Source organism: Protomyctophum parallelum, assembly GCF_964188405.1.
Source record: "Protomyctophum parallelum genome assembly, chromosome: 9".
Taxonomy (NCBI): domain Eukaryota; kingdom Metazoa; phylum Chordata; class Actinopteri; order Myctophiformes; family Myctophidae; genus Protomyctophum; species Protomyctophum parallelum.
This window is the reverse complement of record NC_139706.1, coordinates 17,105,286-17,238,106: the sequence shown is the minus strand read 5'-3', so window position 1 is coordinate 17,238,106 and position 132,821 is coordinate 17,105,286. Positions and strand designations below refer to the sequence as shown.

Below are 132,821 nucleotides of genomic sequence, written 5' to 3'. Positions count from 1 at the left end.
ATTGTCTATATACATACATTCATGAATCCACTTGCTGACCGGCTGTTGGTAATGGGCAATTTGTTTTATAGAGGTTTCTTGTGACCCTACCATTAACATCCTATGGCTGGCAAAAATGTCAAAAATGTCAAACTTACCTTTTGCTTTAAGTAGCATGTGACATGTCAAACTAAGGGGTTTTCATGATTCTGAATACATTTCAAGCATTAGTTTTGCACAAAAAACACTCCTTGCGCTAAAAATGTCCATAGACGTCATGACAAATGGGCAAGTGGCTATGGCTGTTTTTAGCCCATGAAGGAGTGTATTTTGTGCAAAACTAATGCTTGGAATGTATTCAGAATCATGACACCCCCCTAGTTTGACATGTCACAACAGTCACATGCTACTTAAAGCACATTTTTGAAATTTTTGCCTGCCATAGGATGTTAATGGTTAACAAGAAACCCCTATAAAGAAATTGCCCAATACCGACACCCGGTCAGCAAGTGGATTCATGAATGAATGTATACAGACAATATTTTAGGCTAATAAAAAAGACTATATACCAAATTTCTCACTTTAAACAGAAGAAGCCTGTCGGCTGCCGGACTATTTTGTCCTTTAAAATGGTATTGTCATTGTGTCTTTATTTTACCATAATGTACACACAAAACATGCACAGAAACGAATTTCAGCCACCTTTTTACTTTTCACGTACATCAACTGTGATGTGACAATAAAGATGGTTCTGATTCTAGCACACACACACACACACACACACACACACACACACACACACACACACACACACACACACACACACACACACACACACACACACTCTCTCACACACACACACACACACACACACACACACACACACACACACACACACACACACACACACACACACACACACACACACACACACACACACACACACACACACACACACACACACACACACACACACACAGTAGTAGGAGTAGGATGTGGTGAAACCTGTTTTTCCATCCATACTTTATTATATAGACACTAAAGTGTAAACAGAGTGAGTTGGGACATGTGTTCTTCTGGGTGATGTCCTTTATGTGTACTCAAATGTCAGTGTGAGGTAAGGTTTTACAAAGGATAATGTGATAATGTGTGCTTCATGTGTAAATGATCTATATCCCAGTGGTGGTAGTGTTGTGAGGGAGAGAGACGGGGAGCTGAGGGTGCTGGGGGAAGCGGTGAGAGGGATTTTCGAAGCCGGTTTTAATGGCATGACCCAAACAAGAGGTTTTAAAATATAGTTCACATGAGCAGGCAAAATAGACTCTAACACAGGGGTGGGAGTCCCATGTTTACTGAACAACAAGTGATAACCCTAATTGTATCAAATCTAATCTGCTGTTGTTTCTCAAGCTTTGTTCAAAGGACAGGAAGACAGGAATAAATGCACCATCACCACCCCCTGTTCTTGGCATGTTGGTATAGGGGAGTAGAGCCAAATGTGTTTCTGTTTATAACGTTTTATTCTCTCATAATTTTAATTATTTGCCAACTACAATCAGTGGCTTGCCCCTTGCCTCATCCTACCCCCACCCCATTTCCCCTCACTGTATATGTATCTTTTCCCTTTTTGCTTCCTATATGATGAATTCCTGTTCTGTTCTTTAGCTACATAGAAGTGTCTATTTGTATGTCTCTAAATGTTTTGATGAATTGAACAATGTGGACCATGTTGTAAACAAGTGTAATGCTTAATTGGGTCGTCCACTCACAGTTAACAGTCTTTGTATTGAGTTTGTGCTTAAAATGTACTGTAAATTCTACAAACTGTTAATAAATAATTCAATCAATCAATCAATCAATCAAAAACCCCAGCACCAACCACAGTTGACGAAAACTATAAATATAGTAATGATTATAACAATTAAATACAACATCAAAAATCAGATCTCCTGTCATCTTGGCAATGTCATCATGTTTGATTGAACTTTGTAATTCACTGTCTACGTTTATGTGCAGAATAGATTAGATTTAAAACCATAGGCCTAAATACAGACTTTAAGATCTTAATGAGTTCTTCATGCAGTTTGAGACTGATACTGTCAGTATGTATGTTGTTACATGTAATCCATGTATATCCCATGGATGGGACTAGTATATATGTATACTACAAATGGCAGGGAAGATCATGGGTATGTCTACACCTCCGATCACCTCCCAGGTAAGTATAGTATACCAGGTAGTTAATATGACAATCTTGCTGTTCTCTAACCTGCAGGTTGGAGGTTGGTTGGGTGGGTATTCTGGGTAATTACTTGCGCAAGCAGAGCGTGCAAGTAATGTTTTTGTCGGGTGCTCCGATGCGTATGTCCTGTGGCAGTGTATCATGTAATGATTAATTTGTGTTAGATTACATATAGGGGCATTACCTTTAATCCACCCGACACTGAAACATATCATTATTACGTCACCATCGAGAGCTACGAATGGCACTATGCTTGTACCTATTATATTTGCACACATGGACCTCGTACCTCCTATCTGATGGCATTAGCCGATACTACATGGGTATAGTACATGGGAGGGGTCAGACACAATTTTCTTAACCTGTCCAATGGTGGCCTGCTCAAAGATTACCTGGGAGGTGATCGGAGGTGTAGACATACCCATGATCTTCCCTGCCATTTTGGCTAATCTAAGGATCTCAGATTTGTATTTTACAGTTAGGTTTCCAAAACAACTGATATATGTTGGGGCGACTGGGGCTCAAGAGGTAGAGCAGGTCGTCCAATGATCCATGGGTCGGCGGTTCGAATCCCGGCTCCTCCTGTCTACATGTCGAAGTGTCCTTGGGCAAGACACTGAACCCCAAATTGCTCCCGATGTGCTGGTTGGTACCTTGCATTAGCCTGGGTAAACCCAGGCTAACCTTGCATGGCTTCCGCCGCAATCGGTGTATGAATGTGTGTGTGAATGGGTGAATGTATTGCACAATATATGTAAAGCGCCTTGGATAAAGGCGCTATATAAATAAATGCACCATTTAACATTTACCAACTGGTGATACCATACCTTTAGCAATTACCTGTACATGTTACAGTATGATCCATCTATGCAGGCCTGTATATGTAGTATGATGGGACCCTAGTATAACTGGCCTTGGAATTATTGAAAAGGGTAGAGGTTAGAGGGATTCTATGAAACAGACACATTTGCATACATACATGCATGTGAAACCCGGTGTTGCTACAACAGCAACATGGGCATGTCTCACTTTGCCGTGAATGGAATACTATGTGCTCTCAGAGAATACACACATTCCAAAGCTACAGTACAGTACACTCCCACCTTCTGCCATCTTCGGATCAGCCATATATCATGTGGCAGGCAGTTCAGCACTTTCTACTCTTACCTATACTGCTTTTATCACCATCTTTTAGATTGATTGATTGATTGATTGATTGATTGATTGATTGATTGATTGATTGATTGATTGATTGATTGATTGATTGATTGATTGATTGATTGATTGATTGATCGGTTCATAAGTGACAGACAGGTAGATAAATGACAACAAATACAGTACTTTCATCAATGTCTCAGTTTATTTAAGGTCTTCCAGTGCTTCTTTTGGCCTATATACTAATACTATAGCCCTATAACTTCATGACGCATTAGTCTACACACCACGCTGTGGCCTCTGAAGGTTGACAACAATGTGAGCAGTTAATCAGTTCTTCCTGCACCCACGATAAACCTTTTTTTTCAAGGTTTACAAGTTGCTTTATAGGGTAAAAACTATAAACAACAGCAAGCAAAGCACCACCATTAAAATAAAGCAAGAAAACATGAAAAGCAATAGAATATAAAACACAGTAATAAACATGACAATAAAACAAATGGTGTGGTAAAGGTAAGATAGAAAGGATCACATGAAGACTATATAAAAGTGCATTTCAAAAGAGACTATATTTATAGCCATCCTAAATCTCCTCTGTGTGGTTGTTCCTAAGTATGTGGGCGCTGATTTAAAATGCTCTTGCCATCCTTTTTTAATCTGGATTTAGTAACCACCCTTTAGTAACCACCCTAATGGTGGTTCCTAAAAATCCAGATTAAAAAAGCCAGCATTTGAGGTCAGGACCTCAGGGCAGGGCCTGTGATGGTACATGAGGAGATAAAAGATCAGAAATAATGCGTACGGGTGGAGGCCGTGGCGCAGTTTATTTGTTTATTTGAAAAGGATCCCCATTAGCTGATTATTCCATGGCAGTCAGCTAGTCTTCCTGAGGTCCACACACAACATATAACAAAACACATTAAAAAAAAGAAAGAAAACTAAAACATGAATTGCATTAATTCCGTTAATCAATATCAGTATATAAAACACAATTAAATAACATACATCAATTCTCAATTAAAGTCCCTATAGTCCCTGCCCAGTGTGCCCACCACCACGGAGGTTTTGGGTTTGAATCCCACCGTGGTGCAACCGGCAACACAATTGGCACGTGTTCGGCGGAGGGAAGCCGGGTGGAAAGGGTGATAATTGTTATTCCATGTGACATGCCGGTACTCCTACGGGCTGAGGACTGGGGAGGCACCAGACCTTTCAGTGGAGAGTATTGGGCGGGAGGAGTAGGACGAAGGCCCTATATATATACGTCCTCCTGTTGGTGGGGGCTCCTCACTGGCAGGTGAGCCCCTATCCATCCATCCATCCATTTTCAACCGCTTATCCGTAGTCGGGTCGCGGGGGCAACAGCTCCACCAGTGTTCCAGACTTCCCTCTCCAGAGCAACATTAGTGACTTCCTCCTGGGGGATCCCTAGACGTTCCAAGGCCAGTGAGTCGATGTGTTTGCTCTAGCTGCGCCTTGGTCTGCCCCGGGGTCTCCTCCCTGTGGGACGTGCCTTGAGGACCTCCCTAGGGAGACGCCCCAGAGAGGCATCCTATATAACCAGATGCCCGAACCACCTAAGCTGGCTCTTTTCCAGGCGAAGAAGCAGCGACTCTACTCCGAGTCTCTCTCGTGTGACTGAACTTCTCACCCTATCTCTAAGGGAGATGCCAGCCACCCGTCGAAGAAAACTCATTTCGGCCACTTGTATTCGTGACCTTATTCTTTCGGTCATGACCCACACTTCATGACCATAGGTGAGAGTAGGAACGAAGATTGCTCGGCAGAGAGCTTTGCCTTCTGGCTAGCCCCTAGTAGGATACAACACTACAGCAGTGACAACACAGAAATGTGTGTGGATGGGGGGAGGAAACTATTGGCACAATGAAAAATAAAATAGAGAGAAAACACTGCAGCAGTGACATGTGTGTGGGCAGGAGGAAACAATTGGCACAACGAAAATGATTCAAAGAAGAGAGAAAAGATCAGAAATAGCTTTGTGCAAAAACCATTGCAAGCTTTAAAGGTGATTAAACAACTTTAAAACTATCAGGAAAAGATGAAAGGTTAGGTGTAATATTATCTGTGAGATTTTGCTGCAGAATGATTTATTTTCCGGGAATGTCTGCATGCTATAATGGAAGCCATTGTTCCCTCTGTAATAAAAAAAATGTTACATTTTACAATTGTAGAAGTCGTCCTCATGCTGCCAATGCTGGCAGCGCCAGCTTATGTTAATTACCTTCCCGAAAATGTAACAGTAGCCATATCTGAACATAGCTAGAGATTTTCACAAGTTGGGGAAAAAATAATCACACCTGTGTGAAGTGAGGGGCGCTCTTATCATGGTACTACATCATAATACATCATCTCATTCCGGCCAATCAGAATTTGCGTCCTCACGTTTGTGTTAACACTTGACTTGGCCAATCATTATCAATGACATTTAATGTTTGTGTTAGGACAAAGTTTGTGTTTACACACTCACTAAAAGCTCAAAAACATGGCTGATTTGATGTGTCTGTTCAAAGTCTGCTGTCTAAAATCATCCGCCTATATGCCTTCAGCCTTATGTTTCCAATAGCTCCATAGCCCTAACATTTTTGTATTCTTCCGAATGTATGTTTCCTCATTATAATTTTTACCATCATGAACATTCTCGAGACAGCTCGTAAGAATTTAGAAAGTCCACTGAAATGAATAGGGTTGCAGCTGAGGTAAACCTGCATGGGTATTGTCTGCATAAAAGGTTTAGTGTGAACTTATGAGATGTCCAAAGGCAGTACTATCAATATCAGACCAAGCACTGAACATGGGATTTTATGACTCAGCCCATTCAAGGGCCATGCCAATGATGCCCATATTGCCCATCCATTGCTTTAAACGGGGCAAGAGGATGGATGTATTCAGCTGTGTCAAATGCTGCACTGAGATCTAGGACAGCTACAGTAAAATGGAGGGTCATTCCTTCAGCATCAGCATGCAGCTATAAAAGCAAGTCATTCACATGGCCCTTAGTCAACAATGTCCTATTCACACCTGTATGCTCTGAGGCGGGTGCTCAATGTATTCAGAAGAATGCACATAAAGTGCACAAAGACCCGCACACCGTCTGCACTTGCAATACAAACTTTATTTATATAGGCAACAGATACCTTCTTCAAGCTGAAGAAGGTCTTTGACCGAAACGTTGCCTATAAATAAAGTTCATATTGCAAGTGCAGACGGTGCGGGTCTTTGTGCACTTTATTTGCATTCTTCTCTATTCACATGGCCTTAAAACTGTGGTGAACTCTGAAAGCTGACTTAAAGGATTAAGACATATAGGCCTACCACCTTATAGTTTTGATTGAGATAGGTCTAATATTGGTGACATATTTTTTTATTCAGTCTGGGTGTCTTTAACCCATTTTGGGCGGGAACCCCTTTTGGTGTTTTAAGGATTATGTTATACTTTAGCTATTGAAAAATAACAGATCTACAAGCTCATAGCACAGCACCGAGTGCAGCGCTACAAGCTTGTAGGTCTGCTATTTATTTATTTTTCGTGAAAATGCGGCACAAATCTTTGAATATGTGTTCTTTCAGAGCGAACGTTTTTAACTCAAATCTTTGCTTCTGAGGGGTTCCTGGAATAACATTGTCAGATGGGGGTCGGTGTCCAATTACATATAATTTTTGGGGTCCTTGACATGAAATATTGAGCACCACTGATACAGAAACATAGGTTTTTCAGAAAACTGTCCTTATAGGCACCCCTTTGCAGCTTGAAAGACTGCAGTGACTGTTAAATTATTGATAGGATTTAGTATAGTTAGTATAATTAGATACTACAACACTTGGGAGAAAGGGCCCGGTTATCTGACAGTAAACAACATTTAAGGAAGTTCAGATTGTGCCCCTCCCCCCTATTCCTGTTGTATTCCCCCTTCTGCGTATTATCATTTCCTCCTTTTGTCAAAACATCTCCATTGCTTTGTTCATGAAACGAGCACGCACATCACTCATCATGCTGCCCAAGTGGTCAGAGTTGATGAAACAAAAATACATCGCAAGGATGCACCTGGGACGTATCCTCAGTGATCCCACGGTCATCTGTGTTTCGGGTCTCCCAACATCATACCCCTCACTCAGGTGACCCAGCCGGGGTGATCAAGTCCCAACTGAACTTACGTCCCAGTAGCTACCCTCGATCAGTCCCATTAGGGAAAAACCAGGGCCACACAATCCGTTCCTCCTGAACTAGCCTACTCTGCCGGGACTGGGAGGTACCATTCTGGCGCGTGATACAATTAGTTGTTAAGTGTCTTGCTCATCTTGGACAGGGCCTCGAACCTAGGACCTTCTGTTTCCCAATCAAGCCTCTCTACTCATACATACATGCCTTTCTTTTTGTTTTTGTCATTTTGTCCTTTAAAATGGTATTGTGTCTTTATTGTGACCAAAGGTCGCAGTTAACTATGAATGAATCGCGCATTTCTTGTGTGTTAGTTACGCCTGTATGGTCATGTCTTGTGACACATCATGCCACCATGGCCATCTCCATATATGAAGATGATGACACTGACCTCATCTACTGTAACCCTGGATAACCATACATGGAGAAGACTGGATCATCACCTAGATCTGTATAGCCGGCCAGCAACTCTACATCTGACCTCAAACCCTTAGATCTCCATATATGGAGCTGACCTGTTCTACTTCTGACATTCCATTATGTTGATCCCTCCCCACCCGTGCTTCCAGTTCTGACATGCCATATGTTGATCTGACCTCATCAAACCCTGTATTCTCAATACACGCTCCATATATGGCCAGTACAGAATTCAGTCCATATATTGATCTGACCCCCCATGCCAAAGCGCCAGTGCTCACCCAGCAGTCTGCCGTCTGCCGTCACCCATGTGGCAGGTGCGTGCACGTGACCTCCTCACGCACGCACGCACGCACGCACGCACGCACGCACGCACGCACGCACGCACGCACGCACGCACGCACGCACGCACACACTCACACACACACACACACACACACACACACACACACACACACACACACACACACACACACACGCCTCCCTTTTCACCTCCTCTATGATGATTTCCTGTTTTGACTATATAGTTTGTATATTCGTATGTCTCTAAATGTTTTGATAATGAATTGAAAATGGTGGGCCCTATTGTAAAGTGTAATGCTTTATGGTGTCGTCCACTCACAGTTAACAGTTTTTGTATTGAGTTGTAGGCTACTTGAAATGTACTGTAATTCTGCAAACTGTTAATCAATCAATCAATCAATCAATCAATCAATCAAACACACACACCGGACCCGGACCCTGAGGATGTATACATATTCAAATTTAGTCCACACTCTGTGAGCATAATGTATGGATGTACCTGTTTTTCCATCCATACTTTATTATATAAACACTAAAGTTTAAACAGAGTGAGTTGCAGTGTGAGGTAAGGTGTTCCCCCCAGAGACACACTCATGACATTACAACACTCACTAAACTCAGTTGCTCCACTTACACAAGGCGGGCAGTAGGTGGCAGTGTGGTCACAAGCAACAGGAACTTAGAAAGAGTAGTTTTCTCACATGCAGTATCACCATAACATTTCGGAAAAAATACATATTTAGCCCCATACTCGAATGTCCCCGTCCCCCTGTCAAAAAGAGCTAAAATCCCTAAAACGAAAGAAAGCAGCAAATGAAAAAAAATGAACACTTATCTTTTATTTTCTCTAATAACAACCTAAGACATGAACCTTGGTTGCAAAAAAACTAAAGTTGTCCTTTAAGTTAACCTCAGAAGCATGTTGAGTTTTTTTTTTCACCTGTAGCTTCACTGTCAAAGTTCTTAAATGTTTTCTGTTTACATTGTTCTACTGTTCAGAGTAGACTATGCAGAACTTAGAGGCAATTTACCTGTTTACATTTTCTACAAAGAACCAACAGGCACTTTAACATGTGGCTGCACTGTTGTCAGTCACAACAGTTAAAAGTTTGTTTTACATAACTTGTTTACATTTTTCTACAAAGAACCAGTCACAATAAATGCAAATGTGGAATACATATGTTGTAAACTTGTTTACTTGAGTTCTGGTTTACATTTAAGGTACATGATTCAGTACATAGTTCATTAGGCCTACAGCTAAATAAATGTCTTTGCCGAAGGAGTCGGATGGTCTTGTCTTGTAACATCAATAGTGGCCGTGATGCCAGCCAAATCCTGTTCACAGAGGGGACATTCAACACATGGAAGAATCACTCCAGAGCTGGTCAGGTCCATCTCCCTGGTAGTGTCGACAGCAAGAGTTGGCTCCTCCATTCCCTGAATTTAAACAATCACATTTCAAAAGGAAAGCACAGTCAGATCAACATGTAACATACTACACTGAAAGTATCTATAGTATCCGGCCCACTTTTTCTTCAATGTGTCAGCCTGTGAATAAATTTTAATCGTTTGGGTTTCAACCAAAAAAATGTTTTATTGAGTCCCATTGTCCACAGTTGTTGTGGAGACCTGTTGTGCTCTGTCCTCAGAGGGTGATGATCCCAACCCACCCTGAAGACATCTAGATCCTTCTGCAGAAACTGGCCGCAGTACAGGTGGATGCTGTCATCAGGATCAAGCACACCTTCATCCTAAAGGCTGTGAAGAATCTCATAGTACACATTTGTAACGCCGTTCCAAACATCTCGCCACAAACGCTCTATTCTGTAAAAAAAAAAAAAAAAAAGTCATCAAATTGCCTTAATTTTATAATTTTATTTTTGCAAATTATGACACCGGTTGACTGAGGCAACATCTGAATATTATACCTTTGATTATGCACACTCTTTCCTGACATGAAACTGCCTCTGCCGCAGCCCCTGACGGTGAACATGCCAACATTTTCTACTCCTTGGTCAGCTCTTACTCTAAAAGAGAATATATCACACAAATAAGATACATGATACATATACATGATACATGATACATATATTATACGTATACTGCACAACATTACCATAGACATATAGTGATTTTATAGGATTTGTTTAATTTGGCAATTTATCAACTTACACAAATGTTAACTCAAATGATTGATTGACATATTAACAGTTTGCAGAATGGCTACATTTCACATGAAAGCAGAACTCAATACAAAGACTGTTACTGTGGATGACACACTGAAAGCATTACACTTGTTTACAACAGGGTCCACCTTTTTCAATTCATCAGAACATTAGAGACGACGTATTAAAAAAGGGGGTGGCTTCGGGATTCAGGTTTTAAGGGGGCCAGTTTTGAATTGCAGCAGTCCGTAGGTGCCCTTTCAGAGCGGTTTTGAAGGAGTCAAGGGATTTGCATGGCTGAATGGCTGTTGGTAGGGCATTCCACATTTTAGTGGCATAGGATCGAAATGAATTTAGTCCCTTGTTTGTGCTGAATCTGGGTTGAACATGGTTTGTTGAACTCCCTCTGGTGTTGTGGGTGTACTGTGAACTTTGTTGACAATTGAGCAATGCCTAGCATGGTGGGCCACACATATTGGTTGGGATTACCTTAATGGAAAGCCATACTTTTGCACTGCCTCCAAGAAGAAATCAAGTGCAGAGGATGCTTTATTGTTGGCTTCTGCACCCAGGTACATGATCTAGAGCAGACGATATCATCATTCAGTGGAAAGCAATAAAAGCATTTTAAGACCTGTGAATCTAGTCAATCCATGCTTTTATGCACCACTCATTATTGTGGTATAATATGCATACAGAGAACAGTATACAGGTATAGTAGCCTATAGGATCATTCCTTTTAGAATGTCGTACCCATAGCAAGTTTAGCAGTAGACCTATAATTTTCAACTGTCATCTCAATTAATGTATGATTAATGATAATTAAATAAATTACCTTTCGTGAGAAGCCATCAATCCCTCCAAAGACAACAAGGCCATATCTTTTAGGGAGGACGGTGGGGTGAATTAATTATCTGTGTAGATTAATTTGATGCAAAACAAGGGTGTTAAAATAGCATATGGAACAGAAACATTTAGCAAAAATACTGCACATCTAAAATAGCATGTAAGCTTACATTATGTATGGCCTACCTGATGAGTTTGTGGTTTGTGTCGATATGTGAAGTGAAGAGGACCCGGAACAGAATATGTCCTCCTTGCAACACACCCCATCGCTGTCAATCGTGAGACTACACCAACTGGGTCTACACTCTACCCGATGCTGAAGACACTCTCTTCCACTGGACACGGTGTCCCATGGACCGCAGGATTCCTTTCATCATTCTGTATCCCACGTGTGGGGTTCGTTTTGGCACAATAATGACTCCATATAGGAGGGGCCCTCAAAGCGCCCCACATAAAGAAAAGTTTAAAAACGTATAATACAAATACAATTTAAAATGTAGAAATTCAGGTTATTCAGCAGATCTGCTCTTATCCAGAGTGACTTCCAATAAACAAGGGCATTAATAACAAATAAAATGCAATGAGAGAACAGTGTATTGACTCAAGAAACTATGATAAGAAGTGAGGAGGGAGATTCAGAAGATATTGTCGATAGATATTGAGCTTGACCCAAAACTGTTTCTATTAGGTCTTTACCCACCTGGCCATAAGATTCAGAGTAGCGAACAAAGATTTCTAGATTTATGTTTACTACAAGCCAAAAGGGCTATAGCCTTATCGTGGAAAAAGATAGGCAAACCCAGTATTGCTCAGTGGTTTAGGGAGTTATCATTGTGTCTTCCTCTGGAAAGAATCATTTATACTTTGAAGAATAAACAGAAGATGTTTGATAAGATATGGGGACGGTTTATCCAATATATTACGGTTAATGATTTATCTTATTTAATGGTGGAAACTGAAAATGTCTAATTGTATTCTCTGCAGCTGTTTGGTCTTGTGGCCATAAGGACTCTGTTGTTGTTACCATTCTAAGTGACCTTATTTTATTATACTGTATTTATGTGTATGTATTGTATGTTTTGGTTTTGTTTTTTGTTTGTTTTTCATTTTAAGTAATTGTATTGTCTGTATTATGTATTGTTTGTTGTATTGTCCGTTTAAAAAAATAAATGCAATAAATATATTGTTTAAAAGAAAATAAACTATGATAACAGGTAAACAATTAACCTGCAATGCATCAAAGCAACATATGATAGCTAAACAGTCTGTACATTGAAACCAGTTAATTAACCCTGTAACACCCAGTGTTGCAATACTACAAACATATTTTAATTAATTAAAACATTTTTATGTTCTTTTTTTCACCTAAACGTCATCATTGATGTTCATTGCAATGCCATTGGTCATGATATTTGCATATAAATACCCCCCACATAGGCTGAAATTCACACAAATTAAAAATCTCTGGACTGTGCAATTTTGAACAATTTTGAACATATGACCTTTGACCTTTAACCCTAATAAAAGTAAGTAAAATAACTGTAATATATGTTTTTTGTGATCATTAGAATTCTAGAACATGTTTTATTCATTATTGTGAAATATATCCACCAAATGTAAATTATTAATGTATTATTATTAAAAAAAAAAAAATTAAAATGTGCACACAAAACAAATTATATATATTTTTACATCATTTCCCCTGATAAGTCCTAGTAGTAAAAAGTAGTAGTAAGGTTGAAATCGTTTTTTTGCAAGTAGAAATTAATCCGGGTTTTACAGGGTTAAGTGGCCTTGAGGTCCGCCCTGAGCTTGGGAGGTTGGGGTTCGATTCCTCGGCCAGTTCATACCAGCTGAGAACATGGGACCCTGGCAAGACTGCAAGTCTTACTTCATTGAAACTAGCATCTGTTGAAAGAGAAGGTGGCAAAAAGGAGCACAGGCAGAGAGTTGAGTTCTAGGGGTTGAGGTGGAGTCTGAAAAGGTCTTTTTGGAAAATTGGAACCGCCGGTACCGCCATACCTTGGGTACCGGGATAGGACATGATGTTTTCCACAGAACCGCGACCCTCCCCTTTAACCCATTCTGGGCGGGAACCCCTTTTGGTGTTTTACCCTTTCTGGACCGGGACCCCTTTTGGGGTTCTGTACGTACACGTATAGCCTACGTAGGCTACAGTATTCAAAAATTACAAAACATTTAATGCCGCTATAATAGTTTTTCAGAAACTTTGGTCAGCTATTTAGAATCGGCCTCTTAAATGAATCATAACTGTATCTCTCCACTCTTACCTGTACCTGCTTTCTGCAGGAGTTTCTCCAAGAGGTTCTGTCAGTCAGTCAGTCAGTCAGCCAGCCAGCCAGCCAGCCAGCCAGCCAGCCAGCCACCCACCCACCCATCCATCCATCCATCCGCATCCATCCATCCATCCATCCATCGTGATCAGTTTAACTGCTGGCCACCACAGACAGCAGGTGATTATTAGATCAACAGATCAGCTTAGTATCTCTTGGAATTATATTTGGCAAAGTCTCACGCGGTCATCTGTCTGCCCCTGCACACACCAGCTTTGTCACAGTGGGCGTTGATTTTCCAGCAGCAGAGAAGCTTTCCCATGGGAAGACACACACAGCAGGTCACAGCATGCCATTGCCAGCTGCACAGAAACTAAACAGACCTGTTCATTCTCTGTCCAACGTCCAAACCAAAACCTCTCTTATACGTTGGTATTTGTATCCAACCACCATGCCTTTCTGTCTCTCTATCTCTGCGTCCAACTCTTGCTCTCTCTCATTCTTACATCTTCTGTCTCTGCCTTAGTGCCTTTGTACCAGTTCTGTATGGATGTAAGATGATAAGACTTTCCGTAGAAAAAAATAGCCCATCTACAGACTCTCATGTGACGTCTTGTGACTTTGTAGATCTTAAATGTGTAAACGTAAAAAATGATTTATATTAGTAGCGTGGTAAATGAGGTAAGTGGTAAATGAGTCTTGTTTAAAACACCCGGGGCACGGTGGCACAGTTGGTAGTGCTGTCGCCTCACAGCTAGAAGGTCCTGGGTTCGATTCCCGCTGGGGACGCTGTGGGCACTGGCGGCGTGTTCCCTCCTCCGCGTCATCAGTGCCCATACCCGAGGCGGGGTTTGGCGATAGGGCCTTTCTGTGTGGAGTTTGCATGTTCTCCCCGTGTCCCCTAGGGTAGATACCCTCACAAAAACATGCCGTAATCCTGGTCTCTAAAACTACCTCCCCCTGGCCAGCCGGGGCGCCTGATGGAGGGGAAAGGAACTGGTCGGAATAACGTGTCCCTTCCACACACTACGTCCGGCCGGGGAAATTCCCCTCTGTCAGGTGAAAAGAAGCAGCTTGGACTCCTCATGCATAGAAGGAGGCATGAGGTCAGTCCGCTGCCCCCCCCAGGTTGGCAGAGGAAGTGTAGCGCCCAGGATTACATTAGATAATTGGCACTGGGTGAAAAAAAGAAAACTGGGTTACAAAATCGTGGGATAAAAAAATATTTAAAAAAACAAACAAAAAACACGGTAGACCATTCCTGTGTTTGAGAACTACTCTGCTGGGACTCGGTATGCGGGAAGATCACATCAATCTGACACGTGGAAGGACTAGGCTCTGTGGGTTGACTCCTGTCCGGGCCCCTCCTACATCTCACCACACCAGGTCCACTCCTGCTCTCACCAGGTCCAGCACATGTTGCACCAAACTCCCAGCTTCGGCACTTCATTCAGGAGTGGTGGATTCTCGAGCCGCAATGGTTCGCAGGCTCTGCTTGCAGCTTGAGTGGCCCTCCAAGGCCTTACCGTGGGTTTGTTGGGCTTCTTCCTCACGGAAGACACAGGCTGGGGTGCCAACCCATACTGCTCCCGGGTGCCGCCTACATTCTGGCTGCCACCCGTCCCATTAGGGACTGATCGGGCCACACAATCCGTTCCTCCTGAACTGTATCAGTTAGTAATTTATAGAGGCAAAAGGAGACGGAGACACTTCACATTATAAGAAAGAAGTTTAATTTCTAAGCTCATGGAAGAATATATTAAACATTCAGGGTGGTTGTACAGTAATTCTCTGGAAAAGAAGGGAGAAAGCGTCGTCATTATACAAAGATAAGAGCGGAACTTGCTTGTGTCACGGGACCAACTCAGAGCTGTGCCCAAAACAATAGATACCAGGCCTCTACCATGGTATCTTGACTATATGCACAATGACCAGATCATAAGGCAAAATATGAACAACATAAGTCAAAAGTGAAGGTGAAGTCAAATATAAAAACAATATAAGGTATTCTACCATAATTCTTCCTCACTGTCATATGACCCAGTCGTCTCCTTTCCACTGTCATTTATTGATAGGGTAAGTGCTATAGTGCTAAGTACGTTAAGTGTTATAGGTCTAGGGGCTGTAGTGTCATATCATTGAGTGTTTGTTCGGTAACAGCTAGGCGTCTTCCTCCCCAGCTCTTTGCCTGTAAACGGAAAATGCATGCACGCACGCAGCCACACACACACACACACACACACACACACACACACACACACACACACACACACACACACACACACACACACACACACACACACACACACACACACAGTAGGACTATTTCTACATAGATCCATTATCCATATGTTAAAATTCCACAAAACTTTAATGAAATTTCAAATTATCTTTTGAGAAAACTGCCAATTGAGCCATCAGCATCAAGTAAACTTATAAGTGAAGTGGGAGCTTCTGTAGGCTGTAAAAAATTGCAAAAGTTATCAACAACTGCCCCCAAAAAACCCCGAGGTAAAAATATGCATACTAGGCCTACATCTCCCACAATGCAGCGCAGCCGAACGTCAGTAGCATCCTTGATACTCAGCTGGTTGTCGCTGTCAAACTTAACAGCAACTAGTAAGTGTGTGTCCGTAAAGGCAACACAAAACACGGAACTCCTTGACGGGCTCATAACAGACTTTCAGGCGACACGCTGGAGGAGACGGAAACATGAATTTGTCACACAAACTCTGACGTTATTAACGTGAATTTAGTTAGAAACATTGTGTCCATCCTTCTTTCTGTTTTAATGTTTAAGATTCAAGCCGTGCCAATGTCGAGGAATGGATAGTGTGCCACTGCCAGCAGGTAAAGGAGGCACGATGGTCCAGCGCAGTGAAGACAGACAACCTCGAGCTGACAGTGGTGGAAATGCCTTGGAAGAGGCACTACATCAGTGTGAACTCATCCAGAACATGATCGACATTTCCATCTCCAGTTTGACAGGACTCAGGACCAAATGCGCGGCATCTAACGACCTCACCCAGCAGGAGATACGCACTTTAGAGGTAAATACAATGCCAATAAAAGATAGCATGGGGATTGGGAAAGAGATGATAATTTGTGTTATATGAACCAAAAAGCAGTTATATGCAGTAATAGGCTACAATAATATTTTATTACAACTTTTAGTCCAAGGTGCAATAGAAATCCAGACCTTTAATTGTTTCTTGACGTAAATGACAAACTTCCTGTAACGGAACAAATGGAAAAAAAAAAACAACCAAAGCATCTATAGTGGCAAAACAATAAGAAGTATTTTTTCATGGCTTCTTTATAGTAACAAAGCATTTTGTCATGGCTAAATCAAACCTATATCAGTCTAAATAGCTCTACACTTACCTCAGAAGTTGGTAACTTAATTGGGTTTTATTTTAACAAATTCAATGTTACCTGTTAATGCTAGTCTGGCTTATTAGCCAGGCTATGTTAATGCTTGAGCAACAAGTGGTACCTCAATGATACATTCCAAATGCAGGCATGCATGACGCACCTAAATATGTGATAGCCTATAAATATATACATTATTGTTGTTCTAGAAAAGGGGGGCACAGGTAACGGTGGGTTAAGGTTAAGATGAACCGTGTATTATAGTGAATGGAATTATGATTTACTAGACATATACTGGCCTACTAGTACCCGGTAAACGATGCAAATTGGAAATGTATGCCACACCTATAGTTAATGTGTCTGTTTGCCTGCATCCCATTGCTAGTGATTAGAAAACAAACTACGATATGTATTTTTTTATATTCCTGAACCGATTATATGACAAATGTCTCAATGGTTCATAAATAATGTTTGTTATGAGCTGGGCCAGCTTGCTCCATTCACTGCTTTGTATTCATGTAACTTCCGGACCGAATTTCTCCTTTCATTGTCAATGGCAAATATGAGACGTGTGGGGACAAGATTTACGTCATATTTGGTGGACATTTAACCTAATTTCTCCTTTGTCAATGGCACAATTTGAGACGTGTGGGGACAAAATGTACGTACTATTTGGCGGACATTTGACCTAATTTCTCCTTTCTCCGTCATTAAAAGTCCATAGACTGCCATATGACATCATTTCTGTAAGCCAGACGTTGGAGGGGCTAGCGCCCCTCAAAAATAATATATCCATTCGAGGTGAAGCTGACGTTGTGGAATCCAACAGCATAAAAAACAAGCCTATTTCTCCTGAATGTCCTGTTCCTAAAGCCCCAGAGGGCCTGCACGCTCCCTGAACTGAACTTTCAGTGCTCCTCTCACTGTCGTGTCACTCCCAAGCTCTCCTAAAAGAAGTCCCTCTCACATCTTTTATCAGTGTCTTCATACCTCTCTGTCCTAGGCAGGACCAGCGCATGTGGCATCGCCTTTCTTTTACATATAGCTTGATCAAAGGGTGCATTCAATCAAAGGCAGGCCTTCAGGGCAAGGTGTTCATGATCCCTTTAACGAAAGGAACTAACTCCTTCTAAAAAGTTACAGATAGAATGGAATAATGAAATAATTGCACCCATACAATCAGTATTTGACAGTCCAATATTGCCATAACAGCCCATATACAATTCTGGATAAGCAGATCTCCATATGCCTATATATTCTATTGGCATATCGGTCGAATCGGCTGCTAATCCTAATGACTTCATGCCGGGCACCACACACACACACACACACACACACACACACACACACACACACACACACACACACACACACACACACACACACACACACACACACACACACACACACACACACACACACACACACACACACACACACACACACACACACACACATCGCAGTGCACACACTATGCTATTTTTGGAGACTTGGTGGAACCTTCATTTGTCCATCTCTTTCACAAGGGGATGATGCATGCGAACAGGCATCATAACAATCTCTGTGGTCTGCTGAGGTTGTTCCCTGGATAATGGGAAGGAGTGCAGCAGAACCCTTGTTGTGTACATCTCTCTGGCAGGGGAGGCTAAATTTAGTCTTCCCTCCCACGCATTCTCAGTGTGGCCTGTTAAGCAAGAAAATCAAATGACGTACAAACAGTGGAGGAAAGGATGAGGAGGAGGTGGAGGAGGTTGAACTATAGGTTTGTGTTTTGGTGTCTCTTGTTACCCACTGGAAAAGCATGGAAGGTCAAAGGGTACAGTAGTAGTACATGCTCCAGTTGGATCGGGGTAGCTGTCAGTCAATGCCGTTTGGAACAAAAGCAGAGGCCTGGAACTGCTTGACGGACCCTCGCGTCTCTTCCTCCTGTTTTGCCTGTCTGTCTCTCACTGTCTCCACTCTTCAACCTACAATAGGGCTGTCTGTTGGCCGGTCAGAGCTGAGTGCAGTGCATGGAGTCGGGTTTCTACGGCCAGGCTTGTGTTTACACTGGGTTGTGTTTACATTGGATATAGGAGATGTGTGACAAGACCTATCTATGATTATGGTCCTCTAATATGTCATTGGGGCAGTGGAGAGCCTTGAGTTCCAGCGATGTTCTGTAAACTCTCGCTGTGGCTGTGTCCTCATCTGCCCCAGGAGATAATAAGATGTCATGCATTTTTACAGCTACGTGTCAACTAATAACAAGGCACCAATGCCTAGTCTACGTGCACGTGTGCAGTCTTGTGCCCGTGTATCTGTTGTAGATACTGGAGAAGGTCACTGACAGTTCACCAGAGTAAACAATTCTATGGATGTGTCGTGAATGTCACTATACTAGTCACTGTAGTCAGGGTTCCAGACTAAGGGGGTCCCTACTTCACGGGGACTATGAAATATCTATTTGGGACTTAATAATCTCAGCCGCGACGGTTTCAGGACTAGAGGACTTTCTGCACTGAAAATGTGCATATCGTGCGCACCTACGGACAGCATGAGGCTAGCAGGCAGCGCTGCATAAATGTTGCAGCATCACCGGCAACACTTCAGCCACAAACTATTACTGCAGAGAGAAACCCGCAAAACAGGCGCAGCAGGCTGTACCCTCTTGTAGCAGTCAGAAAAATGCTGTTATTTGAAGAGGAAGAATAAAATAAAAATAAAATGAGGGAGAAGAACAGACGGAGACAGAGCATTCATGCAGGCTCGGCACTCCCTACAGCACAAGGAGATGTCGGCCTCCCTTTTGACAACAGCCGAAATAAAAGTTAATTAAACTGTCACAAATTAATACTGTACATGGAACAATGACTCTCAACAGCCTGTGTACGGTGGATGGAACAATGTGGTGGATGCATCCTGCTGTTGGTAAATCCATAAAAAGATATCACACACCTAACACCGGGGGTGTTGTTGCCTAACAACACCCCACAATATCAACTTCGACCCGTAAGTGAGAAGCTCACAGTGGGCAAGTTGATGCTATTGTGCATTGGTCAGCCCTGTGTGTCTGAGCGGTTCTGGGACGAAATTCTCTCTTCCTCACTTCCCATGTCCTGCCTCCCGCAACGAGACTGGCTAGCTGCACGACGGCACGTCTTATACTGCCTCTGATTGGCCAACCACGTATATGCTGGCTGATTTTAATGCTGTTGTGTCGTGGGAGGCGGGACATGGGACGTGAGGAAGAGAGAATTTCAGAGAAGCCAAAACTTCAAACTTCAATACTTAACGGCAACGCCGCTTCGCACACGTTTACGCGGTCTCCTACTGCAACTTTATGCATCTTTGAAACATTTCATCAACACTCAAGCGACCACGCGGGTCTTGGTGAACAGTCAGTGGTAAAGCTGCTAGGGATGCCACAAAGTGACCATCAGCCAAATCGAATAGTCGACAGCTCTGCCGATTAATAATCGATTAATCGACCCCCCCCCCCCCCCATCAATATCAGATAAAACTTTTAAGATTTTATATTATGCACATGCCATGGTCACATAACCATTACAGTATATGTTGAGTGCATGCTTTGATGGTTACAGCTTTATAAGCAGTTTTGATGAGTAAACCTTTGTGGAGATCTTCTCAGTGCCATTCAGGATGATAAATGAAATCCATTTGGATTTGGGGAGAAGTAGTTTCATAAGGGGCTGGTATGAAGTACTTGATATAAAGAGAACATGTTCAGTTCACTAGTCTACTCTACACTCTACTCTACACCTGCCTTCATTTCATCTGATTGTCTGGCAGGCACTTAACAAGCGATCGTTAACTGTGTCTGTTAGATAGAGGGGCAGAGAAGAGTGGCTTTGCTCAACTAGATTTATACTTATATTCTCCACTCTGATGAAGGTCGATATATCATGCCTATATTTTGCCTATATTTTAACTATTAAAAAAAAAAAGATTAATCTGCGGCATCCTTAAAAGCTGCGTCCTATGGAGAGTGGAATAACTAGGAAGGGACCCTATAGGGTACCGCCGTCCAAAATTCAGAAAAGGTAACCGAGGGTTCCGAAAGGGGCTTACAGATACAGATGAACTAGCTTGGAATTATGATTTATGCATTTCCATGAGGGAAAATATAGCTTGGTACAAGTCACAACTGTTAATCATCTGGTGGCCCTCAATGAAACACTGATGGCACATTAGTTACTGATATTGATGTGGAAAGCTGTATTCGCAGCTCTGTTATCTATATTGTAACGACCAAGCTGAAGACCGGGGTTCTATCCCAGCTTGCTGTGAGAAACGTTACATTGGTGTCTGAAGTGGTCAAGGACCAGTGGAGTGTGCCCTTGCTTGAGGGACGTGAGGGACCGGCCATGTGCAGAAGCACGAGGCTGCACTTCAGAAAGGATGAGGTACTAGTGTAACGACCCCGCAAAAGAGCCGCTGTACTTGCTCCTGAGTGAGCTAGCTCTCTTGGTGTGTGTGTGTGTGTGTGTGTGTGTGTGATTTGTGTTCTCAGTCTGAAACTGTACAAACATAATTGACACAAGGCATTAACGATCATCACACTGTGCCTTTTCATACATGCACACAACGCCAAAACAATGTCATCACGCATCACATGCACCACACAGACAATGATGGAGGGAGGGAAGGCCGGGCATGCCTCTGTCAGAGATCTGTGCTTCACGGAGTTGAAATAGCTCTTTCTAGTTGTGTTAAGTGCTTCAAAACAATCCTACAGTCGTGTGATTGTTGTGATTGTGTCATTTGTATTGGTTTTGTGTGTTTGTTTGTGCTAAAGAGTAATAACTGACCAGAAATTGCAGTAACATTATGTTGCGTGCCATTTAACCCACACTGTCGTCCCCGATGTTTTCAGCTTGAGTAGAAAAGGGAATTTGTTCCAAATCGATAAGTCAGACTTCAAACATTTCTATTCATTGCGCGAAGAACTGGGACCGATCTGTATGACAGCTACATCCAGATAAGATGGTATCTGTCAATCTTTTTTCAGCAGAGAGCTTTTAGCAATCCTACTATAAATGCGCCACGTCTCTGCGTGTCTGTCTGTCTGCGTGCATGTGTGTACGGTTGTAATGCACGTAACCCGACAACCGTTTGCCCCACCCACTTCACATGCGTTCCACACCCCTGCAGGGAGTGCAGTGCCCCGTATCGAGTCGGGCGGACCCACGGTTCTCCAGAACCACCACAAAAGGCTCTGGTCAGGCTGGGCCTAATAAGGCCAACTCCTTTCACCTATGCAATTTACAGTCTCTGCCTCAGCCAATTGAGGCTCAACCAATCAGGCTCTGCCAGTGGACCGAATTGATTGCCAAGTACACTTTTTTCACAGTCATTCACATCTTCACACAAAGGCACACAGGTACATATAAACAGATCTCCATGTGGGACACCGGCTGACAGTTAAAACGGGTGCTATGACAACATATATCATTAGGTTCCCAAGTTGCATCGTTCCCAAGTAGGCCGGTGGCCGACTGCGACGGGCACATACAGGTCTAGTATCTTTAAAAAAAGAAAGAAAGAAATGCCAGTATTCATTGCTTCCAGCTGTTTTTGCGCGATGTACAACAAAGTCTAAAATATCAGTAAAAAAAACCAACAGTTTTTTGTTGTTCCGATACCAGTATCGGAAAAGCTGTATAGCTATCGGTGAGTGCTATAGCTTTCGGCGAGTAGGCTATGCCAGTCTATGCCATTCCGATACCATGTAATTGATCACGTTATGATATTTCATTTAAACATTCACTTTGTATTTTGAATGCTTCAGTTGATGTTGCACTACTGTTTCATACTCTTACTGTACCAGTTACATGATTATTTTACTAAGTCTTTTTTTGAGTGGTGCAACCACTCCAAGGAACAGCAATGTCCGTGTTCACCTATGTGACGTTGGTTAATGAGCCAATGACTATGAGTACCAGTAGGGGCGCTGTTGTGCCAGAAACAGAGAGAGAGAGATAGTATTAGTGCTGCACTGTTGCCTGCTAATGAGAGAGAGAGAGAGAGAAGGGGGGAAGAGAGGAGAGGAGAGGAGGGGGGGGGGGGGGGGGAGTTGCACCACTCAGTTCACACGGGTGTGATTTTCTTACATATAGGTATCGAATCGGTACTCAATAACGGAACATCTCTAATTCTTTAGAAATGTTCACTGATGTATCAACAAGTTAAAATACTTACACAATTTTTTTTGATTATCCTATTTAACCAAAAATTCATCGCTAAGGAGAAAATCGATAGTTTCAGCCCTAAGCCAAAGAAATATAAAGTATGGAGTGGACATTGCCATTCAGAGCAATACTGTGCTTACGTATCAGGCATGGAAAAAGAAGTATCCATGGGGCGTCTGTGATGCATGTGGATTGAATGGTATCCATAGTGAAGCGTCATTGGATCCCCTAGCAAAGTACAGTAGGTGGCTGTGAACACGGACGCCTATGGATGCAACTAATGGGTATTTCCTATGTCCAGCTTTGAGGGTATGTGTAAACATACACATTATCCTAACAAACATTGAATGCCATTGATAATGAATAGCCAGTTTCATGTCATTGTCCCAACACGAACATTAAATGCCATTGACAATGAATGGGCAGCTTTGAGTGGTTATCCCAACACAAACATGAAATGCCAAAGAAAAAGAATGGACATTTTTTAGTGTTTGTGTAAACGCAAATATTACATGAACACAAACAAAAGTGAGGATTGTGAAATGGCCGGAATGAGATGATGTATGGTGATGTACGATGATAAGAGCGCCCCTCACTTCACACGGGTGTGATTTTTGTTTTTACAATCAATTTATTAAAATGTTGATTATTTGTTTTAAGTATTCAATGAATCTATTATTATTATTCATTTAGGTCATAAAATTGTAGGTAATAAGGTAAATAAAAGTACAAAATGAACTCAAGTATACTGTAGATTTTCCTTGATCTGACTTTAGTTCAAATTCTTGATTCTATTATAGTGAAAGAGTAGCAGACATGCAATATACAATCCTGGCAAATCTTTGCATCTTCTAGTTTGTCTAGTTTGAAAAACACACACTACAACTTCACACAGCTTTGCAGTTTTTCAAGCATGTCAGACAGAACAAAGGGGCATGCAGGTCTGCAGAAGATATCGACTGCTGCCGACAGGAAAGCCCCTTGTGGTTTCACAACACGGCAAGCGGTGTTTCAACACCTTGCTGTCTTTCTCTCCCTCCCATCATCTCTGTCCTCCTCCGTTGGCCTCTCCTCCCCCTTCTGCCCTTTTTGGAGGTTATCTTAGTTTTAGTCATAGTCTCTTGAATAGTTTTCATTTAGTTTCAGTCACATTTTAGTCACCTGGAATGTTTTAGTGTTAGTCTAATTTTAGTCGACTAAATATCATAAGATTTTAGTGTTGTGAGCTTGCAGATCGGCTATAAGTCATTATAGCAGATCTACATAAGTCATCAGTAGAAGTCATTATAAAATGATTTATACTGGATCTCTTGTCCACTAGTCCCTTCCTAACATTTTAGTCTAGTTTTTATTTGTTGACAAAATTGTCAATATATTTATTTTTAGTTTTAGTCGTTTTCATTTAGTTTTTATTCAGTTTTCGTCAGTGGAAAAAGGTAGTCGACAAACATTTTTTGTCATAGTTTTAGTCGACGAAAACAACACTGCTGTTCTGAAGATCTATCATCCAGATCTACTTACCCTGTGATTACTACAGTATATAGTGTCAGCCACTGTGATGATTACTATTGTTCATTGTTTCACAGAAGGTAACCTTCCTCAAAGCCAGGTTAAATTCTCTTCAGTGAAACGGATCAAAATAGTGTCCAATGTTTTTATTCAAAATAAATGTTGATATGATAGACAAATGATCTTAAGTGGCCACTACGTTCCCAAAGGTGCCTTGCAAATGACACAAAGCCTCTGCTATACCACCCTGTGTCTACTAGTATCCATTGTACCTTTTAATTTGGAATTATGTTGACTTACACCATACCACCCTGTGTAAATGACATTGTTTGAGTCAACCACAATGCTATATTTCCACATGGGGTTTCACACATTCACATCCTTCCACATTCACATCCAGCCCTCCTGAGGCAAATTATCCTTTTGAGGTCAATTCTAGATGGCACGTGCAAGCCAATGTCTGTGTTTGGGAGTGTGACCTTACTGAGTGGTGTGCGTTTGGCCAGTGTGGGTAATCTTTTGCACGATAAGAGCGCTAAATCCTACAGAAGCCTCCACGGAGCAGGGCTGCATACCGTTCTCTGCCTCTGCATGTAAGAGTAGTAAGAAAAGACTGTTCCCTCGGGACGCTGTCATGCAAGACACAATATACACACAATACACACACGCACACACACTTAAGCAAAGCAGGTGGGCTCTGTTACAGATATCTGCTATCGGTCCCCTCCCTGTGCCCCCCCCCCCCAACACACACACACCAGCCCCAGGCCATCTCTCTGAGTCCCAGTAGTCGTGTAACAGAGCCCAGGGAGATGTGGACAGCGATAGACGCTGAATAACCAGGGGAGCACCGCAGCGTAACAGGCCTGGACCTTGTACAGTGCAAGCTAACACCCTGCTGTTTTCATCCAAGTGCCCAAATGCATCTAAAGTGCGTCAACTCACCTTTTGGCCATTTTGTGATAAGAGAGGCGAAGCTCAGGGCACGGGACGCTGTCTTCTACTGTGGCTTTCCCACAGATATGGAGGCATACTGTTGAATTTTTTATGTGCTCCACATAGGCTCCCCGGGGCCTTAATGGAGCCATAAGGAATTGAGGACGGCGCAGTAATTCCCTTTGAATGCATTTCCAGTCACTATTCAATAGTTTCCAACTTGAAGATGAACAAAATCCACTTCAAAACTAATAGCAAACCACTAAAACATTGAACAATTTGAAGGCTAGATTATTCTGAAAGCAGAGAAGTAGACAACATTTTTCTGTTTTGTTTATTTGACGTATATTTTTTGAGGATTACTGCTTTATATTCATAGGTCATTAGAAGTCAAAGAAGTTGCATTTGGTGAGAGACAATATTTTTGTCGATATAAAATGCAATTCACCGTCTGATAGTGGTACAGAGACCAACAACAAAAATGTATTGGTATTAATGGAAGAGGTGTCATCTATGAAACTAAAATCAAATAAACAGAACGTAAAAAAACTATGGGAGATTTTGGGTAAGAAGCTTTGGTTATAAAAAAACATTCAAAATTGACATTCTGTACAACCAACCATCTAATAATAATTTTGTACATTTATTTTTACATTGGAATATGGTTTGTTGTGTTTTGTTTCAGTGACAGTCAAACTCTGCCCAGTGTTCACTAACACAAGTTGTAAGGGTTTTTTCCCTTACCTTGCAATGTTGGATTGTTGATTTCTCTAAACATGTGTACCGGTATATTTTCACGACTCCCTCAAACCCTTCATGGTATTTATTAAACAGTTTCTGCTGCAGAGAGCACAGACAAAGATCAGTTTGACTGTGGTGTAAAAGGTGTCATTTGTCAAAAGGGGAACAGTCTCAAGGGTGTGCTGATGTCTCAGTCGTATCAGTACACACACCTGACCATAATAAGTCGTTGACGACAGCAAGGGCATGCGGTCGCAACAGGTTCCTAAAGCCAAATCAAAGGGGTTCAGATCTGAGCCAGGTCTCCTGAGGAGACGCGAGTCTCTGGACTTAAAAAATTATAATTGTGAAATGATGTGAATTTTTTTTATTTATTTACTTCGATGGCCTGCTGGCAGTGTGCTCAAGATATTTGTTGATCAGTCCAATGGTTTGCAAGATTAGCCCTGGACACTAGAGAGACACATGCATTGCACAGACCTTCTCTAGACCAGTGTGTACCAAACAAAGGGTCGAGCTGCAACTAACGATTATTTTCATAATCGATTCATTGGCCGATAAATCGATTCATCGGATTATGGCACTTATTTAGCTATCATCTTAAAAATATATTGTTGGTTATTTTAGACATGTTCTAACCAACAAAAAAGACAAAATACATTATTTATTTCATTTTGTCCTATGAGACTGCTATTCAAATAAAAGATAAACTAAATGAAATGAATTAAAGCCACCCATGGTACATTTACTTTTATTCTGATTGCATACATTTGATTAAAGAATAGCTACACGTTTGTCAGTCTAAAAGGAACAGTACTCTTTTAAACTCAAATTAAATAAATATTAATGCCATATGTTTTGTTATTGATACTTGCATGTATACGCAGACATAGTTGTATTGGCTTTAATGGTCATGTACAATAGAAACTCCATCTTATAAATAAGATGTTGAGGGTAAAACACTTTACACTGGAAAAGAGCTTAGATTCTATTTGAAAAATTGAATGTAACATTCATATATTTTCTTCTAAGAATGAGTGAACACAGCAATAGAGCAAGCTCATAGGGTGGCGCATCGTGGTGCCTTTAGAGCTTGTACATTTGCTTGCCTTACTAATTTTGAAACAGGATTTAAGTTGTTGATAAACCCTGCATGTGTAGGTGTCACGCCGTAAAAAAGAAAGAAAAACAAACAGTATATGTTTGCATGGCAGCATGAGCCCCATAGCATGATCCCATCATTCTGCCCAGCCGCTGATGTCATCAGAATCCACCATCGGCTTACACAAGGGTTGGGTTTCCATGGCACTGGGGGTTGCCATGGCAGGTTTGGTGAGGCCGACGCCCCCGTGAGAAAAAGCCTCCAGGCTTGGTGTTCCTCTGAATGTAAAGAAGGCTATTTATAGAGCAGACTGTCAGCTGTGAGGGGAGGGCTGATTAAACCCCACTCCAGATGAGTGCTGGCTGACCTTCTGTCTAGTGCTGACGTAGAAGATGAGATGTTGTGCTGCGTTGTGGATAGGTCAAGAGCTGAATATTTAGATGGTTTGTTGCTGAAATGGCAAGGTGTGTGTGTGTGTGTGTGACTGTGTGTGTGTGTGTGTGTGTGTGTGTGTGTGTGCGTGTGTGTGCGCACCCCAATGTAGTTATGGACGCTCAGTTTTATAAGCCTTTTCATTTGTTCGTAAACGCCCATGGCTGGGTAACATTAGACTAGTCCACAGATGGCCACACATGGAGTGGCATTGTTCGTGCTGTCTTTGCATGCAGCCTACGGTGCATGCACGCCCCCCCCCCCCCCTTCCCCCCTTGGGACCGACTGTCACAAACGATATACCTGTCCTGATGGCAAGCTTGGCACTGACTGTGACTGACCCTAGGCCAAGGAAGTGATTTACAGTCATTTCAATTGAAAGAAGTGTCATTCGACACCTTTTTACATTGAAAATGCCTTTGTCAAAAGAAAGGTCCCACTCCCAAGGGATAAGCAACTATTTGTAAACATGTCTATGTGCTCTCTGGATGTTAGAGAACCTTTTCATAAGACTTTCTTTCCTGTGTTACTTTTTAAAACGTTCTACCACTGGATGATGAGGGGGTTTCTATGGATTGCTTATAGTTCATGCACCTGTTGAATAGACCAACTGTTCTGCATCTCACTGAGAGGAACAACGTTAGAACGAACCTTATTATTGACTTCACATTTGTCTATACCTTTGTGTCTGTCTTTCCATTTCTCAGCGTGGTCAGGTCAACCTCAAGGGAATTTCCTCATATTCATAGTCTCACTTCTCAACTCTTTTATTTTATTTTTTTCAACCAAGGTTCAGATTAGTGTATTTTCTTTTCTTTCATTTTCTGCTTTCTTTCGTTTTAGCAATTTTAGCTATTTTTGACAGGGGGCGGTGGCATTCGAACATGCATGACATATTACACCCCCTTTAAATAGATTGCTTGTGTGTTAATTGTGTCCTGTACAATTCGTCTTAAGTGCAAATAGAAATTAAACATTCATTGGTACAAATCTGAAGACTATAAAATCAACAACAACAACAATAATAATGGATTTATTTGCAGTTTGAACAGAACAAATACCACATCAGTAAAATAACAATAGAATAGCTGAATTAATTCCTGATGTGTAATTTGGTTCTACGTGATATAATAGTACGTACTAGAAGTTGTATAATTTATTTACTACCTTATGACAGTCGGATCAGCTTATCGTGTGTGTGTGTGTGTGTGTGTGTGTGTGTGTGTGTGTGTGTGTGTGTGTGTGTCTGTGCGTGCATGCGTACATGCGTTATGTCTCCCCCTATAGGAGAAACTGACTACGTACATCTGTAAGCAGCTTCAGTGTAAACACAGGATCCCAGAAAGGGAAAGGACAGAAGCCCTGGATGACTACCCTCGACTGACAGACTGGCTCCGCACAAACAATTTCAAGCCACAACTCATACAGGTCGGTGTCCTGTCTGTCTGTCTGTCTGTCTGTCTGTCTGTCTGTCTGTCTGTCTGTCTGCTTTATGTGACTTCACACAATCAACAACCATATCATATGGAGGTAGCACACGCTGTAGATAAGTATTAATAATATTGGGGGGATGCCATTCCTGCCGGTGCTTGACATTAGTTGAGTGTATGTTCTCAACTATCTAGCTGCTATGGTGCAACCGTGCATCTTTCACTTTTGGACTCATATTGCCTGCTTATAAGCTTACTTTTCTGTCATTTGATGTCTCGTATTGTTGTTTTGTGTCTTGTATTTGACATAAAACAAATTGTATGTAAAATAAATCATAATATTAATTATGTACTTTGCAACGGGCAACATGCCCTACTGTCAGAAGCAAAGGGAGGTAATTGAGCGTATAATGGAATAATTGAACACAAAATGCAATCCGTTCCCTGAGCTGGATTATACCTCCCTTAATACCTCCTTCTCACCTTCTCATGCAGCGCTGCATGAGAAGGTGATCAGGAATAACTGGTTTGAAGAGTTGGTGCGATATCACTTTCATTTTCCAATCAAGAACCTTTGACATCATTAGTGATTTAATGTAGAATAGCGCCTTGTTTATTTGTTCTTAAGAGCATCTGAACTGTTTAGTTCTCCAGCATGAGGACGTGAAAATGAGGGTAGTAAAAGAATGCGTGGAACCAAGAGCGGCTTTTCAACTGTAAAATTAACCTGGAACACTAGGTCAGTATACATTTACAACCATGAACGTATTACTGGTGAGGTACACACCGTGTTTTTGTGTGTGCTCACTTGTGTGGTTGAAGATGCACCAATTGGGGTACTGTCATGTTTGTCTCAGTAGTAGTTCCTGAAGGCCTGTGTGTCAACTGATATCTGTGAAATGGTGCTGCATGTTGTAATGGTGAGGCAGACAGCGGAATGTTGCTCCATATGTCGGGTGTTTCCGCACAGAAAGCAGAGCAGACACTTTTGGATGAAGGCTAGTAGAAGTAGAATCAACTTCCTCGTCACTCAAGGAGGCTTTTGCAGGAGGTCATCTTCGGGGTGGCCGGAGGCTGTTAGTTCCTGTAACTATATTTTGTCGCAGCTCTTGAACAGATACTGAATGCAAGTTCCAGGAACTTTTTTGTGGTGGTGGTGTGACCGGTATTGCACAATGCTGAATGAATGCAATCCACACGAAAATCATCCCAGTCGTGAGCCTCCTCCATGTTTTGCACTCAACGTTGGCAGTGTGTAACAGTCACTTGTTTGAATCATCACGGTTCATCTTTGTTTTCTCAACGTCGCAGCTCTTAAATTCAAATGGAGTAGGAGCATGTTCAGGTGACTATACCGAGATTCCACATGGTTCCTCATACGGTTCCCGAACTACCATCCTTCCAGTCCAGCAGTGATGACAACTGTTGAGAACCTTTCCACCATTATACTGTGCAGCTTTTGTTTGTTGTAGTTTGTTGTGTTGCCAGCAGCGGGCGGCGCTTAGGGAATTGGCGCCCTAGGCCGCATCCCACCGATCCGCCCTTACTGACTTGCGTAATTTTCTTTGCACAGAGCGGGACACAAAACGAACCAGCAATAATGTCCATACCATGATAGATCCATATATTTAAGCTATATTAATCAGTCCAGCCTCAAACTAAATTAAAAACTAGTTCAGTCTCTACTCTCGCTACCACATTGTATTGTTGTCAATAAACACACAAAGGCCATGGAAAAGTCAGCAATGAAATGATGAGTGTAACCACACACACACACACACACACACACACACACACACACACACACACACACACACACACACACACACACACACACAGACACACACAGACACACACACACACACACACACACACACACACACACACACACACACACACACACACACAGACACACACACACACACACACACACACACACACACACACACACACACACACACACACACACACACACACACACACACACACACACACACACACACACACACACACACACACAGCAACTCGACAACACAACAACCATAGAAAATAAAACCAGAGCAAATAATAAAGCAGGCAGAGATTGTGACGGACAGGATGGTGATCAGTAACCATGCATCCTTCTCGCTGTGCAACATGTTGTTGTGGAGGAGACAAAGTCACTGTGACGGACCAGCGGTTCTTTGAGACGTCTCCTTCTCATCCTCCCGGTCTCACATACTTTAAAAATGAACCCCTCTGTTTTTCAAGTGTTTGCTCTTTCAATTTCCGCTTCTTTTTGTACTCACAGCCTGATCATTTTGGTATTTTAGACATGTTTTGCGAGTCAATACTAGTACGAGTAAAGGACGTGCTGTGATTGGCCAGTAACCACTTTGAGTGGCAGCTGGGGGCAATCGTGCTGGCCAAAACATGGTGGCGCCCGGGCGGCCCTCCCTCCCCCAAGGCGGCTTCTGCTTCAGGAGCAGCGGAGCAGTGTTGTTTTTGGCAGCACGTTTCTATTTTAGTTTTAGTCATAGTCTCTTGAATAGTTTTCACTTACTGTAGTTTTTGTCACATTTTAGTCACCTGGAATGGATTAGTGTTAGTCTAGTTTTAGTCAACTAAATGTCATAAGATTTTAGTCGACTAAATCTACAGTTGATTTAGTCGACTAAAATGTGTTAGTAGCCGATCTACAAGCTCACGACGCGTTGTGAGCTTGTAGATCTGCTATTTTCAGCATGCAACCAAGTGTAACATGACTTTTACTTATACTATATCTCTTGTCCACTAGTCCCTTCCTAACATTTTACTCTAGTTTTTATCTGTTGATAAAATTGTCAACATATTTAGTCATCATAGCTTAGTTTTCATTTAGTTTCCATGTAGTAGAAGTCCATTTTTTGTCTTGTTTTAGTCAACGAAAACAACACTGCAGCGGAGGCCGGGCCCGGGGGAAGCGCATCTAAACGGGGCGGGCGGGAACGGGCACGAGAATTCTCGTGCCCGTTCCCGTGCGCTATCCCCTGAAGAAAAATAAAATCCTTGCCACGTTTGTGCCTCCTCTACTAACTCCCCACCCTAGACCTAGATGTGGCCTATATGGACGCAACGGCCCCTGTGTGTCGCATTCGACATGAAAGGAACCTGATCACCGATTCATTGTTGCTACACACAGGGTATTGGCACAGGAAGAGACGCATGCATCAGAGATGACATTTCCGGGGCGGATCATTTGGACACAATGTCAATCAACTAAGGGCCGATTCATACTCCTATTTTAGAGCCGAATAAAAGTCGGTTCGGCGCTGTAGAGCCTACAATTTGACGTCATTTGAGGTTCAGGGGGGCGGATACCGTCCTAAAGTCGGCTCTTCGGTGCTACTGAAAACTTCTGACGAGCCGAAATCATTTCGGCACTACAGCACCGAAGCAGCGGTAAAATAGGAGTATGAATCGGCCCTAAGGCAGAACAAACGGCTGTAGGTCCATTTGTTGGATTTGTTGGATGATAGAAATATTGACAACCAAGACAAATCCATCAGAAGGACATCTGGAACGCAATCGTTCAGTCGCCCTCGGAAAGTTGACTTATTGTTAAGTATACGTAACGAGACCATTTAGCCATGGTTCACATGGCCTGGTCTGTCATGGTGGAACTTCAACCTGTTTTACGCACTTTTCCCATTTACAACGTTAACGTCTACATACATCCGTGGCTCCCCCCAGAGCCACGGATGTGGTTAGAAGTTCCCGTATCTTCCGCATTGTTCATCGGTGGCCATTTTATCAGAGTTATAATGTATCCGCATGCACCAACCGATGGGGGCGCATAGTTGAAAGCACATGGCCATAAACTGATTAAACTTTGCTTTTTATTGAACAATACGGAAGATACCGGTACTTGTACCCGCCCTAGCAGAATTGTAACATCCATGGCCCTGGGGTGAGCACTTTATAGTTGTAATCTGAACTATGTGCGTAAAACACTGGGCTCATGGTAGCCAGGGCTACCATGAGCTCACAGCACATTGCGACGCGTTGTGAGTTTGTAGATATTTGGTTTATGCTGGGGACCTGGGGTTCAAGTGGTTCATAGTCAGATTATCCTTATCTCTTTATACTTTATTGCATGCGTCAAATTGCACAAGCAACTGAAGCAAGCATCACCGAAATCGGAGATCTGTTTTCCTAGTCTCCATGTGATCTCCCTCTCCCTCCATGTTACAAAACATTGTGTTACCGAGGCGCAGTAGAGACACTCTATAGATATGATCAATTAAACTTAAACGTAACATCAAAAACCAACAGCCATTAAGTCATCAAATGTTTATAGAACACATTGTAGTTTATGTACTTTAGACACAGTTGGGACTTGGCACGGAGCCATTATCGTTTGGCAAAGTGCGATTTACACACTGCTTTAGCTCGTATTCATTGCCATTAAGCCATGCTTTAAACTGTATTTTCTGTACTTTTGAAATCGCTATGGTTTCGTTTGGCTTAGTTTGGCTTGTGTATAAACTCATGCATAATAATACCCCACTTCCAAACGAATGGTGTCGGTAGCCTACTTGGAATTCACTAAAACGTGTTCTATAAACATAAGTACATCATTGATGAATGAATGGCTTTTTAAAATATATATTATGATGAGTTTCAGTGATCATATCTGTAGAAAAGTGTCTCTTACCATGCAAATATATCAGGCCATTGTGTTGTGTTGGATCATGTCCAGCATTCAAGGAAAACATTCCAATCGGACTCAGCTTGTTTCATTTTCTAAAGTAGCGTTCCTTGTCGAGTGGCAAAACGGGTCTGTGCCTGTGATCTGGCAAGCCATGACGCCTACTTTTAAATTAGTAGTATTTTAAAGCATCTGCGTTTGAAAACCTGACAACCCACTGTTTATTCCGGTTGGGAGAACTCTGAACTTTACCCCCGCTCCACCCCCCAGCTATATTGACGCCCCTGATGACACAACGCTGTGTGTATGTATAGATACTTTGAAATAGTGAAATATCTAAAAACACATATCACCCACATAAAAACCCCCAGGAAAGTGTTTCTTGTCTCCAAAACATAATTTAAAGATGGAGTGCCGTGATTTTATTCCACCCTAAAACATGATCATCAAGTCTTATTGCTATATAAGGAGGTATATTTTTTTCAAAACAGTGTACAGTATTTGTTAAAATGTTGTTTTATGTGGGCACGCCCACCAGTTTATTAAGTATGCTTGGTTTGCCTGGTGGGTGGTGATCTTAGAGTATATATTGTGGGAGGTCGTATGGGATTCAAGAATCGGATGCAGTATCAAGGGTTTGACACACGGTGGCATCCCTCGTTTTATTTCACACAAAGGAAAATAAAAGTAACTTTACATAAGAGTTATTCATGCATTAACTTTCTTTCACGTAGTCTGACGTCTTCAGGAAGGTTCCCCACTGCAGAGGACGAGAGGAGGGCGTTAGCATGAGTTCATAGGTCGGAGACAGTAGCTAGTTGGGGCCTCAGGCTCCCGTCTGGGCTGAGATGAGATGAGAGAGATGAGATATACTTTATTAATCCCAGAGGGGAAATTGAAGTGTTACAACAGCATAAAGTGCATAGAAACTAAAAAGCTAAAAACTACTGGACAGACAGAGCAACACAGAACAGACACAAATGACATATCACACAAGACCAGACAACCAAGGACCATATGCTATTTTGGGGGGGGGGGGGGTTCTTATGAATTTGCATTAAAAAGTCTGATGGCAGTTGGCATGAAAGAGAGTCTGTAGCGTTCCGTGCGCATCAGGGGGAGTGTGAGCCTACGGCTGAAGGTGCTCGTCCTATCCCGCAGCACTTCATTTAAGGGGTGGGAGTGATTTGCCAGCATGGAGTCCAGTTTAACCCCGATCCTCCTCTCCGCGACTGACTGCAGGCTCTCCATTCGGAGGCCAACAACAGAGCTGGCCTTTTTATTGAGCCTGTTGAGCTCACCGGCCTTGATGCCCCTCCCCAGCATATCACTGCATAGAAGAGCACGCTGGCCACAACAGACTGGTAGAACATCACCAGTAGTCTGCTACACACCCCAAAGGACTTGAGCCTCCTCAGGAGGTACAGTCTGCTCTGTCCCTTCTTGTAGACAGCCTCTGTGTTGTCTCTCCAGTCCAGGTCCTTGTTCAGGTGCAGGACACCCAGAAACTTGTAGGAGTCCACAATCTCTACCTCCTCTCCCTGGATGGTGATGGGTACTGGGGTCCTCCTCTTGCTCCGCCTGGCGTCGAACACCAGCTCTTTGGTTTTCTTGATGTTCAGCAGCAGGTGGTTCTGTTCTGCCCAGCCGATGAAGTTCTCCACCACGCTCCTGTACTCCCCGTCATTGTCCTCAGTGATGCAGCCCACAATGGAGGAGTCATCAGAGAACTTCTGGAGGTGGCATGTTGGCGAGTTGAAGCTGAAGTCGGAGGGCTATCTACCAACTGTAGTACTGTCTAACTTTCTCCTTCTTTCTTTCCAGGTTCCAGGGGGCGCCAGGAGGCTCCCCGGAGGTCGGTAAGTACCGGTACTTATGTAGGTTTCTCTGTCCACAGGGATCGAAAGAGTACATTTTGAGTAAAAGTACTCGGATACAAGAAGGTAAGTAATCAGAGTAGGAATACTTTATTCGGGACCGGGTGAGTATGTAGCATAGGACCCCTTAGGTTCGGCCGACTCAGGTAAAGTATTTATATTCAGTTCTCTAACCGTGAGGGCCAGCTCCCTGCTATAGCAGCAGCAAAGGAGTTACTTAACAGAATAGTGTCTCTTCTTAAAAAAAACAATCGGTCTTCTTTCACGGGTTCTAGTCAACTTAAAGTCTTTCGGGGGTTCATATAAACGGAGGGGTCCTGTCTTCTTTCACAGGTTGAAGGTGGAACAGAACAGTCTTTTTTTATCCTTAGCTTCTCAACCGTCTGGGAGAGTGCCTCTTCTTAAACAAAACGTGTGATAATGAGAGAACGTTTTCCTTACGACCGTAAGGTGCAGTGGACTGCCAGGAGATACGAGGTTCCCTTCTCCTCCTCGTCTCGAACCGAGCCAGGTGGGTTTCCAGGTAAGTGCAGTGTTTCCACTCGTCACCGGTTATGGGGGGCACACGCTCCGTCGTGTGCTTTCAGCCCCACTCCTACAAGCCTGATATGACGGAGTGCAAGGCACGAGTGAGTTGTGGTACAAACAATCAAGCAGTGTGTTTTTACTAACAGCGGGGAATCAATATAGAGAGGTGTGGGGACTTACCATCCAGAACCAATATGTAGACACACTGCCCGAGCGTCTTGGGTGAACCAGCCAGTGTCACAGCTAAGTTCGAGTGTCCTTTATATGTGTCCGGCTGACAGGTCGCGGCTGTCGCTGATCACTAATGCGGGCGGTGGCCGCATTAGGCACAGACGGTAGGGGTAATAGACGGCCTGTATGACGCGTCCGTGGGCGGACCTAGCCGTCTTCCGCGTTGGCGAGGCCGGTGTTTGGCTGGTTGCCATGGGAACGCACCCATTAGCTGGGTGGTGCCGTGGTGAGACTCCACAATATGAATAGAGACGGCACCGGATTTCTCCTCCCATCCACTTGCATTAAGTTGCTCAAAAGCGCATGAGGCGATTAAACAGGAACAGAGTGCATTCTGGGATTGATTGGGTCAAACTCATAAACGTGCTGGCCGTTGACTATCATTGCACTGAAACAGCGTTCACGTGTCATCATGAATATGCGCAATGATAGTCCACGGACCAGCGCGTTCATGTGTTTGGCCCAGCGCTGCAATACCAAATTCAGCCACTCTGTCCATTTCGCCTCAGGGTTTCCTCCGGGTGACGTCTCTATTCATATATACTCTAATCCACCTGAACTGAAGCCACACCCACAGCTGTAGTTGTATGATAAAGGGGTCTCATTATAACTCTGATAGGGGTTAGGGGAGGGGCTGATAGTGTGATGTCACTATATTACTGTTTATTTCATTGGCCCGTTTGACTGTCAAGGGTTCAGCCTCCAGAAAGAAACCCTAAATACAAAGTTAATACACCATTGCACATAAAAACGACTCCAGGGTGCTAATTAAGTACTACTGTCACCTCATAGACCATGAAAAACTGGAAAAATACAAAAATTGTGGCACTTCCTCTTTAAATAAGATCTGGTTGCAAAAAGGGTGAAGTGTCCCTTTTAACGGCTAGACCAGTTATGGCTCTCTACAACTATTTACAGCTAAATCTATAGTAGGAACTAGTTTTGTTTACTGCGGCTTCAGGGCAATTATTAACATCAAAGCTGGAATCCCCCAAATAGGCTTGTAAAGCTCTGCGTACTCAGTCTCCACCTCTGTAGTTAGTTGGCACTGGCAGAGAGCAGCTAGGAACATCTTCTGTCAGTATTTTGTCAGGTCTTGTACAGGCAACAGAAAGGGCAGATCTGAGCCTTTGTTTTGGTGTTATCGTAGGGACCGCTTGTTCTGCCCATGACCAGTGGAAAATGGTCCAAACATAGGGGGTGTTGTCAATGTAGGCAACAGTGTTGTTTTTGGCAGCAAATTTAGATTTTTAGCTTTAGTTTCAGTCACATCTTAGTCACCTGGAATGTTTTAGTGTATAATAACATTTTTGTCGACTAAATCTACAGTTGATTTAGTCGACTAAAACGTGTTTTGGCGGGCCTTGATGCCGTCGTATAATGACTGTTTTTTTCACTTGCTGAAAATAGCTGATCTACAAGCTCACAACGCGTCGCAGCGCGGCACGTTGTGGGCTTGTAGCGCTACTATTTTCAGCATGCAACTAATTGTAAAATGACTTATACTGGATCTCTTGTCCACTAGTCCCTTCCTAACATTTTACTCTAGTTTTTATTTGTTGACGAAATTGTCAGTATATTTAGTCTTAGTTTTAGTCATCATAGCTTAGTTTTAATTTAGTTTCCATTTAGTTTTCCTCAGTGAAAAAAGGTAGTCGATGAACATTTTTCGTCTTAGTTTTAGTCAACAAAATCAACACTGGTAGGCAAGCCCTAGCTGACTTTTCCTCTGCTGAGCAAAATGGTACCGCTCAACCTCCCAGACATAATCAACCCTGTCCATATAACTCTCTTCTGTCCATGCCCCTTTTCAGTCCCAATGTTAACCACCTTCCAATTAACCGAAAATACATCAAAACCAATATTTAGCCAATACCGTTTTAAAATATATCTAATCAACTAAATTGATTAGTCTGATTAACTGCTTGACCCTGTATTATTCGTTGTACATATGGTGGCGTAGAAAAATAGTGAATCTGCGCTTTTTTGAAAGAACCGTCCATTAATCATCGTCATCGAGGCAATAATCGTTATATTGTTTAATATCACTAGCACATACCCGTTCGGGGATATGACATATCCAGACTTCCAGAGCATGTGAGTTGCCCCCTCTCTCCCCCCTTATATTCCTCTCTTCCTCCCACCCACACTCTCTCCCCCCTCCCCCTCTCTGCAACTATTGGCTCATGTGTCACACCCGTTATGGTTATGCGATGCTCAGAATGACACACCTTCCAGCCAATCACAGCGTGCAATATCTGTGGACGCATTCCATCCACACATTTCATCCTCAAATTCCGTTCTCATACTTTGAGGAGCGGTTGTCTTGCGTGGTATTCGTGCATCAAAACACAGCAGTTGACTGGCAGTCAAGGCCATTTTACTTCTTTTTTTTTGTGGCTTTCGCCTTTATTTTATATTTTTTATGGAGGGACAGACAGTAGGCTGACAGGAAAATGGGGGGGGGGGTGGGGGGGGGAAGACATGCAGTAAAGGCCGTCGGGATTGGGAGTCGAACCCGCGGCACACTGCCAGACTGGATTACCAGCCAAGGTGCCTGGACCACTGAGCCATGGGAAAACTTGGAATCCCCGGACATGGCCCGCAGACCGGCACCGGTACTACTGTATGTTAATACAAACTGGTCAGACTACTGCTTTGCCTTCCATCTAGAACCCATTTAACCCCTGCTACATTTTGTGGGTGTAGGATGGCTCAGGGTAGAAGACAGAGTAGAGTCGCAATGGGCCTGGTCTACAACATACACTACACCTCATTGATACCCATGTACCCCCCGAGTTGGTTACTGTAGTGTAGATATTCTTTTGTATGTTTGTTAATTTGTTTTTGTCCCTTCCTTCTTGTTTCTTACTGGTTTATATTATGCTTTTGCATAGTATTGTGTATATTTGTCTGCCATTATAATGTTTTCGATGAATCGAGTACATGAGAACCCCAATGGAAACAAAGCCAAAAGGCTTTCTTGCATTCATCCTTTTAGCAGACTCTCTTTGCTTGTCCATGCAAAGTGTCAACAGCTTGAATGCCGACAATTTACGGCCGTCTTTCAGGCTAGACTGCCTATGTCGTGAAAATCCACTTTTAAAACAGTGTAATCGCTTGTTGTAGTGTTGAAAGATATTCCAAAGTGCCGACCACAACAACAGACCGGACGGGGCAGCCGCACGCTGCTAGGCAGGTTTCCCATTGTAAACAATGGGGACACAATTTCTCTTTATCCCTTTGCACACCGGAGTGATGGTCCTTTTTGCGACGGCGTCATCAAAACGCGTCTCATATCCCATTCTGTCCGGTGGATCTGCCCGTATGACTTAAAAAAAGAAACGTGGATTGAACAATGAAAACATAAGTCGGGCAACTCGCGAATTGCAGGGAAAGTGTTCTACGATTAATTAACTCGAGCAACTCGTAAATAGAAGTCAAAGTGTTTTAATAAAGTATTCAATCAATCATTCAGTATGGCGTGCCTATAGTATACAGTATGCCCTGCTGTCGCACACCAGTCCAACTGGTTGTGGGGAAATCCCTTAACAAACAGTGGATTTAAATAACATGATAGATTAAATACAGACAGGAGTGTACGTGAGAAGAGAGGATTAAAGTGACTTAAATATGGAGAGCAGTGTGAACAGTATCGGGTAGAGAAGCGGATGAGATCACTTTACATTTCTCTAAACCAATTTCTGTAATAAATGTAATTAAATTATGGAAAGAGTCTACTTCTACTGAGGTAGAGGTTGGGGAATTGGGGAGTCTCTGTTGCATTGGACATAGTACTGAGATAAAAGAGCAGTACATGTTGACGCTGATGATGGGATGACAGGAGATGGTCAAATCTGATGAGCGTCAGAGAGAGTATTAGTGGCTGTTTACCTCTGTGGGGAACCACTATGTCTGATTCAATATGTCTGACTGTTACATGGGCAACATAACCACAGTTCAAGGATACATTATGCAAGATGTCGCTGGTTGGGTATATAGCGGAAATTGTACTAAGGACGGAGGACGGTACAGCCGTTCTCAACTGGGTTTTCACTGGGAGCTGAATACTGAACAGTTGCGTTAACCGTGGGTTTCAGCGCCTCCTGTATTCTATCAAATCCGTTCTTTGATCTGTGACCCTGTCAGGACTTTTCCTGACCCACATTTGGCATCCAACCCACTGACTTTGGGCAAGTAGGTAGACATGTGTTCTGTCGGCTGGTGAGCCCTTGTGTTTTGAGTGTCTCTCTGGCCACATTCCCCAGTGGGATGAGCACTGAACCCAAACTGGCTCAGAGGGGCTAGAATGTGTTGAGTCAGCTGCTCTGCAACCCTCATCTCTCTCTCTGTTGCTGCTCTCACACGCTATTAATACACACCCTCTCCAACCACCGAGCATACCACACACACACACACACACACACACACACACACACACACACACACACACACACACACACACACACACACACACACACACACACACACACACACACACACACACACACACACACACCTCATCTACAGAGATGCGCACATGCACTCACACACACATCATGGCAGAGCCAGAGTACACACAGAACTCGACAGACTCAACAGGGCTTTGCAAGTACTAATATACTGTGCACACTTAGACACTATTTAGTGACACAGATGAGTGGCTATAGGACCGTTCATCAGTTCTCAGTTGCGCAGAATTACTCAAAAGGTCTTTGGACCCAGACCCACACTTTTTCTTTCTGTCTTCAATCGTAGACAAGTAGATGTACTGACCTTTTAGGCAGAAAGACACCGTGAATGTGACCAGTTCTCATGTACTCTGGAGGACTCATTCCAGGCCTGTGAAGACCAGCATATGAAGCTTTGTTCAGGTTACTGAGGTACCACTTTTTAATTATTATTATTTTGTAGCTCAAGAGCTTTGCAAAAGCATCACATCTGAGTAGCTGCAATAACAATTCTAAAATGGTTCAAATCCTAGAGACACACACACAAAAACAAGGTCTTTCCACATTGGGGACTTTCTTTTGTGCAGGATCATGCAGTCCACACACTTGAGGTGCTATAGAAGTCTTTTCTGTTGCACATACAAAACGTTATTTTGCAATTGTTGTTGTTTGATATTACTTCCTTTTATACTATTCCTATTAATCTAGCCGTTAAGTTAGCTCATCTTTGTGTCCATCCTCTAAATGCACGTCAATGTTGGTCAGTATTCACATGTGAAACCTGTTTGACATGCTGTGGAAGTCTAATCCTACATGCTTGCATCATGTGACACAGAATATCATTCACATGTCAAAAGAGTCTGACACACATGTTCACCTTTGACGGTGTGCACCCACGTAACTCTTAATTTAATTTCATTTGCTGCTCAGCTATGTAAAGTTAAGGGAGGAATGGTTAATCAGGTTTACATTCCACAAATGTTTAGGTAGACATTGGGGCGATTTTGCATGGACTGGATTGAGCATGTCTCATTTAGCTTGTTCTCTAGCTGAACTCTTTTGTCCTGCGCGTGTCCTATGAGTGTGAACAATGCTCATTCTGTGCCATAGCTCCATCCACCATCTGAGTCACCGTTCAGGAATGTATTGGCTACTGGTTCACACAGTAGGAATAAAAGTTGCAAAGGTTACTGACAATCTCTGGTGACCACCTCTGAGTGGACCACGCTCAGCAGCAGCCACTACGAGGACTGATCAGAGCTTTTGGGGTTAGAATTTTTACAGTGACCATTTGGAAAAATGGTCAACAGGCGTCTTTTGTATAAAGTGGGGAATTTTGTATATATAGTCTATTTTATTGGCCTAAAATATTGTCTATATTCATATATTCATGAATCCACTTGCTGAGCAGGGGGCTTAATCCACTTGCTTATAGGGGTTTATATGTGATTTTCAAAATGTCATTATGCTTTATATGACATAAAAACTAGGCGTAGGGGGTATTCATGATTCTGAATGCATTCCAAGCATTAGTTTTGCACTAAAAACGGCCATAGCCACTTTCCCAAATGTGCCCAAAATGTGCTGACCTCATCACATTTGTCATGACGGCTATGGCGTTTTTTTTGTGCAAAACTAATGCTTGGAATGGATTCGGCATCATGAAAACCCCCTAGTTTGACATGTCACATACTACTTAAAGCATAATGACATTTTGACATTTGTAATTTTTGCCTTATAGGATGATAATGGTATGGTCACATGTAGTATAAACCTCTAAAAACAAATTACTTAATACCAACAGCCGGTCAGAAAGTGGATTCATGAATGTATGTATATATAGAGTTATAGACAATATTTTAGGCCAATAAAAAAGACTATACTGTATATACCAAATTTCCCACTCCACACCCCGGCTGCCGAACTACAGGTAAAATAGCAGCAACATAGAATCATATAGTGTCTTGTGCAGGTGAGATCACGAACAGCAGATATCACACATGTCAGTGTGTGTACATAAGTTCCTGTGCAGCAACAGCAGAGCGCAACCCCAATCATATTACACACACATATTCCGGGCATTTATATAGATGGTATTCAAATGGGGATAAATTTATTATTAACTTATCTGGTAAGGGCAGGTGTTGTGTCCATTCCACTCCTGTAGGCTATACAGTATGCATCTGGGAGGATAATAAGGATAAATGGCCGAAAATTACGTACAGCAAAATGTGTTCATACGTGGAATTGATGGAAAATCAATCAAAATCTGAAACGTTCAGAAGCATACCAGTAGCTCCACAGCAACAAAGTTGGTTTGGGTACTAACCTACAAACACAAACAAGGTTTTACAAATCACTTTTCCATGCATTTGAGTTGCAACGTACTTGTTCGTGCAGGCAGTCGCAGGGATTAGTGTCTTGTGGAAATAGTTCTGGCATTGGAATTGTTATTTCAACAATTAATTGGAATATATGCCTCTGTCATGTTGCCGTATTTGATAACCAGATTAGAAAAGAAATATAAGCCATGCAAGGCTGTGGTTTTCCGTGTTTTTCAAACGACTATAGGGTCTGCTCTGCGTGGTGCTTCCTACTCCTCATCCATGGTAAACCACGGGTCTATAGGGTCAGCTCTGCGTGGTGCTTCCTACTCCTCATCCATGGTAAACCACGGGTCTGCAGAATTATGGTCACCCTCCTAGGGCCTAGATAGAGTGTGAGTGAGTGTGTTGTGGCTGTGCATTGAACATACCTATCCAAGGCACATAGATTCACTTGCTTTAATATTTACCCAATGTTAATTCAACATTGCTACGTACACTGGTGTATAATTCTAAGAGTATGCATGTGCATGGCCCACCGCCTGTGCATGTCCCAGTACGTCCCAGTCACTGTTTACACAGGGAGAGATGAGGAATGCCCCTGGGGCAGAACTGGGAACAGGCGTGTCTCCACCGCGTTTGCATGACTTAGACAGTTTAGGAAAATGTATGAAGGAGCAGAGATAAGCAAAGGTGATGCTAATGTGTTGGCAGGATATATGTCAGCTGTAAAGTAGAGCTGTCCACTAGTATAATCACCTCTAATGAGACGCATCGTTCATCTGTTGTGGGGTTAACGTGTGACAGCTCTCTTAAAGTTTCAAGTGCACATCCCCTCTTTGCTTCATCGGTCTCTATACTGTAAATAAAGCAATAATAAAAGGGCAGTGTCTTTCTTATTAGGTAGAAATATAAATGTGAATTGTGTTGTGTTTAAGTCACTTGGTCTATGACTTTGTGCGTTGTTGACCTTTTACTACTTTCTATCAACTTGTAAACAACTATCTTCAGGGTGAGAGATTCAGTGAAAATGGCATGTCTACTCTACACAACGCGTTGCAACTCGAAGATACAGTATTTAGTGTAGATTGACAACAAGAGGAGGCCTAGCATACATACAGCCCTGGAGGACTTTGGTCAAATAATTACAGTGGTTAATGGAAGGATATAATAGAGCGTCGCAGTCCCGCCCCCTACCAGGGCCCAGGAAATGATTCCCCGTTCATTTTCCTCATAGACATTTCAAAAAGTATTTATTTAAAGACCTTTTAAGCCTCGTACAAAGCCAACTTGTGAGAGATTGTGAGAAAGTTGTGAGAAATCATGACAGTAAACACAATGTTTTGGGCCAAACAAAGAATTAGAAAGAAGAAAAAAACGGCAGGTTACAACACTTTTTGTTGTTTTTATTCTTTGGAATAAATGTTTTGGTCCAAAATATTGTGTGTGTTGTCATGATTTGTCACAACTCGAGTTGGCTTTGTACGACACTTGAAAGGTCTTTAAATAAATACTTTTTGAAATGTCTATGGGAAAAATGCATTGGGAATTATTTCCTGGGCCTGGCCAAGGACTGTCTAAAGAGGACGAGACGCGAAGACCGTATGGGCGACGCCATGTTGCTCCATGGTGCTCCATGGAAGGAAAGAAACATGCGCAGTTGAGACCAGGAAGTTGTACATGCACAAATTTGGGCATGTACAACTTCCTGGACTCAACTGCGCATGTTTCTTCGTCCTCTTTAGACAGTCCTTGGGCCTGGCGTTGTCATGAAAGGGGGCGGGACTGCGACGCTCTATAGTCATACTAACTAACCTTTGTGAACTGATGAAAATAAAATTGCCATACGACTACGTCCTCAGATATCCATATGAATTGGATCGCAAGAGTTATTTTGGTTACTTGGAGCCATTGTTTTGGATGAGCTACAGTATGTCCTAGGGTAGATGAAATCGCACAATTGATATCTCTGCTGAACAATTTGATGATGTGTGTCGGTGTCTAGGTTCAGTAAATGAGCAAAAATATTTAGTCTATGCTGGGTTCATTGTTTACTTGGTATCCTAGTTTCTTTGAGGCACTATAGGTTAACTAGGTTATTGTTCTCTCTGCTTATGTGACTATTTACCTTGTTTGTTGACTGCCACTGGAGTTCATTTACTCTGCTGCTTATACTCCCTGTCTTGCAATTTGGATAAGAGCATCTGCTACTGTAAATGCCTTAATTGAACATTTTTGGTACAGTATGTATTAGCCAGGATATGGTGGAATTAAATTAACAGTTTTATTGTGCATAGAATACCTTTTTAGAATGAGGGAAATGGAAGCATACAGTATTATGCCATGGACCTCAGTGACTCAGTATTATTGTATGAATGAATCAGCATTGCTGCAATATTGGGTCACCCTAAAGTAACAAGCCAGCCTTAAGGAAGGTCAGGAAGGGGCTTGGCATGAAGAAAAGAATACCAAGAGCTCACAGCAAAGCCCCCATTTCCTGTGTCCTTGTGGAAGATATACTGCCTTCCCTCTTTCTTACGTTCTCGTTATCTCTGTCTCTCTCCCTGTCTCTCTCCTTGTCTCTCTCTCTCTCTCTCTCTCTCTCTCTCTTTCTCTCTCTCTCTCTCTCCCCCTCTTAACCCGTTCTTGCTATCGTGCTGCTCGTATGTCCTGCCTTAAACGTCCAGTAAAATACTACTGTGGAAAAAAAGAGCATACGTGCAGAGGAAGTGGAGGATTTCTTGTCGAGTGGGGTGGAGTACAACGTTGATTACACTGACACGCAGCGTGTCTGTCCACCACTAGTGTCTTCAGCAAACACCACAGCAGCTACTGTGCTTATCGGGATCATCATTACTCAAATGCTGTCTTTCAGTTTTATTTCCACTGTTCAATATTAAAAGGCAATTTCACAATATCAAAGTTAGTTACACGTTGGATATATGATGATTGTGATAGGTTATTGGACCAGGCTTTAAGAGGACTTTCCATGCCAATATCTGCTCGGCACCGAAAGGTTGGTGTTGAGGTGTGTGTGTGTGTGTGTGTGTGTGTGTGTGTGTGTGTATGTGTGTGTGGTGGGGGGGGGGGGGGGTCAATCGGCGCCCTACGGTCGGACGCCACCAGTTGCTGATGCACCATGTTGGCATGCCAGGAAGACAGAATAGCTGGCTGGCTTGCTGGCTGTTTGACAAGGCTTGCTTGGAAAGAGGGAGGGGGAGAAATGCAAGTGAGAGGGAGGAGGAAAATAGGGAGTGTGTGTGTATGTGTGAGCACAGCTAGGAAGAGTTCTCAGCTCTCTCCCAGTGTGTGTGTGACTGTGTGATACTAGCAGTGTATAGCACTTGCAGAGTCTGGCAAGTTCCATTAACTTCTCTGGGATATGAGAGCAGGATCATTAGGTACATAGGGTGCCTTCTGTCAACCACATGGTACGTACCAGAACCAGCCGTTAACCATCTGCTTATGTGTCAGTAAAGTAAACTACGTTTATATGCTGAAAGAGACAGATGTCAGGAAATACCTTTTTTCCTCCAATGTCGAACTGGTTATTGTTTTTTTAACCTATCAGGTATTGACTTTTCCCCCCCTGTTTGACAGAGGTGTTGTCTGTAGTTGAGTCCTTTATGAAACTCAGTGACTCTACTGGCTGTAGGGACGAATGACTTGTCTTCAACAGACATAAAGGTGGACACCACACACTACTTAGTAGCCCAAGTGCCAATCTTGGATTATGGACATGGAGAAATAGAAACCAACTGCCTTCTTCAGTGGGGTATACCCATGGGGCTACTATAGTCATTTGGCTTCTTCTGCTCTGGACCGGCGCCACCACAAGGACTTTGGTGTGTGTATTATTCCTACTGTACATAGTGGCTGTATAGGGACAAACCCAGTTCATAGGGAAGTGGCATACTTAGTAGTATATAGTAGTATAATAGTGTCGAGGTGGCTGTCATATTATGTGTATATGAGTGCATGCACATGCAGCCCATATACTCTCCACGGTGTGTGTGTGTGTGTGTGTGTGTGTGTGTGTGTGTGTGTGCGGCTGTGCGCGCGCGTGCCCTCCGTTTAGTTCGGGACAATATTTCCATGGCTCTTGTCACCAACGTGCCTGTTGGTGTATACGCAAGCCTTCTAATTAAGTTTGTGTGTTTCATTGTTTACTGAGAGATCTGCGTGTGTGTGCCCTTGCGTGTGCGTGTGCACCTGCACACGGGGCATGAGTAAGGCACAAGCTTACACACATTTACTAGTGTGTGTAACTATGAACCTAGTAATTTCTTTACAAAGTTGGACTTTAACAAAAACTAAAGTTGAAATGTTTTTGATGCTCTCTGTGCTTGTCACCCCTCTTCATGTTTTCTCTTGACTCCTATGCTACTGTCAGGCAGCTCTCTCTGTTGTGTTGTGAGTCAGGTAGGAGCTGTTATCATTCGGTAGTTTACGTCACCTCTAAACAGCAAAGGCATGCTCAGACACTGCCCCGGTATCGCTATGTGGCAACACTCAGCATGTTTGAAGTCCATCTCCCTTTCACTCATTACTTTCTTTCGCGCTCTCGCTCTCTCTCTCTCTCACTCACTCCCACCCACTCTCCCTCTCGCTGGCTCTCTCAATTCAATTCGGTTCAATGCAAATGAGCTTTATTGGCATGAGAAATCCTACATTTTCCAAAGCAAGTGTGTCAGGTAAAAACAATATAGAAACAAAGAAATGTATTCACATGTAGGAGTAGGCGGGGGTAGGTTGGTGTAAACTGTAAAGCTTTTTGAAACACATAGCAGGATTAGCAGCAATTCTTTCAGGATTTTGCAGTCACTTGTTATAAACCTACCACATAGCGTCTGTCTGTCTGTCTGTCTGTCTGTCTGTCTGTCTGTCTGTCTGTCTGTCTGTCTGTCTGTCTGTCTGTCTGTCTGTCTGTCTGTCTGTCTGTCTGTCTGTCTGTCTGTCTGTCTGTCTGTCTGTCTGTCTGTCTGTCTGTCTGTCTGTCTGTCTGTCTGTCTGTCTGTCTGTCTGTCTGTCTGTCTGTCTGTCTGTCTCGCACGCACGCACACTTTTCTTTCTCTCCCTCACTCTGTATACACTACAGTACATACAGTCATACACATATGACTGCACACCCACTCCAGCTCGTGCTCTGTATCCTCAGCTGTGTGTGTGTGTGTGTGTGTGTGTGTGTGTGGTGTGTGCGCGCATGTGTCCTAACATATACCGTACAACAGATGTGTGAACAGCTGGTTGTAATCAGTTCCCACTTACTTGATTCACATTATCTTGTAATTTGGCACTAACTTGTGTTAGTTGACTGAAATATCCACGATTGTCACTTTTATTGACCATGTACTATATGTTAGACACACAGAAGGAATATCATGTGTTGTTGTTGGTTGCTCACATAGATCGTATGCAATACAATATATAGCGATAAAAAACTAAGACGGTAAATGTACACATTAACAGTTTTAATGCCGTGTTTCAGGTTTCACCGCCGTGTTTTAAGAGCCACGTGCTGACTGCTGAGTTGCTTGTCTTGAAAATCCACTTTTGGTGTTTTAACTAAGCATTATGTTGTACTTTAGCTATTGAAACATAGCAGATGTACAAGCTCATAGTGTGCCACTCGGTGGCGCACTATGAGCTTGTAGATCTGCTATTCTTTGAAAAATGCGGCACAAATCTTTGAATATATATTCTTTCAGAAGACTTTTCGACGTCAGGCCTAAATGGGTTAAAACGGTGTAGTCGCTTGTCATATTCAAACATATTCCAAAGTGCCAACCACGGCAACAAAGCGGAGCAGGAAGCAACCGGCTAGCCAGGGGGGAGGCAGTAATTCTAGAGACTATAGGATTGTTTTTTGTGAGGGTACCTAGTACCTACTACCTACCCCTAGGGGACACGGGGAGAACATGCAAACGCCCTTTTGCCAACCCCACCTATAAGGTATGGGCACTGTTGACGCGGAGGACGGCAACACGACCCCAGCCCCCACAGAGTCCCCAGCGGGAATTTAACCCAGGACCTTCTAGCTTATCTGACTGCGCCACCGTGCTCCCTCACTTCTTCTTATGAGATAATTCCTCAATAAAAGTTTAGCAAACTAAAGACATTAATATGTCTTTAGTATGGCACAATGAAGTGTGCTTTTTAGAACAATTATTTATGAATAATGAATATTGTTGTAAAAAACGGTTCTGAGGAAGGACCCACATGTCAAAAAGGATGGTATGATCCTAAAGTCTTTGTCTGTGTTTGCCCATAGAATGTTGAGAAAAAGACTGCCGAAGCAGACAACCCGCACGCAACACTCCATGGTAGAGAAGAAATCACACCTGTGTGAACTGAGTGGTGCAACTCCCCTCTCCCTCTCCCCCTGCCTCTCTCTCTCTCTCTCTCTCTGTAATTAGCACTAGGCAACAGTGCAACACTATCTCTCTCTCTCTGTTTCTGGCACAACAGCGCCACTTTTGCCACTACTGGTAGGCCTACTCATAGCCACACACATAGGTTAACACAGGAACACGGACATTGCTGTTCCTTGGAGTGGTTGCACCACTCAAAAACGTATAGGTGCAAGGCTCGATGATACATGTAATGAGAGAAATAAGAAAATGCCAGGACTCAATACATGTCCTTTTCACATGATTTATTTACCTCTGACGAGCAAACAGTGAACGCGTCTTGGCTTAGTGGGCCTTCCTCAGCGTTGTGACAAGACAACAGGAAGTGAGGTATTTATATGTGAGATACAATCAAGTGCAATTGAATACAGGTGTCAACTGTTATCGCCTTGAAAGATATCAACACTAATATGGTACCAAGACAGGATAACTTTCATGTGCGAATAAAGGAGAATAAAATAGTCAAATGTTGATGCATCACAAGGAGCTATCACAAAGTACCCCTCAAGTGCCTGGAAAGTTTATAGACCTAACAGACATTAATTAACTCAATTTGAACCTCTACATGTTTGACCCATCATTATAGAAGTAGTTCGCTGTCTGCTCGTCAGAGGTGATGTGAAAAGCATGCACGCACACACGCACGCACGCCAGTATTGAGTGCTGGCATTTTCTTCTTTCTCTCATGTCCATAGAATGTAGCCTACAGATAAAGTTGGCTACTGGCCAACTCCCATGCACCCACAAGTCTTTTTGATCTTTTTATCCACTTGCTCACTCATGCCCACTCCGCATTGTCCCTCTCTGTGACCCAGGAGGACATCAAACCATTTGAACAGTTTAGCAGCACGAGTGACTTATAGAGGTCGCATGTTGACCTTTGAATGAATGCACTATTTCTGCCTTTCCTTTCCAAACAGCCTTATGTTTATCTACCAGTACACATACAGTATACTAAGCAGCACGCACGCACGCACACACACACGCAAGCACACACGCACACAGTGTGTTGCTAGGCAGATTTCCCCTCTTATCAGCCATAGCTGAATATTCAGCATTGCTGCTTGTGTACACACGCACACCACTATTCACATGGTGTGTGTCAGTCTAGCAGCTAAGCGGGTCGGGTATTACTAGCCCACAATTTCTGCTACTTCGATATTTTTAGTTGCTAAACGAAAGTGCTCTGAATAACCACAGCGAGCTAAAAATAGAACAGGTGTGACTCCACCTTCAAGGGCCCCATGCTGAGCAGCTAAAGATTCTCAGGGGAACGACCAAGCCCCCGGAGCGGCAACGTTGAAGCTATACCATGGCTACTGGTCAAAGCTGGTACTGCAGGTGGGCATATGTGCATATATCACAAGTAAATCCTGCGCAGCTGTGGGTTTAACATTGAGCACTCGTGGCCCAGGCCGTAGCGTAACGGTCTGGGCACCGGACTGGTAATCCAGTCGCAGTGTGCCGCGGGTTCGACTCCCGGACCCGACACGGCCTTTACTGCATGTCATCCCCCCATCTCTCTCCCGTTTCCTGTCAGCCTACTGTCTGTCCCTTCAAAAATCAATAAAAGGCGTAAGCCGCAAAAAAAATATCTAAAAAAAACCAAAAAAAACATTGAGCACTCGTTAGCACTTCCGCATTTAGATTTTGACTTGAGTTCTTCCAGGTGCTTCAAAACGCCACTGAGCAACTTCCGTTGAAATGAATGAATTAATATATATCCTAATATATATATTAGGATGTTAATGGTATGGTCACATATCCCCCTATACGAAAGATTGCTCAATACCGACAGCCGGTCAGCAAGTGGATTCAGGAATGTATGTATTGTATATAGACAATATTTTAGGCCAATAAAAAATACTATGTACCAAAACAATATACTATATTTCCCACCTGTTGGCTGCCGGACTATAAAGAGGAGTGAGCAATCTCTCTTCCCTTACAATCTGCTGATAGTTGCACATTTACAGTAGCAAAATATGACACCCTATGGTGCCCTATGGTATCCAAAAACATCTAATGTCTGAGGCCATTTGACCCTCAACATATTATTTATAAGATGGAGTTTCTATTGTACATTACCATTACTGTCTGTATCTGCGTGAAGAACAAACATTGTGTCTTCAATATTTATTTTGAAATGGCCTTGATTGAGTTTAAAACACCTTTTAGACTGACAATGAATTAGACTAATCAAATGTATGCAATCAGAACAAGAGTAAAGGTACCATGGGTGTCTTTAATTCATTTCAATTTGTATTTGTCTTTTATTTGAATAGCAGCCAAATCAACAGCTGTGCAAAGTTATTCATCTTTAATGTATTTTTTTGGTCTTAGAATAACCACATTTTTTGCCATACTCCGATTAATCATTTAAATAATAGCCCAATTAATCGACTACAAAAATAATCGTTGGTTGCAGCCCTAGTATAGATCGGCCAGTTGAACAACTTTAAAATGCTTTTCAAAATAGCAGGAAGCGCATGGTTGCCAGGTGATTAAACCCCACCCTGATTAGGCTTGTTTTAGTACAGTCCACTGGGCAGAGGACCGTTGCTGTGGAGACCAAGGGCCAGTAAAATAATGCATTCCGTTGAAAACACAGGGGAGGGGCATGGACTACAATTACTCTTCATGGATTGCCATAGAATTCTGGGAAATGCTCTGTCTAGTCCAAGGTCAGGTACAACAGTTTTTCGGGGACACATTGCTGAGGCCTGGGAATGGGATTGAACCTCGGACCTCTGGCTTCTCAAGCGGGCTCAGTACGTTTTAACAGCGGGAGAACAAGGCAACTCTGGGCGATACAAATCTCCTAGTGGGCGTTCCTGCTGTCATGTCATGTTTTTGGGCGACATTCCTCCGCCCACTTTTCGACTATCGCCTCCTCGCCTGCTATCGGCAGTAGTTGCCAGGTCCCATAGACAAATCCTTCCGGAAAATACTTTAGGCTGTTAACGCACTGTAACAATTCAGCTATGGCTGCTATTCACAGTATTATGCAAACATACAGTGACAAAAAAGGGGAAACTGAATTATTATCATTATTACTGTGGCCTTGGTGTGTTTATGATTATGTCCTGTATAGGTGCAGACGTTTTGGATCCTCTTTCAGTGTTTTTATAGCAAATTAATCCTTCCCATGGTTTGGCTTTTAAGGACTTTAATAAAAATGTAGATTCAAATGAACTAAACAATTATTAGTTTATAAGTGCCATTCTTACATTCAATAAGAGGATGGGAATGTGCAGAGAAAGGGAGAAAACACAACCACCTATACTTTGCTGAGGGATTCGATTATACTTACTATGGATATCCATCCATAGTAAGTATAATCAAATCCCTCAGGTGGACCTGCACAGCGTGCAGATTGATTCTGTGGAATCAGAAAATATATCATGATTCTTTTTTTCTTTATTTCTTTCTTTAGTCCATTATTTTTTGATTCCCTTTTTAACCCAACTTAGTCATTATGCTAATGAATTCCTCCCCACACACATTTCTGTGTTGTCACTGTTGTTTAATCCAGGGGTTCTCAACCCGTGGGTCGCGACCCCTCTGGTTTAATCCTACTGACTCACTTGCCAGTAAGGAGCCCCCACTGGGAGGACGTAGGGCCTTCGTCTTACCCCTCCCACACACTCCCGAACACTCCCTGCATGATGACAGGTGCCCCCCCCCCCCCCCCCCCCCCGCCCGTAGGAGTACGTGCAATGACCAGTAACACCCTCCCCGCCCAGCTTTCCTCCCCCAAACATGGGCCAATTGACCTATAGCTAAGCCCCTCCCCAAATTGCTATGGTCCAACCACAGCTAAGCATAACGCATAAATATGTGATAAAACATTGTTTTAAAAAAAGGAAATGTCACATGCATATTTTTCCAGTGCATATATAGGCCCACGGCAGGCCTCGTTGACGGATTTGGAAGAGATTTGGAAGGTCTGGTTCCAAAAATGAACCAGTATTTAATGTGTAAAGTGGGAGTGTTTTAAGTGGGAGGCTTAGCTAGCGGTGAATTGTGTTCGCGACATGCCCGACAAACCCCGGATGCACAGTGGTGGATTCAAAGCCATGCAACCTCCGTGGTGGTGGGCAGGGGGGGACCACTGCGCCACTCGAGCACCATCTTGTGTTTTAGACCGAAGCACATGTGCAGCCTTGTGTTGAACGGAAGCTGCTGTTCTATAATAACTTCCATTTCTATGAATGCAAATCACCAGGCTTGTCACTTTGCATCACAGCTCGACTCGTTTGCTCGTTAGGTTCCTGTATCCTCCAAGTCGAACTGAAACCATATACAGTGATCCACTTTTCTCCTGAGAATGACTCCTTGCAATCTGTTTAGACTCGTCCTAGCTGTAACCTCAACCTACCCTCCTGGTCATGTTGATGTGCGTAATGTGCGTCATCTGATGAACTAAAACATCAGCTGACTCGTCTGTTTACGCGCTAGCTCTGTGCGAGTTGCTTTGGATTGGATGCGCACAGTGGTCAAAGTGTTCTGTCGTTGGTAATGGAATCAGCGGGGATAAACATACTGTAGCATGTTGACATTCACAGGGCCGGGGCTGGACGGCGCAAATGATAAATAAGCTAATGTCACACTCTTAAAGGACAACTTTAGTTTTATTCAACCAAGGTTCATGTTTTAGGTTGTCATTAGTGAAAGTAAAAGATGAGTGTTAATTATTTTTAATTTGCTGCTTTCTTTTGTTTTAGGGATTTTAGCTGTTTTTGACAGGGGGGCAGGGGCATTCGAACATGGGGCTAAATATGTATTTAAGAAATGATGTATATAAGAAATTATATCTGTCCAGAAAAGATCACGGGATCTACTGAATGTGTCTCACTGGCCTATGACACACAGTGTGGCTTCCCCCCAGTAGGCTACCTTCATATTCAGTAGATCCTGTGATCTTTTTTTGTGATCCTGTGAGCTGTAATTGCATGGGGTCTAGTAGGACTATAGTAAATAATAATAAAAATAATCGCCATATTATTTAGTAAAAAAATAAGTATTTAATTTTAGCCCCATGTTCGAATGCCCCCCCCCTTGTCAAAAATAGCTAAAATCACTAAAACAATGAAAGCAGCAAATGGAAATAAATTAACACTCATCTTTTACTTTCTCTAATAACAACCTAAAACATGAACCTTGGTTGAAAAAAACTAAAGTTGTCCTTTTAAAAGATGCTCTGACTCCCTAGTAGTCCTACTGGGAGTGGGCTGACAGCAGGTCAGTGACATAGGAGATTGTTCATGGTAGTAGTCACTTAACAAGCTAAACATATCTCTGTCAGCCCTGTTTGTTCCTCCCGTCTTCTCTTTTCTTCTATGCTCCTCATACGCCTCTCTTTGGTATGTTTAATCTGTTCTATGTGCGTTTTAATCTGTTTCTCTTGTAGTGTCTGGTCCCTACACTCTCATAACGTTTACAAATATTTCTTCTTCTTCTTTCTCAAAATTGTTCAACCCACTATCAATCTTTCTCTCTCTGTTCTATTGCCCCTCCTATGTTCCAGCTTTCAGGGTTTGTGTAACTGTAAACACAAACATTGAAGACAGAAGTGTGTAAACACAAACATTGAAGACAAAAGTGAGGACGCAAATTGTGATTAGCCAGAATGAGAATGAGTATGATGATAAGAGCACCCCTCACTTCACACTGGTGTTAGCCCCTTCTATATTCAGCTTTTGGTGTGTGTGCACAAACTTTGTCCTACTCCTACAACACAAACATTACATTTTCATTGACAATGAATGCAGAATTTTACGACACTAGAGCGGTGCCTGTGGGGCCTCTACATCGGTGCCCGTTGGGCACTGCATGGCCTACTTGGCACGATGCAAGTTGGAAATTAAAGCCCCACCCAGATATTACGTGGATTACACACGGACAGAGACTTGGTGCCTATACAGATGGAGATAGTGTCTGAGCAAATTTTTCTATTTTACGCCATGATAATGTACGATGTATGTATGATAAGCGTTCCCCTCACTTCACACTGGTGTGATTTCTTTCAATCCTTTGAGCTATATTAGCATGCCATATGGCACACATGTGTTGCTAAAGCATAACAGTGAATTGTTGTAGTACGTACATTAAACATTTAATATCTCTCTCTCTCTCTCTCTCGCTCTCTCTCTCTCTCCCTCCCTCTCTCTCTTCCCCCTGCGTTCCACCTGTGCAGGCTGTACCAGAGAAGCTGTCTCTAGATGCGTTACTGCAGATGTCCAGTTCCCAGGTGCGGGACGCCATGAGAAGACTGGGCTCTAGCTCCGAGGAGTGTTCTCGCCTCACCGCTGCCCTCTCCTGTCTGAAGAGCGCCACTGAGACAGGTGAACGTGTGACCTTTGCAAGGGCCATAAATGTTGCTTTCCCAGCTGGTCATGTGATTACAGTACTGTAAACATGACTGGTCACCCTCAGGCCTGTGAGCAGACCCAGTTGAAACATTGTCTGAATTTAAACACAACGTTTTTTTAGGGAATTAGTTACAGTATGCTTTAGTAACATTTTATTGTCTACCAGAATTCTGTTTTGCCCAAGGGTCATTTAAACATTTGTGACCAGATTTGACTGAGGGGCTGCCATCGTGCAACCTCCAGCTTTTCATTTATTCATTCATTTCTACTTATTTATATTTTATCCAAAATGAGTTAATAGCACAGGCAGACTCTTCACATACTAGAGCATGTCTGAAATTAATGTCAGCGCTGAAATCTCAAATCTCCAATGTAAATATCAAATAAATGCTTAAACATGTAGCTAGGTGTAATGTTAGAGTCCACAGAAGTTAACTTTTCAAGCCTGTTTCTCTGCAAGACATTACTCTATAAGCCACATCTCCAAAACTGGTGGGTCAAACTGAACAACCAATATGTCAATTTGAAGCTATAAACCCTGCTTTCATATGACATGAAAAAAACGAAAATTCCAAAAAATCCAATCCAATGGCAGTCCCTCAGTCAAATTCGGCCACATTTGTGTGTTGCAATGACTCTGTGTGTTGCCTTATTCATAATGTGTATGCATTTTTTGACCTTCTGCCCTAGGCGGTGACCCTAGGGAGGATGCAGGACCCTGGAGCTCAGACGGCTCGGTGCGTCGGGACAGTGCCAACTCCACCCACCTCCTCAGACCACAACCCTGCTCCGTCACGAGCCCACCCGCCCCCCAGGGCCCCAACTCCTCCTTCACCCTGCCGCATGCTACCAAGTCCAAACCGGCGGGGAAGAGCAACGCTCACGGCCGCTCCATCTCCATATCGGTGGTGCCCTGCTCCGACCACCACCAGCAGGGCCCTTACATATATGCTGAGGACATGGTAGACGCCTTCTCCTCCTCCTCCTTCACCCCTCCCTTCACCCCGCCCTCCAAGCGCCGCGCTGCCAAGCTCACCCGCACGCCGCCCTCCTCCCGCAAGCTGCTGCAGCTCCTGCCCAACATCACTCTGACGCGCAGCAAGAGCCACGAGTCCCAGCTGGCCAACCGCATCGAGGAGCCCGCAACCCTCAGCAAGTGGGTAACGACCAGTGGCGTGCACAGATAGACACTAGGGGGTGCTAGAGCACCCCCTGCCCTTTTGGCAATTTTGCTCTTAAAAAAAAGTTTTATTTTTTTTTCTTAATTTGTAGTGTGTGGACCATGCGGTGACATTGATCAAATATTGATAAAAAAACGCTTCTACTATATTATTTAGGCCCCCACAATCTAAAGCTATGTTTCTATGTCAGTGGTTCTTCGATTAAAGAAAAATAGCAGACCTACAAGCTCGTAGCGCACCACTCTGTGGCGCGCTATGAGCTTGTAGATCTGCTATTTTTCAATAGCTAAAGCAACAAAATGGGTTCCCGCCCCAAAATGCGCTGCACAAGGTGCCCTTTTTTTCACTTGAGCACCTGCCCCTCTAAATGTCTGTGCACGCCACTGGTAACGCTTTGGACATGGTCACACATTATTACGATATCGTTCCTATAGGACACTTCCTCAACGGGTCAAACTGCAACTCTGGAGGTGGGGACTGTATCAACAGTCAGTTGGGAACTTAGGGCCCTATTTTGCTTTTTTTGTCATTTTTTGAACGGTGCAGCCGCTCCTGTGCACATCTTTGTGTCAGTCTGTCTGTCCGCTTGAGCACGGGGAATGTGCTCATTATGACCGGACATGTTGTTGACGTCATCAGATGTCGTCATTGTGATAAAAGGCATCCGCTCACTTCACACGAGTGTGTTTTTTTACTGTTTAGAAAAACATTTTAAAATAGTTCTTAATAGCTCGAGCAAGGGTCGATGGCTAAAATGTTTAGGCATGAGGGCTTAGATGTTTTGGGTTAACCCTAACCTTTTATTGGATGAGAATGACAGGAAGCAGGAGAGAGATAGGGAGTGACACGCAGTAAAGGTCGTCGGGCGTGGGAATGAAACCCGCAAATCGCTGTCAGGCTACATTAGAGTGGTATCTATGCACATTATGACATTATCCACTCTGCCATTGGCGTCCCGTAATAGGCCCAAGGGCTAATTATTATTAATATTTTTTTTTTTTACTTGAGTATTTTATATATATATATATATATATATATATATATATATATATATATATATATATATATATATGTTTATTGGTAATAGGTTTCAACAATTTAGTACAGTTTGAACATACCATTTTATTTTATTTTTCTCCCTCACCCCATCCCTCCCCCCACAGTTATCGTCATCATTAGAACAATATAAAAAATAACATTAATAATTGAGTACAGACATACAAAAACAACAACCATGCCTATTTGACATATGATATGAACAGTAGGATACAAAAATAATAATTTAAGCACAGATAACAAAAACAATATAAATAACAAAAAATTAAACAAAATAAATACAATTATGAGTTGGGTTATTCGAGTTCAAAAGATAGTCACAAGTTATGTTGGAAAAGATTGCGTTGAATCGGAACGTTGTCATACATCACCCTCTATACACAGTTCTATCGTTATGAGGAAGCAAAAAAACACACATAGTATTGATTAAATTAGTCTGTCGGAAGTTGTCTCAGATTCTCAAAGTAGGTAATAAATGGTTGCCAGCTAGAAAAGAACCTTACTGTTGAACCTCTAATTGTAAACTTTATTTTTTCCAATTTTAAAAATCTAATATCCTTAAGCCACATAGCTATAGAAGGGGGAGTTGGGGATTTCCACCCCAACAATATTCTACGTCTTGCTATCAGTGTGGCAAATGCTACCATATTAGACTGTTTCTGGGTTAGAAGTTCAAAATCTGATGGTACCCCAAAAATAGCGATCTGGGGTGACGGCTCCAAACGAACCTCAAATATATCAGACAAAATCTCAAATATTTTAGTCCAATAATGTAATAATGTATGTGTGTGTGATTAGCTGGTGAGAGAGCACATCTATCACATTTATCATCAATTCCAAGATATATTGTAGCAAGTTTAGATTTGCAGTAATGAAGTCTATGAAAGACTTTGAATTGAATAAGGCCTAGTCTAGCACATGATGTTGATGTGTTGACTCGATCAATAGCCCCATCCCACCATTCATCAAGAAATGTTTCACGGGCTAATTCTGACCACTGCGATTTTTCTCCACAACGTCCTAACGCTGTCGTATGATGGTGTGTCGCGTGCCGAAAATAGCAGATCTGCAAGCTGACAGTGAGGCGCAAACCGCAGCATGTTCTAAGCTTGTAAATCAGCCGTTACACCACTGTAAGACAAAGAATAAACCTGTTTCGTCTTTGGTCTAAAACTAACAGCTACCGCTGCATCTGGTTTATTTTCCGCACAGGGCCGCTAAGAAGAACAAGCTGCTGCTGAACGTCCAGATCAATGGCAGTGGGAACAGCTGTGAGGATCCAGCCATGCGCTCACCCCAGCTCTCTGCACGGACCCCCGGCCCGGCCCCCGCCACGGCGCCTTACACCCTCCCTGGCACTCCCACCCTCCTAGAGAGTGAGTCCTAATGGGGACATGCAGTAGAAGGACAGATTGGTCCGTCTTTGTATCGGACTGTTAACCCATTTTTGGACTGAGGCCGATTCTACAAAATGTCTTCTAAATCCTGATAGTTTTCTTGAAAAATCGATGTTTCTATGTCAGTGGTTCTCAAACTATTTCATGTCAAGGACCCCTAGAATTATATGTAATTGGCCCGCCGACCCCCCCATCTGGAAATATGTTGTTCCAGGGACCCCCCAGAAGCAGAGATTTGAGTTAAAAACGTTCGCTCTGAAACAATATATATTCAAAGATTTGCGACACATTTTCACGATTTTTCAAAAGAATATATTCAAAGATTTGCTCCGCATTTTCACGATTTTTCAAAAATAGCAGAACTACTACTAGCAGAAGTTCATATATAGCGCAGCACTCGGTGCGTTGATGAGCTTGTAGATCTGCTATTTTTCGTATAACTTAAAACACCAAAAGGGGTTCCTGCCCAAAATGGATTCATTTTGACAACAAAGTTTGATTTAGTTTAGAGCCCAAACCTGCACCAATGGGTCACCATGCAACTCCTTGCAGCCAAACGGTAGATGCATGCAACGAGTAGATGCATGTAGACGCATGTCGTTGCATGCAAACCTCAGCTCCTTTTAATTGAATTACTTGCGCCGCACCACGCGCCGACGTGCAAAAGGACATATCGCACCGCTGCGACGAACGCTAAAACCGTTTTGTTGCGTCTTGACCCATTGGTGTGGTTTGTCCTCTAGAATAAAATTCCATTTAGTTTTATTCATATTTTAGTCATCAGATTTTGTTTTTGAGCTAGCTTTAGTTGACAAAAATAACGTAAGGTTTTAGTTGACTAAATCAACTGTAGTTGATTAAAAATAAAATGTATGTATTTTGGAGTGATTTACACCAAAAATAGCCGAACTGGATCTCTTCTCCACTAGTCCTTCCCTAAAAAAATTGTCACATTTTTTTTTGTTGATGAAATTGTCAATATATTTAATCATAGCTTAGTTTTTTATTTCTTTTTTTTTCGTTAGGAAAAAAGTTATAGTCATAATTTTTGTCTGCGATCGATGTTCTCTCTTAGTACTCCTCTCTCTCTATTTACTGTTTTTCCACACACATAGCATCCTTTTTAGAATGACAACAGAAATCCAAAGTAAAACAATTGTACATTAAGGGATAATCTGGGAGAATTGTAAGCCTAGTATTATTATTTTTGTTTTTAACTACAAAATGAACTATCCCTTTAACACAGGACTACAGAGTACAGACAAATTACATACTAGACTCACATGAGTGCAATAGGACATTGCACAACACACATTTGGTGAACCAAACCAGACGGCAGACAGTTTCTCAACCTAAAACGAATGAATATCTTTTTCTCATGTTCTATAGATAATCTGGCCATGCACAGGAATTCTCCCCAAACTATGAGGAGAGACATTGGCCTGGCGGTTACACACAGGTGGGTTACCCTGCACAGTCACATGTGTCTACTAGCTTTCTGTCAGAATATGGAGCATGGTGGTTTCTGTCCAAACCCTGTGCTAGCCAGGTTAGCACAGCAATGTGAGGCGAGGAACTGTCGGTCACAACCACTTTATAACGTCCCCACAGTGGCTAATTCTATGCATACTGTGGTTGTTCACATAGCATTCACATTCCACCAGTAGACCATGCTGATTTGTCTCACTTACTGACACAGTGAGGGTTTAAACCAGAGCAAATAACAGGAGGCTAAGAAAACCCACTTTGGCACACACCCATTGCAGAATTCCTGCATCGGTCTGGTGAGAATGGCGCCGTGTGAGAATCCAGGAATCTGAGCTATGCAGCACACTGCCCTACCCTGTGTTTATCTTACTGGACAGTGTGTGTTTATTCATTTTTAATCTGGGCTGAAAGCCTGGATAAGGGAGATGGATGTCCCCTCAGAAGTATTTGGGTGGTGATTTGGTGGAAATCTGACGTTGAGCAAATGCTCCCTTGACTCTTGTCATCCTGGTTTAATACGTAGAGTCCATTTAATACCAATTGACATAACAACTTGCCCTCTGTTTTCTCAATTGCTAGGCAATTTTACTTTTTAGAAACGTATTGAATTCCACCTGTATAGAGCGCCCCCTCGAGAGACCCGGAAAATAATTCCCCGTTCATTTTCCTCGTAGACTTTTCAAAAAGTATTTATTTAAAGAGCTTTTAAAAAAGACAACTTGAGTTGTGACAAATCATGACAACAAACACATTTTTTTGGGCCGAACTAATTATTAGAAAGAACACTTTATTGTTTGGTCCACAATATTGTGTTTGTTGTCATGATTTGTCACAACTCGAGTTGGCTTTGTATGACGCTTAAAAGGTCCTAAGAATAAATACTTTTTGAAATGTCTATGGGGAAAATGCTTTGGGAATTATTTCCTGGGCCTGGCGTCGTCATTAAAAGAGGCGGGACTGCAACGCTCGATCTATACAGCATGCTAGTGCTTAATAAAGAAAAAGCTAAGAAGTAAATCATAATTCTTTTTTTTTTTTATGTTCTGTTTATTAATTTTTGGTTTTTTACAAATATAGAAGTAAATTGAGAAATAAAAACAGAGTGACAAAAAAAAACTAAAACACACACAACAAAACACAAACTCCAAATCAAGACAACCAAAGAACATTCAAAACACAAAACAATAAAAACAAATATATAAAAAATAAAAATAAAACTCCAATATAGTCAATATACGTAGCAGATCATGGTCACAAACATCATCCAGACAAGACAGGTTGGCCAGTCAGGCGACAGTTATTCAGGTTCAATCGGGGGCACAAGTTTAAGGCGGTCAACATGAGATAGAAAAGGCACAATTTAGTCAATATACAAAGCAGATCACGGTCACAAACATCATCCAGACAAGACAGGTTGGCCAGTCAGGCGACAGTCAATCGGGTTCAATCGGGGGCACAAGTGTAAGGCGGTCAACATGAGACAGAAAAGGCTGCCGTAAATCATAATTCTTACCATGTTTCTGTCGTAGGTTCTCCACAAAGTCCTGGCTTTCTCAGACCTGCCAAGTGTGTCATAAGAACATGATGTTTGGCGTAAAATGTAAACACTGCAAGTAAGTAGCGCGCTATGCTCTTATCTTCTACACAGCAAACGTAATTCCTGGTCTATTTTTACACTTTAAGAGGCAAAGTAGCTCTTGCAAACATATTCACATCCTTCTCTTTTTATAGGTTAAAATGCCACAACAAATGTACCAAGGAGGCTCCTCCTTGTCGGATATCATTTCTACCACGTAAGGAAATCTTTCTGTTGACAGTACATTTAGATATTGATACGTGATGTCGTAGTAAAATACAGGATCAGATCTGTAGGTAGACATTGTGCTCTAAACCGAACACAAGTGAGCACTACTTTAGCTGTACTGTACAATGCATGTAATAACTTTTAGGTTAAAAGTGATTCTGTCATTGGGGCTTAGCTACTGCCCTCCCCATTCCCATCGCTGTTCAATAAGATCATGACCTCTCAAGATGGCTAATATGTTGGTATTAGTCAATGTCATGATTAATGTTTTGTTTGCTATATTATACAAAATGTTAACTTTCTATAGAGGAGGCTATATACTGTATACCGGTACATGCACACATAATCAAACTATGCAACTTTGTGGTTGCATGGTCAGGGTTTCAGCAGCTTGAGCCACCACGTCACCCTGACCCTGCCCTACAGTATGTACAGTACTGTGCAATTTCGTATGAATGTCATCAGTGTCGCTTTGACTTTCAGTGCAAAGAATGCGCAGGGCAGAGTCGGTTCCATCAGACATCAACAATCAAATTGATCGAACGGCAGAGCTGCCACTCCAGTTCGGAACCTTACCAAAAGCAATAACGAAGAAGGTACAGTATGGAATAGATTTAGTACTAGAAACATGCTACTCCAATGACGGCGCTTATGAAGTGCAGCTGTTGAGACCAAGATTACTGCATGTTTTCGTGAGGGTACCCATTCACTCCCATTCAGTACCCTCACAAAAACATGCAGTAATCCCGGTCTCTAAAACTACCTCCCCCTGGCCAGCCGGGGCGCCTGATGGAGGGGAAAGGAACTGGTCGGAATAACGTGTTCCTTCCACGCACTACGTCCGGCCAGGGAAATTCCCCCCTGTCGGGTGAAAAGAAGCAGCTTGGACTCCTCATGCATAGGAGGCATGAGGTCAGTCCACTGCCCCCCCCAGGTTGGCAGAGGAAGTGTAGCGCCCAGGATTACATTAGATAATTGACACTGGGTTGCAAATTCGTGGGATAAAAAAAGAAAAAGTGCATCTGCTGAAAGTTTTTAATGTCATTTCAACTGTGTTTGTGTGTGTCTGTATGTTTGCGTGTGTGTGCGTGTGTGCTCCAGGACCTCCCTCCCGCATTGAACCAGCTGGACTCCAGCAGTAACCCTTCGTCTGCCACGTCCTCCACGCCCTCCTCCCCGGCCCCCTTCCAGCAGAGTGACCCCCCCAGTGTCAGCGCCACCCCTCCCCCTAACCCTTCACCCCAGGGTCCCAGGGACAGCCGCTTCCACTTCCCAGGTCAGCACCGGCCGGGCCACCCTGGCTCTCTCTCTCTCTCACACCGTGCACCAGTGCTCATCACACACGCACACACACACACTCCCATGACAACACTGTGCACCACCAGGGCACAAACAGACAAACAATTGATATGATTTGTAAAATGGTTGTCAAGTAATGTCAAGTATTCAGTGACTCGTAGTCAATGGACTAAAGATGCCTGACTACCAGTGTGGTCCCTTTTAACACTTAGCCCGCTAGCATTTATTGAAAAATTAGGATCTAATTCACGCCAGCATTTTTGCCAGTTGAGCTCTCATTTTGAAAAGCCACATTTCCAGACTTCCGGAAGTGAGCTTATCCTAGTAAGTTTAACAGGTCCAGGACGACTGGACGATGGGGACTGCTCCGGAGCAGTCTCCGGATGGGGACTGCTCCGGAGCAGTCTCCGGAGCAGATAGAATGCATTATTATGGTGCCGATGATCTAAGATGGGCGATCCAGTGTCGTGACAACAACAGCTAGCTATCCGATGCTAACGCAAGTAGCATTATGGCTTGATCGATCGAATGCACTATAAAAGCTCAATTGCCATCGATCTACAGCAATGGCGTTAAGCGTAGTATCAAAAAATAGGCTTCAATTGCCATTGATCAACGGCAATGTCGCAGAACCTTTTAAGGAAGTTTTGAGAAAATGTGACAATATTTTTGAGTCATCGAATATCAAAGTGCAATGAGCGCCGGGGCATTTCTTTCAAAATAGGAGCTCAGGGTGCCGGGCAGATATAGCAGCTTTTACTCTGAAAGCCCCCCTCCGTTACGCACAAAAACCGGGAGGCATAATGTTGCTTGCTTACCTCGCGATGATTACATGTTGAAGTCAGAAATGAAGACAGAAGTATATGCCCATCTGGTCAAAACAATGGAGATTGATATGAGGCATTCTTTCTGAGCCGTAAACATGTGCATACGTCCTACGGTCTGAATGTGTAAGTGTTAATATATAATTACAACACACTCGACTGCATGTGCTGTTCCCAACACGTTATGTTGTGGTTTGAGTTCAGTATGATTCTCGTAACGCTTATTCACTCATTCTGAAGGTTCTCGTGAGGAAATGTATTTTTATATCTTCAAGTCATGTTGGAACCCTATACTTATTCTCCTTCCACCATGATGTTGTCTTCCCACTAACAACCTGTCTCGCAGCTCTGATCTCAGTCTAACACGGATTCTAAATTCTGCATGCTTCAGTGGGGCAAACCATGCAGCTTCAATGTGCTACAAGAAGTTGATTTCTGTGGTGCTCCTGGTTTATTTTCAACTAAATTATTTCTCTTCTAACCCCCTGTTTCTCCAATCATATCCGATCTGTCCCAATAGCTGCCTGTTATATACAGCCTAGACAACAGTTTGTCTTTCCTGGTGAGTTTCCTGTGTGTGTGTGTGTGTGTGTGTGTGTGTGTGTGTGTGTGTGTGTGTGTGTGTGTGTGTGTGTGTGTGTGTGTGTGTGTGTGTGTGTGTGTGTGTGTGTGTGTGTGTGTGTGTGTGTGTGTATGTATGTATGTACCGGTATTTCTAATCTGTCACAGTACTAAAACCTCTCTCTCTCCTTGGCGTTAATTTGATCCACTTGTTTACAGAACTGTCAAAGCTCTGCTGTTGTTTCTTTGGCCTCACTCACACCTTCACATCTAGCATACAACATTGTTGAATGCTAGATGTAAACAAAGGGTAAGTGTCATGGCCGCCCCAATGCATTTCCAATGGAAGTCACATGGTTTGACACAACATTTTTGTTGTACGGCTTTCGGCTGTGTTTCGACTGCCCCCCTCCCCCTCATACAACAAAAATATTGTGTCAAACCATGTGACTTCCATTGGAAATGCATTGCGAGCTTGCATCAGTCAACAAGGGGAGGGGGGCAGTCGAAACACAGCCGAAAGCCATACAACAAAAATGTTGTGTCAAACCATGTGACTTCCATTGGAAATGCATTGGGGCGGCCATGACACTTACCCTTTGTTTACATCTACCATGCAACATTGTTGTATGCTAGATGTATAGGTGTGAGTGAGGCCTTAGGCCTGACTCACACCTTTACAACAGACTGATGTATAGCTGATGCATGCGACTTATTTACTGATGCAAGCTTGCAATTCATTTCCAATGGGAGTCACATGGTCACATGGCCTTAGGCCTGACTCACACCTTCGCATCTAGCATACAACAATGATGCATGCTAGATGTATGAAAGGTTTGAATTGCGAGCTTGCATCAGTCAATAAGTCTCATGCATCAGCTATACATCAATCTGTTGTGAAGGTGTGAGTCAGGCCTTAGCCTCTGTTGTTTATTGTTATTGTAGTCGGGCAGCCGGGGGTTAAGGGAAATTTGGTATATATACATACACATACATACGCAGGAAAGCTGGAAGTACCCTCACTAAAAACGCCGGGACAACGCTCCATACGTCCCAAACTCTTCTGGCCCCAAAACTGTGGAATGCACTTCCCGTTGCAATCAGAACTGCAGCATCACTCCCAATCTTCCGCCGTAGCCTGAAAACCCACCTTTTCAGACTCCATCATGGCCCATAGCACTTACCCTACCCCCTTAGATAGCACTTTTTAGACTTGGATAGCATTTGAAACAGACTTGTATGCATGTCATGTAGACAGCACAATAATTGCATTGTATATAGTGCACTTCATAGCATATGTATAGCATAGTATAGTAAATATGTATAGTTTATATGTATAGTGTCATTATGTAGATAATGTTCTAGTTACGTTCTTAGCTTACGCATGTTTCATGATTAATGCTTTTTATATATGTGATGTATTCCCTTGGCTAATGGAAGTCGCTCTGGATTAAGAGCGTCTGCTAAATGCCTAAATTGTAAATTGTACATTCATGAATCCACTTGCTGACCGGCTGTCCGTATTGAGCATTTTTTATAGGGGTTTATATGTGCCCATACCATTGACATAAGGCAAAAATGTCAAAATTTTATTATGCTTTAAATAGCATGTGACATGTCAAACTAGGGATTTGTCATGATTCTGAATCCATTACAAGCATTAGGTTTGCACAAAAAAACACTCCTTGGTCTAAAAACAGCCATTGCAATCATCACAAATGTGATGAGTTCAGCACATGTTGGGGAATTTGGCTTTGGAAAGTAGCTATGGCCGTTTTTAGCCCAAGGAATGTTTTTTGTGCAAAACTAATGCTTGAAATTTATTCAGAATCATGAAAACCCCCTAGTTTGACATGTCACATGCTACATAAAGCATAATGAAAATGTGAAAATCTTGCCTTGCATAGGATGTTAATGGTATGGTCACATAAAACAAAAAAACCCTAAAAACATTGCTCAATGCCAACAGCCGGTCAGCAAGTGGATTCATGAATGTATGTATATAGACAATATTTTAGGCCAATAAAGAAGTCCATATACCAAATTTACCACTTTAAAAAGAAGCCTGTCGGCTGCTGGACTATTGAGAAAGATTGCCCACTTTTGCCCTCTGGTGGGCAAAATCTGAGGCTGAACAAGAAGCACCCTTGTGAAATTTTATTTAGCATTGCAACCATTTTCATTGTTTAATTACATAAGATGTTGAATGGTATATTTATATAGCAGGATGACTATAGTGTATATATATATATATATATATATATATATATATATATATATATATATATATATATATATATATATCTATATCTTATTCTCAACTTCTTGGTGTTCCAACAGATGTCCCCTCGTCTCCGTATAATGTTGGTCTGCATTCTGATGATTACCCTGACTCTGGGTAAGACAAAGCAACAGTACAACATTTTCTGTTTGTTGGAACCCCTTCAAATAAAATAGAATTATATAATATATGTAATCAGCCCCGTTAAATGTTTTTATTTTGCTGAAGCAGGTGCATTCGTGGTTGATTATTAACTCAATTAAACCTTGACCCCTTGTTTTAATTATTGACCAGAAAGGCCAGTGATGGCCAATAACGCCGTCTTTTATTAGAGGGCTCTTTCTGCTACTGCTAGGTCTGTAATGACGAACACCCATCAACTTTGGTATATAATTGTTACTGAGTGCCCAGCACTTTAGCTCAACACCCTTGTTTTAAATGTGCTCAATACATTAATTACATTGGATAGTCAGAAACAAGAGAGCAGTGTTTGTCTCATCCTTTATTCCTTGGTGACAAAGATTTAAGTAAATAACAAACATTTAGATAAACAGGATAATTGTATGACCATCCATAATTGTATATGACGATATCATTATTTTAGTATTCTGAATCCTTCTAGAGTCTAGACTTCTAAAGTCATTCAATACTGTGAGATGTTGATGTTAGATGGATAGTATTTGACCACAAAATCTCCTGGTTGCTTCTTACAGAGTACATTCGGTCACAACTGAAACGCAGCTTACAGAACAGCAGGGATTAGTGGTAAGTATCTGACAAAAATCACACCAAATAAACACAGATACATACATCAAACTATAATTATTTTTATTTTTTTCCTGATCACAAAAGATCAGGAAAAAACTTCCCAACCTCCCATACAATGTCACTATTTAATTTTTAATTCATATTAATATAACATTAGCAGCCCTATAACAAAATACACACATAAATGGATGCACCTGGGACGTATCCTCAGTGATGTATCCCAAGGTCATCGGGGTTTCGGGTCTTGCAACATCATACCCCTCACTCAGGTGCCCAGCCGGGAGTGATCAAGTCCCGACTTACGTCCCAGTAGTTACCCTCGATAAGTCCCATTAGGGAAAAACCAGGGCCACACAATCCGTTCCTCCTGAACTACTCTGCCGGGACTGGGAGGTACCATTCTGGCACATGGAAGGACTAGGCTCTGTGGGTTGACACCTGTCCGGGCCCCTCCTACGTCTCACCAGGTCCACTCCTGCTCTCACCAGGTCAGGCCCTGTGCGTTGCACCAGACTCCTAGCACCAGGCACTTTATTCAGGAATGGTGGATTCTCAAGCCGCAACGGTTCTGCAGGCTCCACCTTGCCCTTGGTGGTGCCGCAGGCTCCGCTTGAGGCTTGCATGGCCCTCCTAAAGGCCTCACCATGGGTTTGTTGGGCTTCTTCCTCACGGAAGACACAGGCTGGGGCGCCAACCCATACTGCTCCCGGGTGCCGTCTAATTTCCGGCTGCCACCCGTCTCTCCGGTGGTCCTTAACCCATTCTGACCGGGCACCCATTTTGGTGTTGGCATCATGTTATGCTTTAGCTATTTAAAAATAGCAGATCTACAAGCTCATATCGCGCCACCGAGTGGCGCGATACGAGCTTGTAGGTCTGCTATTTTTTGAAAAATCGAAGAACGACTGACATTTTTAGAATCTGATCTCAGGTCAGAATGGGTTCATCAGACCAGTGTGTGTCCAGTGGAAACCTTGTATGAATCTGATCTCAGGTCAGAATGGGTTAATATGATATTACTTATATTAGTTATTTAAAGTTAATTAGTTAATTAAAAAAAAAAAGTTTAGTTATTTATTTAATTATTTTGCTTTTACTCACAGACAGCCTCCACACGGATCCGAGGCGCACGTGGCCACCAGCACACTTAATTAGTCCCTTTTCTCCTCAAAATGAGACAAACTGCCATTTTTGAGACCTTATAAAAGTCTTCAACATTGATCACGCTAAGAAAGTGAAACCATCCCGCGATGATGCATAGCCTAGAATAAAGATTTGGCTCAAATATGGACGACTATATCACTATCGGGGCGGGCGCAGGTCACCTTTCTTGTAAGGATATAGCGCTACAGATGTGTGTATATATAAAATATCACCCTTGTGAAGTGAGGTAGCGCTCTTGTGGCTCTTATCACCATACATTATCGTAAATCGAAATCAAAGTTTAGCCCTATGCTGGGTGAATGTATGGACATGTGGCGTGCCATGGGTATACTGTAGCATGTCTTTCATACGTTCCAGAATTTTACAAACCCGAGTTGTGGATGCTACAGTACTACCAAAATGCCACACACACGTCAAACACAATAATGTCATATCCAAACCTCTCATTTCCTTCCTTACCGCTGTCTCGCATTTCATACAGGAAGAGGAGGCTGAAGAGGATTACCCAGGAGAGGATGAGGAAGGAGTGGAGCCGTGTTGCAGAGAGAAGGGCCACCCCGATGGGGATTACGACAGGGATGAATTGGAGGACCTTCCAAGCACGGGCTGCCGGCGTACGCCCAGGGGACGCCGCATGGGGGGTGGCCCCATCTCCCGCAAAGCCAGCCAAACCAGCGTGTACCTCCAGGAGTGGGACATACCCTATGAACAGCTGTGGCTGGGCGAACTCATTGGCAAGGTGAGAATACACAAATGCAAAGGAGACACTTCAGGGTTTTAATGTATAGCGCTACCAATCACCTGTGACTGTGGCATTTTTCATATATATATATATATATATATATATACTGTATATATATAATATAATCATTCAATCATTCAGGAAGGTAGAAGCAAGTAATCACAGTGCAAGTCCACATCAACTATGACAATGACTTTATTTTAATAGTGCTTTTCAAAACAAGTCTCAAGTATATACGTGTCCGCGCGCGTGCGTATTCGCATAAACGCACGCTGAAAAGCCTGGTGTAGCTTGGCCGTTACTCATTCGGACTCTTGAGTAATAGAATCCATCAATGCCCGGCTCCCTGTTTAGACCACATATATACCTTAGTGTCCCTATTCTGGGCATGTCATCATATATTTTCCCATTTCACAACGTGTCTCAACACATTGTGAGCTTGTAGATCGCTAAGAGATTTGGTGTGAAGGAGAAAAAAGGAGGGACGGTGTTACTCTGAGGTCATAGGCACCGGAAATGTAGACATTTGTATGCACTGTTGTCCTTGTGGACAATGGTCACAAATAAGAAAGCTCGACCCACAGTGCTTTAAACTATTTTTAAACTATTGCCATTAAATTCAAGTAAATTATACAGGCTCACAATAATATAGCATTAGCTGGCTTTGTGTGTTTATGAATTGTAGCCGAGTCTGAAAAAGAGCCTTGTGCTCGCCTCGAAACATCACACAGATAATTCTGGTGCAATAAAAAGCATCTGTCGCATCGGGGCACTCGGTGTGCAAGCATTTTATTTTGTTCTTCCTTATGAATTGTAGTTAACCGTTGAGTGTTATGCAACTTTTCGATTGTATGCAAACTGATCCACCAATTATGCAGTTTTTGAGTGAAAATGACCTGGAATTGAATGGTTCCAGGGTCGTTGGGGGAAGGTCCACAAGGGTCGCTGGCATGGGGAAGTGGCCATCCGCCTGCTGGAGATCGATGCAAACAACCAGGATCATCTGAAATTGTTCAAGAAGGAAGTGATGAACTACAGGCAGACCCGCCATGAGAACGTGGTCCTTTTCATGGGAGCCTGTATGGCTCCACCTCACCTCGCCATCATCACTAGGTCAGTGGACACTACACACCAAATTATGTTAACACTCTATACTACTGCTGTGCATTGAGGCTGACAAAAGTATCAACATTCATAGAATTTGTTTGTATTTACACAATGGATGGATCGACGGATAAACATAATACTGCATAATACTGCAAGTTTTTTTTTATATATCTGGGACGTCAATATATATATTGTGTTTCATGTCAGTCTGGGAGTAAAAGTCCTTACAAATCAGGAGCGATGGAACATTAGGATCCATCTGGGTCCTAACTATCAGTCATTTACTGTATCTGGGGACTCCCTGGAACCCCTTTGAAGGCCACTGGGGGTACCGTAGCCTGACCTAAGCAGAGACATTTCTGGTCTAGAGGGGCGGGTCGCGCCTCAGAAATGCGCGCACCCTGATTGGATCTCATCGATCTGTCCGTCACCCCCGGCCCCTCCTCTCCCCCCTAGTGCAGCGCTACGTCACATCATTTAGAGCGAAGCCCACCCGGAAGGGTTGACTCCCACTTTTAGACTGGTTCAGCCCACGGCTTTTTCCAGGCTTTCATCTTTCGCGCAGGAAAACATCCCATCCGAATGGAAGGAGGGATATCTCATAAAAATACCGAAGAAAGGAGACCTGAGCAACTGTGCTAATTACAGGGGAATCACACTACTATCCATCCCAGGAAAGGTTTTCTACAGGATCTTACTGGACAGGATGAAGGACGTGGTAGACCCCCAGCTTAGAGACCAGCAGGCTGGCTTCCGCAAAAACAGATCCTGCATAGACCAGATTGCCACTTTGCGCATCATACTGGAGCAGTCACTTGAGTGGAACTCCCCGCTATTCATGAACTTTATTGACTACGAAAAGGCTTTTGATAGTGTGGACAGGGAGACCCTCTGGAAGCTTCTAAGGCACTACGGGGTACCAGAGAAGCTAACCAACATAATCAAAAACACATACGAGGGAATGACCTGCAGGGTGATCCATGAGGGCCAACTCACCGATGCCTTTGGAGTAAGAACGGGAGTGAGGCAAGGGTGCTTGCTATCGCCATTCTTGTTCCTGCTGGCTATGGATTGGGCAATGAAGCAATCCACAGCAGACAAGAGAAATGGAATACAGTGGTCAATGTGGACGCAGCTAGATGACCTGGATTTCGCGGACGACCTGGCCCTTCTATCCCACACCCAACAGCAGATGCAGGAAAAGACCAGCACCATCGCAACCAACTCCGCTCGCCTAGGCCTTAACATTCACAGAGGGAAAAGCAAAGTCTTGAGAGTGAACTCTGCCAGCACTGTACCCATCATGCTGGAAGGCGAAGCACTGGAGGAGGTTGACGAGTTCACCTACCTAGGCAGTATCGTCAACAAGAAGGGAGGAACAGATGCCGATGTGAAAGGCAGGATTGGCAAGGCCAGGGTAGCCTACCTCCTTTTGAAAAACATCTGGAGCGCAAAATACCTGGCCATCACAACAAAAATTAGAATCTTTAACAGCAATGTAAAATCAGTCCTACTCTACGGTGCAGAGACATGGAGGACAACAGTTAATACCACAAACAAAATCCAAACATTCATCAACACCTGTCTGCGACGAATCCTCCAGATCCGCTGGCCAAACACCATCAGCAACAAGGAGCTGTGGCAACGCACCAACCAAATGCCCTCAGAGGAAGAGATCCTCAAAAGGCGCTGGAGATGGATAGGCCATACTCTCCGAAAACCAGCCTCAAACACCACAAGGCAGTCCCTCAAGTGGAATCCCCAAGGGAAAAGAAAGAGAGGTCGGCCACGGAACACCTGGCGCAGAGACTTGGAGGCAGATGCGAAAGCTATGGGCCACACTTGGGGACAGCTGGAAGTGTTGGCTGAGGATCGGGATGCTTGGAGAACTCTTGTCGACGGCCTAAACCCCAGAAGGGGAAATAGGCGTAAGTAAAGTAAGTATCTTTCGCGCAGACGAAATGAAAGCCTGGTATCGAGGCTAGGGGTACCGTAACCCTACGTTGAGCACCAGTGTTATACTCCATTTGATTTAAAAACATTGCTGTATAAAGTACATAATCATGTCTCAGCGATCTGTGCATGCGTCAATATACTTTTTTTAAATTTATTTTTAGCTTTTTCTGCCTTTATTGATAGGATGAAAGTAGTCCGACAGGAAATAGGGAGAGAGATGGGGGGGAAGACAGGCGGCAAAGGCCGTCGGGCTGGCTCAGCAGCCTAGGTGCTCAGACGGTTGAGCCGATACTCATATTGCATCGTTGATATTTCCCCCACTGTTCAAGTAACCTTTATTCATCTGTTGTTTTCCTCATAGTTTCTGTACAGGCCGAACATTATTCTCTGTTGTAAGAGATCCCAAAAACACACTAGACATCAACAAGACCAGACAAATCGCTCAGGAGATCGTAAAGGTACGAACCTTCCAGCTTCAAACCCCCAACTGTGTCAGGATTTATTTTGTAGTGATTTATTTTGATTTATATTATTTAAAAATATATATGATAACATAGATTTTCTCTTCTCAGGGAATGGGTTACTTGCATGCCAAAGGGATCGTGCACAAGGACCTGAAGTCTAAGAACGTGTTCTATGACACAAACAAAGTGGTCATCACAGACTTTGGTCTGTTTGGAATGTCAGGAGTGGTACAAGAGGGGAGGTACGAATACACTGTACCATCTGCTGCTTTCTGAATAATGCTCGAGTTATAATAAGCGTACCTTACTATAACTGCTGTCTTAATGTGTGCGTGTGTTTACAGAAGGGAGAATGAACTGAGGCTGCCTCATGGTTGGATTTACTATCTGGCTCCAGAGATTGTTCGCAGGATGGGTCCGGCGACCGAGGAGGACCAGCTGCCTTTCTCCAATGCTGCTGATGTTTATGCTTTTGGGTATGTGTCCATCTTCTCAGACTTATTGAGAATCAATGGCAGCACAATATACAGAGTTGATTTAGTCAATCTGAGCAAGTGGAGCAGCAGCTTTTGGAGTGAAAAAGCACATGTGACAATTTATATATTGTAGACAACCATATTATATTTATAGGGTTTGCATTGCAGTGGGAAGAGTGTTTTGTGGAGAGACAGCGAGATCCTTTTCCTCCTGGTTTTGTGTCTAATAGCGTGACTGTAGTTATCTACCTAAACTAGTTGGCCTGCTCCTTTTTCCTCTACACAACCAAGTCTATTCACCCAAAATAGTTGATCTAAAAGCTCATAATGCGTCGCCTTGTGATCCATTGCGAGGTTGTAGATCTATTTTGCCAAATATTGGGCTCTAGAATAGGGACGATAGGTGTTGACTGTTGGGAGGGCTGGGTGCCTTGCAGCTCAACCATTAGTGCACTAACCCAGTGGTTCCCAAAGTGGGGTCCGGGGACCCCCAGCGGTACTTCAGGGTGTTCCATGGGGTCCCCAGCTAAATGATAGTTAGGAACCCAATGGACCCTTATGGATCTGTAACTCTGAGAGTGTACAAATGGACTCAGAGTTAAATTAACTTTGATTTTACAATATAAATGGGGTCAATGCCAATAAAGAAAAAGAAAAAGCCAAACAAACTAGTCAGTAAGCACTTCACTAACTACACTTGCAGAGCTGTTTTTGCACTTTCAGGGTTAAATTCTATATCTATATTTTACTGTGCAGTTTTGTGTTTTTTACAGCTGTGTTTAAACATTTTGATTCTTTTCATTTTATTACAACTTACAATTGAATTGGAACAACCACTGTGTGCACTATTTAGTATAGAATAATTCATCTCTGTAAACTTTGCAGTAGACTACAGTGTTCCTTGTTGTTTTGTTTCATTTCCTAGCACTATTTGGTATGAACTCCAGGCCAGAGATTGGCCGATGACCAATCAGCCGGCAGAGACTAAGATCTGGTTGGTTGGCAGTGGTGAGGGGATAAAGAAGGTGCTGGCAGAAGTTAGCCTGGGGAAGGAGGCCACAGTATGTATTATTATTGTATTATAATGCATTGTAGAACTTTGTGGAAGCATTTATAGAGTAAATGTCTTAAATGTGAACATAAACAGACGGTGATTATTTGACATTAGTGTTAAATAGTATTATTTAACTGGATTGATTAGCCACTTGTGCTTGGAGTAACATCACAAATAGATTTGACTCGTAATAATGGTGCTGACTCCTGTCCTGTGCAGGAGATTCTATCTGCCTGTTGGTCCTTTGAGGTAGACGACAGGCCTTCCTTCGTCCAGCTCACCGACATGCTTGAGAAGTTGCCCAAGCTAAACCGCAGGCTCTCACACCCTGGACACTTCTGGAAGTCAACCGAGTATGTATCATAGAAGACCTGGGCAGTGGTGCATCTGATTCAAAGTGTACCTTGATATTTGGAGAAAAAAAAGAGTCAAGATGAAAGGGCATTTAATTTGATACAAAACCATGTGTAATAATAGAATAATCCAATTGTAAATAATAATACATGAGGGAGCAGTACCGCCTGACTGACTAATAATGGTCAGTGTAATGTTATGAATAGGATTATGTAAAGTACAAAATCAACCTTTTTTTATGAGAATAATGGAGTGAACTGCCTGCAGTGTTCTTTCCTGCTGAGAATGAATCAACCTGTTCTGAATGTGAAAACTATTTTTCCGATTGGAGGGATTTGCTGTTTTATTTGTTGCCGGGCCTGCCTGTCCCATTCCCTCGTCTTGCCTGGGTCCGTTGTTAGTGATCACACTCTGCTGTGTGATTCACCACAGTGAGTGGACTATACCATTTCTCCTCTTGTTTACCGGGTTTCGCTTCCTCTCTTGTCTTTCATCCTCTTGCTGACTTTACTCTCCTCTGGATGTTTGGCTGACCCCCCCCCCTCCTCCCCCTCTCCACTACCCGTTCCTGTTCCACCTGGTCGCCACGGTGCCCTATCCTGTGACTTCACGTCCTCCTCCTTGCCTCTTGTCACCTTGTTTTTTTTTTACTGCGTGACATTTTCCACCACGCCGCCACCACCTTCACTCCTGTCCTCCTCACTGTTCTCCTGCCACACCGCCACACTCCCTCGGTGTTCCACCTGAAGACCCTGGGATCATCACCACTGTCTTCGAGACCACTGCTGTGAGGGCCTCCACTCTCGCTGTCCATACATGTACAAATACAACAGCTAAATCTGACCGTTTTCCTTATTTTGTTGCAATTATGAACTGTTGACCTGCAAGTCTCCCTATTTTTGTCTTTGAACAATTTCTGGGTGTACTGTAAATTAGCTGCTACATAGATCATTGCACCGATGTCCCCTCATGCTTTTATCAGTAACACATTGGGTGACGCCATCTAAAGCCCTAACAACAACACAACTCCTTGCAACTACTCACAACAAAACGGTTTTTACCCATTTTGGCGTGACGTCGAAATTTTATAAATGTCTTCAAAATCCATTGAAGAAAAACCTTATGTTTCTGTATCAGTGGTGGCTCAATATTTCATGTCAAGAACCCCAAAAATTATATGTAACATGCCTCCGCCCTGCCTCTGCCTCCCTTCCAGGGACCTTCCCAGAAGCAAAGATTTGAGTTAAAATGTTCACAGGCACATTTCCACGATTTTTCAAAAATAGCAGACCTACTATGAGCTTGTAGATCTTCTATTTTTCAATAGCTAAAGTATAATATAATGCTTTAAAACACCAAAAGGGGTTCCCGCCCAAAATCGGTTAAGGTCAACCACACCAATGCAACTCTGCATCTGCCATTGAGGACAATGGTTGCAAGGAGTTGCATGTTGAGAGTGGCGAGTCATTGGCACGGTTTGGCCTTTACAGTTTGCATAGCACTTATACGTGCTTGCTTGTTTCTCCTGTCTAACCACTTCTCTCTTTCTCTATCTGCTGCTTGTCATTTTCAGTTCACTACTACTAGATCACATGGGTTGTAAAATTCTTAGACACGGATGAAGTCTTCTTTAAGCACTTCTGTAATTATTCCTCCTGCTGTCGGTTATACCATTCAAATTGCAACACAGTCCCAAGTCAGTGCTCAGGGGGGTTTCCTGTATAATCGCACTGCAGTGAGTGAGCATATGGTGACTGACAGGCAATGTAAAATGGCCTGTCACCGTGACACCCACAGTATGTGTAGTATGTACACATTGCTCTGAAGATAAAAGGACGTGTCCACAGGACATGTAAAAAGGAAACGTTTCAGTCACCGCTGGAATAAAACATGAATTATACTTGATTATACAATCTGATTGGTTGAAACAGCCTAGCCGTGGTTCAAACGAGCATCACTCCACACCTAATCAAAACAAAGAATTCAGCTGCTCTGTTCTCCCAGAGTGCAGCAAACTCGGTGGCTAGGCTAACTAGTTTATTGGGACATTATTTGTGGCCGTAGTGACTACATCCGTCATACACTCGAGGGGGGGCGGTTTAACGTTATTAATGCACTGCTGCGTTGCTTTTGGAACTCGCCCTGCAGGCTCGTTCCTGAAGCATTGCAGGTGTGCATTAATGACGTTAAACCACCCCCTGGAGTGTAATATTGCTTAATTAAATGTCAAACCACTTTGGGGACATCGCCACGGTTGACTCTGTTGAGGGGGTCACATTACAATGGTTCATTGATGATCACTCCACACAGTTGTTGGATATCCTGCGATATGCAGATAATCATTTAGTTAAATTGATCCTCCCTGCAGTCTGCGTTAGTGGGTAATTGGTAATTGGAGTGAATACACAAATATGGCACCTCGCAGCTTGTGAATTTCAGCAGAGGGAAAAGGAAGCATGTGATGTTTCAGTGTATAAGTGCATTTTACTGAGTGCATGAGTGCATCACTTTGATGTGCCTGAATGTCATTGAATGGACAAGCATAATTGAACTCCGTGAAACATTGTGATGTCTGATGGGAATGTGAACATCAATAACACAATAAATCATTCTAGATTTATATACTGTACATATGTATATAGAGTAGCATGTTTTTATTTAATGTACAGGTTGCATTATTATATTTTGTTTGTACGAAGATTTTATATGAAATGCATTTTTAGGTACCTCAACCCTATTTATGTACTGATCTTTATACAGATATTTTTCAGTACAAATACTGTAAAATTGTACATTTTATATGGGATTAATGGTGTTTTTTTTAAATGCGACGTGAGATGTTATTTTTGTACAGGATGTGGTTAAAGAATGTTTCTATATGATGTAGAAAACCGACTTCATGTTTGAACATTTTAAGCCAATAAAAATGAACTCCAGAGTCCAGTGATTTGTCTTTTGAAATGTTGCAGGGTTAAGTGTCATGCTCAGGGACAGGGTCCAGGGACACTAATTGGGCCGGGAGGCAAACGGCCTCGATCTCAACCCACTCAAGCTACGGTTGCCCCCTTTCAACCTGGTGTCCCTATTTTGGGACGGCCACCCTAGCATTATGGGTGACATTTTTCAAAAGTAAAATCTTTTTTCTCTTATTTTTTTTTAATAGCAGATCTAGCTCACAATTAACACGTCACATCTGTTTCATTTGTAGATCTGTTATTTGGTGAAGGAAGTTTTCATGTGACCCTGTATTCCATGTGTCTTGCAGAATTATGGATTATGAATTGCCCTGTGACTTACATTTTATGTCACGCTGCCCACTGACTTTAAAATAGTATTAGTTCTGGCCCCGCCAGTGTCTTGATATGAATTGTTTTGTTTCCCGATTGCCATAACATAACATGTTTTTGCCCTTGCAGGCTTGTATTATACTAACTGCACTCATAGTGATGTCCTTGTCCTGTCCCCCGGTTCCACTAACTGATATTCATATCAGAACTATCTCTGCCCCGTGCATGCAATATTCAGTGACGTCTTGCATTATCTGTCCCTTTGTAAACAAATGTTTTTTGACCTTGTTGTTCGACACGTTTTCCTGTGTATTGATTACGATATGCTATATTAACCATGTTCAATTTGAACATCTTTGTGAAACGCTGTCCGGACTACCATCTTTTTTCTCTCCCGGTATAATGGATAAATATATCTGATTGAACCTCCTCTAAGTTCTGCTTGTGCACTGTTGTTCTTCCTTGTGTCGGTCAAATTCATTCTAAGTTATTTTGGTTAACACTTGACTTTTATTCATTTTAGTCTAAAAGGTTTTTTAACCATTTCTGTACAGTTACAAGCCCTCTGCTTCTATTTTGGTGAAGAGTATTTTATTGTAATTAGATTACTTCCAAATGTATTTTTACAGTTCCGGAGCTCCAAGCTCTGCTATCGATGCTATCAAAGTATTTATTTTATACAGTCCTTATTTAATATAGTCTTTAACGTATTTGACAGATTTTTATCTATCAACATCATGGGAGCTTGTAGATCGCCTATTTTTGCTGTGCAGCATTGTGAGATGAACTATAAAATAGTTAAATAAATAAGTACACAGTCGTCAAATCCAGATAGTTCATTTGGCTCTTAAGCCAAAAACCACACCAAAGCGTTGAGACGGGACAAGACGGTTTTTAAGGTCAACCACACCAATGCAACTCATTGAGCTGCAATGAGTTGCATCAGTGTGGTTTGTCCCAAGGAGTCCCTACCGGTGTGATTTGGGCTTCAGAGTTAAAACTGGACGCGTAAGGGTTACTTTGTAGCATTTGTTTTCGTGCCTTATCCTGTGTTTGATAAGGGCCCAGCCCTATGCCATTGTGTTAAGTCACTCTTTGCTGTGTAGAGCATGCATTATAAACTATGGTCAAATAGCATCAACAAATAATCTACATTCTCAATAAATTAGCCTTTAATTCAAGTACATTTTATTTATATTGCATTATATTTCATGCACCGTAAACACACGCACACGTACTGCTATTTACAAAATAATGTAATCTTTTTGTATGCATGTTTTGCACTCCGTCCGTCCGCCCGTGTGTCCGTCCGTCTGTGAACAGCTAATCTCCGGCACCGTTAACCCGGTCGATGCCAAATTTTGCACACACTCCCTGGATGCCAACGATGAACCTCTGCCCCAACATTTCCAGAACAGCCTTTTATAGCGCCACCAGGAGGCCGCTTGGTGCAAAAAAGTTTTTAGACAGTACACCTACAGATTTTGTCCAAACATCATGTAAATTGGTACAGTCTCTCTAGAGCCATTCAACAAAACGGATCTTTCAGATTTCTCAGACTCCATCCTGATTGGCTAAGATTGGCTTCCAAAGTTCACAGGAGTGCTCAGTTTCAAACAAAATGCTGCAAATCATGAACACATTGTGTAATTTCCGTGAAATAGTGCACGCACATGCCGAGGAAGAAATGCGACATGAACATTTTCAACTCAGCCTCATAGTGGCTCAGCCTCATAACTGGCCGTTATGTGTTTTTACCTCTAACTGCATGGATCTGTGGATAACTTTGTATGCCAACTCCCTAGATGCCAAGGAAAAACATTTGCCTGGAAATTCTCACATCTGCTCTTTATAGCGCCACCAGGAGGCCGACATATGTAAAACACATTTTCTAATATTACTCCTTCAGATTTTATCCAAATTTCATGCAAATCGGTACACATGCTCTCCATAGTCATGTGATCAAGACGGGTTTGTTTGATTTCTCATAATCCACCCTCATTGGCTACGATTGGCTTCTAAACTTTGCGGGAGTAGCCCGCTTTGTACCCGTTTTGTACAAATCGCCACAACTACTCAACTCAACGCAGCGTCTGATTGTGATGAAACTGTGCATGCATATTCCTACTAGGCTTTGGAAGAAATGCCACTTGACAGTTTTCAAATCAGCCTCATGGTGGCGCTACAACAGGCCAAGCTGCGTGACACACACACACGTTTATATAACACAATTTTCACAAGATTTCACAACCTACTATGTAATGACAGGTAGAAAAGAAAAGCAGCGCACCTTGGCCCAAAATGTTACCACGCCCCCCTAAATTGGAATAATGCAAAAAAATGTACAAGACTAAAAGTAAATGCAATAAAGGTCAGAATTATTTCAACATATTGTATGCAATATTTATTAAAGTACACACTGTCACAGCATCTGACATTTCAGCAATAGTCCCGGCCGGGCCTTACGGATATTTCCATGCCAATCAATATTAAAGGGACATAATTTGGCCCGGATGTAGCCCAGGGCATGCTCTAATGATTAAGCTAGGGCGCCCGAGCCTGTGACCTTCGGGGTAGCCATGGCGGCCAAATCCAATATGGCTGTTACAGCCAGTTTTGGCTGTAACATTTGAACCAGATGAGCTACAAATGCGGTGTCTATTTATTTAGTTATTTGACCATTACAAACATGTTGGAATACTTATCATTACAATGGGGTGTGTGCCTAATTTGCATTTCCAAGATGGTGGCTATGTGAAAACGAGTTATAACTTTTTGACACTTTCAGTCAAGTCGATGCAAGTATTTTAATCATTAGAAACACATTGGAATGTTCCAATTCATGATTAAATCTATCTAGAACACTCAGGTTTGCCATTATGGTGTACATCTTCATCGCTGTATGCACCACCATCCACTCCATGTGAGGTCCCCACGACGGAGCCCGCGTCTTCCTCACCAGCCTGCTATGCAGCATCCTGTTGCATATACTGTATGCTAAAAGATCTGAGCATTCGAGAAGAACACATCATCAGTGCATCAGAGTAGTCAGAAACGGGTCTCATGGTCGCAGCTTACGTATTTCCTGTCGGCGGACTCGACATAGCTGCGGGGTTTAAACCCTCACCAGGCGCACATCTTCTACTACAGTGAACGGTAGAGTGACTGATGTTAGTCTGCCTCAAGTCAAACGTTACTCTTTTACCTGCTTTTTACTAACACTAACATTACAACGATACCCAGAACATCGAGATGAACCTGTTTAGTTTATGGCTGCTCCAACAGCAATGGCAACATAAAAAAAAAAAATGTAATAAAGTAATGTCAAAATATCCACCGTGGGGGTCTGAGACCAGAGCCATTGAGTAATGGTTGAGACGAAGCCGTGAAAGGTCATACTAAGCATTTACAGTAGCATTTCTCAATGCTCAATGGCTCTGGTCTCAGACCCCGCGGTGGATATTTTGACATTCCGTTCGTTTTGTTTTTTGGAATGTTGCCACTACTGCTGGAGCAGCCATAAACTAAACAGGTTAATCTCGATGTAAGCTGCGACCATGAGACCCGTTTCTGCATTCGTCTATAGGGTGAGCAGGAAATGAAGGTGACCTTCGGGAGCGCCCGTGATGTACACCAGCACCTCTGAACAGACAACCCTGCAGTCTCACATCTTAGATCCATGCCACCAAACCAATTATTCTGACCTTTATTGCATTTGTCTTTAGTCTTGTCCATTTTTTGCATTATTCAATTTAGGGGGGTGTGGTAACAATTTGATAGATTTGTAGCCTTTGTGGGCCGAGGTGCACTGCTTTTCTTTTCTACCTTTCATTATAGAGTAGGTTGTGAAGAATTTTATGTATGAAATATAAGCTTTTGGCTAAATGTACTATGTGTATGCTTCATGTGCTGTGTGCCAATCACTTAAGTTGATTATCTAGATTCACATATGAGTAAACTAAGGCTGCACCAGTACTTGTTTCACAAAATCTTTCTCAAATGTCATAAATACATATGTATTTATGACATTTGAAAAAGATTTTGTGTTGCCAAAATCAATATAACACATTTTACAAGCAAAAACAGCAGAACAGGATTTTAATTTTTTGGTTATATACTTTTATATATACATTTCTGGCCTGTGACAAAATACTGCAAGATATTATGAGTAGAACTTTTAACCCAAAGTCCAGAAGGGTATTATCTATGAAACAATGCATTGAATGTGTAGTGCCCATAACGCGGGAACGAAACTGAACGAAAAGGGACCTCACAAAATGGCCTAAATGAAAAGTATTAAAAAGCGTTTCTGACAAAACCTCAAACTGTCTCATGGAAGACAATATATAGTCATAATGCCATCTTTGATGAGGCAGTATTGCATTGTTTTAAAACATATAAGGTGTTCTTCATTTTCATGAAAAAAATAATATTTTTCATTTATCAAATAAACATTTTAGAGTTAGTTTTCGACCCGACAGCAGAGATGTACAGTATGCTTCCATTTATTAGTGTGTTCTGTAGCTTTTCAACATTGATTCACAGCGATCGATGTACAGTAAATGCGTTTTCTATTCATATGCAAGGCTACCAATGTATGCTTAATTTTAAAATACAGTATGCTTAATTTAAACGTAGAAATTGCACTATTAATCAAGCGTGGGGTCGTGGAGAACTCTCTCCATGAAGTGAGGTCCTAATATACAAAGATTTGCAAACCCTTGAGATAATGGTCTATTTTAGTTTAGTTTATTCGCACAATAAAAACAGTACAAAAAAGGTAACATCAATACAAGAGAAGTATGTGCAGGTGAGAAAAGAAACCCATGGAGGGCTTATATGTGGTCTGTCTCACCAAAGACAATATGCAAATAGTAAGGAGACAAAGTAATCAAACATAGGTATGGAAAATAACAAAAACAAATACAACAAATACATTATTTTCACTTTCACCCCATTAGCTTCCGCTGCTGCGTTTGCTAGTCTTCCTGGGGTCCACATAGATCACAACATAAATACAACATACAATACAATATACATACAAACAACTGACACTTGTCTGTCTAAATCTAAATTCAATTACATTAGAATACCAAAGATATATAGATAATGTAGGTTAAATAACATGTACAAAAGCAATATCATGTACAAAAGCACATCAGTCCAATTGTGTGACCTCTCCCAATAATGTTTTTTAAGCGATTTTATTAAAGAGTATTTACTTTTGATTTGTTTTATATTAACAGATAATGAGTTCCACTGTTGGGTGGCTCTATAAATAACTTTTTTTTGTAAGTGTTTCTGTCTTTGGTTTTGGAAGTTCCAAATACCCTGAGCTTACCTGTCTAGTTTGATATCTATGTTTTAGACCTGAACTAAATAATTGATCTCTATAGATATCTGGCTTTCCCTCAATGATTGCATTTCTGGTAAATTGTATAAGACTAGCAGTTGATTTAGCCAGTTAGCCATACTAAACTGTGGTGCATCCTAGCAACATTGGTTTTAAAAGAGCAGTTCAGCACTAATCTTGCAGCTCTGTTTTGTGCTGTTTTTAGCAGCAGAGGACCACACAACCATACAATAGCCTACTCCAAATGTGAAAGCACTAATGCCTGTGTTACCTCCTTTCTAATGAACGGTGTAACATAGGGAGAGCATCAGAATCAATATGATCCGACCAAGTCAGGCGCTCAAATAATTGTGACACCAAGTATCTTTATTTTATTAACTTGCTGTATTGGGGTCCCCGCCATAGTTAAACTCAAGTCTCCAGCCAGCATATGTTTAGTGCCCAAGACAATGCACTTTGTCTTGGAAACATTCAAGATCAACTTGTGAAGTGTGTGTGTGTGTGGTTTGTGTGTGTGTGTGTGTGTGTGTGTGTGTGTGCGCACGCACGCACGCGCAAGCCTGAGTGTGCCTAAGTGTACATGCATGTCTGCCTGTGTCTGAGTATGCACAATAAAGCTAAAAGCTCTTTCAGGTATTTATTATGAGCTTCTGACCTTGAATACATAGTGTGCGCTTTGGCAACTCAAGAGAAAACATTCAGTTATATTTCATAATGCCTTACTATTATCCAGTATGATGGATGGATGTGGCTCACCACGTCGAAGTGTCCTTCATGGGCAAGACACTGAACCCTACATTGCCTCCAATGAGTTGGTTGGTGTGAGCTTGCCACCATTGCAGTCGGGCAGAGACCATTCAAGAAAATGACTCAAGCCCATGTCCCATCTACTTTTTAATCGTGTAACGTCAGAGGTCCAACTCGGTGTCGTGTAGCCATGGTCCTAGGTCAAAGAGGCTGGCTTCCGAGCTGGTCTGTATAAGGGGCAGGTGGCGATTATATGCATGCCACACTTCTTCATTGATGTTTTTAACCGACCGATCCGAGTTCATAGACGGTTCAGTGCAGTCCGTTGCTGGCATGGCAGGTCATCTCCTCCTATGTCGCCATCTCCTGGGTCCCAGATGTAGCGATGGATGCGTGAGGACCCGGCTGACTCCTGCCTCCAAGCTGCTGCCAACCATGCATCTCTGGAGATGTCCTCAGGGGTGGAATTGATCTGTGCTGTCTTGTTGTAGGGGTGGCGGGACTATAGAGTCTGCTTGGAGGCGCTGGTGTCCAAACATTTGTGTGTATAGGTGTCTGTACATACTAGTTTTTGCTAAATTAAAGCCAATGTGAGGCATTAGGCCTATTCTGGTACAGGATATTGAAATCCAGCATGCAACGGAGTATCTGGTTAATGTATGGTGAGAAAGCAGAACCTCTTCTGTTGAGATCTTATGACGCTTCAGTAAGGTGACTCATCGAGTTGTGTTGTGACCTCAAAATAAATAAAAAAATCTTCTAAATCCTCCAGTTTTCTGAAATAAATATTTTCATGATTTTTCAAAAATAGCAGACCTACAAAGTACAAGCTCATAGTGCCCCACGAGTGGCGCGCTACGAGCTTGTAGATCTGCTATTTTTCAATAGTTAAATTATAACATAATGTTTAAAACACCAAAAGGGGTTCCCGCCCAAAATGGGTTAATTGGGGTGGGCTGGATACGGACATGGATGAGTCGCTGCCGTTTGGTTAATGCGTCAGATGCAGTTAATTGTTTTAAATTGGCAACGGTCATCTACTTCATCGTTCATCCGAAGCGCAGCCAGTTTGAGCAGAGAACAGTCATTAGGCTCAGGTTCAAATCCCAGCGAGTGATATGGACAGAGAGATGGCACAAACTTGAAGGTGTCAGGGGATCCACATGTGGCACTCCTCAAGAAGAACAAAGCCTTGTCTCCATTGTCCTCAAACGAGCCCGGAAGACTGTCCTACAGAATCAAATGAAAAGGAGGAAGGATATAGATGATAAATGTGAGGATGTCATTTCATGTACAGTAGGTTACTACAGAGTCAGACACTAGATTACACCTTAACAAAAACAGCAGCTGCTGTTTTTAAATGTTTGGATTTGTCACAGTTTGTAATCAAATCTGATCGACGATGCGCTATAACAGGCCCATGTGAATCTCCTTGTCATTACTTCAATTAGGTTTTTTTGTGTTTGTTTTTTACTTTTTTTGTATTTTAGAATAACCCACTGTTAGTGGAAATTTAGTGTTGTTGTAACCACTTTAGGACATTGACTTATTTTTTATATAAAGTATAGCTGTCCCACCTCCCACATAACATTAAATCACCCTGCTATTTGTGTGTGTGTGTGTGTGTGTGTGTGTGTGTGTGTGTGGGGGGGGATTTTCAGAATAACCAAAACAGGTTTACAGTGGTAAAAACTGTATTTTAGCTGGGGACCCCCTGGAACCCCCTCAAAGTCCCCCGGGGGTCCCCACTTTGAGAACCACTGCTTTATAAATACAAATGTATTCATTGTTCTTTTTCCTCCCAATACCCCAGTGTTCATCAGTCTTTCAGCCTACTGTGTGCAGTGCTGCATGTGGCCATGAACACTCACCTTGGTGTCCACGTGAACCTTCCCGTGGTTATCGCAGCACAACAGTTTGTATTTGCCATTTTTTACGACATATAGGATTACTGTCACCCGTCTGTCAATTTTGTCTCTTCTGAAGGTCTGGATTTTGAATTTGCAGTCTAAATAATAAATGAAAGGGTTAACAAAGAACAAACTATTTCTGTAACACCATATATTTGTATCTCAGCAATTTACAGTATTGCAAACAACCCATAAGAAAATTAATTCAATTTTTGAGCACTTGAGAAGTAATTAAAGACAATGTTGCTCGTCTGCCATTTTATTTCTGTGTAAAAACATCATCAATCTATTAATTCGTATTATTAAACATATTGTATCCTAGTGCCAAACCATCTCATGAAGAAAACAATATGTATATAACCGGTGTTACATGTTGGCATCTATAAAATTGGTTTTAACTTTAATAATCCTCTCCTCCACATTTTTTAGTGTTTTTTTTAAAGCAAACATTAACAATATATACTCTATGTACTGGACATATACGCAGCATGTCTGTTTGGTTATACTGGTCTGTATTTGCATTATTCTGTTACCTCTTTGCTACTGTAGCTATAATTTCGATATATGGTGTATCTTACGATTTACGTTTATGTATTCTGTGTATATACTCTTTGGTAGTAAACGTGTGCGGTCATCAGCTGTGGTCTTTGTGCACCTGCTCAAAACCCACAAGTGTGGGAGCGTGTGTTCAATGTATACAAATGAGATTGACAGGCAACTGTGAGGTCAATATCAGCCCACAGCAGCATGAGTATGAAGTCAAATTATGACTGTAGCACTGTCCGGGAGCTGGAATCTTACCAGATGAAGACAGCTCCTGTTTTTCTATCGGTTTGAAGCATAACTGGTCTTCATGCTGAACAAACAGAAAGTAGTTGTCCTTGTTCTTGATATATCTTTCCTTTAGTGAATTATCTTTATGTGACAGTGTATAATTGTCTTGCTCGAGCCCTGAAGATACAGACAATTATAAATCATACAGTACTTCAACATCACACGGCCACAAATACTATGCTGTTATGACTGAGGTAGAACATCTACCGTATATAAATCAGTGAATCACATAATGAAAATATAATTACCATCATCGTCGACCACTGTTCACGGGACGATTCAGTGGAGTTGCAAAGCAAATTAATTTCATTAGTTTCCCAGGAAGCATAATTGGGTAAAATATTGAATGATGATTCTGTCAAAGTGGTAAATCAGACAACATTACCTTGAAAATAGAAAATGTCTCCATTTGTATCCTCATACCTCACATCAGTGGCACTGTCACCACATGCCATCGCTGCTGTAGGTCGACTTTGCTCTCACTGAGATGCACCAGCTGTCTCGTGACTGTATTTATCTTTTATTATAAACAGATTAAAAGGGAAAGATTTTAATTTTTACTGAAAATAATAATATTTAAAGATCAACTACTATATTTCACATTTTATAACGTAACCTATTGTTTGTGTTTGCAAAAAAAGAAAAGACAAATGCTACCGTGAAAACGTAAATACCTTCACAGTGAGGTGCACTGCAACAGCTGCAGTCTCAAATCAATGTGATGATGATGTGTGATGATCTGTGTTAAAAACTAAACTAAATAAATTAAATACATTAAATCTAACTAATGCTAGTTAGTAGCAGTATGCACAGCTTACAGGTATATATTTGTGGTTTCCTGTAACCGGAACAAGTTTTGCACAGTGGTGTGTATACGATATGCCATAAATTACTACTAGCCTACCGGTACATTACTACTACTACTTCTCGCTGTTCAGCAAAGCATCTGCAAAGCATGGCCAGCATTTCTGAAAACAACCTGCATCTGATCTTTCTCACTCTGCACAGTCTGCAGTGACTCACAGGCCAGGCCAGCAGGCAGGCAGGCAGGTTTGGTGGCATGTAGTACACACTTCTCGCACGCACACGCACGCACGCACGTGCACACACACACACACACACACACACACACACACACACACACACACACACACACAGACACACACACACACACACACACACACACACACACACACACACACACACACACACACACACACAAAATTTGACTGAGGGACTGCCATTGGATTTTTGTTATTTTCGTTTCTTCATGTCATATGAAAGCAGGAAATCATAGCTTCAAATATAGAGATATTGGTTGTCCAGTGCACAGTTCAGTGTGGAACCTATACGTTTTTATTTAGACACATCCCTGACTTTTAAAACAAGTAAAACAAGTTTGCCATGTGGTGATGCTGGGTAGTTTCTTTTCTGGCTAAGTTTTTATAATAACCAGTACTGTATATATATTTCTTTGTTTTCTTTTCTTTGGCTTCTATTTGTGTGTTCTCTGATTTTAGTATTTAAAAATGACTAAATACTATATATATATATATATATATATATATATATATATATATATATATATATATATATAATTATTATTATAATAAATTTGAGCTATTATTATATATATACACACACACACACACACATGCTATGTATGTATGGATCAACTCACTGCCATTCATATCAGCACTCAGCTGACATATTAAAGACGTGTCCCTGCACATGGACATTGTAGTGTGTGTGTGTGTGTGTGTGTGTGTGTGTGTGTGTGTGTGTGTGTGTGTGTGTGTGTGTGTGGCGCATCACAGTGACATCACATCACATTACACTACGATGTGTACACAGAGGGAGAGGCAGAGGCAGCAATTTCCGTGTCGCCTACCCTGATTAATTTAACTTGCATTTTGTACTGAATTAAATAGTAATACTATTGCTGATGTACTACTCGTAGACGTGCAAGGACCGTCCTACGTTGGTGCGTTACATTAGGCTACTATAGACCTACACTGTATGCGTGCTAAAACTAGATTAAATAAAATACAGGTATTCTTACCTCCGAGTCTCCGACTGAGTCCGGACAGCCACTGTCTGTCTAGGACTATGATGTTTAAATGATATTGTCTTTGCAGCTGCTGCCCCAACGGTCACAAATAACTGAATTCGTGACTACTAAACTAACAGATGCAGGATCTTGCAAGCGTGATCGTCGATTGACTCATGCAGGTTGCAACTATACTCTAAGGTTGCAACACACTTTTGGGATATGAGTAATGAGTTGACTCGACTCGAGTAATATGACTCCCCGCCGGGCCGGAACTCCGCCATCACACCCTACATCAGCATTCCCTTGTTATCACCGCTAGAGGTCGCAGCGGTAGCGCTGGCGTGGAAATGCCACTATACAGAACAGCACAGAACCTCAACTTCAACTTTCTTCAACTTCATCACATCAAAGGTTTAAAACAGTGGGTATTAGTAATATAATAATAAAGACAATATATAGTAGGAAATAACAAGAAACCCGGTCAGAAGTTTTAAAAGGTTAATGGCATGAGACAGTTAAATAAAATAGCAGCTCAGTAACATAAAACAAAAACATAGACAGACCTTTTTCTCTATTATAGACTTGAGCAGGTGAGACATCATTGGCAGTGATGCAAATAGCCTGCATCCTGCATCCTTAGACTCACTAAATTGAGAAAGAACGCACGTCCTGCAATACTGAACTCAGTACTGTACTCTAACGTCGTTAGAAGTGGTGGAACCCATTAAGATTGAAAAGCTATTTACATCACTTTGGAAGCAGACTAGAGGCCTACACACAGGCTACACTGCATTTACTGCAAACAGTCCAAAATTAAATTAACATTGATTTAACTAAATAAATTGGGGGTTCCAGAGATAGAATTGCCATTAAATGGGGGTCTGTAGACTAATGCATGTCAAGCTGGGGGTCTTTGAAATTAAACGGGTTGAGAATCTCTGTTAGAGTCGTAAAACTCTTCTCTTATGGGGGTCCCTGGAATATATTTTCAAATGGTGGTCCGTGAGCTAATTAGTGTCAATTTGGGGGTCCTTGACATGAAAAGGTTTGGGAACCACTGGTCTAATTTGCCCGTTGCAGAGACCATGTGGCGTTGTCATTCATGTATTATGTCACAAATGTACATTTATGTTGTTGCAGTCATTCTTTTACCTCATTATTTTTAAACGTTTTGCTTTTAAATAATTTGAATTCTGAATGAACGTAACCGACACACTTCACACACATGCATGGCTTGGAGAATGCATACAGAGGCTGTGGCAGAGAAAGAGAGGAGACGCCTGTGCCACCTCAGGCAGCAAAGTGTCAGAGGTTCAAATCTTTCTACTTGGCTACAAGTGTTGTAGTATACAACATGCTGTGTACTCATACAAGGTACTTGTACGTGAATATGCAATGTACTTAATATGTATTGTGTACTGCCTGGAGTGACAGACCGACTGTCTTGTTAGCCACTGGAGACAGCTCATAGAGCAAGGTCAACTTGCTGCCAGCATTGTTATTGTTATGATCCTATTCTAAGTATTGGACCCTCGTCTGGTTCTGGTGTGTGACGACCCTGTTGATTATTGCCATGGTTGCATATTCATAATATAGTTTTTCCCCCTGAGATTGTCAGAGCCCTGAATGAGGATGTGATAAAAAACAAAGAAAAAACACCTGTACATAGACAAGTGGAATAGAATGGGGGGGAAAAAATAATTACTTCTCTGATGGGAGGGTGATATTGGTCATTGCGACACTTGTCAGCAGGGAGTGTTTTGATCCTGGGTCATATGTGTACAGGTGCCCACCCTGAGGTAATTTACCCCATGTGTTTGATGTAACTGTGTAACTTATAAAATAAATCCCTGTACTTTCGCTTTTCAACTGGTTTTGGCTGACTATATTTGGGAACTAGGTAGGAGGGAGACCATTTTTGTGTTACGACAGCAGTGACAACACAGGCATGTGTGTGGGCATATTATTATTAATAATAATAATAATAATAATAAAACTTTATTTGTATAGCACCTTTCATGACATGAAATGCAGCTCAAAGTGCTTTACAGAACAATGGAGAATAAAAGAAAAGCAAGGCAACAACAAAAAACAAGCAGTAATGCAATACAGTGAGGACATGAATTAAAAAAATAGTCTTGAGCTGAGCTTTAAAAATGTCTACAGACTAAAAGGGGGGTAAAAAGTATTGCCTCCTCTAAATAAGGGAAAGGAGGGAAAAAAAGTGTAGGTGTAGCAGTGGGGTAATAAAGCTATTTCTGTTTGCAGATTATACACTTTTTAAACATTTTAAATCACCTTCCAAACAGCCACCAAAGTTTAGAAGGGTCCCATTTTGGTAGCGTGGCTCTGGTCTGAAAGCTCATTCTGTAGAGCCACTATGGCTGAGGGCACTGTAAAAGTAGGGGAAAGGCCAATATGGTGTAGTCTTTGAGATTGGCCTGTTGTCTCTTGCAGCTGGTTGCTGAGGCAACTGCTTTCCTCGTAGGCCTACAGGGGAAATGGTCTATTCTCACAACGCAAACAGGGTTGAAAAGAGGAAGTGAGAACCCACTATGTAGAGTCTACATAGTGGGTTCTCACTTCCGCAATTTCAATTTCATTGTCTACATTGTAGACAATGAAATTGAAATTGCTACTTTCACTGTGTAGACACATACTTTTTACTAATTTTGTACTGCTTCATACCTCCAATTTACGGTCTCTGTCTGTCTGTCTGTCTGTCTGTCTGTCTGTCTGTCCTTAATCCTTAGACCTTCAGCTCCGTTGCAGCATCCGTCTGTCTGTCTGTCTGTCTGTCTGTCTGCCTGCCTGCCTGCGTGTCTGCGCGTGCGTGCGTGCTTCCGTGTGTGTGTGTGTGTGTGCGTGCGTGCGTGCGTGAGTGCGTGTCACACTTGCACCAAGATGTTTTGTCTACCTAGAAAGTCATGTGATGGTTTACGGTGGATTCTCAGCCATCTAGTTCAGCACCTGAAGTGGCTCTTCTTGCTTTCACCTTAGCATCATAGCAATGCAATGCCTTTACTTGTGCTCAGAGACTATAGAATATAAACCTATAACTGATGAAGTGTCCAGAAGAAACAAAATAAAACAAAAATAGACTGCATATCTGTATAGAATTTATATCATATTGAGTAAACACATGTGGAGACAGTGGATGGAAGAAATGACATATTTTTTAATCGTCAGGGAAATGTATTGTGATTCTGTGCAACTATAATTGACTACCTATCTCAAAACAGACAGAAAAGTCTCGGACAGAAGATGAGATGACACCTGATGAAATGTGAACGTTTTGTAAAATGTCAGACCTGAATGCTCGCATAGCGGAGGAAAGGAGGAGAGGAGCAGTGGCAGCACATAGACCAATGTCCCCTTCCTTATTTCTTAAGGCTTGAAGGGTCCTAGCTCTCCCTCTCTCTCACTTTCTCTCTCTCTCACACACACATACATACACACACACACACACACTCGTCAACGGTCGCCACTGGAAACAAGAGACTGCAACCACGGCAACCTGACAGCATCTTCTTTCTGCTGGCTCCGCCTCTGCTGTGGTGTGTGTGTGTGTGTGTGTGTGTGTGTGTGTGTGTGTGTGCGCGCGTGCGTGCATGCGTGTAGTGCGTGTGTCACATTCATCCCTTGCTCACGGCACTGAAAACAGGAGAGTGAAGCAGCGTGGCTCTACTAGCTTTGTTCTCCACTGTTTTCATTTCATTATACATTCAAGCATATGAATTCATCTGATGAATTAATCGGTAATCTCAGTAAAGATGTCTCTTGTACCATGGTCTAGTGAATACTCATTTCTAAATTCTGATTGATGGGAAGGTGTGCATGAAAACCTTTTATATATACCGTGATGACGGAAGATTCTCCTTTCTTATTGGCTTGCAATAATCGTTAAGATCAGGACACCTCAAACATACTCCCTGTCAACAGTTTAATCAATGGTGAATCAGTGCACATGATATATTCAATTAAGAAAATAAAATGAACACATCCACTCTTTTAAAAGAGATCTGATGACACACACACTACACACATGCACGGTCATCTAATTGCCAAAAGTAATTCCAAAATGCCGCAAATGCAAAAAATCTAACCGTTTGTTGCAGAAAGAATATTTTTGGGGGGATAAGGGCCGATTCATACTCCTATTTTAGAGCCGAATAAAAGTCGGTTCGGCGCTGTAAAGCCTACAATTTGACGTCATTTGAGGTTCGGGGGGGCGGGTACCGTCCTAAAGTCGGCTCTTCGGTGCTACTGAAAATTTCTGACGAGCCGAAATCATTTCGGCACTACAGCGCCGAAACAGCGGTAAAATAGGAGTATAAATCGGCCCTAAGTCCCCTCCGAATTACTTCCACATGATCGCAGGGGTAACGTGACATTGTAATTGGCTAGCAAAAATAGTGGGAGGGGCCTATGTAAGTGATTGCAGCAACCACACTTTGCAGTTTTTCCAAAATTGAGACTATTCTAGTCAGTGGCATTGAAGTGGCTGGTTAGCTATTTTTGTCATTGCTAATATAACAATGAATGGTTAGCAGTGTAAATCGATTCTGATTAATCCAGATAGGCCTACCCCCTATAAGTGTACAGAAGGACACAACAGCTACTGTTTTATTAAGTGCCAGGAATGGCCACAGCTATCAAAGTTATTCATTCTGAGTATACCTAGATCATGCTTACTATTTTATCATCATCCCCACTACCATTAGATTTGATATAAAGATAGCTAAATCAATCGATCTAAAGTATCTGACATGTTCAGGCTATAGATAGTGTTGTATGTATGAAATGCAGCATGTAAGTAAGCAACATGACTTATTGAACACACACAGTCACACACACACGCACAGGCATGCACACACACACACACACACACACACACAGTCCGTCCTAAAATAAACATACGATATAGTATATCACAACACAGCGTCTTTACACTCTGCACGCACGCACGCACATACGCATACGCACACACACACACACACACACACACACGCACACGCGCACGCACACGCACACACACACACACACACACACACAGTCCGTCGTAAAATAAACATACGATATAGTATATCACAACACAGCGTCTTTACACTCTAGTTTATTGAAATTGTGAATTTGACATTTAATGTAAACATGCATCAGGGCAAAAGTTAGGTTAGCAAGGTTAGCATTGCAGAGAGTTGCACTCGGTATAGGCCTACAGCAGAAGCTGGCTACTACCACCAATGCTTTTTATTGCTGCTTCGTGAGTGACACTTTGCCTTGCATGTGAATAGGCAGTTGTTACATGTACATTGAGAAAAAACTAGCCAATCTACAATCTGCACAGTATGACATAATTCTCACTTAAAGATGTATGAAAAATGGAAAATGTCCCTCTCACTTTTAAACTTTTAATTAGCACATAGCAATCTTTATATTGGTTAAATAGGCAAGATAATAATAATTTACACCTGGTCCTATATAAGGGGCGATAGGCCAACAGCACACACACCAAAGCCCGCCCCCCGCTCAATCATGATTGGCGGAAGGGGTATCTATACTGATTGGATGAAGGCTGGGCCCAAAACAAAACCTACGGTTTTTTGACCCCCAGGCCCTTTCTGAAACCAGTCCCTTGGCTTGAAGTGCTCTTTGGAGGTTCCCTCCAGCTGAATCAAGTTCCCCAGGGTGCTGGGTATAAAAAACTGTTATACACTCGCCCTCCTTGTGCAGAAAAAGGAAACAGACACCATTCGTTGCCATGGTTATTGGTTATCATCATGCAATTGTGTTACCTGTTATTTTGTTTGTACAGTTATATTGCATTGCATCGTGTATGTTTGTGTGACATTCATTGTGGAATTCATTAATATGGAAAAAGGAAATACAGCGTGACTGTCATATACATCCATGGTGTTTATAAATCATTGTTAAAAGTAGTTTTGTTTGTGTGGTTTCATTTATAGTTTTTCACGGTGGCGTAAATAAAGAGCCCTTGTGAACATCAGTTGGAGCGTTGTCTATTCTGCATCAGATGAAGATTGTTTAGGAGGAGTTTATTTATAATTTATTTGTGGTGGTACTTACATTTGTATTGGTCGTGGTTTCCATGCGGACAGAGAGCAGGGCTGCACAAGGCAATCGAGTCTAGATCGGCACAGACTCGCTCTTGAGGGCTTTATAAGCCACTTCCACTCAAGGCTGCTTGGTTTCGGACGACACTTAATATGGCGCAGCCTCGCGCATATCGAGGGCAAGTGTGCAGGCGAGTGGCGAGGAGCTGGTTTCAGAAAGGGAGCCAGGGGTTAACTGGGGACTGGGAGGAACTCCTTATATGGTCAGCACACTCGGGAGGATTATCACAACAAAACAACAAAAAAAACAAGTGGTTTTTTAATTAAGTGAAATCACTGAATATACCTTTAATTGTCCGATTCCAACTTAAACCGGGATGTTTAACGGAGCTAATTGGAATGGTGGTCTTGGTAAAGCTATGCAAGGTGTTCTATGCAACCTGAGACATTATGATCTCTGCTTTCTCTATGCAGGCATTTAACCCATTTATAGGCCTGACGTTGAAATAAAAAAAATGTCTTTTAAACGGTTTTCTGAAATACCTATGTTTCTGAATCAGTGGGGCTCAATATTTCATGTCAAGGACCCCAAAAATTTGGCCCCGGACCCCCATCTGAAAATATGTTGTTCCAGGAACCCCCCAGAAGCAAATATTTGAGTTAAAAACGTTCACTGTGGAAGAATATATATCAAAGATTTGTGCCACATTTTAACGACCTCGTAGCGCGGCACCCGCGCTATGAGCTTGTAGATCTGCTATTTTTGAATAGCTAAAGTATAACATAATGCTTAAAACACCCCTTTTGAATTAATGTGACATCAAGATATATAATTTCCACACACAATATTAGATATAACACCATACCATGAACATTGTTCCCAATACAAAATTGTAGATACAACACCAAACCATGAATATTGCACTCAGATCAGCCGACGCAGGGAAGCTGCAAGTACCCTTAGAACCCTAGAAGAAGACTGCAAAGACTGCAATGCCTACGCCAAGGGGTCTTTGAACACCAAGTCTGAAATGTTCATATGCGTTTTGTCACATCCGTTATGATACTGAGCCACTAACAGTCTTGTTGACCGATGTGAAAAAATGCAGAAAATCTAAACTGTACGTAAAGTAATTTTGACAGATGACAATATCAGAGTTGGTTTAAAGTTAAAGGGAGTGCCACAATTTTTGTATTTTTCCAGTTTTTCAGGCGTTTATGAGGTGACAGTACTTCATTAGACACCCTGGAGTCGTTTTTATGTGCAATGGTGTATTAACTTTGTATTTAGGGTTTCTTCCTGGAGATTGAAACCCTTGACAGTCAAACGGGCCAATGAAATAAACAGTAATATAGTGACATCACATTATCAGCCCCTTCCCCTTTATCATACAACTATAGCTGTGGGTGTGGCTTCAGTTCAGGTGGATCACCACCCATCAGGCAAACCAGGCATACTTAATGAACTGGTGGGCGTGCCCACATAAAAACAACATTTTAACAAATACTGTACAAATTATACCTCCTTACCTTATATAACAATAAGACCTGATGATCATGTTTTAGGGTGGAAAAGATCACGGCACTCCATTTTAACAATAATCTGTAAATTCCAAAATATGAGCTTGTGTTCATTTCATCGCACTTGAAATGTTCAGGCGTAAGGTGCAAAGTCCTTACCAATGTGCCATCTTTTTTCCCCCTTCAAATCACATACAAAGCAGTTTTTTCACACTTGATCTGAACATGGAGGCGACGTCATTTCTCCTGGAGTGCTTGTCATTCATTAAGGATGGAGTCTGGTCTGTCGTAGCCTCGATACCCAGGCTTTCATATCGTCTGTGCGAAAAATGAAAGCCTGGATTTACGTTATGGGCTGCACTGGCCTAAAAGTGGGATGTGGTGTGCACCCCTCAAAATAACACCGTGAGGAAATCAATACCAGTGTAAAATGAGGAGAATGGCTGAAGAACCCACCACACCGTCTAAGAAAAAAACCAACGTGTGCCGACTGATGGATAAATTTAAATAGGATCCATCTTTAATAATGATAGCTTTGAAAGGACTGTATGAATTTGTAAAGACTACTAAGAATGATCAATGATAAGCTTCGATAGCAGAGGGCTAGAAGCTGAGAGCGCTCCGTAGCAGAGCCAAAATGCGCCGGAACACTCAGAATACTTTAGGAGTAATCCCATTACAATAAATACTTAACTTTAGCTTTTACCAGGATACTTTAAGTAAATAGCCATTATAAACACTGTTACATCAGGAGGATTACCCAATAAATGTCAAAATGTTACCTGAGTCCACCCAAGGAGAAAGAAGTCCAATTCAGAGTGAGGTTTTAGTCAGTTTTATATATTATAGCTTCAGAGAGAACAGAACAAGAATTCACATACCGCATAATAATTTACAATCGAATTGACCCCGACCCCGTAGGGTCGGGTGTGTGGTTTCTCTCTACCGTCTCCCAAAATGGGAGCCAGTATATATACGCTTCAATACAAAATGGAGAATGGTACAAAGCAGACGTGGCAAGACCGAGGAGCATCTTACTCAATGTATGTAGTTTTGGGCACTGGATGGAAAAACACTGGATGGCACAGAGGTTGGCCCGGCTATAAAGGATAATTTGTCTATGGTATGCAGTCTCGGCGAGCTGGGAAGGGGGTGCCTGGCCTGGTTGCCATGGCACCCGGCTGATAAGATTCCCCAGCAAGGTCAGAAACATGCAGTCTCAAGACAGAGACAGTGCAATAATAATTCTTACTAACTACACAGGGCAACCAGATTAAAAGGGTCAAAAAAGTCAAAGGAGCTGATCATTCACCCATAAAATATAAACAAAAGATAGAAATTATCTATCACCGACTCTGTGGAAATAACTTTGACAGTCCGTTAGAATGGTATACTCCAGCAACCAGTGGTTTCTGCTTCTGGTCGACTCGACACAATAACAGTGCTGCACTTGGGGGGGGGGGGGGAGACCGGGTCTGACGGAGAAGATCTGTGAACCAATCAGGGTGTGCGCAAATCTGAGCCGCGGCCCTCCCACCTAGGCCAGAAAGGTCTAGCCGCGTTAGCTCAGGCTAGGTCTGTCGTATAACCAAAGAGCTTGAAATCAGCCTCATACACCTTGTAGAGTTCCCTCCGGGCGTCTAGGGGCACAGTGCTGAACCAGTCAGCCAACAAGTTGCTGGTTGTGAGGTTCCCGGAGTTCCACGACACGGGGAAGTCCACCACGTCGTCTACTCTCAGCTGACGCAGAAGCTGCTCAGCGTCCTCCTCGACCGTCTCCATGTGGCCCACAAAGTCATACTGGATCTGGCAGGGGTGGCAAAGCCGGTACATCTGCAGCCAGTGCACATCGAACGGCTTGTCCTGGGAGTCCAGGATATACCGGATGAAGTGGGCAAAGGACGGGCGAAGCCCCATGGCGAATGCATCACGAGCAGAGGCAGGGGCCGTCGTGTTAGCGTAGCGCTGCAGCATGTCCCGAGCGTAGACGTAGAATATATTGTTGTTGACGATGCGTGGGGCTTTCTCAAACTTGTCGCGGTAGGCGGAGATGAGGCGCAGAAAGGGATCCCGCACAAACAGGAACTTTGTGTACTTTTTTAGCTTCATCTTTGAGAAATAAAGCATCACAGAAAATGCAATTGAGAGGGTGATAGGATTTGTGAAAATGCAGCGCACATGAAATGCTATACAGTTTACATATTATTTTTAAAACAAGGACTGATAGCTCAGTGACAACTGTGCTGCTCTTTTTAGTTATGAAATTAAGCTCCGGAAGGATATTCTTCCTTCAAATAAGTGATTTAATAAATGTCAACATATTGATAATTATTTATTTATTTATTAGACCAGCTACCCGTTTGTGGAACTGGTCAAGCTTTCTGAAAGGTTTTTGTCATAGACTTACCTTCATGAGCTGGCGTGAGGAGTTGCCAGGCCCATAGCGGGCTCTGAACTTGTCAAAGGTGAAATGTGTGCTGACGTTGTGGATCAGATTAAAGGGGACAGCCAGTGGGTCCTTGTAGGGGGAACCGTCCTGCTGTCGAATCCCACTCAGCACTATCATGACCCGCTTCCAGTTAGTGCACCCAACCTATGGAATAAGTTTGAAAGTTGCCAGAACCTGCATCCGTGATACATTATAATTCAGTGACGTAGAGTCTGTGGGGGCCGGGGGGGCAGGGCCCCCATGAGGAATTGGTTCCAATTGGACCTTATATTCGCCTGGGTTTGTCCCGTTTGTATCGCACATGGTTGCGCCCGTTCACGCAATTCTCGTCTTGCATTGACTTTGTATGTAATCGCGCCGCTCTAACCATCCAAGTCTGGCACCTGCCACCTTCACACCTCTATTTTCATCACTGTCCGGGACGGGGGGTGGTGGGGGGCGGACCACGTTGCCTGTCCCTTGTAGACATGCAGATCAGGCATTGAAATGCTAATCTGGGTGCTTGTTTTCACCTGCCAGGTATGGGTATATGCATGCATACAGTACTGTAGTACTCTGTTTAGGTTACTTGTTCACAATATGAAACCACCACCAGCAAGAACACCCTGGCTGGCAACAGAGATGCCGTTGAAACCTTCCGCCGTCACAGCGACAGTTCTACAGAACCTGCCGAGGCGGACAGGACTAGCCTGCAATTCTGTTTATAATCTAAACACTGTGACACGTTTAAAAAGTGTTAAGAACCATAAACGCTTGGGTTTAGTGTGAAACGAAAAAGAAAAAACGATCGGTTGGGCGGGCCCCAATGACGATTATAAAAACATTTTGTCTCTGCATTATATCATTTGTGAAGTTAGTGCCTGCATGCATGCAGAGTTTAGATGCCCATATTTGTCAAGTCTCTGCTCAGGAGAGAGCAGAGATTAAGTGTACCCACACTTAAGCAACCCCTGGTGGGCATTTTTCGACTCGGGTCCTGCTGTCGGAGAACCACGCGCCCCTGGGACAACTCAACAATTAGCGCAAAAAGCGAAGCACTCCCCTGGGATGACCCAGGGGCTTGTAACAGGCTGGGGACGTGCGCCCAGGAGGCCATCCGCGCACCCCTGGGACTTTACGACACTTTAAGTGACGATAAATGTCAGAGCTAAACCCGGGGGGGTGGTGGTGAGCGCGGCTGGTGTGATTGCTGCCGGTCAGCCGCTGTAAGCAATAAGCATGCAGTGCCGTGGTGGTAGCCTACCGACCCTACCCTATAAGTTTAGGCATCCTCGCTTCGAAAATAAGTTTGCCCTGGCCTCGACAAACTTTTTGCTTTCTCGGTGCTATTGCTGTGTCTCTGCTCTGCTTTCTCAACAATCAAATGAATAAAGAGGTTGTCGGGATGTATGTGCCGTGTTTATGTCGTCACGTGAAAACCGGCTCTGTGAATGGGGGGGGGGGGGGGTGCCATGCAGGCACCTGGCAGACACGTTTCACACCAGTGTGAAAAGACTTCAGATATCAACTCAACCCCCTCCAGGGGGGACACAGGACAGGACACAGACAGAATAGATCTGTCTGATACACTGTCGGCCTTGCGAAGCGGCTAGGCGGCGGCCTAATAATAATAATAATAATGACTCAACCAGACAATCCGGTGCACTTCCCTCTCTTGAGATTCTAACAAAAAAAAACAACAATACTACAGTACAATGAGTACATTACTAAATCAATGGTCAGGGACCACATGCAATACTTCCACAGACCACCAGTGGTCCATGGGCCACCTGTTGAAAACCCCTGGGTTAAAAGAGAATTCCATGCTAGAAGGCTTTCTTACCTTTATTTGTAGTTGTTACGTCCCCACCAAAGAGGTCCAGGTGTTATTTTGTGCAAAAGTGCATGTTCGGATTTCGGGAGATTAACCGAGTATCCGACAGACTCAGCAACCGGCAAGACTTTAACTAAGATTCAACACGCATAGACTGAACTAAAATGTTCCAATAATCGCTTCTCTTTACAAACGCATGCTTTTTATAAGGTTTTATTCACTCATTATTACACATAAACACTCATACATACACACTATTTGTTTCCCCCTCCCGCTGACACAGGTGGATACAGTACCCCGGATCTTTGCCTAATAGCCTGTTCCTATCCTATCTGTCGGCTGGGATTTCAGCTCTCATTGAAACATTCTAAGCTGGCCCAGACCGGCCACTTGAGAGCCATTCTTCGCTCTCTCGATCTGGTACAACTTAGCTGTTGGTATTAGATTAGTTCAACACTACCACCTTTGCATCACCTATGCTCATGTTTACCTATGTTTTCTCTATGGTTTTGAATCTGATTTGGGAGACAAAACAAGAGGCACAATACATACTCTGTTACAATCTAAACACATTACAACACAACATGTTATTATAAATGCACATTAATATGTATATTCACCATTGGCCTCTCGCCTGTTGCTCTCACGATCTTCTCCTTGAATCTACCCCACTGACACTGTTGATTTACACACATGAATACAGCAGGCCCTGACTGGGGTTACACCTCCTGGCAAAGTTATCAGCCAATCGAAAGCCCAGACTGCTCCTTATCTGCCTGAGATGGTTCTAAGCCCATGCCTGTCAACCAGCTTCCACCACACTTCCTGTGCTGTGCCTAGCTGGTATCTCAGACTAGCTTAAACTGGTAGACCCTTAGATATTATTATAAAGGTGTTTTGGTAACCCAATATCTAAGTATGGACTTTAGAACACATATTGACCCACATTACAGGAATTGAAATGATACTTCATCCATTGCTCCCCTGCTATCAACATGTGTGTAGTGAGTCAGCACCCCTTCCCCTGTAGGCATCGTAAAACACCCCACACTCTACAGGAAGGTAGCCTACAACCCAACCCCACTGGAGTTGCATGCAGCTTATTTATTGCCCCACGGAATGTGCTTAGAGACCTTATCTACTGACAGTTCCCTCTCCTCTCTCCCTGATGAGAGCACATGTCCAGATCACCTAATACATCCCCAATCTTGATCATAATCTCGTCCATTCCTAATTGGACAGTACAGTACATTATTGGCTATTTCTAATACAAGCCCTCAATGGGGGTTGGGTTTTTGTGCTAATTCGCTAATTTCCATCGAAATACTGTAAGTATGCCACTTGGGATACTATTAACATTATTTTTGATACAAAAAATATATTTCTTTGAGTGATGGAATTAAGCGAATTAGCACAACACCCCAGTTCCCCATTCAATGCAATGCAATTCAATTCATTGAGGGCTTATGGTAGGGGAAATAGCCAATAATGCACTTTTGCACAAAATAACACCTGAACCTCTTTGGTGGGGACGTAAAAAAAAGCCTAGCATGGAATACTCCTTTAATGAATGACCAAATTCCCCCATCATAAGGGCTACAGTAGGCCTACATGTACCTTGGGAACAGCGCAGTAGATGATGCCGTGTTCGTCATTCACTATAAGATGGTCCAGTTCCTTGTCAGGGATGTCATCGAAGGAGCGTTTCTTCTCAGGGAACGTGAAGTTATCACTACTGCACATCTCCTGAAGCAGAAGCCGCCTCTGCTCCTGTCCGTTCAGTACAGTTCAGGAAGGTTTATCTCTAACAATTCAACTCAGAAGCCGTCCATGAAACTTTACTCAATCGTCGCTGTTTTGTATTTATGATATATTACTTCAGCATAATATGACAGAGTTGACGGTGAAAATAACCGATCAACAAGCTCAGAACACGTGAGCGTGTCTATATAATATAGTTTGATTAGTTTTGACAACATTTTGACCGTTTTTTGCCATGCCCAAAAGGGTTCAAAGTGGTTAAAGTGTAAGACCACTTTTTATTATTATTATTTAGGTTTGGGTTGTGTAGTTACCTTGCCATGATGTAACTCCAAATGTGGACAAGAAATTAAAAAAAATCAACAGGAAGTTAACATTTTTATGAAAGAATAAAACCACATGAGTTTTGGTGATGTTTACGTACTAAAAGAGTGACTTTGAGAGCCGTTTTAGCATACAATGTAAATAAATATAAGGAGCATATTTTGAATTAACAATTCAATTTCTAATCACTGGAGCAATTCTTTTTTATTTCTTGTCCACATTTGGAGTTTGAAGTATATTTTATACCATACAGGAGAGAAAATGTGCACGGCAAACAGACGTGATGAAGTTCCATGATGTTTATTTCAACGAAGTAGCCTACAGCTTACAGCATAGACAGACTCACGCCAGCCAGCAAAGTGGCTCACGTGACGTCTCCCCATGTAGGCTTGCGCCCCCAACTGACCAAATGATCGTATTCTAGGTCACTACTTAAGCATTTTTACATTGGTGTAGGGTGTCGACATGTGTCGCATATTATTAGTGGCAAAGTCTTTGATCAACCAGTCTGTCCCTTTAGGTCAACAAACTCCTTTGTTATGCCAATAACCACCGGAATTCGGCTCCTTTTCCTCCTGAGAAGGCCGACACCCACGTAGGTGACCACAGCTGATCACCCAAAATAGGTCTACTGTCTGTAGCCTATGTAAATTGCACAAGGCACAACTCTAGAACACAAGAGCATGTAATATTGCAGAATTATGGAATATCATATTCATCAAGTTACATCATGGCAAGGTAACTACACAACCCAAACCTATTTTTTTTTTATACTTTAGCTATTGAAAAATAGCAAATCTGCTAAAGGTCTGCTTTAAGGCCAATTACTGTACATATAAATGCTGGGGTCCTTGACATGAAATATTGAGCATCACTGATACAGAAACATTAACATTCAGTGGATTTTCTGGCTCAAACAACTGCTCAGATGTTCCTGTGGACTGTGATGCAAGAGTCCACAAATCCTCAATATGACATACCAATTTGCCAGCTGCAGATGTCACTGTTGAGGCCTGTTTGCCTGTTTTCATTGCAACTCAAAAGGCTTCAGAACACACAGAGAAATCCACTGAATGTTCAAAGTGTAGGTTGTGTGGTTGTAATTGAGGTCATATAACAACCTAAAATAATAATAATAGAAATAAATGAATGTCATAAAACCGTTTTGTCTGTTCTTTTAACTGATGAACACATACACACACGTTAATAATTAAGTTCATATACATAGAATCTAACCTGTCTATCGTGGAGCTTGTGGGCGTGGCGTGGAGCTTGGAGGGGCTCGACAACGAGGTCGTCCAGGTAAAAGATGATCAGGAGGACCATGGAGGCAGAGCCCAGGAGCATGACCGCACTGAACCATCTGGACGTTCCCATGGCGTCAGGGCTGGGGAGATGTCAATTAATAAATCACAATTATTTAAATAGCTTTGAACGCGGTTTCCGATAAATTAATGATTGTTCCAAGTGAAAATAGCAGCTCCACACTTGTATATCGGCTATTTTCATTATTTCCGTGCGGCAGCATTGTAGTAGCAGTATGTCTGATGCAGGGTTACAGGCTTAATCATTGTAGTAGCAGTATGTCTGATGCAGGGTTACAGGCTTAATCATTGCAGTAGCAGTATGTCTGATGCAGGGTTACAGGCATCAAGACCTTTAAAAACACGCATATCCGAACACCGGAGCACCATCCGCAACAACGTTATCACTAGCCCTGTAGCTGTACATTTCTGTAAAGCGGGTCATGAAACGTGAGCTTTTTTGGATACACACATTCTTGCTCAAAAAGGTCTAAATGAAGACTATGATATCAGACCTTTTCTGTAATTGGCATCCTGTGTTTGGGGGTATAGAGATATATATTTATATATATGTATTTGAGTCTCTGTGCTTTACATGCCCATAGATGAACATGGACTTGTTCTCATTTCCATGGACATCCACGGTCATGTGATCGACACTTTATCTTCTCCTCGATGGGTTTCATCCTGGTTGTTTCTGGTCCATATTTGTAACTGACTCTCCCGTTTTTAAATAAGGTATTTTGTTGTCCCTAATTTTTACTTGCATTTAGAGTAGACAAGAGGCGCTTCTTAGGTAACAGTATATGATGGCCTGATCAGCCTGAGTTATCTGTGTGTTTATACCTCATAATAAGCATTAAAGTATGAGGTATAAAGTACAGCAGCCTTGTGTTCCTAAAACAGGGTCGAACCCCGGCCTCCAACTCCTCTAAACCATTCAAACGGCCGGGTCTTTCGCAGGGTCGTTACAATACTGCAGATACAGGTGAGCTTACAGAGTAATTATATTATCACTTACCTGAAATGCCTCGATTATATCCTTGAGTCCTCAATTATATAAAAAAATAATAATTGTATTAACCCGTTTCTTGATATGTACATTGTACACCTCTTCTGTGCAGTGAGTGGTTAAAATGTGAGCTGTATTCTGTGTAGTGTGTAAGCTTGAATTTGTTTGGAACTGCATAGCTAAAATTGTTGCATTTAATGACTCTCGATCCCGCCTTCATAGAAGCATCTCCCACATACCTGGCTCTTTGTATTCTGAAATACATACGTACAGGGCGAGATGCCCATTAGGCAAACCTGTTTTAGTATAGAAGGCAAGCCATAATTAAGTAACCCATTTAGACCTGAGGACGATTCTACAAAATAATGCCTTCTAAATCCTGTTAAAACCCTTGTTTCTATGTCAGTGGTTCTCAAACATTTTCATGTCAAGGCCCCACAAATATATTTGTAATTGGCCGCCGACCAGCCATCTGAAAATATGTTGTTCCAGGGACCCCCCAGAAGCAAAGATTTGAGCTAAAAACGAACACTCTCAAAGAATATATTCAAACATTTGGGCCACATTTTTACGATAAAAAAAAAAAAAGCAGACCTACAAGCTCGTAGTGCGGCACCGAACTTGTAGATCTGCTATTTTTCAATAGGCTAAAGCATATACAAAATGCTTAACACCGAAAGGGGTTCCCGCCCAAAATAGAAAGGTGTGACGAGCATTCATAGACATGTGAAGACACTTATGACACTCATGTGAAAATATGAAATTGTATCACAGATGAAGTTCAACCAGCTGTGCCATAGCACTGACGAAGGTCCCAGGACTGAAACGTTTGCTAAATGAACCTCACTTTGAGCACATAGCACTTTATTATGAGCATTCATAATAGAGTTAGTGTCAGAGTAAGTGTCCTTGAGCGAGACTCTGAACCCCTAATTGTTCCTGATGTGCAGGTTGGTGCCTTGCATGGTTTCTTCCGCCATCGGAGCACAATCTATCATCTATGTAAAGAGCTTGGATAAAAGCACTATATAAATAAATGCACTAGTTTCCATTCAAAAATAAAAATAAATGATATTTTCGTAATGTCTCTCACGAAGCAGTCTTCCTTAACAATTTATGCTGCGAGCGAGTCTTTTTTCTGCCAGTTTCCCTTACGTTTTTTTTAACGTGAAAAAACAATGTTGCACATTAGGATAACCATCTGGAGACCCCTCAAAATAATTTGGGGACCCACATCTGTCCAACAACTGTCTTAAACTATGAGTAGGGCAAATGGCTAAAATACATGAGATTAAAGGTCCTTTCAAATGGGCAGCATTTAGCCTAGTATTTCATTTTTAACGAGACCTGCAACTTTTTACACAAGCGTACTTACACGTGCAGTCCATGGGCAGTGTCGCAGTGTCTCAGTGACGTCACAAAGATGTACTTCATAATGTTACAGATTTTTGCAATGTGTTAATTTAACCGTGTGTTTCTACAGTACACACACAGACATGATATTACCCCAGACCGAGTCAGGGACAGAGGCTGGGGAGACAAAGCCTGCCATCTGTCCCTATTTTGAGGAGATGCATAAAGCAGTGGTTGTCAACCTTTTTCCATGTCGAGGCCCATTATGTGTTCGACATTTGAGCCATGTACAGAACCACCATTTGATGAGATTTAGCCTTTCAGACCCAACACTTCAAATATTTTGTTGAAGCTTGATAAGATTTTGTCCACTATTCCATGCTGTATTGATGTGGTACCAAAAGGAGAAATATAAGTTAGACAAACGTTGATCAAAATAACAACTATTTACATTCTCTAATTGTGTAGACCTCTTTTAAATTAAGCAGTGCAGATTAGTGATGCACCGAATATTCGGCCGCAGAAAATATTCGGCAGAAAATGGCTAAATATGCATTTTCGGCCTATTCGGTTTCGGCCCAAATAGGCAGAAAATATATCACCGAATAGTGTATGCAATTAATGCATTCAAAGAGCTGAATAAATGTTTTATGGATCCATAATAGTGATTATTATTTAAGTTAAGTTTTGCCATAACCATAACATAACATTTGTAGAATCAAACTCAGGTTAATGGGTTAAGTGAGGATACTAAAACAGCGATATTCAGTTACACTTCATACCAATGATACTGTGCGGGTGTAGGTATGTTAAGTGATAACCACTTTCAACATGGCATTATAGGCAAAAGCTTTCTAAATCTTTCACATTTTCCAAACATCTACAAGCTTGTAGGTCAAAAAAAAATTCTATTTGTTGTACAACAAAGTATATAGTGCTTAAGTGGCATTCTGGACTAGACCTGTATGGCTGGAAACATTGTGGTTGCAAGGACTGCATTTCTGACCTTTCAGATACAGGACTGTGTCACAGTCATTACCCGGTGATTGAGAGATTATTTATTCTGTACTTACTCTGTATAAACATACTATTTTAACTAGTGATGCCCCGAATATTCAGCCGCAGAAAATGTTCGGTTTCGGCCCGAATAGGCAGAAAATATATCACTGAATAGTGTATGCAATCAATGCATTCAAAAGAGCTGAATAAATGTTTTATGGACCCATAATAGTGATTATGATTTAAGTTAAGTTTTGCCGTAATAATTTATTTTAAATAAATCAGGTAGCTTTAAGGTACGGCCATGACAGCAATGGTAGGAAAAAAGATGTATAATATTAATCATATTCGGATATTCGGTATTCGGTTTTCGGCCAACTGTTTCCTATATTCGGTATTCGGTTTCGGCCAAGAATTTCAATTTCGGTGCATCCCTAGTGCAGATGTTTAACAATAATTCAACTCTTGAGAGTGCAAAAGTAAACCAAATGGACCAATGAGGGTACATGTGTTGGGAGCGGCTAGCACCACTTTGAAGTAAAATGAAAAGGCCCAGTGCAGCAACAGTCAGTAGCATCATCACGCAAATGAGTCGCGTTGTCAACTGTCTTCAAGGCAACATGAAACATCAGTCAGAAACAGTCATCATCATGAATTCATTGTGTAAATATCAGTACATATCATACCAAAGCTCTGTCACTCACCCACGAGGCGTGATCAATGCCATTTGGCTATTCTGAGTGGCCAAAGAGCATTGATCACGCCTCCAGGTCTTTAGTTTACTCAAGTTAGGGAATAAGACCTGGTACTTAAGACACGCAAAATACAGCCCATAAAGTACAGCAGCCTTGTGTTCCTAAAACAGGGTCGAACCCCGGCCTCCAACTCCTCTAAACCATTCAAACGGCCGGGTCTTTCGCAGGGTCGTTACAATACTGCAGATACAGGTGAGGTTAAAGAGAAATTATATTATCACTTACCTGAAATGCCTCGATTATATCCTTGAGTCCTCAATTATATAAAAAAATGTAATTGTATTAACCCGTTTCTTGATATGTACATTGTACACCTCTCCTGTGCAGTGAGTGGTTAAAATGTGAGCTGTATTCTGTGTAGTGTGTAAGCTTGAATTTGTTTGGAACTGCACAGCTAAAATTGTTGCATTTAATGACTCTCGATCCCGCCTTCATAGAAGCATCTCCCACATACCTGGCTCTTTGTATTCTGAAATACATACGTACATACGCCCATTAGGCAAACCTGTTTTAGTATAGAAGGCAAGCCATAATTAAGTAACCCATTTAGACCTGAGGACGATTCTACAAAATAATGCCTTCTAAATCCTGTTAAAACCCATGTTTCAGACATGTGAAGACACTTATGACACTGTGAAAATATGAAATTGTATCACAGATGAAGTTCAACCAGCTGTGCCATAGCACTGACGAAGGTCCCAGGACCGAAACGTTTGCTAAATGAACCTCACTTAGAGCACATAGCACTTTATTATGAGCATTCATAATAAATAAATAAATGCACCAGTTTCCATTCAAAAATAAAAATAAATGATATTTTCGTAATGTCTCTCACGAAGCAGTCTTCCTTAACAATTTATGCTGCGAGCGAGTCTTTTTTCTGCCTGTTTCCCTCACGTTTTTTTTAACGTGAAAAAACAATGTTGCACATTAGGATAACCATCTGGAGACCCCTCAAAATAATTTGGGGACCCACATCTGTCCAACAACTGTCTTAAACTATGAGTAGGGCAAATGGCTAAAATACATGAGATTAAAGGTCCTTTCAAATGGGCAGCATTTAGCCTAGTATTTCATTTTTAACGAGACCTGCGACTTTTTACACAAGCGTATTTACACGTGCAGTCCATGGGCAGTGTCGCAGTGTCTCAGTGACGTCACAAAGATGTACTTCATAATGTTACAGATTTTTGCATAAAGCAGTGGTTGTCAACCTTTTTCCATGTCGAGGCCCATTATGTGTTCGACATTTGAGCCATGTACAGACCACCATTTGATGAGATTTAGCCTTTCAGACCCAACACTTCAAATATTTCGTTGAAGCTTGATAAGATTTTGTCCACTATTCCATGCTGTATTGATGTGGTACCAAAAGGAGAAATATAAGTTAGACAAACGTTGATCAAAATAACAACTATTTACATTCTCTAATTGTGTAGACCTCTTTTAAATTAAGCAGTGCAGATGTTTAACAATAATTCAACTCTTGAGAGTGCAAAAGTAAACCAAATGGACCAATGAGGGTACTATGTGTTTGAAGTAAAATGAAAAGGCCCAGTGCAGCAACAGTCAGTAGCATCATCACGCAAATGAGTCGCGTTGTCAACTGTCTTCAAGGCAACATGAAACATCAGTCAGAAACAGTCATCATCATGAATTCATTGTGTAAATATCAGTACATATCATACCAAAGCTCTGTCACTCTAAATCACTTGACGTGTGAATGGCAAGAACTTACAGAATAAACACTTTGAGGGGGCACGATGGCACAGTCGGTAGTGCTGTCACCTTGCAGCTAGAAGGTCCTGGGTTCGATTCCTGCTGGGGACGCTGTGGGCGCTGCAGGGGGCGTGTTCTCTCCTCTGCATCATCAGTGCCCATACCTGAACATACTAAGATGGGTTACAATTAAACAAATAAAACTTGGGGTGGAAACTCAATGACAGTTTAAATCAACACAACTCAAAACATTATGAAACACCCCTCTCCTGCACAGCACTTGGCCCCTTCCTAATCAAGGGAATTTCCACCAGCTGTGTGAACATTTAACTTCCAACACACGTTTAAAACAATATAGCCCTTTCATGTTATAGAAAGGGCTATATTGGGGTTGCCCCGTGACAGGGCCTTTCTGTGTGGAGTTTGCATGTTCTCCCCATGTCCCCGGACGCCTAGGGTAAGTACACCATAGAGTATAAAGAAGGATAGAGACTGAACTGGCCGCTAAACACATTTATTTCTATTACTTGTGCACATTTTATACATCTCTATAGTTATGTGATCAACACAGATCTTCCCAATTTCCCATATTCCATCCTGATTGGCTAAGACTGCCTTCCAAAGTCTGCATTCAAATCATGAATGCAGTGTGCAATTTCCGTGAAATTATGCATGCACATTCCCACTAGGCCAAACTGAATCATTATTGCCCACTTCACGCTCAGAAGGGAATATCACAACCCCTATTTTCAACTGTATTTTATTATATTTTCACACTTGCTTTGTCATTGTAAACATTATGCTTTCTCATAATGTTTCTCAACATCATAATGGGTCATTATATATTATAATATTGTTGTAGCATTGTACAAAATAATGCATTGAGAAAGAAATGCTGCTATTTGTCCCAAAGTGACAATTGCTGCTTTTTGTTTCAAAAAAAGCTTTATGCCCGTATAAAAAATAAAATGTATATACATTTTAAAGGGTATAAAAGTTTGATAAACAAGTTAAACAAGACAATGACATAGCTCTGTTTACACAATGCTGTTCCCGCTCCAACTTACCCTATTTTCAACTGTATTTTATTATATTTTCACACTTGCTTTGGCATTGTAAACGTATGCATTTCTCAAGCCAATAAAGCTCATTTGAATGTAATTGGATAATAATACACTTTATTTGTATCATGCTATATCATCTTTCATGACAGCAGCCCAGATTGCGTAACATTCAAACATAGGCCGGCTGATCCTGCACGTCTATTATCGGTTTTCATATTTGACATGTCTTTAGAGAACCACTCTGACAACATCACCTTCCTCAACACTCCACTGGGAAGCAAGCAACGGTCATCAATGGCAGCAAATTTATGAACTGAATCATTATTCACTGCCCGCTAATTCATGCTCAGAAGGGAATAGTCACAACTCTTCGTCAGCAAATGCTCCACAACAACACAAGCACCACTGCTCCAGTGAACGTTGTTTGTATGTGTAGATCAGGTGTCATCACTATATGCCTGAACATATGCAGATCATCAGGGGTCATCGATATGTCTGAACATGAAAAAGAAAGTCGGTGGCACCACGGAATATAATGTCCATAATGTCTTCTTTTTAAATATTCACAATCTAATCTTAAACGTGTTTGAATACATTTAAATAAAGTGACAGGATGACATTTTTGTGGTAGCCTACTGTACGTGATACGTCATACGTCATACAGTATGTGTGAGTCAACTCAACGGTATGTGACCACAGTGGAAAAGATGAAAACATGGCATGGCAAAACTAAGCGACAAACAATTAAAAAAAACTAGTTTCGCTTGTAGAACTTGTAGAACACAAGCTTGGAGAATCGGAGCGGCAGGGGCGGTATTGCAGTCGCTGTACCGCACTGTTGTGACGAAAAGAGAGTTGAGCCAGAAGGCAAAGCTCTCTGTCTACCGAGCAATCTTCGTTCCTACTCTCATCTATGGTCATGAAGTGTGGGTCATGACCGAAAGAATAAGGTCACGAATACAAGCGGCCGAAATGAGTTTTCTTCAACGGGTGGCTGGCATCTCCCTTAGAGATAGGGTGAGAAGTTCAGTCACACGAGAGAGACTCGGAGTAGAACCGCTGCTCCTTCGCCTGGAAAGGAGCCAGCTGAGGTGGTTCGGGCATCTGGTTAGGATGCCTCTCGGGCGCCTCCCTATGGAGGTCCTCGACGCATGTCGCACTGGGAGGAGACCCCGGCCTTGGAACTTCTCGGAATCCCCCAGGAGGAAGTCACTAATGTTGCTCTGGAGAGGGAAGTCTGGAGCTCTCTGGTGGAGCTGTTGCCCCCGCGACCCGACTACGGATAACCGGTTGAAGATGGATGGATGGATGGATGGATAGTTTAGCTTGTAGAACTTCCTGTCTCCTCCTGTCCTCAATTAACACCGTCCTCTGAGAAGCCATCTATCTAAATAGGCCTACTGTGACAACCTAATGTGTAGCTCTCAAGTATGCTACAACTCACAAGTGGCCCTTTTTCTCCTGCAACTGTACTGATAAGACCCCTGAGCGGCAGTGGCTCAGTGGTAGAGTGGCCGGATGGCAACCGCAAGGTTGCCAGTTTGAACCTGGGCTCCCCCAGAGTTAGTGTCAAAGTGTCCTTGAGCAAGACACTGAACCCCTAATTGCTCCTGATGTGCAGGTTGGTGCCTTGCATTGTTTCCGCCGCCATCGGTGTATGAATGTGTGTGTGAATGGGTGAATTGATGCACAATCTATGTAAAGCGCCTTGGATATAAAGGTGCTATATAAATGCAACATATTTTACACTGGCACATCAAGAGTCCATTAGCACTGCACAGGCTAATGGATAATGGCTATATATATGTGTGTTTCTGGTAATATTATTGATCACTTGCTTTGCATATTAGACAAAAATAAAATCTGAATGGAAATGTCCATCTCAAGCTGGCATGGTGATGATCCGTGGTGCAGACAGCTGCTGTACTATCATGATTATTGGTGGTGTGGGTAACTAGGAAGGTCGCAATTTTGAAAAATTGCAAAGTGTGGTTGCCGCAGTAGCTTACATAGGCCCCTCCCACTAATATTGCTAGCCCATTACAATGTCACGTCACCCCTGTGATCCCCCCAAAAATCTTTTTTCTGCCAGAAACGGTTACATTTTTCGCATTTGCGGCGCCCCCTATGGATGAAAATGGAATCGCTTTTGGTTGATTATACCACCGTTTGTGATTTGTGGAATTTTTTGTAAAATAGCCCCCTCCCACTAACTTCGGACGACGATTAAGGCCGAACAGTCTGCTTGAGGTTTAATGCATCTTTAAACATAATAGCAGACGTGTAACTGGTACATATAAACTGAAACTCGTCTTCTCATGCAGTAGACCTCTTCCCATCGCTCACTCACTCTCACACAAACACACACACAAACACACACACACACACACACACACACACACACACACACACACACAAGCACACACGTAAGGAACGAGACGAAGTCGAGTTCCACAAGCATCACTTGCGAAGTATGTATAAATTATTTTAGCATTAGTTATAATACGAATGTCAATGTTTAAAGATTCTTAAATGTTCTACAATGTTTACAAAATAACGATTTACCAATGTATATGAATAGGTTATGAATCAGGGAGGCATACTATCATCCGACAGAGCAGGTTAGGGTGAGGGAGGAGGTAGGTTGTCGGACGGACCAATGCTCCGTCGGATGAAAGTAATACACTCTGGACCAGAGTGTAGTACCTTCTAGGGTTAGGGAAGGGTGAGTTAAGATGAGACTCAATCAAATCAAAATCTATGGTGAGCATCAAACTATTCTCTCACAAGAATGGAGCAGTGAAAGCTGGCAATGGCCTCCACCATGCAGTCTCTCATATAGGACATAATGTTGAAAGATTACCCCCCACCCAGCTGGCCTGTACGTCGACACGTCCGTCGTGTCACGATGAGCCATGATGTTCCCACTTCATCTATCATCATTGTGTTCTTCATCACTCGTCAGCTGTGTGAAGTGACACATCAAGCTGGGGTGCCCTTGTATTAGTATTAGCACATAGTATTTTGCATGCAATGTTTTACCCAATGAACAACTGTGTCAAATGTCAATGTTAGCAGGAAAAGTACATACTGTAGCCGTCTAGCCGACTGAGAAAAGTCAGTCTGTTTTGGTTGTCATCATCTCATAGCTGAATGCTATTGCATCTACACAATGACATTTACCACTATATTGTCTCTACTCTCTACGGTCTTACTCCATGTCTTACACATTATCATGAACAAGAGAATGTACTGGTTAGTAGTATATTTCAATATATTACATTGTTGCCCTAAAGATTGTTAAACAGGGACTAGCTCTGGTCCATAGCCTTAAGACTCTTCCACCTTAACAAGGCCTGCCTCTGCATGACATGCAGCACATGGCCTCTCGACTTCTGCAAAAACAAACGATTTCGCTCACTCACCAATAGAAAGACGGTTTTGTGATGAAAAAAGCCTACTGGTACTTTCCCCAGTGGACGCATGCACTCTGAGCCCCGCACCACACGTATAAAATGCACTTTTTGCCCAGAAAATGCCAATTTGTCACCGGAAGGAAAAATCTAGTCAATCAGATCTTCTCTTGGCAGGGCGCAGTGGAGTAACTAAAAGTATTTTTTTCTATATTTTTAAATTTTCTGGTATTTTACAGCTTTTGACAGCTAAACAGGGTCTTCTGGTGCAACAACAGTTCCACGCAGGTAAAATTTGGGCATTGCTGGTCCCTTAGTTTTGCACTAAAGTCCGTGTTAGTCAGCAGTTAAAAAAGGGGCGTTAGGCCCTACAGTATATGACATGTGTGTGAATATGTGAATGAGATGTATAAAGAGAAAAGAGAGCGACCAGTTTCAGTTGTCAGCATAGCGGGAAGTTAGGTTTGCTTATGAACTCTCTACAATACAGTGAGCACGATGAGGGGGCAAAATACAAAGAGATGGCTTTCTTGGAGTTATAGACTGTCTCTAAACTTATAAACTGGACTTGAGTTGGCTCTGTACTTGGACTGCTTTATTACCCAATCTACGCAAAATCTCTTTGACAAAAATTGCAAAAAAATCTACAAGCTCACAAGAAAGTTGCATTGTGAAACGTTGTGAGCTTATGGATAATATTCCCCCCCAGAATGTGTATGCTGGGGTTCAAGAGGTTAATGGTGCAAACTTCAACTGAGATTTACAGGCCATAAAATATACAGACAAACATGACAGTTTAACGACATGCTGTAAAGTTGAACAGCTCTGATCGGTGAATCAATATTCTCCAGCGCTTGCTCCAAGCGCTGGAGCGCAGCAGAGTTCGTCAATAGGAACATCCTCCATTTTGTAATAGTACAGTTGACAACCATGACCGTTAACATGCATGCACCCTTCGACCCCTTCGACCCCATCGATCCCCCCCCCCCCCCCCCACACACACACACACACACACATGCACAGGAGGAGAGAGAGCTTACAGCTGCCTGGTGCCCTATTTTCCAACAGTCTGTAGACAAACACATAGTGATATCTGGAAAAAGTCATTAATAATTCCTGTTCCCAAAGTATCTTGTCCCTCTGTGAACACTTAAGTCTCAGGTGGCTGCCTCTATGGATCCCGTACAATTTGCTAACCCATTTAATTAGCAAGCACTTGGAGGAGCCTAAGGCGTATGCTCGTGTCCTTTTTGCAGACTTCAGTTCGGCTTTTGTTACTTGTCCAAAACAACATGAATGTAAATCCATTCATCATTAGATGGTTCTACTCCATGTTAACAAACAGATCTCAACAGGTCAAGGTGAACTCAGTACTCTCAAACTTTAAATTGTGTAGCGCAGGTGTGCCACAAGGGGGGGTGAGTTCACCATTTATTTTCACTGCCTCCTACACAATTGACTGCAGAAGCAGTACAGCCAAACAACTACATCTTGAAATGTTCTGATGACACTGTAATAGTCAGCCTGTTGAGGGGTGTTGAACACCCAGTGGGTTATATCAGTGAGATCAATAACTTTAAAGACTGGTGTGATAATAGTCACCTTATGTTAAACACCACAAAAACCAAAGAGATGATCTTTGATCCAAAAGGTGTTCACATCCATGACCCAGTGGTCATGGGGGGCACGCAAATTGAGCAGGTTGTATCATACAAGTACCTGGGGATCCAAATAGACAACCAGCTCAAATCCATGTGGACTATCTGTGTGCCAAATTGGCACTTTCTCCGCAGGCTCTGGCTCTTTAGCCCATTCTGACCTGAGATCAGATTATAAAAATGTCTTCTACATCCTGACAGTTTTCATTCTGACCTGAGATCAGATTCTAAAAATGTCTTCTATGTCAGTCGCTCTTCGATAAAAAAAAAAAAAGCAGTTCAGTACAAGTTCATAGAGCGCCACTGAGTGGCACGCTATGAGCTTGTAGATCTGCTATTTTTAAAAAGCTAAAGCATAACGTACAAACATCTCATTTCAAATGAACAGCAGTGTTTGTTAGATTTAAACCACTGACAGCCTTTCATGTTTTCACAGAAAAATACACAACCTCCTGCCCTGCTACTAGCATGGTGTACAGCTACAAAATGACCAGCTGTAATCATGGTTGTCGCTCTCTAAGGGCCGATTCATACTCCTATTTTAGAGCCGAATAAAAGTCGGTTCGGCACTGTAGAGCCTACAATTTGACGTCATTTGAGGTTCGGGGGGGCGGGTACCGTCCTAAAGTCGGCTCTTCGGTGCTACTGAAAATTTCTGACGAGCCTAAATCATTTCGGCACTACAGCGCCGAAACAGCGGTAAAATAGGAGTATGAATCGGCCCTTAGCCTCCTGTGGACGGCTGTGGATGTGCTGAAGGAACTTATCTTAATGAAAAGGGAGAGTGTATGCCAGTGATAAAATGTCCCTGCTATGACAAGTATCACCAGATTCAACCTGGGACCGCAGTCAGGATTCAAGGAAAAACCTGGTGAGGATTTCACTGCTCAAATGCTTCTTCTTTGATGTTTTACTACTTCTCTTTGATCTACTGTGCTGTGCTGTGCTGTGCTGTGCTCATAGGCTGCTGAGCCAGCCTGACGGCGTGCCGCGGTCTTTCCCCCATCTCTCTCCCCTTTTCCTGTCAGTCTACTTTCATCCTATCAATAAAGGCTAAAGAGAGCTTAAAAGGCTTAAAAAAACAAAAAAACATGATCGCCAGGCCTTATTGTTATATATAAGGACTCGGAGGTATCTTTTTTTTCAAAAAAGTGTACAGTATTTGTTAAAATTTTGTTTTTATGTGGGCACCCCCACCAGTTAATTAAGTATGCCCTGGTTTGCCTGGTGAGTGGTGATGGGTGATGATCAACCTGAACACCCACAGCTGTAGTTGTATGATAAAGGGGGTTAGGGGAGGGGCAGACATGTGTGATGTCACTATATTACTGTTTATTTCATTGGCCCGTTTGACTGTCAAGGGTTCAGCCTCCAGGAAGGAAGAAACCCTACATACAAAGTTAATACACCATTGCACATAAAAATGACTCAAGGGTGTCTAATGAAGTACACTGTCACCTCATAGACACATGAAAAACTGGAAAAATAAAATAATTGTGGCACTCCCTCTTTATGGTCCGTTATTTAGTGTTTTTCTTGTCATGTGATTAATTCCCACTAAATAATATTTTTTTGTTCTCATTTGTCTAATGTGTACATCCACAGAGAACATGAATATTAAGTGGAGATAAAGCAACGCCATCAATAAAAGCATCGGTCAACCTGTATGCTTGTTGAGCTTTGGGCTATATTTTTCCCCTGCCAATAGGCCAAGAAAATAAATGCTAAATATTGTTCAAATTATTATTTTTTATTTCTTGAAATATTGAACTTTATTTTTTAAATGCTGGAAGTTATTGTGAGAGTCATGTAATATGTTAGGAACTCATCGCAGCAATATAGCATGCCGTGATAAAATATTGTGCAGAACACTATACTATGAATGTATCTGAGGATGTTCATCTGTCTGTCTGTCTGTCTGTCTGTCTGTCTGTCTGTCGTGGATTTGTGCATCTATTGTATGTACCGTGTCCGTATATACAAGACTGTATGTGTGTATATTATGTATGTTTGTTTTTGTCATGCTTCTCTGCGTGTTTCTTTCCAGGAGATAATAAACCCTTACTCGACAGTCTCTTCTGAGCACGAGGAAGCAGACCGCAGATAGGCCTACTGTACCGTTTGTGAGCTAAACTAACAGCACACATACAGTACAGCAGTCAGGAAGGACCCGGTTGATATGCATTAGGCCAGCTGTGGTTCCCAAAATGCAGACCCCCATTAGAAAATATATGCCAAGGAAGCCCCATAAGAATATATTTTTACGGCTCTGGCAGTGATTTTCACCGATTTTCATTTCAAGGACCTCCAGGTTTGACCTGAATTATAGGCTACAGACCCCCATTTAATGGTATTTCTATCTCTGGGACCCCAATTTATATTGTAAAATCAATGGTAATTTAACTGAGAGTACAAATGGGTCCACTCTCAGAGTTACAGGCCTATAAGGGCCAATTTGGTTCCAAACTATATCCTTTAGCTGGGGACCCCCCGGGAACTCACTCAAGGACCCCTGGGGGTCCCCGGACCCCACTTTGGGAACCACTGCATTAGGCCACAGGCCCCAATTTGACACTTTTATTTTTGTTTTTATTCTCTGGAACCTCAACCCTACACTGTCAATTTAACTCACAAATGTGACATACAGGTCCATTTGGTTGCTATCTAGCAATCCTTTAGCTCCCAGGAAAATGCTGAAATTCCATTTTATTTACTAATGCCAAATAAGTTTGAGGATGGGAGATGATGAAAGTATGGGGCGGCAGTGGCTCAGGGGTAGAGTGGCTGGATGGTAACCACAAGGTCGTCAGTTCGAACCTGGGCTCCCCCAGAGTTAGTGTCGAAGTGTCCTTGAGCAAGACACTGAACCCCTAATTGCTCCTGATGTGCTGGTTGGTGCCTTGCATGGTTTCTGCTGCCATCGGTGTATGAATGTGTGTGAATGGGTGAATGTAATGCACAATCTATGTAAAGCGCCTTGGATAAAGGCGCTATATAAATGCACCATTTACAATTTACTAAATTATCTAAAAGATAATTCATAACTTTTTTCCATAGTTCTATAGTACATTGCGATAATAATGTCACAAAATTCCACGGCCACTCACTGTCTTCACACACTGTTTGAGAACCACTGATCTAGATGCTGTTAAAATCTCACTCTTCACTATCTTATTCACATTGTCATTCAAATCTCACTACTGTAGCTCATTGACTCATTCACATTGTGTAGAGAGAGTGACGAAAGGGAGAAATAATGTGTAACTTTGTGTGGTTCTGGTTCTATACTATTGTTCGAACAGCATCACGCTGCATTTGAAGATCTCCTGCCCCCCCTCACTTGCCAACTCCAACATGAACCTCATCGCGTCCGGCGTGGACGCGGCGCCAGGCCAGCCCGTAGCCCAGCTCAACATCCAACCGCACCCGCCGTTGGGACAGCCTGTAGCCCAGCTAAACATCCAAGTGGATTCGGACTGCGATGACTCCGTTTTCTACCCCAAGAAACACAAACCGACGGCCAGGGTCAGCCTTTACCCCTACAACCACCTGCCTGAAGTCGAAACCATTGACACAGACGATAATTATCCAAAAACATTTTCTCAGTTTCATGATGATTTATGTGGTGAGACAATTCTGTAGTGTAGTGACATCTTGATTAACCTCGCGTCACCATGCAGGCTTTCCACCTCGGAGGAAAGCCTGGTCTGTGTTACTAAATTGCAGTGTGATCCGGTCAGGAGCGGATGATATCGTTAGGTGTTGTAGTCATTGTTTTGTAGTCGTCAGGATGATATCGTTAGGTCATGTTGTAGTCATTGTTTTGTAGTCACCAGGCCGGAACCCTCAATCTGGAACTTCCTTTCCCTCAAACAGGAAGAATAATATCTTCTAGTGTTCCAGATTGAGGGTTCCGGCCTGATAACTACAAAACAATGACTACAACATGATGTAACAATATCATCCTGATGACTACAAAACAATGACTACAACAACGTAACGATATCATCCACTCCCAACCGGATCATAAACGCGAAAAGGAATACTGCCCAGGCTACACCTTGATAGGGAGATCAGTTCATGTGCGTGTACACCTGAACAAACACTATAGCAATGATTATGATTAGAATATAGAGCTATTTTGTAGGGGTGCACCATTATGAAATTATGACTGATATCCGATGACCGATTCCGATATTATACAGAGGACCACAATGGAAACAAGCCTAGGCCCTATAGGGGCTTGGCCCAAAGCCAGTCAATAAAGTATTCAATCAATCAATAAATAGTATATAATCTTTTCCAAGTGTCTGTTTTCACAACTGAATGAGATGAGTACACAAATTAAATGTAGAAAAATTTAGAGTTTATTTTTACTTATAATTTTACATCATATTTGATTTGGCTTTTGTTCTAGAGAGGTACTAGAGAACATTTTATTTATATTGAACTCATTGATGGATTTTTAAAATTTAAATGTATTTATTTTTTGCTGGTGAAAACCGATTTAATAATCAGGATTACTTTTAGACCGATTCGACACCGATATGACATTTTCATGGTCGATATGGCCGATTGCTACCGATTATATCATGCATCCCTACTATTTAACACTTATTTTAATACCATACCCCACGCTATATAATTTAGCTTTTTTTGTTTTTCTGAATCTCATCGGCCAAATACATGATTTGTCAATAATGTCAATAATCACATACTATACACCACAAGTCCTTGACTAAATTGTATGATTGATTACCCCTATAAAGTAGCACTTCCACGTCCACATCTTTATTTGCTAAACTATTTAAAAAAGAAAGAAAACTACCAAAAATGTACTGCATTAGCCTTCTGTGTAATGTGTATGGGTTATAACAAAGTGTTGATTGTGGTTTGTTCATTTCATTTATTGTATTTCCTTATTTCTTAGTTCTCATGTGCCGTGCATTTGTCTTGTTTTTGCGCAAAGAGGTTTAAATTATGGTTTATCTACAATATTATGGATGTAAAAACTTGGTGAAATATTAATAAACATGAAAAGGTGCTGAAAATCCTTGTCAAAGACACTGCTTCCCCCAATTGATGTTCTCATATTGTGAATCAGATGTAATTTAGAATGGCTCTGTTGCATGCAGCATGTAGGAGTATAGGACATACAGCATACAGGGGTGGGTTTAGTCGAGGTGCAAAAAAAATTAATCATGACACAACAAGAGTAGAGTTGCTGCTTCTTTGCCTGGAAAGGAGCCAGCTTAGGTGGTTCGGGTGCCTCTCGGGCGTCTCACTATAGGGCGATCCTTGAGGCACGTCCCACTGGGAGGAGACCCCGGGGCAGACCAAGGTCCAGTTGGAGGGATTACATGGACTCACTGGCCTTGGAAAGTCTCGGGATCCCCCAGTAGGAAGTCCCTGATGTTGCTCTGGAGAGGGAAGTCTGAAACACTGTTGTCCCCGCGACCCGACTACGGATAAGCGGTTGAAAATGGATGGATAACAATGTGGAAATTAATATTATATCTACAAGCTCACAGCTTGCTATTTTCAGCTGAGTGCATCTGGAAAAAAGGATTATAATACTATTATGTATACTACCGACCCATGCACAACCTTGTGTGATCCAAAGGTGAGTGAGCTACCGACTGAGGCCTACAGTAAAAGTACCTCAAAACAGCATGTCACAGCCTGGGCCGTGGCTCAGCAGTCCAGGCACCTTGGCTGGCAATCCAGTCTGGCAGTGTGCCACGGGTTCCAGACGGCCCTTACTTCATGTCATCCCCCCCATCTCTCTCCCCATTTCAGCCTACTGTCCCTCCATAAAAAATATCAAAATAAAGGCGAAAGCCACAAAAAAAAGAACATAAAAGGAAAAAACAGCATGTCACTGTATAGGCCAGTGATTTTCAACCCTTTTCATATATCACGGTCCATTATTTATTGGGCTTTTGAGCCATGTACGGACAAACGATTTGATGAGATTTATCTTCTCAGACCCAAAATGTATAGAATATTTTATTGGATAATATTTTGTCCATAATTCCATGCTGCATTGATGTTGAGGTATACCATTATAGAGAGATAACGGGCAAAACGTTGATCAATCAAGATTTTACAGAGGCCAGTTTCGAATTGCAGGGTCTGTGGCCTTATGGCATAAATCAAGGACCCCCATTTTGTTATGCATAAGGCTTATGCATAACAAAATGGGGGTCCTTGATTTTTAAAAGGTAGAGAGGTGGATATTTTGTTGATTTACTTCATCAGAGGTGTTAGAAAAACGAATTTATACGTTTTTTGAGCCCCTCCTATACAGGTTTAATGTTTATTTTTTGTTCAATGTTTGTTTTAAATTGGCAATGAAGGGGACATTTACATCATCTTGTCCCCTAACACAAACATTAAATGCCATTAACAAAAAAGATAATTTAATGTTTGTGTTGGCACCGTTTGTTTTACATCACCATTAATAGGCAGCAGACTACATTACCTAAATCAACAATAGACCATCACTTCACACGGGTGTGATTTTCTTTAGAGTCACACAGCTCCTTCTCTTTAGTTGTTATTAATAATATTAAACGAAAGTGTGCTTTCTAATTTGTTTATTGTCCCGTTCCGGGGGGAAATGTGGCAACATCCGATATAGGGCCACCCAATCTTCAAAACAAAATAAAAATGCAAAACAGTGAATCCACAAAATCATGGACGTTGTGTTATTGTCAGACACTCCCTAGAAGGTAGACACACGTGACACGTCACAGTCACACCGCGGGCTCTTTAAATCCTCCGGTGTCTCCGCGCGCCTCCCCCCCCCCCCTCACACACACACACAGACAAGCTCCGGTATTATTTGGCAGTAAAAAGTGTGAAATAAACATCTTATAATGTCACGTTACACATCTTGGACGTCGAGTAGAGTTGCCATGTATTTCCAGAGAGTGAAACCAGTGCTGAGTGACATGTTGTCGACGTTGAAGGAGATGTTTTAACCTTCAGGACAAACTGCTGCGGATAATTACGTGTATTCTCCACAGGTGAGTTAGCTGTTGCCTGCTAGCCTACAGTTAGCTTCTTTAATATAGCTTTAATATTTACCTGGAGCTCAGCTGAATGGGTGTGGTGTAGGCCTAGTGTTGCTTTTATAATTTTTACTTGGTAAAACAACAACTAGTCAGGATAAAGTAGCCTACAGTAGGCTATAGCCTCAATTTGCAAAACTAGGTTTATTTTTATAATGGGTTGAGAGAGTTGCAACACCCTCCTTTGACAGGCAGCCCATTCATCCAAATAGAAAAGTCCAATGTGCTTGTATTAAACGACATTAAACTCATCAAATTGCAGCTGTACGAAAAGCTTGAATTATCCTCTCAAGTGTTTGCTTCACAAAAAACAAATGTTATGAGCTACTTTTGTTAAGAAATTCTGTGCAGGCCAGGTGATTACCACCTGTTTGAATTTGCACATGACGCAAAGAGGCAGCAGCATGATGCTTAGCTTCCTCACAAAAAAAAACTAACTAAAAATAATCGCCTGCACAGAATTTCTTGACAGAAAGTAGCTCATAACATGTCACATATCTACAGTGGATTTTTATGAAACAAATATCCATTATATATACATCTAGTGTTGCAAATTGCAGCTATGGGGGTTAATTTTGTTTTTCTTTGAGGACTTATTGCATTGGTCATCATTCATCAATATTTATTTCAAGGCATACCCTATCCCATACCCAGAATTCTAGGTGCTGCTGTTTAGGTGTGTAGGGAAAAGAAACATGCATGTTTATTATTCTACTATTTATTGTATTTGTTTGTTGAAATGAAAAGCATAGTTACTTTTTCAAGGCCTGCAAACAATGACAAAAATGGTACCGGCTAGCGGGTCATGTCAAGGACCCCCACGTTCATGTGTGTTTGGCTGCCGACCCTATAGCCATGCAGCAGAACCCCATCTGAAAAGGTTTTGTGCCGGAGACCCCCACGCAAGTTTGTGTTAAGAACATAAAATAAATCACATGTTATTATGATATACATTTTTGATATAGCAGACCTACAAGTTCATCACAACATATCACTATGTGGCACATTGTGACTTGTGAGCTTATAGATGTATTTTCAAAAGGCCGATCTATGGGGTTATAGTGGTTAACCCGTTTAGGCCTGAGATCAGATTCTAAAAATGTCTTCTACATCCTGACAGTTTTCTGAAAAAGCTATGTTTCTATGTTAGTCGTTCTTTGATTTTTCAAAAATAGCAGACCTACAAGCTTGTAGCGCGCCACTCGGTGCTAACACCAAAAGGGGTTCCCTCCCACGTTGAATGCTATATTACATTTTGCTGCCTGAGACCCCCTGGAACCTCGTCAAGGGGGCCCACTTTGAGAACCACAGCTGTACATTATACATGTCTTTCTTTCTTTCTTTCTTTCTTTCTTTCTTTCTTTCTTTCTTTCTTTCTTTCTTTCTTTCTTTCTCTGTCTCTCTGCAGGGGGGACACCTCGCTTGCAAGGAGTGCTCTGAATGGGATGGCCAGTGTGTGGAAGTCCACTCCCCCCCCACCCCCCACCCCACACACACACACACACACACCCACCCACACACACACACCATACCAAGCTCAGCTTCCTCTCGGTCCTGTGGAGTCCGCTCTCCTGTACATGCTGTGAATGCTGGACCCTAAAGCCTGACCTACAGAAGTCCACTGTGCTACACCAGAATGCTACAGGGTGTGCGTGCGCTATACTGAACATCAACCAAGATGAACATGCATGACGTGTTACCAACCCAAAAGCATCCATCTGTAGGGGATGGATGGGGGGCCACCAAGGGTAGGCTGAGTGAGAAGATGGCAGCCGCCTGGGAGAATGAGGCTGGTCGGTCACTGCCATCGACACCGGGAGCTCCCAACAAACAGGACAGGAAAGCAGTGGAGAGCTGGCCAGATGTATGGAGGATGATGACTGGAGACGCCACTGGCCTGGAGGGCTCATGCGAGGATGAACTAGAGAGGAAGGCTCGATCTCTAATCCATGGTGGGTTCCAAACTTTGACCGTGGTCGTCATTTACACAACTGATGAAATCAAGACAACTCAAGGTACGAACATTTTTTTTCTCTCTCTCTCTCTCTCTCTCTCGCTCTCTCTCTCTCTCTCTCTCTCTCTCTCTCTCTCTCTCTCTCTCTCTCTGCTGCTGCTTCTTGTGTTTTAAGCTGTGTATACACTTCACGCTGTTGTACTTTTGCTGTCATTTTGGGACCCCATTTTGGTGGCAATGAAATGAATGAAACATGTTCAGTGACTGTTTCTGGCTCTGGTATTGAAGACTGGTGTGGATCTGCAGTCTGTGTTGTGGCCTGTGGGTGGTGTTGAAGATACTGATTGTGACATGGTGGCTTTATTGGTTCATGACTGGCTTGGTATAGGCCCTTTCTTTCTTTCTTTCTTTCTTTCTTTCTTTCTTTCTTTCTTTCTTTCTTTCTTTCTTTCTTTCTTTCTTTCTTTCTTTCTTTCTTTCTTTCTTTCTTTCTTTCTTTCTTTCTTTCTTTCTTTCTTTCTTTCTTTCTTTCTTTCTTTCTTTCTTTCTTTCTTTCTTTCTTTCCTTTCTTTCCTTTCTTTCTTTCCTTTCTTGTGTTGTATGCTGTGTATACGAATGTGATGCTTGTTGTTCTGTTGTTGTCATTGTGTTGTCTGTTGTGAACTACCGGTAATGTGATTCAAGCTGTTATTGCTTCATTCATAGTGTGTTTTACTAATGTGATGCATGGCTGCATGCAAGCTTGTCGCTTTTTCTGGCTCTGGAATTGTGTGAGTTGTGTTGTTTCTGCAGTTTGAAGGTATATTAGTGAGTTGTCACTGCAGGCAACAGTATTTATGTGGCTCATGGTTACTTCAATAAGCTTATATGTGAGGTTGGGCTCATGACATGTCTTCAAATCCAATTAATGTTCATTTTAGGGATGCTCCATTAACAGGTTGTGAGCCCAAGACGTCTGTGGACGTCTTAGCAAAAAAAAAACAATATATCAAAACAAATTAATGTAAAAAGTGGGCACCCTGGGTGCTTTTTTGAAAGTGTTGTGTGGGCACACAATGTGTTCTGTCATCATTTCGGTATCGGCTGATGTTGGCATAAAAATGCGGTTTCAAACTGATATCAAAAATCCGTTTCAGACGATATAAGGGGCTTATGTTGGGCCAACACTTCAATATGGCGGTAATGGCGCATCCTGTTGGATATGTTTATTGTAGTAAATATTGGTTATCGATCATAACAACAATGTTGACATTGGTTATCGTCCAGAAATGTCGATCCCTATAGTTCATTTAATTACCCACGTGGAACTACAGTGTTATTTAATTACCCACGTGGAACTACAGTTTATTTACTCAAGTATGTATCGATATCAGTCATTATATAGAAATAATAATAAAACTTTATTTGTATAGCATCTTTCATGACATGGAATGCAGCTCAAAGTGCTTTACGAAAAGTAGTAGTAGAAAGAATATAGTCATTCTTTGTTACAATGTCCTGCATTGTTGACACACACACACACACACACACACACACACACACACACACACACACACACACACACACACACACACACACACACACACACACACACACACACACACACACACACACACACACACACTATAAGGAGATGAGGTCTCATGTCTGATGGATTGAAATTGACCAGAAGGATACTCAGTACCATTATCTGATCGAATACATTTAATTTTCCCATAAGGTGAAACATCAGCAATGTATTTCTCTGTAGCTTTGACTGCGTCACTCTTAGATTTCAAGAAATAAACAAAAGTTTCTCCTGAATAGTCATCAGTAAATGCTAAAGTGTATTTTAAATCCATCGTTAGACGTTGGATCGATCGGTCCAGATAAATCAGTGTGTACAAGTTCTAGTGCAGCTTTAGCCCTTTGGTCTGGCTCTCTGTTTCGGCTCTGTTTTGGCAAATTTACCTTTTGTGCACACTTCACATGACAATTATACATGACAAATACCCAATATCGTAATCTTACCGTCATGTAAATATGGATTTTCTTTTAAATAAACATCTACATTACTGGATGTGTGTGTCTGAGATGAATTTACAAGTATTTCATTTTAAACAACTATAATTTGCCTAATAACTTAGTGTCCATGCATTGACTGGCACTGACGCTGAATTACGGCGACGAGGCGACAGCAGCATTGTCGGACCGCCTCCGCCCAGGAAAGCAAACAAAACATGGCGCCGGTGAGAGTAACAAGTCCTAGCAAGTTGGTTCGTAAAAAAACATCTGTAAATACTGCTGTTTGGCAGCATTTCGGGTTCCAGCCAAATTAAAAAGGCTGATAATCGATAATACCGATAATCGCGATATTATTCACGTTATCAATACCAATATAAAAAAATCAATATCGCCCAAGCCTACTTTCATGTACCTTAATGTCGAATGTCGTACCATATTTGTGGATGCGAGCTTGTTCTGTCTCTCTTTGAAGATGACTGTGGCTCCGTTGGATGTAGCTGCGTTGACTGAGAAAATGTTTTGGGGAAAGGATGGAACATACAGCGCCCCTTCAGTATCGTTTCCACCTCTCGGACCTTGTTATCTCTCAGGCAAACTATTGCAGCACCTCTCTTCAGCGCTATGCTTCGGTCTCCCGGCGCCGTCCAAGTCGCGGTTCACCTGGCCCACCTTGAAGGCGAAGGTGTGCTCCTCTTCATCCTGCGCCACGTTGACGTTATCTCTCAGTCTTCTCCGCCTGCAGTTGGTATCGTTGTGCGTGGGACTTTTGCAAAGACTGCACCACTGTCTCTGTTCTCTCTGACCAGCAGCATCTTAGCACTCGAAAGCTTTATGCCCCCTCTGGCCCAGTTGTAACAGGACAGTTTCACGTCTTTGTCCTTGCCTCTTATTCTCATCATGCTGTCATCCCCGGAATTGCTACTGAATTTTTCAGTGATCTCGTAAATCCTCAGTTTGGTTTTAAACTCGGCGAAGGTGATTTCTGTACGGAGGATTTCTGTAATCAGTACGCCAATATGGGGAATTAAACGGTTGAGCTTCATTTTTATTGGCTTTTATCGTGTATCTCTACACGTCATCACGCATTTTTTTGGCATCCATTGTTAGGTATATGTTGTTAGCCATATGATGACCACGGATATGGTCTAAAAGTGTGAAAAACGTCTTTTTCATTTCACTACGCCTTTAAAGTCTCTTCCGCATTCCTCAGTGCCGTGATAGCAGTTTCTGCCCGTATAATATAGTCGGTGATTGTTTCATTAGCAGCCTTCTGGAGCGACATCAGATCTGTGTACAAACTAATGACTCTTGGTTTTCCCTTACCAGCATAGTGATCCTTCAGAATCTGCAACGCCTTCCTCCCATCATCTGCTGCATCACGCATAATCAATGACAAACTTGTATCATCGAGCACTTGAATTAGCTCAGCATATATGCTTCTTCGGTTTCTCGGCGTCCTCAGCGGCTCTCGCTTCGGCTTCAGCATCACTCGCTGCAGCTTCTTCCCCACCTGTTAGCAGAGCTGCCATTACAGCAGTAAGGGTCAAGACAGCCTGGAGCTAGTCGGGCTAAACATAAATGAGGACTCAGGGGGCAGCAATACATTCAGCTCGTGACCATGATAACACGAGTGTCTTTATTAGCGTCATTATATACACATTGGGTAATGGGCATATCCGGTACTTCCGGTATGATAGCCTACTTCAGTATAAAGGTTTACATTAAATATACACACAGAAAATAAAGATCATCTTAACACGAGGCACGGTAATATAATTCCCTACAGTACCCACAGTGCATTGCGCGACATCCGCTCCCGCAAAGCAAAAAAGCGCGCCGCTTTAATATAATTATGTAATATATTAGTCTTGATTCCAAGTAATCTATTCTATATTGGAGAAGTTGTACCCAACACATGGCAAGAAACCCAAAGCCACAACAGCTACGTCGCTATTGCAACACCCACAACACCATCTTACACACTACACCCACACACACTCACACGGCAGTGACGTCACACACTTACCTTCGCAGTGTTGCAACGCTATCTCCTCCTATCGCGCAGAACGCCAAAACTCGACACCACCCGCCAAACACTGGCACTGGCACTGCCACCAAAAATGCCTCCCGTCCACACTCACGCCGCCAATGCATTTGTTTACTACAAACATTATCGCCCGAAGCATCCACACCCCCGGAACACTGTTGCCCTTTCACCACGCTAAATTCGCCAGGTCTATGCAAGTGAGCACAAATTACATGTGAGAAAATTCATTCACAAGCCCACAAATGCCATTCAAATGCCATTCAACACACACTACGACTCGCTTACAATTCGCCAACCTGCCAACTACTACCCCGTCTTTTAAGCCACTCCCCTGTGCTGCTCTGATAGTCTCCCTGACAGTCCTGTCCGCAGGAGAATAAAACAAGGAAGGAGAGGAATCTTCGCCTCACGATTTTGCTTATTCCTTCTAAATCACTGTATATAAAATATCGCTTACTCAGCGAATCTCTTAGTTACGTCAACATTGTTCTTCCACAGAACTTGGTTTGTTACAATTACACCGTTCGAATTCGCCATTTCGCCTGCCGAGTACTTTTCATTGCGCACACACACACACGCACACACACACACACACACACACAGGAATAGCCGTGCAGCCTATACACGGCGCCAGCGAGACAGGACGTTATAATCTTGAGTTTCATTAAATAACTGTCTTTCTCCGCACGCGCATGTGCGCACACAACATTATTCAACTGAAATGCGTAACGCCAATATTGGGCTAATATAGGTAATATGCTACCAATATGTGGGTAGCCTACAGCCAGGGATTTACCCACGGAATTAATATATATATAATCATCTATACCAGGGCTGCCCACACTTTTTTTTTACTTCAGAGCTACTTTCAAAACGACCAGCAAAATAAAACTATCATCCCATTGGTTTTTATTTTTGGTATTTGACTTAATTTGCTACTGATGATTGTACGCAACAACAAGTATTGCATTGTGTGTTTGAGCTGACAGGCCCTTTTTGATGTCAATCAATCAAGTCATCTCAGGTCATCTCAAGCGGCAGATGCAAAAATCGTTTTTTATATTAAAATTATATATATTTTTAGGGCCATGTCATGTGGTCTACCTGCAAAGCCTTTGTGATCTATACTGGTAGATCCTGATCTACCTTTTGGGTACCGCTTAATGTCAGATCAGCCTTTTTTTCGGTCAGCGCCAAAAATGCTCCCCGACAGCATAATCGGAGCAAATACCGGGCAGTGTGTATGAGCCATAAAGTGTTGACTACACTATACTAATAAGGACACATAATAATAACTAATAACCCATCCGTTACTACATGTGGAGTCAACTCCCGCAATTTCCTTCTTCCCATAGTGCGCGGCAAGGTAACTCTGGGACGAAATTCTAGTAAGTAATATTACTTTTCTAAGGAGTAATAAACAACATATTACTCTCCTAAGTAATATTGCCCAGCAGTGAGCACTGATCCCCACAAATACCCAATTTTGAACAATCAGGCTTCCTCATCATAATGGGTTTTTAAATGCAGTGATCAGGCCAACTGATTTGGTGCTATTCGCATTGAATTGATAAGTCCCGGGAAAGACGTGCTGTGATTGGCCAGTAGTCACTTGAGTGGCAGCGACGCAGTGTGCGTTCCGCACTTCCGCTTGACTTCCGCCTTCGCTGGAGACACATTTAGTAGGGCAGTTCAGAGGCTCCGACAGCACCCGAGTGACATGTTTTCGTAACATGGTTTTTTGGGACCCTTATGGTGTCTAGTTATGATTTATTCGTGTTGCCCGGATCAAATAATGTCCCATGGGGGTTATTTTAACCCTTTCTTACACCTAGCCCCAGAATTGATTGATTGATTGATTTATTAACAGTTATTACAGTACATTTCAAGTACAACTCAATACAAAAACTGTTAACAGTGAGTGGACGACACCATAAAGCATTACACTTTCACGTTTACAATAGGGCCCAGTGGCCCACCATTTTCAATACATCAACACATTTAGAGACGTACGGATATACACAACTATAATAGTCAACAGGAAATCATCATAGGAGGTAAAAAGGGAAAATAAATGTATACAGTGAGGGGGGAACAGGGGTGGCTGGGGGATTCAGATTTTACGGGGGCCAGTTTCGAATTGCAGCCATCTGTAGGTGCCCTTTGAGAGCAGTTTTGAAGGAGTCAAGGGATTCGCATATCTTAA

General features: G+C 42.3%; 3 protein-coding genes across 7 annotated transcripts; 1 reads left to right on the top strand and 2 right to left on the bottom strand.

The window, feature by feature from the left end:
* The first annotated feature begins 16,220 nt into the window (after nt 1-16,220).
* On the top strand, nt 16,221-77,021 carry LOC310864963 (kinase suppressor of Ras 1-like). 4 transcript variants are annotated; one of them, XM_083773849.1, is made up of 21 exons: nt 16,221-16,628; nt 29,149-29,289; nt 55,981-56,128; nt 56,846-57,311; nt 59,605-59,768; nt 61,179-61,248; nt 62,807-62,890; nt 63,009-63,070; nt 63,565-63,677; nt 64,183-64,357; nt 65,725-65,766; nt 68,106-68,163; nt 68,760-68,811; nt 70,460-70,717; nt 71,637-71,833; nt 74,145-74,241; nt 74,356-74,489; nt 74,592-74,723; nt 75,649-75,784; nt 75,997-76,130; nt 76,881-77,021. In XM_083773849.1, the coding sequence occupies exons 1-21, from the start codon at nt 16,404-16,406 to the stop codon at nt 76,966-76,968; spliced, it is 2,976 nt and encodes a 991-aa protein (XP_083629975.1). In that variant the 5' UTR covers nt 16,221-16,403; the 3' UTR covers nt 76,969-77,021. The 4 variants fall into 4 exon arrangements, with proteins under 4 accessions (XP_083629975.1, XP_083629976.1, XP_083629978.1 ...); XM_083773850.1 differs by lacking the exon at nt 65,725-65,766; XM_083773852.1 differs by lacking the exons at nt 16,221-16,628; nt 29,149-29,289 and adding an exon at nt 41,257-41,479.
* A 9,376-nt stretch (nt 77,022-86,397) lies between these two features.
* LOC310864230 (uncharacterized protein) lies at nt 86,398-90,485 on the bottom strand. Of its 2 annotated transcripts, none has more exons than XM_083772836.1 (6): nt 90,325-90,485; nt 88,648-88,779; nt 88,511-88,525; nt 88,230-88,379; nt 87,390-87,526; nt 86,398-86,748 (listed from the first exon to the last, which is right to left on the bottom strand). In XM_083772836.1, the coding sequence occupies exons 2-6, from the start codon at nt 88,715-88,717 to the stop codon at nt 86,518-86,520; spliced, it is 603 nt and encodes a 200-aa protein (XP_083628962.1). In that variant the 5' UTR covers nt 88,718-88,779; nt 90,325-90,485; the 3' UTR covers nt 86,398-86,517. The 2 variants fall into 2 exon arrangements, with proteins under 2 accessions (XP_083628962.1, XP_083628961.1); XM_083772835.1 differs by having other exon boundaries at nt 90,340-90,485.
* A 7,673-nt stretch (nt 90,486-98,158) lies between these two features.
* Nucleotides 98,159-106,680, bottom strand: LOC310864402 (carbohydrate sulfotransferase 12-like). Its single transcript, XM_083773096.1, has 6 exons — nt 106,583-106,680; nt 105,494-105,644; nt 103,790-103,942; nt 100,318-100,503; nt 99,500-100,019; nt 98,159-98,203 (listed from the first exon to the last, which is right to left on the bottom strand). Exons 2-6 carry the CDS (start codon nt 105,632-105,634, stop codon nt 98,169-98,171), a joined length of 1,035 nt encoding a protein of 344 aa, XP_083629222.1. The 5' UTR covers nt 105,635-105,644; nt 106,583-106,680; the 3' UTR covers nt 98,159-98,168.
* Between the last annotated feature and the right edge of the window lie 26,141 nt (nt 106,681-132,821).

Coding starts and splice junctions, on each gene's coding strand:
- LOC310864230 (XM_083772836.1), bottom strand. CDS start 88,717: ATGGCATGTGGTGACAGTGCCACTGATGTGAGGTATGAGGATACAAAT. Junction 87,527..88,229: donor ACAGGAGCTGTCTTCATCTG/GTAAGATTCCAG, acceptor TTTATTATTTAG/ACTGCAAATTCAAAATCCAG. Junction 86,749..87,389: donor AGGTTCACGTGGACACCAAG/GTGAGTGTTCAT, acceptor TTGATTCTGTAG/GACAGTCTTCCGGGCTCGTT.
- LOC310864402 (XM_083773096.1), bottom strand. CDS start 105,634: ATGGGAACGTCCAGATGGTTCAGTGCGGTCATGCTCCTGGGCTCTGCC. Junction 100,504..103,789: donor TCTACTGCGCTGTTCCCAAG/GTACATGTAGGC, acceptor CTTATTCCATAG/GTTGGGTGCACTAACTGGAA. Junction 98,204..99,499: donor GGCTGATTTCAAGCTCTTTG/GTTATACGACAG, acceptor CTGGGTATCGAG/GCTACGACAGACCAGACTCC.
- LOC310864963 (XM_083773849.1), top strand. CDS start 16,404: ATGGATAGTGTGCCACTGCCAGCAGGTAAAGGAGGCACGATGGTCCAG. Junction 59,769..61,178: donor CACTCCCACCCTCCTAGAGA/GTGAGTCCTAAT, acceptor CATGTTCTATAG/ATAATCTGGCCATGCACAGG. Junction 70,718..71,636: donor TGGGCGAACTCATTGGCAAG/GTGAGAATACAC, acceptor GAATGGTTCCAG/GGTCGTTGGGGGAAGGTCCA.